Here is a 144,179-nt window from a genome sequence, read left to right as displayed (position 1 = left end):
CCTGCTTGATTGACTCATTTACTGTTATAAAATGTTCTTCTTGATCTATAGTATCAGTTTTTGTCTTGGAGTCTGATATCAACACAGCTTTTCCAGTTCTCTCTTGCTTACTCTTTTCATGAAATAGCCTCCCCCCTTTTACTCTCAATTTATTTGTGTTTTTTTGTTGTTTGTTTTTTGACTTTTTGCCTTTTCTAGGGCTGCTCCCACGGCATATGGAGGTTTCCAGGCTAGGAGTTGAATCGGAGCTGTAGTTGCCGGCCTACAGCACAGCCACAGCAACACGGGACCCAAGCTGCATCTGTGACCTACACCACAGCTCACGCAACAACGGATCCTTAACCCACTGAGCAAGGCCAGGGATCGAACCCGAAACCTCATGGTTCCCAGTTGGATTCGTTAACCACTGTGCCACGATGGGAACTCCATCACTTTATTTGTCTTTGAATCAAGGGTCTTCTTAGTATATAGCTGGCTCTTTTTTTGTTTTGCTTTTTAGGCTGCACTCATGACATATGGAGTTTCCCAGGCTAGGGGTCTAATTGGAGCTACAGCTGCCAGTCTACACCACAGCCACAGCAACGTCATATCTGAGCCGCATTTGCAACCTACCACAGCTCACGGCAATGCCGGATCCTTAACCCACTGAATGAGGCCAGGGATCAAACCCGAAACCTCATGGATGCTAGTCAGATTCATTAACTGCTGAGCCATGGCAAGAGCTCCCATAGCTGGATCTTGTTTGCATTAGTTTCTCATGGTTGCTGTTACAAATTTACTATAAACTTGGTGGCTTTAACAACAGAAATTTGTAGTTCCCACTGTGGCCCAATGGGTCATCAGCATCTCTGCAGTGCCAAGATGCAGGTTTGATCCCCATCCTGGTATGATGGGTTAAAGATTCAGCATTACTGCAGCTGCAACATAGTTTGCAGCTGCCCCTCAGATCTGATCCCTGGCCTGGGAACTCCATATGCCAAGGGGCAGCCAAAAAAACCAACCAAGCAAATAAATAACCCCTCCTCTCCCAAAAACCCAACAAACAAAACCCTCAGAAATTTATATTCTCGCAGTTCAAGAAATTCTAAATCAGCATATCATGGCAATGCTCCCTCCAAAGAATGTGGGAAAGAATTCATTCCTTGCTTCTTCTAGCTTCTGCTGGCTTCCAGTATTCTTTGAGTTGTAGCCACATCATTCCAATCTCAAATGTGCCTCCACGGGCACATTTCCTTCTTCTGTATCTGTAGCCAAATCTCCCTCTTATGATTGCATTTAGAATCCCACCCCCCACAAGAATCTAGTGTAAGCATCTCAGGATCATTAGTCACATCTTCAAAGTCTTTGCCTTATAAAGTAACATTTATAGGCTCCAGACATTAGGTTCTGATATCTGTGGGGACTTTATTCAGCCTGCTACCATGTTTGTTATTTTTCTATTCTGCCAACATTTGCCTTTTGATTCAAGTATTTAATTCATTTATATTTAATGTACAGGATAGGGTATATATCAGATAGTTTGTTGTTTGCTTTCTGTATGTTTTACATCTGTTTTTCTATTCCTTCAATACTGCTTTCTTTTGACATTTTCTAGTACACCATTTTAATTCCTGTGTTTCTCTTAGTGTAGATTTAAAAACTTTTTCTTAGTGGCTATCCAGAGGATTACAATATCTTAAAAACAATTTGGCTTGCATTAACGCCAACTTAATTTTAAAAGCTGTATATAATATCTTTGCTCAAATATAGCTCTATTTCCTCCACCCTCCTTTGTACTTTATGTTTATATAATTACACCTTTACATATTACAAGCCTATAAAATTTTATAATTTTTTTGTCTTTTTAGGGCATATGGAATTTTCCGGGCTAGGGGTTGAATCAGAGCTACAGCTGCTGGCCCATGCCACAGCCATAGCAACTCCAGATCCAAGCCATATCTGTGACATACACCATAGTTCATGGTAATACTGGATAACCCAGTGAGTGAGGCTGGGGATTGAACCTGCATCCTCATGGATGCTAGTAAGATTTGTTTCCACTGAGCCATGATGGGAACTCCTATAATTATTGTTTTATCCAGCTTTCTTTTAAGTAAGACAGAAAAAGAAAAGCTTTAAAAATAAAAATTCTTTATTTTTTTGTATTTACCTATATACAGTTGACCCTTGAACAACATGGGTTTGGACTGTGTGTGTCCACTTATATGTGAAATGTTTTCAATAGTAAATACAGTATTATACAATCTATGGTTGATTGACTCTGTGAATGCAGAACTGCAGATATGGAGGGCTGGCTGTGGGACTTGAGTATCCAAGGATTTTGGCATCTGCGGTGCGTCTGAGAACCAATGCCCCCCAGATATTATGCAACTGTATTTAACTTTTTTCTGTGTGGATTCAAGTTACAGCTTAGTGTTTTCATTTTAGCTTGAATGACTCCCTTTAGCATTTCTTGTATGGCAAGTCTGCTAGTGATAAATTCCCTCAGCCATTGTTTATTTGGAAATGTCTTAATTTCTTAATTTTTAAAAGGACAGTCTTGCATTTGAATGTCCTCCTGCTGCCTTCTAGCCTCCATGGTTTCTTTCTTTCTCTTTTTTAGGGCCACACCTGCAGCATATGGAAGTTCCTGGGCTAGGAGTTGAATCTGAGAGCTTCAGCTGCTGGCCTACATCAATCACATAGCCTCCATGGTTTCCGATGAGACATAACTGTCAGCTGTATATGATGAGTCACTTTTCTAATGCTAATTGCAATATTTCTTCTCTTTGTCTTTGGACAGTTTGACTACGATGTGTTTTAAGTACTGACCTCTATACTATTTGGAGTTTATTGTGCTTCTTGGATTTTTTTTTAAATCAAATTTAGGAAATTTTGGGCTATTATTACTTCAAATATTCTTTTTTCCCCACTACTCTCCTCTCCTTCCATTATCCATATGTTGGTATGCTTTTCCCTCAAGTCTCTGAAACTGTTCATTTTACTTCATTTTTTCTCTATTCCATTTATCAATGAAGTTTGCTAATTCTTCTGCCAATTCAAATCTGATGCTGAGCTCATTTCTAGTGAATTTTTTCATTTAAGACATTGTACATTTCAACTCCAGAATTGCAACTTGTTTCTTTGTTATAATCAATCTAATGATATTCTCTATTTGGTGGATCATCGTTCTCATGCTTTCAATTTTCAGCCATATTTCCCTTTAATGTATTTAAAACTTTAAAACCATGTTTTGTACAGTTAGTCTAATGCCAAGATTTCCTTAGGGACAGTATCAATTGTCTTATATGTTTTCCTGTGTATGGGCTACACTGTCATGTTTCATTGCCTTCTTATTTTTCTTCTTTTTTTAATCTGAACATTTAAAATAATGTAGATACCCTCCTCTAGGGTTTGTTGTTGCTACTGTTTGTTTTGTAATTTTATGAACTAATTCTGTAAAGTATATTCTGCCATATGCCGACACAAAAATCTTTGCTTGATTGGTTATCTTAGTGTCCAGATAATGACTAGATGGAGATTTCCTTAAATATCTTGTACAAAGTAGTCTTCCAGTCTCTGCTGAGGCACTGTGTTTGCTAAGGCTTATCTTTTAAGAAATGATAGGCAGTTTATAACTCTGCCTATGCTTTTACTTCCTACTTGGTCAATTCTCAAGATCAACTGTAGATGAGAAATTAGGACATTTTCAGGTCCTGGGTATGTATACAGCCTGTGCATGTGCATTGCTCTTCTATTGTCCCAGTAATATGTCTGAGCTTTTCAAAACTTTACAGATTCTCATCTCTCAGCTCTTTATTATACTTTTTTTTTTTTTTTTTTGGTCAGCCTCTTGTCAGCCCCCAAAGTTTTCACTGTCTCAGGCAACTGCAATTTTAAACAACTGCAGCTGTTTTTGGCAAACACACTGAAGATGAGTTATTTGTACAGAGTAAGCTCTGAATCAGGTCAAATGACAAGGCTTGAGAATGGAGCGTTTTTCAGGGAATTGCAAGGTAGTTTGAATAGCGGCAATTCTTTGGAGATAGATATTTTTAGGGAGGTCCAGAGCTATCCTTTCTCCTGTAGAGGCTGCTGGACTATAGCTAGCATCATTATAAAGGTTTTTGTTTGTTTTGGTCATGCCCATGGCTTACAGAAATTCTCAGTCCAGGGACTGAACCTAAGCCACAGCAGTGACAATAGTGGATTCTTAACTGCTAAGCCACAAGGGAACTCCAAAAGCTTTTGTTTTTCATGGTTACTGCAGAGCTGAAGAGAAGTAGTTGGGAGGAGATCAAGTTCCAAGGCCACGAACTATTCTGTTTTTACCTACTTTGTTTGTCTTCAGTATGCTTCTCAGATTTCAGATTTTTGCTGGCCTTTGCCTATTGCCAGCAGTCTAGAAAAATTGACCTTATTTTTTCTAGTGCTCTCATTTTTTTTTTTTTTTTTTTTTTTTTTTGGTCTTTTTGCCATTTCTTGGGCCGCTCCCTCGGCATACGGAGGTTCCCAGGCTAGGGGTCCAATCAGAGCTGTAGCCACCGGCCTATGCCAGAGCCACAGCAATGCCAGATTCGAGTCACGTCTGCAACCTACACCACAGCTCACAGCAACAACGGATCCTTAACCCACTGAGTGAGGCCAGGGATCGAACCCACAACCTCATGGTTCCTAGTCAGATTTGTTAACCACTGAGCCATGATGGGAACTCCTCTCACTCTTTATACTGAGCAAATTTTCAGAGATCCTTACTCTGCAGTAATACAATCTTTTCTTGTATTGAATCTAATAATCACATCCAGTGTATTTTTCATCTTTATAAGTTTGATTTAAAAAAAAATATCTTCCGGAGTTCCCATCGTAGCTCAGTGGTTAACGAATCCGACTAGGAACCATGAGGTTGCAGTTTGATCCCTGGCCTCGCTCAGTGGGTTAAGGATCTGGCATTGCCATGATGAGCTGTGGTGTAGGTTGCAAATGCGGCTTAGATCTGGTGTTGCTGTGGTTCTGGTGTAGGCTGGCAGCTACAACTCTGACTCAACCCCTAGCCTGGGAACCTCCATATGCCATGGGAGCAGCCCTAGAAAAGGCAAAAAGGACAAAAAAAAAAAAAAAAAAAAGTTAAATACAGACATGAAAGTTGTTTTTTTTTAAATTATTTTTTATTTTTGTCTTTTCTAGGGCTGCTCCCATGGCATATGGAGGTTCCCGGGCTAGGGGTCCAATTGGAGCTGTAGCCACCAGCCTACACCAGAGCTACAGCAATGCAGGATCCAAGCCGAGTCTGCCACCTACACCACAGCTCACGGCAACGCCCGATCCTTAACCCATTAAGCGAGGCCAGGGATCGAACCCGCAGCCTCATGGTTCCTAGGTGGATTCCTTAACCACTTCGCCAGGACGGGAACTCCTGTATTTAACTTTTTGAACATATACAATGTAGTTAGAACTTTGAAAGTTCTTGCCTACTAATTACAACATTTGTGTTGGTTCTGGGTTGGTTTAAATTGATTTTTCATTTTATTATGGGTATTAAATTAATTTCTCATTTTATTATGGGAAGTAAGTATTTCCCTACTTATATTCATGCTTGGTGTTCTAGTTTCTCAGGGCTGCTGTAACAAATTATCACAAACTTGGCAGCTTAAAAAAAATAAAAATCCATTCTCTCACAGTCTGGATAGATGCTCAAAATCAAGGTGTAAAGTCACACTTCCTTTAAAGTCCCAAGGGGAGAATTCTTCCTTCCCTCTTTCAACTTCTAGTGACTTGGGGCACTCTTTGGCCTGTGGCTGCCAAATACCCCTCCAATCTCTGCCTCTATCTTCACTGGCTTTCTACTCTTATCCCTGTGTTTCTTCTATGAGGATATTTCTTTGGTTTAGGACCAACCTGAATCACCCAGGATGATCTGATCCCAAGACCTTAATTTACTTACATTTGCAAAGGCCTTTTGTTCCAAATAAAATCATATTCACAGGTTATAAGGGGTAGCATATGGACACTTTTTTTGGGGGGACTTATCTGCTTGAGCTTTGGGATGTAGTTACTGAGAAACAGGCTGATCCTTTCGGATTTTGCTTTTATAATTTGTTAGATAGATCCAGAGCAGTGCCCAATTTGTGCTAGTTACTTCCCACTAGTTACTGAGGCCCTTGCTAAGTACACTACCCAATGACCCATGAATTGTTTTTCCAGTCGGACTGGTGGGAACAGGCACTGATCCCAGTGTGAAATCTGGGAGAGTCAATCCAAGACTCACGTTACTGCTCCTTTGTAATACTTAAGTGTTTCAGTGTTATCTACTATTTTCTAATCCTTATTTCCAGATCATACGTATTTGCTAATAATTCCTTTTAACAAGGTCCCAGACACTTTTGTTCCCTAGTGTCCGTTTTCTGTCCTGTGAGCTTTCTCTAGATCCAGAGATCAAGTACGACTTTACCTACTTCTCAATTACATAATTGTTCCTCGAGCCCCCTTCCTTCTCTTCTCAAGGTTGCCAAGTGACTCTAATCCTCACAACTGTGAGGTAATAGTTACATTTTACTTTGTCCTTTTAGGGCTGCACCAGCGGCACATGGAGGTTCCCAGGCTAGGGGTCTAATTGGAGCTACAGCTGCCGGCCTACACCAGAGCCAAAGCAACGCCAGATCTGAGCTGCGTCTGCCACCTATACCATAGTTCACAGCAACGCCGGATCCTCAACCCACTGAGCAAGGCCAGGGATCGAACCCGCAACCTCATGGTTCCTAGTTGAATTCGTTTCCACTGCGCCACGATGGGAACTCCAATAGTCATATTTTAATACATGAGAAGATTGGGGCTCACCAAAATTTTATATAAGGTTATATCATTAGAGAGTGATCGAGCCAGGACTCATGTACTTTAGACTCGTCTCATTACTTCCTATGAATACCAGAAACTTCCTGTTTCTAAGGTGTCCCTTCATTATTATGTGTCTACGCTTTCCTCATTCACAACTGATGCTGTATTTGCAGGTCTTTTTGTTGTGCTTTTCCTATTTAGGTGTGATTATTCTTAAAGATGTGACTATTTCTGCTCACTAACAGTGTAGTTAAGTTGCTTTTAAAATTATTTCCAGTCACATCCTTTCCACCTAAAACCTAATTCCAAAATCACCTTACCTTAAGCAGGAATATTTATACACAGATTCTTAAATAACACTGACCTTTTATAGACTTTATCTTCCCCATCTCTCCTTTTTAGGGTATGTTGGTGGTGGTCTCACATATATTCAAATCTGATTCTTAGAATAAAACAAACAAATATTTGACAGATGGTTGAGACTGATGTGTGAAGTACTGTTAGACTCCAGGTGCAAAATGGTGAATGAGTTTCAAGCTCACACGTCTTACAACAAAGGGATCTTTTGAACATATAGCGAAAACCAGATCCACATCAATAAGGCTCTCATGCACATCATCAGTAGGAAGTCATGAACCTGGCACCCATGCATACAATTTCACCCTCTTCTTCCAAAATTTGAGCCCTGAGGAAAAACTGGCTATGAGTTGTTTTCCTAACCTCATTTACAAGCATTTCTATCATGCTTCCATTTTAGGTATCCTTTTAGGGTTTAAATTTCCTTAGTTTGTTTATGCTCCTTTTCAATTGCTCCTTTTTCTTTCTCCAATAACTATTTCCTCATTTCCCAAGTTCCAAGTTTCTGCTTCCTACTCCCCTCGAGTCCTATTTCTTTGTAAGTATTTTCTTACAAGTTTTTAAAGTGGGTTTGAAGTGAGACGTTCATAGCTTCATCTCAATCTCTTCTGGATAGCCTCTCTTCACCTGCTTTCCCCCTTCATGTAACACAAAAGGAAAATAACCTTTATCAAATGTCTACTTATTAAATTACCTTCTTAAATCCTCACAATAACCTTGACAAAAAAATAACATTGCAGGTGGAAAACTGTTACTCAAGGAAATAAACTGATTTAATGAGTCACACAGATAAAACAGATTAAAAAGTGTGACAGGCTCCCAAGTCTTTCCTGTTCCCTGTGCTGCTGCTTCTAAACCAAGTCATTTTTTTTTTTTTTTTTAATCCCAGAGCACTCATGCATCCTAGAGATGTTTTTGGCTTAAAAATCATCTCAAAAGCAGTTCTTTTTAATTATTCCCATTTAATGTCCCTGACCGTGTTGCCCTTCAAATTCCATTTTTGTTCTGATAACATTTTCTGAAGAGCACTATTAAAAGCTGGTGTCTAGGAATTAGAATTTTCATTTATGCTCAGATTCATTAAAATGTTTATGTAAGGGTTTTCATCACTCCTTATTCCCATTTCCTCCAAAATAATGTTTATAGGAACCTTTTTTTTTTTTGGCCGCATTTGTGGCATGCAGAAGATCCCAGGCCATGGACTGAATCCATGCCACTGCAGTAACCAGAGCCACAGCAGTGACAACACTAGATCCTTAACCTGCTGCACCACCAGGAAACTCCTTTTTGTGGTTTTAGTTAGCATTTACAACATGCATAAAAAAACTGAGCACATTTTCATTTGCATATTGGCATTTAGTAGTTATTCAGAAGGCAGGATGAATAAACTGTGAAAGTAATTATATAACTCACTCAGGCAGTAAGTCATGGTAGGGCAAAAACTATAGCTATTACCTAATGTCCCCATTTTCTAGAAAATTTATTGTGCTGAGCTCAAGGAATGTTTAGAACAATAAAATCAACTAAAAAGGCATTTCCTACTCTATAGCACAGCAATTAAAAGAAAAAGGCAACTAGTACTACAAAAGACTACCTTTACCAAATTCTCTGTAGAGGCAACTAAAATCAAAATATCAATTTACTACGCTTCCACTCTAACTACATAGTCATATTAAATTCTTTTCAAATCACAAAGAGAAAGAATGCTTTTTCTTTTTCTTTTTGCTGAATGAGCTCTGGCTTGCCACATGCAAATAAAACATTTAGGTAGTGATATTTTGAGCCAAATTTTGTCCCCCATGTTTTTAGATCTTTGGTTGCACTATTTATATGTGTAGGTACACACACAACGAAATTTTCTAATTTAGAAGAGGAACTGATCCTTGTGCTCTCCTAATAGAACAATTCAGTTTACCCAGTTAGCATGTTCATTATTGGCCCATGCTACTTTGCTGGTACAACTATTTGCAGCTCAGCAAAAGTCAAGAATTACTTTGCTCTTTTTTTTCTTCTGCAGAGTTTAAGTAGAATGATCAGCAGAAAAGTTAACAGAAGATATTAATAACTAAACCACAAAGAGGTCATGTTGTTTTGAGTACTATCATTTAGACAGGTATCAGTTTTCCAAAATATTCTCCATAAACATCATCTTTCAGTTCCATCCAATAGCTCAAATATTAACAATCCCCATTATGTAAATGAGCCAAGAGGCTCACTCTGACACAAACCTTTCATCAACTTAGGGTCTGTCCAACCTTAGCTTCTGAAACCTAAAGCCCTTTAACCTAAAATCTAGGGGATTAGAAATGAAGGGCTGCAGGAGTTCCCTCATGGCTAAGTGGTTAAGGATCTGGAATTGTCACTACTGTGGCTCAGGTTCAATTTCTGGCCTGGTAACTTTCAGATGGGTGCATGTGGCAAAAAAAAAAAAAAAAAAAAAAAGCCTGAAGCAGTAAAACTGATTCCAGGTACACTGCCATGTTTAAAATCAGAATATTCTAATGTAAATTTTGCCTATGATTCCAGAAATTTTAATTCTCAAAGGTATTACTTTAAATATATAATTATGTTCCTAACAACTTGGAGAAAATCAACTTTTCCTAACAAACAATTTTAAGACTTTTTTGCTATACCAAAGAAAATTTTGGTAACACAACCACCCTTCAGTCTGTTCAGAGCACTATGTTTAGATTTCCTTATGATTTCAATGAAGCCTACATCACAAGTTCATCTGAATCATGAACAAAAACTGTAATCAGCTATTTAAGATCCCAGTTTTCAATTCAATCGAAGGGTTTAATGCTGGCTAGCTATTATCCATTTAGTACATTAGTAATACATATTATTTTTTTCTTCACAAGACTAAATGACTTAATTTCTTTTCAACACACATAACAAACCTATTAAGCAATGGTGTTCTAATTTTTATCACCCATACCTATAACATACTCAGGTTTTAAATTTGACCAGTTCAAAAATTACCAAACTCCACTCCTAAAAAAAAAAAAAAAAAAAAAAAAAATCAAAGTTTATATTTTTAGTTGGAAAGGCATTTATTAAAACATTTTAAAAATGTCTGCTCTATGGAATATATACTGGTTATAAAAAAAGTTCAACTCTGGACTATGAAAACATAACAACCAGAAGCTGTTTCACAAAAAATTATTTTTCATTATCTAGTTTTATTTAATTTAATCCTAAAACACTATGTGCCTAAAAATGATGAATAAACTACCCTTGATCTGAAATCTTAATTACTGTAAATCTTCTAGTAATGATATCAATATAACACATATTTTAAAAATATTTTTAAACGACCTGTTTATGCATTGAAACAAATTTATGAAGTTAACAGTATACTTTGATACAACTGGTTATAAATCTCTAGGATCAATCTTTAAAACTTTTAGGTAACGTGCAAGCAGTCTTATGCAGAAATGGGAAAGGCTTTTGTCTAACGAAAGAACATACTACACGAAACATAGACGAAAGAAGAAGAGTGCTTCAAAATGGAGCAATGATTAGTTCTAATGAACCATACGGGCTCCTAGAAGGGCAAGTAAAAACCACTCGAGGACTTGGATTTCATGGAAATCTCAAACTGAAAAAATTCATTATTCCAGCACCTCAAACTATTTCTGTCCCTATAGATGACTTATGTCAATTCCTTATCTTAGCTACCAATGGACTCTGGGAAGTTCTGGATACAAAGGAAGTAACTGCACTGACAATGACAGCTTTTCAAGCATATAAAGAAACAGAGAGCATTAACACAGGAAACAAACTCTCACCATCCAAAGGGCCTCTGCTTCTCCCAGTTAATGAATCAAGCACATCTAAATCAGAAACTAACATCCACATAGTGTTTCTGGGCAAACCTGAATCTAAAGAAAGTGTATCAATTATGAATTCAAAAGAAAATTTGTCAGGTTCAAAGTATTCTAAACATTTCACTAGTAACCCTGAAAATATAGGAATATTTCCACCGAAAATGACTAATTGTGATGCTTGCAATGAAAAAGAAACTAAGGAACCAACCAATGTAGATGATGTGCCAAAAGATTCAAGTGAAAAAGAAAAAGAATTATGTGCTAAGAGTTCCTACGAAGGTGCTGCTGAGTATATTAGCCGTGAACTTGTAAATGCTGCTTTAGCGGCTGGCTCCAGAGATAACATTACAGTTATGGTAATACTTCTCAATGGAAGTGAATATCAGTTTCTGATATAAAAGCTGAAGCTCTGACTATCCAGAGAACAAAAATATGAAGACAATTCTTCAGTGAAACGAATATTAGAATACATCAATCCAACACACATTATTTTTAAGAATGTACTAAAGAAAATATAAAAGCGGATTTAAGGTTACACAATACCATTTATAATGTCTGTTCACTGTTAAATGACAAAAAAGAGAGAAAAACCAGTACGTGCTTTTTATACCACTTTATTCCAACCTGAGCACCTCAATATAAAACTAAACACTGGTGAACTGTTTTCCTTACTAATTCTGAATTACTGTAAATGTACAAGTTCTGCTAGCAGTTCAACACTTAAATAGATTAAATCATCTCTGACACATGGTAGATTTCATATAATGAAAATACCTAAAACAATTAGTGCAATATACTGAATTGATCAAAATAAAAAGAATTTTGGAAAACAAGGCTGCAAGATTGTTACTATATTCAATACTTATGTTACAAATTACTGGTACATTGTTTGTTATGGTTCTAGCCAGGTAGGAACAACAGAAGCCCCTTCCTTTCAAAGAGGGAGAGAAGAAAAAAATTAGCTGTTTTAGTAACTGTACATTTTGTATACTTTTAAGCAACTCTTAAATATTACGGAAAAGTAATAAACATATATGGAGACTACAATGCGGTACCCTATTTACAGTACAGCTGAAGACTGAATTTAAAATAATCAGGTTTGAATGTACATAATTGTTAGTGCATTGACCATATTTATGTCCAAAGGGCAGAAAAGCCCTACTTCCAAACAAAACCTATGTAATGGCCAGCAGTGATTAAACAGAAATCACAGATTCCTGGTTTGTTTCATCTTTGTTGAAGAGCTCACATGTTGCAAGGGAACACTATCCTTTAAGACTCATTTTATCAGTTTTCATATTCCTCAAATAAGACAGGGTTACATTTGCTTTTTTAAAAACCCCATTTAAAAAAAAAAATGGAACTGGCTATAATTTAGATGCTACTAATGTTTTTTTTTTTTTTTTTCCTGAAGACCTGGGACTGTTTTTTTTTTGGTTGCTAATTTGTTACAATGTGGAATGTATACTTTAAATAAGGATACTAAGAGAAATTATAGGTTGCTTGAATACAGCAGATAAGCACAAATATCTTTAGAATCTCCTTCTAAAGAATTTTTTTTTTTTTGAAAAGCCCAAATGATAAAGTTCCAAATCTTTTTCACAGAAGTGGTTGGTTAACTATGGGTTCAGAGTCACTTGTCTATATCCCTGGTGAAGAGAATTAAGTCCCCTAACCTTTCAAGGAAACAAGCATACACACAGCTCTCATTTCTCCCTTCCACTGCTGAAACATTAGTCAGAGGGTCACATGCATGTTATTAAAAATTAAGTTCAAAACACTTAAAATAATTCTGTATTAGAAACTTGACTCTATCGTAAGTCTCTTCTTTTTGGACGTCATACTGGGCTGGTTAAATGCTCCAATTCCACTGTTATTAACATTTAGGAAGCAGAAGAACATTCCAGTTAGTTTAAACTGGAGATTTAGTTACTACAACACTGACTCCTGGTTGGCTGCGTGGGTTCAGTAAGGTCTACTCCTCTTCCTCTGGTACAATTTATTCCTGGATTCTGTGGTTCATTCTTTGGCAACTTTTTAGCTGCAAGACAAATTATCCAAACACATACAATTAGAATATTCATGAGAGAATTACTTCATTTGCTTAGTTATAATCTTTCTTTCCAGCTAGGTCATCCCAAAATGTCATATAATCATGTGCCCACTGTTTTCAAATGTTTACTGAGTATTTCTGAGACACCAAAACACTGATTGATCACTGTTGCCAGTTAGACAGAGTCAAAACTCGACTAGTGTTGCCAGCATGTTTACAATCAAGCTCAGCTCCTAACCATCAATGTGCTTTGGATAGTCACAAACTTTTGGAACAAGTCAGGATATAAACAAACACCATCACCCAGTAGAACTTGTCCTCTTCTCTGAAAACTATCACCCCAAATAATGACAGATCCTATCTTTTATTCTCTTCTTGGCTTATGAACTTTACCCTTCAAACATCTACCATGTTCCTATCTTGCAGCTGATTAGCTCTGCCTGATATAAATGGACTTGACCCTGAAGGCTCTACCTCAAAAAAACATTTTCCAATTTTGAGCCAGATAAGCATGGCTTGCCACATTTTGGACAAAGCCCCACAACCAGCAACTACGGCTTTAGCTTTGCTAAGTTCTATGGAGTTTTTTTTTTTGGTCTTTTTGCCTTTTCTGGGGCCGCTCCTGCAGCATATGGAGGTTCCAAGGCTAGGGGTCCAATCGGAGCTGTAGCTGCTGGCCTACAACAGAGCCACAGCAACTTGGGATCCGAGCCATGTTTGTGACCTACACCACAGCTCATGGCAACGCCCGATCCTAAACCCACTGAGCAAGGCCAGGGATCGAACCCGCAACCTCATGATTCCTAGTTGGATTCGTTAACCACTGAGCCACGACAGGAACTCCGTGGAGTTTTATGCTGTTCTCTGGACTGTGGTGGCTTCCACTGATTAGAAAATTTACCTACTAGAGGTAGTCTGCTTTGATCCCAAAGATCCTTGATGTGCTTGGATTCATTGAACATTAAATATCCAGAGGTACAGGTTGTAAGAGTGGCTAGACTCAGTGGTTTCTATCAACAGCAGCCTACCTCAACAGGACAGATCACTGTGGTACTAGCTTCACCTTAGCCCTGGCCCAGGTTATGCAAAAGGTGGACATGCTCTACTTCAAAATCTAAATGCCCAATTGTGTTCTGGATCTTTTACCATTTGTTTGTTTTAATATTCCACAACAGTGTTATTCATTTTTAGAATCCTAGATGCTGGGCTAGGATTATATCTTGGAGCCAGGAGCACTGAGGTTTGGGAAAAAAAGCCTTTACCTTGGGCCACTTTATAGGAATGGCTCTAGGATGGTAGTATAAATGGTAATAAAATGGTAAATTTCCAACCAAATGCATTTAGAAACAAAGCCCCATTCAGGGACAAAGAGCAGGCTAGCACTATAAATTTTATTATAATTAATACCAAGTTAGGTTTTGGACCAAATGATTATTTCTTTTAGCATACTTCTCTGATGACTTTCTGGAATTAGATCAGAATAAAATTAGGAGGCTGAAAGAAATAAAAAACTTGTTTTGGGTTAATTTTTACTGTGTGAAGATAAACTAAAACATATCTTCAGGAGTCTCAAAAGAAGTAGTCTCCTGTATCAGTGAAGGAGGTACCGATTTGAAGTGGTACTATTTGTTTTGTATATAGATAACTGCAGTTTACCAATCTGATCCTGAACTGATTAGGACTGTCAGAAGCTACTGAAGACCTTATCAAATTAAAAGCAGATAACAAAGGAGTTCCTGTCGTGGCTCAGTGGAAATGAATCTGACTAGTATCGATGAGGATGAAGGTTCAATTCTTGGCCTTGCTCAGTAGGTTAAGGATATGGCGTTGCTGTGAGCTGTGGTGTAGGTCACAGACACAGCTCGGATCCCGAGTTACTGTGGCGCAGGGTGGCAGCTGTAGCTCTGATTCAACCCCTAGCCTGGGAACTTCCACGTGCTGTGGGTGTGGCTCTAAAAAGCAAAAAGAATCACATATTGGCTTTAAAAATATTGTTCTTTGGAGTTCCTGTCATGGCTCAGTGGTTAACGAATCCAACTAGGAACCATGAGGTTGCTGGTTCGATCCCTGGCCTCGCTCAGTGGGTTAAGGATCCAGCATTGGCCGTGCGCTATGGTGTAGGTCACAGACGCGGCTTGGATCCCTCGTTGCTGTGGCTCAGGCACAGGCCAGTGGCTGCAGCTCCGACTGGACCCCTAGCCTGGGAACCTCCATATGCCGCGGGTGCAGCCCTGGAAAAGACCAAAAAAATAAAAAAAAAAGTTCTTTATCACTAGAAGATATTTTAAGTTCTCATGTAATAACACTGAAAAACATTAATAAGCGAAAATTTAAGACAATGTTTATGCTGCTGTAATAACTACATAAAAATGAATTTGCAGAAAAGTGTCAATGGAAGTATAGCATGGTCAAGAACTCAGACTCTTGAATTGGAAGTTATGACTTCAGGGAGTTCCCATCATGGCTCAGCAGAAATGAATCTGAGTAGCATCCATGAAGTCTTGAGTTTGATCCCTGGCCCTGCTCAGTGGGTTAAGGATCCAGCATTGCCGTGAGCTGTGGTTTAGGTCACAGACATGGCTCAGATCATGCACTGCTATGGCTGTGGCATAGGCCAGTAGCCACAGCTCTGATTCAAACCCTGGCCTGGGAACCTCCATATGCTGTGGGTGTGGCCTAAAAGAGATTTAAAAAAAAAGCAGACAATAAATTTATTATAGACTCTACCAACTAAATAAGTGTACTCTACTTGGGAAGGCATCTAAAGTGAAAACAGGAGTTCACTGTGTGTATTTAAGTTATTCATGGAGAGGCCACAATTCAGGTTAAACCTGGAGTTTCTTTCAAGGAGAGAAATATTCTAATTTCAGAAAAGTAAGGGAAAGCTCTAATATACAGGCTACTTTCTAACTGAAAAAATAACCTTATTAGCAAGTCTGAATAAAAGGTACAAATTAAAGAAAGCCCATCTGGTGGAGTCTTAATAGCATCAGAAAGGTTTAAAGTTCGGCCTGATTCAAGGGGCCTATCCTCTGTTTCCTTTTATTAACTTTTCAGATGTGGTGTTGTTGAGTGTTATCTGCCTCATTTATTTGAAAAAAAGTATATATTGTAACAAAATCCTTCACGATTATGCTAGTATTTCCCTAATAAATAAATGGCAAGCCTGAGTTTCTCAGGAAAACTGTTCACACAACACAGATAAGTTTTTCCCTAAATGAAGCCATTAAACTCTCTCATCTAGTGAACGATATTATGATAGTACTTGAAGCTCTTACTGGGTTTTCTTTAGCCTCTGAACCAGCTGTTAACTGATTCATTTGTAAGACTTCAAAATAAAATAATATTTCTTACTTGGGGATAAGGATGTGGATAATCGCTGCTGTACTGTAAAAGATGGTATGGAATGAGATGAGTGCATGGCACATCAATAGTATGGAGGCAGTAGTCTGTGAGAACCACCAAAGTAGGCCCCTCCCATAGAATGTGCACCTGAAAACTACTAGAAGGAAGCTAGAGTCAATAAAAATGTTTTAATTTTTTTTTTTGTGTGTGTGTCTTTTTAGAGCTGCACTGGCGGCACATAGAGGTTCCCAGGCTAGGGATCAAATCAGAACTGTAGCTGCTGGCCTACACCATGGCCATAGCAATGCAGCATCCAAGCCACATCTTCAACCTACACCAGAGCTCACGGCAATGCCAGATCCTCAATGCACTGAGTGAGGCCAGGGATCAAATCTGCTTCCTCATGGATGCTAGTCAGATTTGTTTCCATTCCTGCTGAGCCACGATGGGGAACTCCAAAAAATGTTTTAATTTTTGATGTAAAAAAAAAAAAGAAAGCTTCCTTTTTACTACTCAACTTCATTACCTATAATCAACATCTGTGCAACAGCATTCATTATTAGTTAAAAGTACTTGGAGTAAAGGTAAGAGCCATACGTTGATCACATAACCATCATGGCAATGAAAAGCACAGGTGTTGCTTTCCCATGAGACACCCATGGGAACTTGGGAAAGAGGGAAAAACATTGTTTTCCCTTTTTCTCTCTGTGCCTCAATACTCTGAAACTTGCTCCATTACAATACTGACATTAAAATAATTTTCCAATCTGTATACTTATGTACACTGTACCTCTATGTGTTATATTTGTCAATAATCAATGATTTAAAAGAACTTGAGGGAGTTCTTGTCATGGCTCAGTGGTAAGGAACCCGACTAATATCCACGAGGGTGTGGGTTTGCTCCCCTGGCCTCGCTCAGCAGGTTAACGATCTGGCATTGCTGTGAGCTGTGGTGTAGGTCACAGACGTGGCTGGGATCGGGAGTTGCTATGGCTGTGGCATAGGCTAGCAGCTGTAGCTCGGACTGGATCCCTAGCTAGGGTACTTCCACATGCCACAGGTGTAGCCCTAAAAAGCAAAAAAAGAGAAAAAAACTTGAAAAATAAACCAAAACTGTGTTCTAAAATAGTGTTTTCTTCAGAGCAAAAAAGAGATGAAAATAGTTATCGATCAGTGACAGAAGTAATCTTATTATGCCTGTATGTCACACTGAAAAACATGAAGAGTTTATCTTCCTTTTATATAAGAACTATAGGTCTAACTGAAAAATATTTTTATCCAAATTTTTCAGTGAAACCTTTTGAAAATCTGCTTGAACTTTCAGCTCAAAGTTCAACTTGCCTAGAAGAATCCTAACTAAATTGAAAGCTTTACAACCTAATGGGCGGTAATTTTTCAAATTTAACACGTCTAACAAAGTAATGCTTCATTTAAGAAATCTAGAATAGTAGTATAATCATTAAAACAAACAAAACCCCAAAACCAAGAATTAAAAAAAAAGGTGAAACCAAATATACCTCCAGTGTAACTTATTTACCTATATTTAATGTCCGCAAAAAGTTAATCTTACCTATTGCCATGAATATTTCATTTACATTCATTGATGTTTTAGCTGATGTTTCCATAAATAATAAACTGTTGTCATCTGCATAGGACTGTGCTTCCTATTTATAGAAAAAAGAAAGAAATATATCCTTTGCACAAGCTTACCACACCTGCCATATTTTTGTTACAGCAAAGAGGCTTCCTTTTTTACCAAAGGATCACCTATAACCAACGATTGTTTTTTAAGCAATTAAACAAAAGTAAAGATACTGCATGGTTTGTAATTTCCTTTTTACCTTCTTGCGCTATCCCATTCTGCTTCATCTGGTCTCATATTGAATCTACGTTTTTTTTTTCTTTTTGCCTTTTCTAGGGCCACTCCTGCGGCATATGGAGGTTCCCAGGCTAGGGGTCTAATCGGAGCTGCAGCTGCCAGCCTACGCCAGAGCCACAGCAACGCCAGATCCGAGCCGCATCTGCGACCTACACCACAGCTCACGGCAATGCCAGATCCTTAACCCACTGAGCAAGGGCAGGGATGGAACCCGCAACCTCATGGTTCCTAGTCAGATTTGTTAACCACTGCGCCACGATGGGAACTCCTGAATCTACTTTCTAATGATGAGTTTGGGAAAGGAGGATGACTTCCCTATTCTAAATATGAAACTCTTTTTGGGAGTTCTCTTGAGGCACAGTGGGTTAAGGATCCGCAACCCTGCATTGTCACAGCAGTGGCTTTAATCATTGCCGTGGCTTGGTTTTGATCCCTGGCCCTTGCACGGGAACTTCCACATGCCATGGGTGTGGCCAAATAAATAAACTAAAAGTTCCCGTGTGGCCCAATGAGTTAAGGACCCAGCTTTGTCTTTACTGTGGTTCAGGTCACTGCTGTGTTGAGGGCTTAATCCCCAGCCTGGAACTTCCACATGTCTTGGGCATAGTCTCCCCCCACAACACACTTCTCTTTGGTCTCTATGGCAATTTTACCTGCTCATTACTTGAAATGAAAACAAAGGGAAACCAATTTTTTTTTTTTTTTTTTTTTTTTTGCTTTTTAGCCTTACCCATGGCACATGGAGGTTCCCAGGCTAGGGGTCAAATTGGAGCTACAGCTGCCAGCCTATGCCATGGCCACAGCAACACCAGATCCAAGTGGCACTTGAGACCTACACCATAGCTCACAGCAACGCCGGATCCTCAACCCACTGAGCAAGGCCAGGGATCAAACTGGCAACCTCATGGTTCCTAGTCAGATTTGTTTCGCTGCGCCACAAAGGGAACTCCAGAAACCAAATATTTAAGACTGTTTTAACCACTAAATGGAACCCTTGTATTTAATTCTAAATGACTTCCACAAGCAACATTTTAAAAATATGTAATGAATCATTTCTTTGAAAATTCCAATACTACTTTACATTTTTATTATGCTTTACATTTTACATATATTATTGCCTTTGATCCTCACAGCTGTTCTGAAGAACCAATAATCTTTTCAATTTGATAAAAATGAGGTTCCTTTGAAATGTTATGTGACAGGGCTACTTTTGACTATAATGTAAGTGCTCCACCTACACTCTATGCTGAGAAGGTAACTTTCTTAGAAAGAGTAAATAGATGATGCTTTATGTCACAAGGATTAAATGAAACCGTATGTGCAGCATGCTCAGCTTACTACCTAATGGCGCAAGAAACATTAGTCCTTTTATCCTGGTGTGTGTACTCCATCATTGAAAAAGAAAATTATCCCATCACTGATAGTGTGTATATATAATGGCCAGAACCAAACTTCTCTGGTAGAGAAGCTGAAAAGCATGAGGATGGGAAGTTTTAAAATGTCTAACTAGAGACATTTGCTTTTTTAAAAAATGATGGTACTTTATTTTGCAACAGGAAAAATTATTTATTAGCTATATGAGATAACATACATGGTTTTAGACCTTTATTTTTGAAGGCCCTTTTAGGAATCACCACATAGGTGTTATGTGTATATGTGGGTATGCGTATGTATGCTGATATATATAGGTATATAAACTTTAAAAAGGAAGGATACTGAAATAAATGTAAGGGCGGAGGGATCAGAGTAATCATCTTTTGCTTTATATATATACTCCTGCACTGTTGTGAACTGTTACTTCTTTTGTAATTGTGGAGGTCAAAAAAATCACTGAATCAACTTACATATTATAATTACATAGATATTTAAAATTTTGGGTTTATCATGAGATTGTATTACATACTATATCATATTTGTTCAAAATTTTTCTATCACTTGCATGGTCTAAAAAAGAAACTGTTAATTCCAGTGTGGACACAGAAGAAAAATATTCACTTACAGTTGAAGTCAACATACCTGGAAATCGACAGCTCTTTTATTTGCGAGGTCAGCCTTGTTTCCTGATAAAGCTATTACAATGTTAGGACTGGCTTGCCTCTGAAGTTCTTTAACCCAGTTTTTGGCTCTGGCAAAGGACTCCTGAGAAACAAAAAGACAGCTATTTGGCATAAGCTCAAAAAATGGTTGGGGAGCATCTTTTTGAGGTGAGGCTTTAAAAGTGTGACTCTTGGGAAGAATTTCTTAGGACTATTATATTACTTGAGACACTTTCAACTTATTTTTTTTTTAAAAAACCAGCTTTTCTATCTTATAAAAGTTTTGGTAGAAATGCCATCCTTTAACAAAAAAAGATTAAAAAATATTTTCAACTGAAATTCTGAATACTAAAAATAGATATTCAAACAAGTTTCACAGCAGAATACATTTCTACTTACCTCATTTGTGATATCATATACAACTATGGCTGCTTGTGCTCCTCTGTAGTACATTGGTGCTAGGCTATGGTATCGTTCTTGACCAGCTGTATCCCATATTTCAAACTTTACTGTTGTGTCATCAAGACACACGGTTTGAGTTAGAAAAGCAGCTGAAAGAAGAAAATGTCTCCGGTAAGTTTACCATTGTCCTAATATTTTCATACTACAGAAAACACCTGGAAACCTGATACCCAAAGTTAATACCCAAGTTACTAATGTCTTTAAAAACTTGCAAGATCTATGCTTCAAAGCTAGATAAATATACACTTACGTATAAAACCCTTGTAGTAAAATCACAGATTGAAAGTGTCTTCTACATTCTTAAAGTGTATTTTATTTTTTATTTTTTTTGCTTTTTAGGGCTGCACCCATAGCACATGGAGGTTCCCAGGTGTCCAATCAGAGCTACAGCTGCCGGCCTACACCTGAGCCACAGCAATGCCAGATCCGAGCCTTGTCTTCGACCTACACCACAGCTCATAGCAATGCCAGATCCTTAACCCACTAAGCAAGGCCAGGGATTGAACCTACAACCTCATGGTTCCTAGTTGTATTCGTTTCCGCTGCACCACGACAGGAACTCATTAAAGTGTATTTTAATATTAAATGCTTTGTTCTCCTGGGTTTTTCTGGTATACTTGGGGATTTAGTCCCAGTCCACTGCCACTAAATCAATTTTTTGTTGTTGTTGCTGTCTTTTTGCCTTTTCTAGAGCAGCTCCTGCAGCATATGGAGGTTCTCAGGTTAGGGGTTGAATCGGAGCTGTAGCCACTGGCCTACGCCAGAGCCACAGCAACGTGGGATCTGAGTCGCATCTGCAACCTACACCACAGCTCACAGCAACGCCGGATCCTTAATCCACTGAGCAAGGGCAGGGATCAAACCCACAACCTCATGGTTCCTAGTCGGATTTGTTAACCACTGTGCCATCATGGGAACTCCTCAATATATTTTTTATATCATTCATTTTGAAACATTTTATGAGACTTTAATCTCTGTAATCATTCTTACCTCAACCTAGACATAATTTGTTAAATACAGATTCAATATTAACTCCTAGCTCTTTCATTCCCTGCCTTAAGGATTTTTTCACTTTTTTTTTTTTTTTTTTTGGGCTGGCTCCCATGGCATATGGAGTTCCCAGGCTAGAGGTCAATTCGGAGCTATAGCTGCCTGCCTACGCCACAGCAACAGCAACTCTAGATATAAGCCACCTACACTATACAGCTCATGGCAACCCCAGATCCTTAACCCACTGAGCGAGGCCAGGGATGGAACCCATGTCGTCCTGGATTCTAGTTGGGTTTGTTACTGCTGAGGCACAGTGGGAACTCCTAGTGATAACATTCTTAAGAGATTAACCAGTTAATACCAATGTGTTAAATAAGCTAAGTCTAATTTGATATATCTCTTTTACATTAGATTTAGTATGTAATTTTCATGCTATTTTTATTAGCTCAATTGGCTGCTGTGCTTGCTGGCTTTAGTATCAGGAACCACAAGCTTTTCAATTTTGCAACCATCATAACTGGAAATGTCTTTATTTTGAGCTAAATTCTAATTTAGCTCTAATTTAATTCTGTGAATTCTCACAAGTGGCTAGTCATATATAAAATATATGATCTAATATAAACTTTTACAATGCAAAATTAGCAAGAATATCCATTTTTAAAACTCCTAATAGTTCCCATTGTGGCTCAGCGGGTTAAGAATCCTACTTGTATTCACGAGGTTGGACCCTGGCCTTGCTCAGTGGATTAGGGGTTTGGCGTCGCCACAAGCTGCGGCATAGTTTGCAGATATGGCTTGGATTTGGTGTTGCTGTGACTGTGGCACTGGTGGGCAGCTGCAGCTCTGATTTGACCCCTAGCCTGGGAACTTCCATATGCTGCAGGTGTGGCTCTAAAAAAAGCAAAAAAAAAAAAAAAAAAAAAAATCATGTATTTATGGTAAAAGACACCAAGAAAGTACTATGTCACTTTTTCACAGCCATGAAAGGTTCTCAGGCAGAATCTATCTATTTTGGCTGCACCCACAGCAGGTGGAGGTTCCCAGGCTAGGGGTGGAATCAAAGCTGTAGCTGCTGGCCTTCACCACAGCCACAGCAACTCCAGATCCAAGCCGTGTCTGCGGCCTACACCACAGCTTGCGGCAACGCCGGATCCTTCCCACTGAGCCATGCCAGGGATCAAACCTGGATACTAGTCAGATTTGTTTCCACTGAGCCACGATGGGAATTCCCAGAATTAATATTTTTTTAAGCACTTAAAATTAAGCCCTAAGACAGTATTCTTTTTTTAATAAAAGAGAAAAAAATGTTAAGGACTGGATCACAAATTACAACTTTTCTCAAGTATAGTCTGATGCAACTGAAAAATAATTATAATTTGCATTTGAACTTTGTTTTCTCTTCCATAAACAAGTCCATTGGCAGCAAAAAAGATTCATTTACACTTGCATTTAAGTCAACTCTAGGCTCAGGGAAATAATTATTAATTATGCTGCCTTCACGGAAATATAATCTGATTCCCAAACCAGTTAATATTTCACAAAAGGCCACCAATCTCTTTTTATAAATGCATATATAAAAATGTCAAAATACAGGAGAAGAAATTTCAACCAATACATTAAAATAATAACAGCCCATAATCTAGTAGAGATTCTTTTAGAAATACAAAGCCATTACACCAGTAGGCTAAAAATCAGGTATTGCAGTCTCTCTAAACCTAGAAGCCAAACAAGAGAAATGTCTACCATCGTGATCATGTGGTATCATTTCATATATTCTTATAATAATTGAAATAATAAGTTATTAGAGAAAGAGAAAGTATTTGGAAGAGGCAAGACTGAGATGAAAATCCAAAGACATCAGTTAACATAAAGCAGATAGTAAGTTCTTCAAACTGGCTGGAATAGATCAAAGTAACAAGCCTTACAACACACAGGCAGTGATAAGACAGTCAATTATGCTGGGAGGACATTGGATCCCAATCATATTAACAAAGAATAAGAACAATTAACTTACTCCTCAACGCCCCTTAGAAGCCATTCCTCATCACACCCTTTCAACAGGTCCTCCCTTTGTGCTCCCAGACTTCTCTGTTGCAAGAACATGTTTCACACACTTTCTATAACCACTGATTAACCTTATCTTTTTATTCTCCCAGGGAGTTCCCTGAGAAACCTGCCCATAACCAGTATCTAATATAAACCTCAGTCCATACAAATGTTCAAAAAGTTTGCTGAAGTTCATTAAGAGATGTGTAGAACTATTTCGGGGCTATTTTAATATTTGACTAGATACAGTTCTCAAATGGGAAAAAAATAGGTATTTTTAAAAAACTCCTCTCAACTTACTACATAAGTAAAATAATCTTAAAGTACTAATGACATTTTTTTTTTTTTTTTTTTTTTTTTGCTTTTTAGGGCCACACCTGCAGCACATGGAGGTTCCCAGGCTAGGGGTCTAATCGGAGCTGTAGCTGCCGGCCTACACCACAGCAACGCCAGATTTCAGCCACGTTTGCAACCTACACCATAGCTCATGGCAACACTGGATCCTTAACCCACTGAGAGAGGTCAGGGATCAAACCCACAACCTCATGGTTCCTAGTCGGATTCATTTCCACTGTACCACAATGGGAACTCCCAGCGAGATCTTTTAAACTTAACACCATATTGTTCTTGTGGTATGATAAAAAGAACATAATTTGGGAGGAGAAGAAAAAGACCAATATTAGATGCCAGGGGTAGGGTACAACAAAACACATTAAAACACATTAAAACTATTTAAATGTGTTAAGAGTGCCACAGGGCAGAAGTATTATGGGAATAGGATAAGGCACTACTATAAACATTATATACTGCAAGAACATCAAGATTTCCCAAAGTTCTCAAGGTTTCAAATACTACTGAAGTATTTAACTTCTCCCATAAAAGTCAGTCAAGTACAGCTGACATCTTCAAATCCTCAGTGCTTCTAAAAATACATTACTAATCATTTATATAGTTATAAAAATAAATTCTAGTACCCAAAATATAAACCACTGATAAACACTGTAGCAATGTTTAACCAACCACAAACTTACCTGAATCTGCAAAACCACTTTAATTTATCCAAAACGTCTATTTTTCTGGCTAAGAACCATCACTTTCTTAGACCTCTTCATTTTCTCTTCACTTCCATCACCAGCACTAGCAGTTGATTTTCTTTTCGGGCCCATATTTCACAAAGAAACAGCTTTTATCACTTCGAGAGTTACTGTGTACGCGACGACAAGTAGAGAAAAACAAAGCTGCGTTGAGATGCAGGTGCTGGCCTGTCTAATAGGCTCCTTCTTTGCGCTTACATGATCAGTTCCTATTTGTAGCCTAGCAGCAAGCAAGCAACATTTCAGTCTCAGCAAAACTACAAATTACTGAATGACAGACCTTGGAGTCAGCTGAGAGTAGCTGAAACTGTAAATGTTAAATCTGCAAATATCAAAGGCCTATAACGTGAAGACCTTTATAAATAATAAGCAAGGAGACACTGCAACGCACTGAGCAAGGGAAAGAACATCCAAATCAAGAGCATAACCCAAAGGTTAATAATTCATTAAAAAAAAAGTTTTAACAAACAAAATGATTCTACATGAATTAAAGAGAAGGGCAAAAAAGAAAAACCAAGGAACCAATATCACCCCAACCTTCAACTTACTATTTATTAAACCTGATAGGAAAGAATACTTTATTAGAATGGACCAAAAATCCTACAAGACTAGCAAGTATGACTACATAAAAATTAAGAGAGTTTAGGTTTGTAAAACATGTATCATACATTCAAAACGTAGGGGCAAACACATTTAGAAAAATTTCTACAGTGGATGGCATGAGATTAATTTTTACTACGTAGAAAGCTCATATAAATCTTAGGGAAACTCCAAAAGCATCAAAGATAAACGTGTAAAGAAAATTCACAAAAGAAATGTAACATAGAAAAAAATCACCACTAGTAATCAACAAAATCAAGATATCTTCACAGTAAAAATAGTTAAGTTTTACCCCCTCACTTAGCAAAATTAAAAAAAAATAGAGTGTAGAAAAACTTATGCTCTGCTGGAGATATTTTTAACTGTTTTAAAAATAACTGTGCCAATATGTGGTAAAGCCATAAAAATGCCAGTATTTTCTAATCTGTTATCTTATGGAATCTCCAAAAGATAAGGAGCAGGAAAGTAGGGAGAACACACTTTTATGCTCAAAGTATTTTTGTATTTAACAATAAGAAATAGCCTAATGTATAAATGAAAAGGCAACAGTGGCTTGGTTAAGAATTAAAATGGCTATAAGTAAAATGATACCTTAATTGCCTAAAACTACACAACACACACACACTCCATGACTGACTATTCTCCCTTACACAAAACTTTCATAGACGTGGTGAATTTCATGCCCTCTTAAACCTTAGAGGATACAGCTGTTAGAGAGGGGGAGGGCCTTATTCCAGATCACAGATGTAGATCAGGGGCCTGTGATCATAAAATCCGTGTGAGAGGTTGTTTGGAAGTGATAATGTAGGGAAGGGAGTCAAAGGTTTTTAGAGCCAAGTAATTCAATGGATGAGTCTAACGGATTCGGATCAAACTTCTAACCAGAGAGAAAGATGGCAGGAACTGACCAAGTGGAATCATAAACCAGGTACCAAAGTTGTCCATGAAAGTAGAAATTGGTCTGCTGGGAAAATGAATATTAATAGAAATAGTATTATAACATGTGAATTTTATCAGACAGATGAGTATTGACTTCAGATGATAAAAATGTACAAAAAAAAGACTATATGGATGGTTTAAGAGCCAATGATAGCCAAAACAAAAACTGAGGCCATTTTTATTTTCCACTAAAATTTTATGTGTGGGAGTTCTCGTCGTGGTGCAGCAGAAACAAATCCAACTAGGAACCATGAGGTTGTGGGTTCGATCCCTGGCCTTGCTCAGTGGATTAAGGATCTGGCAAGGCCATGAGCTGAGGTGTAAGACGAAGATGCAGCTCAGATCTGGCGTTGCTGTGGTGTAGGCCAGCAGCTGTAGCTCCAATTTGACCCCTAGAGCCTGGGAACCTCCATAGGCCACCAGTGTGGCCCTAAAAAGCCAAAAAAATAATGTGTGTATTGAAGGGAGTACCCAGTAGATTATGGCAGCAAAGAAGACAAATACCACATATTCAGGGAAGGGTTACACTTCAACTAATGCAAGGAAGAAGAGAAGAAAGGGAATAAAAATAGATTGTGGCAGAGAGGAAAGCATACAGTGATTAAATCCAAATACTCCAAAAGCCTGGCAACAAGGTAAAAATTTTTACTATATACAAATAAGAAAAACAATTTTTACTATATGGATCGTATATAAAAAGATGGCAATGCTCCTAAAAGTATGTCCATCTTACGAGCTATCTTTTTTTTTTTTTTTTTTTTTTGTCTTTTTGCCTCTTTTCTAGGGCCACTTCGCACAGCATATGGAGGTTCCCAGGCTAGGGGTCTAATTGGAGCCATAGCTGCCGGCTTATGCCAGAGCCACAGCAATGTGGGATCTGAGTCGCATCTGCAACCTACACCACAGCTCACGGCAACACTGGATCCTTAACCCACTGAGCAAGGCCAGGGATCAAACCCGCAGCCTCATGGTTCCTAGTCAGATTTGTTAACCACTGCTTCACGACAGGAACTCATTATGAGCTATCTTATAACTACTCATCATATTGAACTCATTCTTAAAAATCAGCTAGCATCTGATAAATCATTGATAGCCAGATACATAAAGAATTCCCACAACTTGACAACACAAAACCCCAAACTACTCAATTTTAAAAAAATGGAAGGAGTTCCCACTGTGGTGCAGTGGTTCAAGAATCTACTGCAGTGGCCCAGGTCACTGCAGAGGTTGGGGTTCAATCTCTGGCCCGGCACAGTGGGTTAAAGGATCTGGCATTGCTGCAGCAGAGGTCACAGCTGCAGCTGAGATTCAATCCCTGACATAGGAACTTCCGTATGCTACTGGTGCAGCCATTAAAAAAAAAAAAAAAAAAAAAAAAGACAAAGGACTTCAATAAACATTTCTCGAAAGATATACAAATGGCCAAGAAAAAAATGAAGATGCTCAACATCACTAACCACTAGGAAAATGCAAATCAATACCACAGTGACATATCACTTCACATCCATTAGAATAGCTATTATCAATAAACAACAGAAAACAAGAGTTTGCAAGGATATGGAGAAATTGAAACCTTTGTGCACTGATGGTGGGAATTTAAAATAGTGCAGGTGCTGTGGAAAATGGTATGGAAATTCTTTAAAAATATTATATATAGAATTACCACATGACCCAGCAACTCCACTTTTTCATAAAAGATGTGAAAGATATATGTATACCAACGTTCATAGCAGTGTTATTCATAATAGCCAAAAGGTGGACAAAATTCAAGAGTCCATCAAAAGGGAGTCCCCATCATGGCTCAGTGGTTAACGAATCTGACTAGGAACCATGAGGTTGCAGGTTCTATCCCTGGCCTCACTCAGTGGGTTAAGGATCCAGTGTTGCCATGAGCTGTGGTATAGGTTGTAGACGGGGTTCAGATGCTGTGTTGCTGTGGCTCTGGCGTAGGCCGGTGGCTACAGCTCCGATCCGACTCCTAGCCTGGGAACCTTCATACGCCGAGAGAGCGGCCCAAGAAATGGCAAAAAGACCAAAAAAAAAAAAAAAAAGAGTCCATCAAAGGATGAATGACTACACAAAATGTGGCATATACATATAACAGAATATCATTCTGCCTTAAAAATGAAATTTGGACATGTTTATAGTATGTATAGATGAACCTTGATGACACATTAAGTGAAATAAGCCAGTTACAAAAAGACAAATATCATATAATTTCTCTCACATGAGATTCCTAGAGTCAAATCATGAAAGTAGGATGGTATTTGCCACAGGTAGAGGGTGAGGAAATGGGGAGTTACTGTTGAATGGGTAGAGTTTTAATTATAATTTATTTTTGGATGGGGAAGACAAAAAAGTTCTGAAGATGGACATGGTGACAGTAGCACGAAATGCGAATCTACCTAATGGCCACAGAACTATACACTTAAAAATGGTTAAAATTATAACTTTTTTGGGCCTACACCTCCAACATGTGGAAGTTCCCAGGCTAGGGATGGAACCCACACCACTGCAGTGACAATGTCAGATCAAGGTCAGATCCTTAATCTGCTGTGCCACAACAGAACTCCTGTAACTTTCTTTTTGCCATTTCTTGGGCTGCTCCCGCAGCATATGGAGGTTCCCAGGCTAGGGGTCGATTCAGAGCTGTAGCCACTGGCCTATGCCAGAGCCACAGCAACATGGGATCCGAGCCGCATCAACAACCTACACCACAGGTCATGGCAACACCAGATTCTTAACCCATTGAGCAAGGCCAGGGATCAAACCTGCAACCTCACGGTTCCTGGTTGGATTCGTTAACCACTGAGTCACGACAGGAACACCTCCTGTAACCTTTTTATTATGCACATTAACCACAACAAAAATCATTCAAGCAACAACTAAAGGTAACTGCTGCCAAATGAATACAATCTTGTATTAATGATACATATTTCAGAAGAGTCTGCAGGAAGTCATGCAAAAGGAGGTAAAGCATAATAATTTTTCTCCACCACTGTCTAGGAGAAAGGTGCTGTTAACCCACTGTGCTGGGCTGGGGATCAAACCCATGCCTCTGCAGCAACCTAAGCTGTGGCACTCTGATTCCTAACCCAGTGCGCCACAGTAGAACTCCAGAAAAAAAGATAAACTATGTTTAAAAGATTAATTCATGTAGTTTTTTCAGAAATAATCCAAGAGTAACAGAAGTCAATGTTTTAACTATTGTATCAGTTACTCTTAAAGGACACCCAACTCTTCTAAGGGAATCCATTAGCCAGGACATAAGCTAGTTATATGCCGCCAGCTGAACAATACCATATCACTATTTTTTTTTTTTTTAGGGCCACACCCCCGGCACATGGAAGTTCCCAGGCTAGGGGTGGAATCAGAGCTGCAGCTGCTGGTCTATGCAACAGCCACAGCAACGCCAGATCCAAGCCGCATCTGCAACCTACACCAACAGCTCACAGCAATGCCAGATCCTTAACCCACTAAGCAGGGCCAGGGACCGAACCTGCATCCTCATGGATACTAGTCAGATTCATTTCTGGTACGCCACAAGGAGAACTCTGTATTAGTATTTTTGATAGTACACTAATGCACATTGCTAACTGTTTTAAAATTAATCTTATGACTTTGAACTTAATTAGTAGTAAGTTAATACCCCAAACCCAATCACCCTAAAATGATTTGATAAAACTAGTATCTGAAACTTCAAGACTGAGAATCTGTGGTTACCACATCAAGAGCACAATCTTGGTGAGTCTTTTTTTTTTTTTTTTTTTTTTGTCTTTTGTCTTTTTGTTGTTGTTGCTATTTCTTGGGCCGCTCCCGAGGCATATGGAGGTTCCCAGGCTAGGGGTTGAATCGGAGCTGTAGCCACCGGCCTACGCCAGAGCCACAGCAACGTGGGATCTGAGCCGCGTCTGCAACCTACACCACAGCTCACGGCAACGCTGGATCGTTAACCCACTGAGCAAGGGGCAGGGACCGAACCCGCAACCTCATGGTTCCTAGTCGGATTCGTTAACCACTGCGCCACGACGGGAACTCCTTGGTGAGTCTTTATTCATCAGACTGGATTTATACAACAATGATGTAACCAAATACTAAATTGGAAAGTGGAATGAAAGCACACATTACAAAGAGAAAAGATGTAGAAATGAAAGAAAGTGGAGAGGTTGTTACAAGCTATTAACTAGTATCAGACAACTGCTCCCCAAAAAATATCAAGAGAAAAAATTAATGAAATTAACTTAGCTTTAAGGGAAATATTATCTCTGGACAATAGAAAGTTTGTTAAACAGTTTAAACAGTACTTTTAAAAAGCCATATTATGTGCAAGGAAAGATGATTTCTGGAGCCTAGAAGTCGCCACTCCATCCTGACAAATGAAAAAAGCTGAAGAAACTGAAAAATCAATAGTTGTTTTCATACCTGAGAAAGAAGTGAGGTCACAGGGCAATCTGCTTCTCTCAAATTGGAGAGACAAGACAGGTGGATGGAGAAAACATCACCTGAGAGCAGAAACTTAAGGAAACCAAAGCTGTTGTAAGAAATCAAACTGTAATTGACAAAAATGCTGGACGTTAGGTACAGACAAGTTCGAGTAAAAAACTCCAAGGGAACCTAGCAGCCATGGTGGGGGGTGGGTTGGGGTGGAGGGGGGCAGGTGTCTGCCATGTGGCAACCACACTTTTGTTAGTTTTACCTCCAGGAACTTGACCAGGGTCTCACAGTAAATATCAGAGAAAAACTCCCTCCTGCTTCTTTGCAAGATGAGGGGAAAAGGAACCATCCTGAAATAAAGCAAATTACCTGGTTCTTAAAGCCTATCCCCCCCATGAGAAACTAGTTAGTCTGAGTACAGCCTGCTGGAGTTATTATCAGATTCTGACATGGGAGAAGAAATATCCAAATCAAGCCAGTTCCATCCTTCCATGTGGGAAAAGGAAAATGTCTAATTCTAGCCCCCGCTTCTAGCTGGCCCGTCTTATCGAAGAGGGGAAAGAAAAAAACTGATGAACATTTACTTGTTTGAAGTTCACTGTTCAGACAAACAGGCTTATTAAAAGACTTAATGAAAGGTCTGTAGAATGGTTCCCCTCCCTCCACAACTCTCTACCACACTACTAATGGCCTACTTACGAAGTCGCTACTACCCACTGTATCATATTCAGCCAGCAAGGAAAAAAAAAAAAATAGCATGGTAGAGATGTTGGAATTATTGCACTGGGAATTTAAAACAATAGGATTAATGTGTTAAGAACCCTAACAGTAAAGACAGACTGCAAGAACAGATTGGCAATGTCAGCAGAGAGATGGAAATCTTAAGAATCTCCTAGGAGTTCCCATCGTGGTGTAGCATAAACAAATCAGACTAGGAACCATGAGGTTGCGGGTCTGATCCCTGGCCTTGCTCAGTGGGTTAAGGATCTGGCATTGCCATGAGCTGTGGTGTAGTCACAGACTCGGCCTGGACCTGGCATTGCTGTGGCTGTGGTGTAGGCCAGCAGCTACATCTCTGATTTGACCCCTAGCCTGAGAAACTCCACATGCCATGGGTGTGGCCCTAAAAGGACAGGGGAAAAAAAAAAAATCTCCTAAATTGCCAGAGATCAAAAACACCGTAAGAGGAGTCTCATTGTGGCTCAGCAGAAACGCATCTGGACTAACCTCCGTGAGGACATGGGTTCAATCCCTGGCCTTGCTCAGTGGGTTGGGGATCTGGCGTTGCTGTGGCTGGGATGCAGGCCAGTGGCTACAGCTCTGATTCAACCCCTAGCCTGGGAACCTCCCTGTGCCATAGATGCGGCCCTTAAAAAAAAAAAACCCACAAACAAACCCACCATAATAGAAATAAAGAATGCCTTTGATGGACTTAATACAAGACTGGACATGGCTTAGGAAAGAATCTCAGACCTTGATGTTCATCAACAGAAACCCCCAAAACTAAAATATAAAGAGAACAAAGACTGAAAAAACACAGAACAGAATATACAAAGACTGAGACTACAAAAGGTATAATATTCTGTGAATACTATAAGAAAAGAATAGAATATTTGAAACAATAAAGACTGAGAATTTCCTCCAATTAAGGTCAGAAACCAAATCATAGATCCAGGAAGGTCAGAGAACACTGAAAAATCTACACCGAGGTATTTCATTTTCAGACTACAAAAAAAATCAAAGATAATGTGCAAGAATAGTGCCCAGGCTATTTTACAAAGGAGCTTCTTTCCCCTTTCTCCTTAGTGATATCCCTTTCCAATTTGGTTCAAGAACTTAGCATTTAATACATGCTTCCCAGACCTCAAGGAAATGTATGTACCAAACCCTTAAAATATTACTGGCCTTGAAGTGACTTTTTAAAGTTTGGCAATAAACCTATTCACTACGTGAGCTTAAAATAAAAGCTAATATCTGAGAATTCAACAATATAAAAATGGAAAAGGGCAAGCTAAGTAGAGTAAAGAGAGAGAGAAGATGAACCCCCAGAGTAACGGTTATAGGAAATCTGCAATCCCAGAATATAATTATCTATGCCAAGAAAGGTCCAAAGTAACTGGGATTATCTATCTCTAAGAGAAGAAAAAAGTGATAAACAAAACCTGGAATCCTTCTAATCCCATAATCGTTAGATAAAATTACTCTGGTTCAATAGCCACATCTAGAAATTGAGTTTGGAAGGTGGACAAATTCAAGAAAACATCCACTATTAGATGATTACCCAAAACAGCGAACAAAAATGCAAATATTAAACGTCCAACAATAGGGAGTCCCCTGGTGGCCTAGTGATTAGAACTTGGTGCTTTCACCTCAGCTTCAATCCCTGGTCTGGGAACTGAGATCTCACATCAAGCTGCTGCATGCTACAGCCAAAAAAATGAAAGCCAACAATAAAGGTATCGTCAAAAAAATAGGCACTTACTAGTTACTAAAATAATTATAAATGCAATACAGAGAAATTGAATATTGACATTAATAAATTAAACAATACAAAAGAGTATGACTTTTACAAATGAATCTATATAAAAATTTCATGAAGGTATAAATAGTTCACAGAAAATGGAAATACAACAAGCTCTAAAAATATAAGATGCTTGACTTCACTCCTATTATGGGAAAATGTACATTAAAAAAAAAGCAGGAGTTCCCGTCGTGGCGCAGTGGTTAACGAATCCGACTAGGAACCATGAGGTTGCGGATTCGGTCCCTGCCCTTGCTCAGTGGGTTAACGATCCAGCGTTGCTGTGAGCTGTGGTGTAGGTTGCAGACGCGGCTCGGATCCCGCGTTGCTGTGGCTCTGGCGTAGGCCAGTGGCTACAGCTCCGATTCAACCCCTAGCCTGGGAACCTCCATATGCCTCGGGAGCGGCCCAAGAAATAGCAACAACAACAACAACAAAAGACAAAAGACAAAAAAAAAAAAAGCAGAGATCAATGTACGTAAGAATGGCAAAAATCTACAAGTGTGACACTACCATGAGTTAGTAAAATAGGGTAACAGGAATTCCTTGTATTGATGGTCGGAGGGCAATGTAGAAAAATTTATCAGAACTACAAAAGTATATAACCTCTGACACAGAGATCAACATCAAGGAGTTTATGTAACAGAAATACTTGGAATATGTAAGAAATAACTATAAACTAAATTATTCACTCCAGGACAATTAATATACAAAAATATATAGAACAACGAGCAAATCTGAAAACTAAAACTGATTAAACATATTGACAAGACCCATTTAAAGGACTACTGATACAACCAAGAAAAATGAGGTTGATCTTCATACAAGATCCCCTGTACATTCTTTCTACAACACTGATGTTCTTTACTCAAATCTGTGCAAGCCTTTGACTAGAACATAAATGATGCTATGTGACTTCTAGGGAGAGGTCATAAAAAGCCACCCAGCCTTTTTTTGCCTGTTATTTTTGGGACACTGATGTTTGAACCCAGCCATCATGCTGTGAGGAAACCCAAACCAGGTGGCAAGGCCACATACATACGTTCTGGCTGACAGCCCGAGCTGAGGTCCCAACCAATAGCCAGAATGAGCTGCCAGGTAAGTTGAAATGATTCTAGCCCCAACACTAACTGCCACTCATCAGAAAAATCACCGAAGCCCATTCAACCCCCAGAACCAAAAGAGATAATAACTGTTTTAAATGACTATGCTTTAAAGTCATCTGTTGCTCAGCAACAGATAAATGGGACAGTATTAAAGTAAAAAATGAAAGGAATATTATAGTAGATCTGATGATTCAAACTACACAAAAAGGAGGAAATACATAGACTGGAGTGTAACAGGATAACTTTGCAAGGATCTACAACAAATTAATACTACCTCTGGGAAAAAGAACTAAATGGTAGAAGATGGGAGACTTTGTGTAAACCATTTGAATTAAGACTCACAAGAATAAGTTAATGAAATAATAAAAATGTAATATATGTGGATAGCATAAAAAAGAACATAGTGGTGCCCATTTTGGAATATAAATGATTTGAATTTCTATTTAAAAATATTTTCACATTTTCCTAATAAATTGATATATAAGGCAGTCTGTCTCTGTCCAGCACTACACAGTTTATAAAAAAATGTTTATGTCACGCATACCCTAACTCTAAACTTTATCAATTCCAGAATACAGGTGGCACACTGAAGAAAGATCTTTAGTTCCAGCTGTCACTTAGTTGCAAAATCTAAGGCAAATCACTTTTCTTGCCTCAGTTTCCTCATCTATAAAACTAGTCTTCAGTGTTCTCACTGGGGTGCAGCAGGTTAAGGATCCAGTGTTGCCACAGCTGTGGCCTAAGTCTCAGTGGCGGACTGGATTTGATCCCTGGCCTGGGAACTTCCGTAATACCAAGGATGAGGATGAAAAAGAACAAAAAAAGCTAATATTTCCTCATATAGCCATGGTAAAGTCCAGACAAGATTTGTGAGAATGCTATATAAGTTCTATTAACTGCATCATATAGCATGTAACTACTTAAAAAATGTGTTACAAGCTATCTTAAAACCACCCTGGGAGTTCCCCTTGTGGTACAGCAGAAATGAACCAGACTAGGAAACATGAGGTTGCAGGTTTGATCCTTGGCCTCGCTCAGTGGGTTAAGGATCTGGCATTGCTGTGAGCTGTGGTGTGGGTCACAGACACAGCTCATATCTGGTGCTGCTGTGGCTGTGGCGTAGGCCAGTAGCTGTAGCTCCAACTGGACTCCTAACCTGGGGTCTCCATATGCCGCAAGCTCAGCTCTAAAAAGCAAAAAAAAAAAAAAAAAAAAAAAAAAAGGAGTTCCTGTCATGGCGCAGTGGTTAACGAGTCCGACTAGGAACCATGGGGTTGTGGGTTCGATCCCTGGCCTGTCTCAGTGGGTTAAGGATCCAGCGTTGCTGTGAGCTGTGGTGTAGGTTGCAGACAAGGTTTGGATCCTGCATTGCTGTGGCTCTGGCATAGGCCAGTGGCTGCGGCTCTGATTCGACCCCTAGCCTGGGAACTTCCACATGCCGCGGGAGCGGCCCTAGAAAAGGCAAAAAAAAAAAAAAAGGCTCATGTTTAATAACAGTCTTTCAATGATGACTCCAAATTATATTATCCTACAGTTAATTAATTCACCACACATCACAAGGAAGATTACGTATAAGTAACATCACATTACTATGGTGTAAGACCCAAAAGGGAGAAAGGTCAACTTTGATTTCTTTTTTTTTTTGGTCTTTCTGCTATTTCTTTGGGCCGCTCCTGTGGCACATGGAGGTTCCCAGGCTAAGGGTCGAATCAGAGCCGCAGCCACTGGCCTACGCCAGAGCCATAGCAACAGGGGATCCGAGCCACGTCTGCAACCTACACCACAGCTCACGGCAACGCTGGATCGTTAACCCACTGAGCAAGGGCAGGGACCGAACCCGCAACCTCATGGTTCCTAGTCGGATTCGTTAACCACTGCGCCACGACGGGAACTCCTCAACTTTGATTTCTAGTACTTAAAACAGTGTTAGGAGCTTGGTAATTTTGTTAAGTATAAATTTTAGAGAAGCTTGATAATCTTATTTCCTAGAATATAAGAAAATAAAAGCAGTATATTAGGGAATCAATAGAGGCAATTTACCATAGTTACAGCTAATTGGCAAAATTATTCTACCAAACAGCTCTGCTGCTTCAACAACACCAAAAGGCATCAATGAATTAACTAATACAGGACAAAAACAGATGTTCATGATCTCAAATTGTGAAATAAATTTTAAGAGGAGAAAGAAAAAGGCTTAATTGTATTGACTGTATTGTTAAATACGGAGGAGTGTAAACACTTAAAAAAGTCTCCTCTAGAAGAATCCCCTCATTTTATAAACGTGTTAACAGGGCTGTCTGTAAAAGGATGCCAGAAATGAAGCCAAGTTTACTGGCTCCTGATTCACAGCAATGTTTAAGAAGTCACATATGATAACATTTTAAACTGGGGCAGTGGAGAATAACTGTTGTTAAGACTATTAAAATTTTTTAGGTCACAACTGGTACAAACACATAATACCAAATCTTTACCAACTTCTCTGAGTAATACAACCTATCTCAAATATTGAATATGCACTTTCTAGAAGGAAATGTTACGCATAAAGATATTTTTCTGTCACTTGAAACCAAAAGACTGATTTCCACAATTTTTAACTAAAACTGTAGCACAAAGTGAGTATTTCAAAAACCATTTTTTAATGAATGGTAAAGCATATGCTGTTGGTTCTCTAGGTCTTCTGTCTTTCTTAAAAGTGCTTTTAACTCACACAAAAGATAAGGGAAGTAAATGAACAAATTACAATCACACAAGTCTTCCTGAAAGTTAACAAGCGAAGGGCAAGAGAAAAACGCTTACAGGAAAAACATGAGTTATTCAGATTTAAATTTTCTAGCTGGCTTTAACTTCTCAGCTTAGGAAGCAATTTTAGTATCTGCATACATTTATTTAGTATTTTATTTAACTGTGTAATTTCTCCTTCTGAGAAAACTTCCACGAATAAATTAGCTGATGTGGGCACCAGGCTTTTAATGTAAGATACATGACTAACAACTTTAGTAACAACCAATAAATTGGTGGTAAAGCAGTAGGAATCTACCATACAGAACTTAAACTTAGTTGTATACATTCATGCTATCTACTTGAAAGAATGTGCAAAAACTCCATTTTTAGGAAGGTTCAAATTTAGGAAGTCCTTGTTCATACTGTTTTTTTCATCTTATTTGTTCCTCTACTTTTTAATGAGAAACTCTATCTTCCAAGAGAAGAAAATCTGGACATAAAATTCTATTAACACTGTTGAATCCTAAATCAAATGCTATGTACTAGGTGGAACAGTGATGATTCTAAAATAATGTCATGTCATGACAATACAACAAAAATATCAAGTGACAAAAGTGATTCAGCAAAAAGTCCTGGTGGTAGTGGTAAGAGCGAACACTTACAATAAGCAATTTACTCTGCTAGGCATTGTGCCAATAAGTGTATATGTACTTTCAACTTAATCCTTACCAAAAAAACCTTTCAAGTTAGATATTATTATTTCCACTTCATGTTAAGAGGAAAATAAATCAGGGTATGACTTGCCTAAGATGATGCAGCTGGTATGTGCTAGAGCTAAAACTTTATATCAAACAATGTGGATACACAGTCCGGCCCCTGACCACTCCGCTTTCTTAACCCCAATGTTTAACTCTCAACAAAGTCCAGGCCAGAAATCGGTAGGGTAAGGTAAAAAAGACTGTTAATGATAACTTTGAAACCAATCTTGTTTTCCTTAATTTTAATAATTTCCCATTAGATGTTTTTATCTGAATAGAAAAACAAGTCCTGGTAACCTCTTAGAAGATATTGGACAGATGCTAAATAACGAATAAACTCTGTTCTTCCAGTAAAAACTCTGAAATAATTATTTTAGACATTATCTACTTAAGTTTAGTAATTGCTGAAAGTAGCTTTAAAAGAAGGCCCTGGAGGGAGTTCTTGCTATGGCACAGTGAGGTAAAGGATCAGAAAAGAAAAACAATTATTCCATTTGTGGGAAAACATTAATGAGTATGTACTGTAAATGTAATAATGACTACTCAGAACACAGAAAGCAGAGGTTCTCAAACTTTGGCATGTATTAGAATCACATGGAAGAACTAGTTAGATTACTTGGCCCCACTCCAGCATTCTGACTCAATATAGGAATTTGTACTTCTAACATGTTCCCAGGTCTCAGATGTTTCTGGAACAGGGAATACTTTTTTTGTTTTTTGTCTTTTTAGGGCTGCACCCGAGGCATTTGCAAGTTCCCAAGCTAGGGGTCGAATTGGAGCTGTAGCCACTGAACTCACTGAGCGGGGCCAGAGATCAAACCCAATACTAGCTGGGTTCGTTACTGCTGAGCCACAAAGGGAACCCCAGAAATACTCTTTGAGAACAAGTGCTTGAAACTAAAGCTTAAAAGTTACAGTACCAGCAAGAGGAATGTTGTTGTTATTCTCACAGACAGTTCCATAACCTAAACTTTAGAGTAAGGCATATCTTTGATAACTGTGGCACATATGAAATTAAACTGGGATATCAAACATTTATCTCTCAAAAGAAAAAAAGGGCTTAACGACTGCATGCTTTTTCACTCTATATTCTAAACTTGCTCTAATTTAACCAGAGGATCAACTTATTTATACATATCATATCATGTAAAAGTCTTTTTTTTTTTTTTTTTTTTGTCTTTTTAGGGCAACACCCAAGGCATATGAAGCTCCCAGGCTAGGGTTCCTGTACTACGCCACAGCTCACAGCAAGGCCAGATCCTTAACCCACTGAGCAAGGCCAGGGATCAAACCTGCATCCTCATGGATACTAGTCGGGTTCATTACTGCTGGGCCACAAAAGGAAATCCTGGAAATCTTTAAAGTCTTTAGGTGTTCAAGGTGTTAAGTGAAAAATGGCCAGCCCTATCATCCAACAAGTATTTACTGAAGAGCTATTGAGCCTCCAGAAGAGATAACAAGGAAGACAACCCTATGAAACTAATGCTCCCTGCTAACCTTCTGGAGTAGTCTTAGACAAATAATGGGACCATAAATGTCATGCAGACTTAAAAGTTCCCAGGCAAGGGATCAAACAACCAGAGTAACAACACATATCAGGGAACTCCCGGACACTAAACCCCTACAAATAATTGAGAACCCCCTGAAGTGCTAAACCCTAACTATCTCATTATGACTGCTATACAGTTAAGAGGCAGGGGCATAGGGTACAGTGAGATGGTACAATGAGACCACATGGATTCTTAAATTAAGCTATCATATTTAGAAAGAACCACAAAAACCACAGAGGAAACCTTGATATTCTTGATGAACATAAGGTTCTAGAATACACAAATCCAAGAGTGCAGTATATGATTTCCACCTGACAACATGATTAAACAGAGATGAAAATTTTAAGTGAGCTCTTCAGACCACAACTAATGTTACTAGATACAGTTAAGTAAAAAGTAAAGAGCAAATGAAATGTAAAACATCTGGCCAGATTCATTTTTAAATAATTCCTATCACACATCAAGCAAAACAAAAATACATATTACCCACAAGTTATAGACATAGCTCAAACTCTGAAATTCTTAAATGCTTACAATCTTCTCTAGTCCTTAACAGTGAAGAGTTGCTAGCAAAGAGCCTAAAACAGTGCTCACTTTGTAAATAAATCAAATCAATATGTCTTATACCTTACACAGTATTATGCCAATTATATCTCAAAAACAAACAAAAAACCAAGGCTCACAGCTGTTATCATGACACTATCATCATACCTCCTGAAGGTATTAATATGTGGTCAACATAGTGAACAAATATCCAACAACCATTAACATAGAAATTTGGATATAAATTTCTTTTAAAGTTGGTTTAAAAAGTCAGACTCAATCTGTACAAGTAGAAAATATTAGGGAAGTTTTGTGTTAGAATGAAAACCTCTGACAGTCTCCTAATGAAATGTAGACACTCTAATTGATATTAAATGGAAATGGAGATTATATATATGTATGTATAGATTCCAACTATCTCATTATACACCCCCCCAACACACATATCAGAGGATATGAGTATTTTTGTGATGATGCATTGATAAGGAGTTAAACTTTTCTTTTAAATGTCTTTCTTGAGAAGTCATTAGGAAAAAATATACTTAGAAGATAATTTGGGAGTATCCAAAACAAAAACAAAAATTCTAATGTAGGTTCCTGCATAGTTTCCCAGGAATTGAATTGTTTACTATAGTACTTCGGTGTTTTATTATTTTAGTATGTACTATGAAGCAAGGAGGTAAGCACATAGCAAGTCTCAAACATATCTGGTCTGGGTATTTAGCCTATAGTGCATATGAACTTTGGAAAATGCTGCAATTGACAATCACTTGCCAAGAAACAGTTATAATAACTAATTTGTTGCACCAGTTTAAGGTGGTAGATATAACCTTAAGGTCTTTAAAACTCTTTCCACTATAAGGGCTAGATAGCTTTGGCCCAATCTGTTTTCTGAAGGAGACTAAAGCTTGTGAAGTAATATTTCATTACGAAAACAGATATATATATATATGTACACACAACTGTATTACCAAAGAAATCACAAAGAATGTGTGATATGCTGTTCATTATAATTTTTTAAAATATCAAGATTTCTGACTCAAAATAAAAGTTGTGCCATATGGACTATATATATTTTTAATGCTCATCTACTATAAAAACAAACTAAACGGGGATCACACGGCAATGGGATATACAAATGCAGGGGGTTGACAGCCACTATTATACTGCTGAATCTAGGGGAAACACCACTTATCTGGTATATTTTTCTATATGTAGGGAAAAGCCAGGAGACAGCAGAGTTCTATAATTTATCTTACTGGGAAGATCTGAAACTATAAATTCTCAAGCATTACGTACTTGAGAACATACATTCAATGCACAGCATAAAGTTATGTTTCTGAGATATGGACTCCAAAGAGTTGCTATATGCCCATGGCTATCTGTCTTAATGTATTTCAAAAGTCTGATTTTTTAAAAAGTATGAAGTATATTCATGAACACCTGAAAAAATATAGTACTGCTTAATTACACATCCCTTCCTTACAAAATATTGTAAGTCTTAAAACTGTGTTTCTTCGGACATCATCTAATTCAAAAGCATCATTTGACAGATGAGTCTCGAGGCCAAATGAGACTATTCTGCACTGCTATATACAGTTGTGTATTTCTTTGGTTACACTCTAACTTCTTGTCTTCTACTGACAATGCTGCACTGTGAATTGTCTCCTCTTTGTCTTGCATTTCCCTCTCCCCTCACCTCAGTCTAGCTACAACCACCTCTTTCCCCTCTTCTTTCATCTTTCTTTCCAGGCCCCACTTCCCTTTCAGTCTGTCTCCATCGATCACTTTTTCTCTTCCCTTGCCCTAGAATTCTTAAACGGGTTTAATAAAATTTAATTAATTTTACAAATAATTGTAACTTATAAATAGTCCATTTAGAATTAGAATTTTAACACTGACTTTTACTATTTTCACTATTTATTCTTTTTTTTCTTCTTCTTCTTGTGTTTTTGCCTTTTCTAGGGCTACTCCTGCAGCACATGGAGTTTCCAGGTTAGGGGTCTCATTGGAGCTGTAGCTGCGGGCCTACACCAGAGCCACAGCAATGTGGGATCCAAGCAACGTCTGAGACCTACACCACAGCTCATGGCAACGCCATATCCTTAACCCACTGAGCAAGGCCAGGGATCGAACCCGAAACCTCATGGTTCCTAGTCAGATTTGTTAACCACTGCCCCACGACGTGAACTCCTATTTTCACTATTTATTCTAAAGACAATATAATTCAGCATAAACGTATTAATCTGAAGAAGCTTCTAATCATTATCTAGAAAAACAACAGATCAAATCCTACACTTGTAAAACTGATTCTACTCATGTCTGCATCTATATTTTAGTTTCCATACAACCATCCCATGGATAACCAGGAACTCAAATATTAAAAAACATTAATAAAAATCAAGTCATAAAGCTTGAGTCTGCTGAACAGGTCTTTTCTTCACTGTGATCTATTTAGGTACTCATCATCTTACTGCAAAATTTTATTTGTCAATGTATGATTCAATTAAATTAAGAAAGGATAAAAGAAAATCTCACCCCCAATGGTACTCTCTTGAAATTCATGAAATTGGCCCTTCACAAAACGAAGCACTAGGCTTGATTTGCCAACAGCAGACTCTCCCAGAAGTACTAGTTTAAACTGGCATATTTTATTTCCAGTATTTGGCCCGTTGGGTCTTGTTGCTCCTCGATTAGCCATGTCCAAATGTGAAACAAGTCCCTAACTTCAGTCTCTTATATGAACTTCCAGGATGCAAGGTGACAATTTTTTTCTTTCTGGAGGTAAAGAAACCTAAAAAGAAACAAATATTAAGTAATTAAATATACAAATCAGCAAAACAAATCTAATTATTAATCACTGTAGTAAATTTTGGCTATATTATTGTATGACAATTATAACCTTTACTGAACACTGAATGCCATTTACTTTAATTCTCTCCCTTTGTTAAGAAAATAGTGTAGGAGTTCCCTTGCAGTGCAGCAGGTTAAAGATCCGGTATTGTCACTGCAGCAGCTTGGGCTGCTGCTGTGGCATGGAATTGATCCCTGGCCTGGGAACTTCCACAAGCTGTGGAGGTGCAGTCAAAAAGAAAAAAGAAAAGAATGAAAAGAAAATAATGCAAAGGCATAAGGTCTGAGCCTAAAATTTTCAAGTCTCTAAAAAAATTTTAAAGCTAACCTTTCTTAAAGACTCAACTTTGTGTCCAATGGTTTTAAGTACTTAATACTGCCATTCAACAATCCCATAAAGTTGACTATTACAATCTTTAAAAATGAGGAAAAGAGGCACAGAGAGGTTGAGTAACTTGACTGAGGTCATATAGTTACTGTGACAGAGCTTCAACAGAACTGAGTTTCGAACCCAGGCAACCTGAGAGATGACTCAAGAATTCAGGTTCTGGAACTACACTTAGGTTAAAAGTTTTAAGTAAAATTCTAGAACACAGTTAAGATCTCAATAAATGTTGACCATCATTATTTGAAGATTAAACGGCACTTTTTTTTTTTGTTTTAATGGTACATTTTTTTGTTTAATTAACTCTGGAGCAACAAATATTCTAAGTCTCTCAGGTTTGTGTGGCTGGTGGCTAAAGGACTTAAACCTGTTTTCTCATGTGCTCAGGTACATCATACATGCAAGTATTAACAGTAGTTCTCTAAATGGTGAGCTCATCGGTGTCTTATTTGCTTATACTTTTTTGTAGTTTTGAGGCTAACAATTAAAGGTGTCATTACTTTCTACTTAACACATTTAGAAAAGCTAGCCTAAAGGGCAACTTATGTGTCTTAACATCTAACAACACTACTTTTCAATCTCAAAAGAATTGGCAAACATTTAAGAACTCTTTTCCAATCTACTCACAAATCAACGATAATAGTTTTATTCATCTTTAATGAAATCTGATCATGTGTTAATAACACTAAATCTGATGATTCTCCTTCTCAAATCACTGTTCTATTTCATTTAGGTACCTCAAAGAAATCTGCCTTACCCATGAAATGAGTTTGTACAAGAATCCCTCCTGACAATGAACTCATTAATAAACATATCTACGAAACAATAAAATCACTTTTTCCTTTTCTAAACGGCAGCTCTGAAAAAGTCCTTATCTTTTAGTAATACATACTGAAATATTTACAAATGAAATAATAGGTCTGAGCTGCTTCCAAACAATGGGGGTGTAACTAAAACAAGACTGGCCATAAGATAACTCAAGCGAGTTATACTATCCTCCCTACTTCTGTATATTTAAAAAAAAATTTTGTAATAAAAATGCTCCAACTCCACATCCATCTTCCCATCACCCTAAAAACGTACCAGATTTGGGGATCTAATCCAGGCTGACTATATCAATTTCTACGGGAGCAAGTTCTTTCATTTCAAAGCCTCCATTTCCAGAATACCTAACTTACAAAGCTGCTGTGAGAATTGAATAAGAAATTAAATAAAAAAAATCTCTAAATCTGTAGTCAACACACAGCAGGGACTGACAACTGCCAAGCCCTTTGATGAAATAATGATCAAATATCACTGAGAATGCCGTGTAGACTGACAATGCACCAACACAATGTCAGCTACTACATACAAGAGCGACTGAAACACTTCCCAACTGTCTGATTACCTACAAAAGACAAACTAAATTACTCATAAAGGACAGCTTGCTCCAAAATTCCATGGTACTTCCAAAATTTCAGGGAAAACATCAGATGCCCACTTAAAAATAAAAAGATTATGATTTAGCTTTGCTCTTCAAGATTTAAAGCTCTGGATTATAGTTGCCCCAAGATTTCAAGAAAAAAATTACTAAATCTAATTATAAATATAGAATCAGCATAACATTAAGATAAAAATTACATTTGGTCGTTTTTGCATTCACTCCTTAAACTCCTGTTTCACAGAAACAAAGATTCTGCATTAAATGAAGTTTAAATGTTCTGAAAATAATTGGTATTCTACAGTTAAAGTTCCTCTGGGTGCTCTCTGATCAGACAGCAAAACTGTATTAATAACAGCAACTAACATTTACTGGGCACTTGTTTTGTGCCAAGCACCAATCCATGAATTATGCTTACAGCAACTCTATGAACTCTTACTACTTCCCCCATTTTATTATATAAGGAATAAAGTTTCTAAGCTGTCCTAAATTATCACAGTGGTGTCCATGTAGTTTTTTTTCTTACTACGTATGTGAAAGGGAGCTAACTGGACACACTGGTTCCACTTAAGCAAAAGGTAAAAACCAAATATACGAATTATGACGATTAGAGCTTAAAAAGTCGGAAAGTCTCGGAGAGGACAACCAGCTTCCCAGAGAGGCGGACTGCAGAGCACGTTTAAAGGGCTCTCTACCAAAGGAGCGGCCTAGTTGTCTCAGGTTCTTTAAAAACTGCGGTTCACCACCTTCTAGAGATGAGACAAGGGTCCCTAGACAGCCTGTCTTCTCGAGCCGCCTCCTTCCTCCATTACCCGGCTAGAAAAGTCCGAGATAGGTGGAGCTCCCCAAATTTACACCTGCTGGAGGCCCCGGTTCCTCCTCCAAGAGCACCTGAGTAACTGACACCAAGCTCCAAAAGGCCTGGGCCGGCCGGCCTTGCCAAACCCCTGCGCCATCTCTTCCATCCTCCGCCCCCGAACCCGGCCAGGCTCTAGCCGGGGAACCCCCCTCACCCCCGGGCTGCCGGGACAGACAGGCAGGCGGAACCGCGGCCTCCGGCCCTCTCTCGCGACGCCATCTTGAGAAAGGAAGGGTGACACCCGTCGCTGCCAAGGCCGGTCCCCAAATTCTAGTCTCCAGAGCTCCTTGAGGGATGCGTCACCGGGGCTGGCGGGTCCAGACACCGGGTTCCGCAGCTCCGGCCCCGGCGCGCGAGTGGGTAAGGGCTGGGGGGTCTCCGAGAAGTAAGGGCGGCAGAAGCCCGCGGGTCACCCGGGGTCCCGACCCGCTCCGGGCAGGCTCGGTTACCTGAGCCCGCAACGCGCGGACCCGCGGCGCCAAAGCTTCCGGCTGCAGGACTCAGGCGTAGTCCGAGAGGAAGCTGAAGCAAAGGCTGAGGCGGCGGCGGCGGCGGCGGCGCGTCTCCTCTGCGCCGCTTCTCTCAGACTGGACGGTGCGGGGCTCGTGCTGCGGTGCCGCCCCCGCCGGGCTCCGTCTCCGCCTCTCTCCGCTCCGCCTTCCTCCCTCCTTTCTCCTCCTCTGCCGCCGCCGGCGCTCGAGTTCCCACTAATTCTTCCTCCTCCCCCCTCCTCCCCTCAGGTCGGCCGCCGGCTCCTTCACGAACCAAAACACAAACACTCCAGTCCCTGCGCGGGAGCCACTTCCGCCGCCCGGCGCCAGCCTCGCCGCCACGTCGCCGCACGTCGCGAACTACGCCCTCACGTCACTTCCTGTCGTGGCCAGTGGGCCCGCTCCATCCTCTTCCCCGCCCCCTCTCATATACCCTGGAACCACGGCAAGGCTGAGGGGCGGGGCGGTCGTGTCACGTGATCCCGCGAGCCACAGGGGCGGGTCCGGCCACAGGCCACCGCCCCTCCCCCCGCTCCCGCCCGGCGCGCGCGGCCCCGCCCTCCCCGGCGCCATTGTTATCTGGGCGGTGGACTGGGGCTCCCCGCTGCCGAAGGCAGGGAGCGGGCAGGAACTACCTTGATGGCTTGCTTTGCTTGCTTTCCGGGGAGTTGGGGAGCGTGTGGGTTCCTTTCTCTCTGCCGACTTGGGGGCGCGGCGAAGTTCCCTCTGTGAATATTAGCTCACAATCCCCTTTAACCTACCCTGCAACACCCCAACTCTGCCGTCCTAGCTAAGGGGCTTTTTTGAGGAGACCTTTCTAACACCGGAGAACCTCCCGACAAGTCCTTGGGGATGGGTGGGTCGGTACGGGCCTGGAAGGGGTACCTACTCCGGGGAGCGGGGGTAGAAAGAGATCCTTAACCTGAAAATTGTCTTTTAGGCGGGGACATTTTTAATAATAACATGCTTTTCTTGAGAACTTACCTATTTTTGGTGGGGAGGGGCAAATTATAAAGTAATAGCTGTTTTTTACCGTTTTCCACCGCAAGTTACTGCACTAAACGCTTTACAGGAATTATCCCATTTTCTGCATACACTGAGGCTTTGTCGTCCGCCACCTGTGTTGGAATATCACCTGCCCAAAGTGGTCTTTGCTGCTGCCTAGCACAGTGCCTGACAGCCAGGAGTCCTAATTCATGGTTGTGGAATTCATAGATGTGCTGTGCCTGTTTTGCAGGTAGAGAATTTGAGGCAGAGATCGTGTAACTTGTACAAAATCGCTGCGGTGTTAGTGATGAAATTGTATTCTAACCTGCAGGCTGGCTCCAGAACCCGAGTTCTTAAGCACGATTCCAGTAAAAGAACTCAAGACTTTGATTAGCCTCCGTTGCAGACCTACTTAAGATGTTTTTGTTCAATCTCATGCAATTTCTGGCAGGGCCTCTGAAAACAGAAGAAAACAAAACAAAATTCATTTTGGATTTGGTAGAACCTTAAATCGATTTTCCCTCAGGATGAGGGCTACTTTTTGACTTTGCTGTTTACCATTTATATCCCGATTGTGAGGACATCAGTATTGATTGTCTATATGTGTACAAGGGGTAAGGTATCCTATGGGTGCTCAGTCAACATTTTGCAATGAAGGTGATTTGATCCCTTGAACAGCCAGTCTTTCAGATCCACTCCTCAGTTACTAACCAGAAGAGTATTATCTGTTGTATGTAATTTGGTATCAGTGGCACTTTATCCCAAGGGGTTGTTCCAATACAGATGTTAGTCATTAATACCTCTGACAATCCCGGGAAGATTGAGGAAATAGGATGTGTCACATCAGCTTTGGTATGTCAACTCTATGCCCAAAACCAAACCTATTCCATCCCAAACTTGCTTCTGCTTGGTGACTGGTATTAACAGCCTCCCAACCTTCTGGACTTGAATCATCTAAAACTTTTCATGGTCCAAAAAAATAAAAAAAATAAATAAAACTATGGAGTTCCCGTCGTGGCACAGTGGTTAACGAATCCAACTAGGAACCATGAGGTTGCGGGTTCGGTCCCTGCCCTTGCTCAGTGGATTAACGATCCGGCGTTGCCGTGAGCTGTGGTGTAGGTTGCAGACCCGGCTCGAATCCCCTGTTGCTGTGGCTCTGGCATAGGCCAGTGGCTGCGGCTCTGATTCGACCCCTAGCCTGGGAACCTCCATATGCCGCAGGAGCGGCCCAAAGAAATAGCAAAAAGACAAAAATAAATAAATAAAAATAAAACTTTTCATGGTCCATTCTATCACCCAAAATTCTCTAATTCCCAAATCTGAACTCTAATCCCAATGCCCAGGCCACAGTAGAATTCACATAAATGGGAATTAATGCACATTCCTGCCTTTTCAATCCATTCTCTACACTTTTGCCAGTCCCTCCCCTACTAAAAAATGTTCAGTTCCTAAATAGAGTACAAAGTCTTCAACTCTAGTTCCAATTTATGTTTCTTGGTTTTATTTTGTTTTCATGGCATGGGTCCAGATCCTATGCCAGAGATCAAATCCCTGCCATAGCAGCAACCTGAGCTGCTACAGTGACAACACTGGATCCTTAACCCACTGTGCTTCAAGGGAACTCCCCAATTCATGTTTCTTTCATTCTATTTCTTTCTTCTTCTTTTTGCTTTTTAGGGCCACACCATGGCATATGGGAGTTCCCAGGCTAGGGGTTCGATCAGAACTGCAGCTGCCAGCCTAGGCCACAGCCACACAGCAACGCCAGATCCAATCTGTGACTGTGACCTACACCAGAGCTCACAGCAATGCTGGATCCTTAATCAACTGAGCAAGGCCAGGGATCAAACCCGAATCCTGGTGGATATTGGTTGAGTTCGTTACCATTGAGCCACAACAGGAACTCCTTTCATTCTATTTGTAAAGCTTCCCTCTCCCCAAACTCTTGCTTTCTGCCCTGATGGCACCAGTCTACTTTGTGTTCCCAGAGTGTCATCTGTGTGTTCTTATCTTGGAATCTTTGATCGCTTTGTTCTCTCCGCCTGGAACAAACACCATTACCACAATCAACCTTGGCCAGTATGCCAACTCCTCTGGATGGCACCCGAGGTTACTTATACTGGATTTAGTGATTGTTTTCCTGTAGTTTCATGATACTTCACTCTCTGTAATATTTCTAATATCTGCCTTGTTTTATGCTTAGAGAGTACCTAGATTTTCTCCTCAGGTTTTCATTCTCATTAAGATTTTAAAGTCCTTAAGTGTCAGGACCATAATTTATTCATCATTTCAATTCCTCACAGAGGACCTTTGATTAATATACTAGGGATCTCAAAAATATTTGTGTGCTCAGTTACATTTAGAATGGTGAACATTTGACTTACGACTTCACAGGAGTTTCCATTGTGGCTCAACAGTAATGAACCCAACTAGTATCCATGAGGACACAGGTTCGATCCCTGACCTCACTCAGTGGGTTAAGGATCTGGTGTTGCTGTGAAGTGTGGTATAGGTCGCAGATGCGGCTCAGATCTGGGGTTGCCATGGCTGTGGTGTAGGCCAGCAGCTGCAGTTCCAATTTGTCTCCTAGCCTGGGAATCTCCATATGCCGCAGGTGCAGCCCTAAAAAAATATTTAAATAAAATTAAGTAAAAAATAAAAAAGAAAAAGACTTCACAAAGAACATATGGATGCTGAAATTTATACCTTTTTTTTTCCTTTTTAGGGCCGCTCCCGCGGCATATGGAGGTTCCCAGGCTAGGGTCTAATCGGAGCTATAGCTGCTAACCTACAACGCAGCCACAGCAACTCAGGATCCGAGCCATGTCTGCAGCTACACCACAGCTCATGGCAACGCTGGATCCATAACCCGCTGAGCAGGGCCAGGTATCAAACCCAAAACCTCATGGTTCCTAGTTGGATTTGATAACCACTGAGCCACGACGGGAACTCCCAATTTTGTCTTTTAATTCAACTCCTTATGAGGAATAAATTCCATAGTATTTTTTTAATTTAGTCATAATGTTTGCCTGTTGGCGTGCTGTTCCAGCGGCTAGCATTTGTAAAATCCAGTGGTCATTTTGGAGAGACGGAAATGCCACAGTATAGCTTTGCTCTTGTACTGCCACTCACAATATGCCTGTGTTTATTTCCCTAACCCCAGATAACTGAGAAGGACTGATCATTGTGTACTTTTCAGTAGCAAATGTGGGATCCTACTAGTTGATAAAATTTGTTAAGGAAGCTACACAATGGATGGAGCCTAAATAAAGTCATGCAGACCTGAATGAACCCTGCCCTCAATCTCTAAACACTGATTCATGAATTCCCAGCATCTTGCATCTTTCCATCACCCACAGCAACGCATATCTTCTACATTTTCCTCCAGGAAATTTGTCTTCCATTGTGTAGCTGAAGAATGACTGTGTAGATGGTAGTGAATGGCAACATTTAATTTTAACTGGGACTGTCTGGAGATGAATTGAAAGGTAATTCTAACGTAAGAAATCTTAGGCATTGTAGCAAGGCAGTGAGAAAAAGGCAATGGAAATGATCTAGTAAGGTTTTTTTAAGTTTATGTCTTTTTTTTTTTTTTTTTTTTTTGGTCTTTTTAAGGCCGCCCCTGGGGCATATGGAAGTTCTCAGGCTAGGGGTGGAACTGGAGCTGTAGCTGCTGGCCTACACCACAGCCACAGCAACGCCCGATCTGAGCTGTATCTGCAACATACACACCGAAGCTCATGGCAATACCTGGATCCTTAACACATTGAGGGAGGCCAGGGATCCAACCCCCATCCACATGGATACTAGTTAAGTTCATTAGTGCTGAGCCGCAATGGGAACTAGTCATGTTTAAAAAGCTAGTGTCTTTGCAAGCCTCAGCTCAAATATCACTTACCTAGGGGCTCTCTAAGCCCATCGATTCTAAAGTAGCTTTCCTCCGTATCAGAGCATTCTGTTTTCTTCAAAACACTCATCACTTATCATGTGAAACAATCTTATTTATTGATTTACTTGATAGTTATCTCCACTAGAATGTAAATTCTATGACATAGAGATTGGCTTATGCCATTGCATTCCCAGAACTGATGATAGATATTTGTAAACAAACAAACCAGAAAAATGAAATAGGAGATCCTGCTGTGGCAAAGTGGTTTAAGAATCCGTCTGCAGTGGCTCAGGTTGTTGCAGAGGCGAGGGTTTGATCCCCAGCCCAGTGCAGTGGGTTAAAGGATCTGGCGTTGTGGCAGCTGCATCACAGCTGTGGCTCAGATTCAGTCTCTGGCCTGGGAACTTCTGTATGGCCTGGGTTCGGCCACTTAAAAAAAAAAAAATGAAATGAACCCTTATACAGACAAACCTTGCTAGCAAGTTAAGTCGTTTGATGTGCTTAGAGGGGACTTCCCATCATGGCACAGCAGAAACGAATCTGACTAGGAACCATGAGATTGAGGGTTCCATCCCTGGCCTTGATCAGTAGGTTAAGTATCCAGCATGTTGCTGTGAGCTGTGGTGTAGATCATAGACACGGCTCAGAGTTGCATTGCTGTGGCTGTGGTGTAGGCTGGCAGCTACAGCTCTGATTCGACTCCTAGCCTGGGAAGCCACATGTGCCATGGGTGTGGCCCTAAAAAGCAAATAAGTGTAATAATAATGAAGTGCTTGGAGGAATTATCTTGTGACTCATTGGGTTAATGATCTGGCCTTGTCAGTGTCACTGCTGTGGTTTGGGACACTGGCCTGGGAACTTTTACATGTTGCAGGTGTGGCCAAAAAAAGAAAAAAAAGTGTTTAGGGGAAGAAGAATATACTATCTAGAAAATTACAATATAGTTTTTACAAATGTGAAGTAGTACCCCCAATCACTTAAAATTTTTTTGGATTTACAAGTTTTTCATAAGCTCTTTAAAAAGGGGAATCATAAATTCCATTAAAATTCCAAGAGAGGTGTTCTGCATACCCTATATGTGTAGAACATGACAAGTATTCACCAAGTTCACATTCATTAAAATTTCAAAGACTTTTTTTTTCATGGCCACACATGCGGCATATGGAAATTCCCAGGCTTGGGGTAGAAGCTGTTGGCCTATGCCACAACCATGGCAACACCGGATCTGAGCCACATCTGTGAACTATGTGGCAGCTTGTGGCAACACCAGATCCTTAACCCATTGAGCAAGGCCAGGGGTGGAATCCAAATCCTCATGGACACTACTTTGGGTTTTTAACCAAGTAAGCCACAGTGGAAACACCCAAGACTTGAAAGAATTTAAGGAGAATTTAAAGGAAATTCCATACTTAAAAACAAAATTTGCCATATTATTTAAAAAATTCAATATGCATTATTGCATAATGCATTTCAGATTTTAATATAGTTAGTTGAAATGTTTTTTAAAGCCTATTTGAAGTGTAAGTATTCTGAAAGACTTTAAGGTGTTTCTTACCACAGCTGCCAAATAATAACTTCGCAGAATTTTTAAAGTTCTTAAGCGCTGAAAGAACTACACACAATGTGCATGTTCTTTCATAAGGAAGTACCTAAAATGGGTGGTCACGACAGAAATAGGGTTATTTAATCCCTGGTCACAAGTAAAATTCATAGGCCCTTGGCCAGGAGGAGGCACCTGGCTGAACTCATCCCAAGGAAAATGCATTGCTTAGGAAACCAAAGAGAAGTTGGTGATTATTTGCTCTAGTGCTCAAGACCAAATTCTTCGAGTTTTCTTGCCCTCCAAATCTAGTAAAGAAGGGGGAAATAAGAGAGGAGAAGGAGGGAATGAGGGAGAAAGAAAGAGGAGAGAGAGGGAGAGAAAAATGGAGAGAGGAGTAAGAGGGAGAAAGAATTGCGCTCCAAGCCCCGCCCCTGTTTCCTAGGTAACCGGGTAAACAGACCTCCTTTCTCCATTTTCCCCAGTGAACTCCGTTAAGTGTTAAGCAGCAGGCAGGAAGCAGTGGGCAGGGAGTCCAAATGGAGATGTGCTCTTTCGTGAGCGTGCCATCTCCCAAAGTGTTGGGGTCCTCCAAAGCATTAGGATCTTCCCTCCAGCCGGGTACAGCTTACCCCTTAGAGATGAGTGCCCTTGGGAAAGTGAGGGTGTCTGAGAGGAAATCTCCCCTGGGCATGGCGGTGGGATTCGTCCAGGAAGGAAAGGGTGGCTTAGGAGAGAGAAGAGTCTTCATGGGAACAACATCTCCTACGGAGTTAGGGCTCAGAGTGAGATTAGGAAAAGAAGATTCCTCATGCACTAATAAATATGAGGAGAGGATAGCATCATCAGAAACAAAATCTCCATCAAGCAAAGGGCTTGAAATGAGGTTAAAAAGACTAGATATTTCTAGGACCTTCATGGATGGGAGTAATTTAGGAGTCAACAGGGTCTCAGCCCTACAGGAGACAAAACCTTCTCTGAGTATGTTGCCAGGAAGGGTGGATTTAGAAAATGAGCGTTTTTTGGCAGGGTGTTGTCCTGGGAGGGTAAAACGGCCTCCACTGGGCATGGTGTGTAAAAGTCCACAGGCTGTAGGGAGCAGGAGATGTCCTGTGGCTGGTGACCTTGAAGGATTAGGGGCTTCAATGGGGAAGCAACTTGTTTTGGATATGGAACCTAGACAGGAACTGGAAAAAGAGTCCACCTGTGTGGTGATGAAGCCCAAAGCAGAGATGGAGCCTCCTGTGGAGGTGGACATGGGGCTACCCCAACCAGAGGATCCAGATGAAACTAATCCTACAGATCTTCATATGGGCTTGGTGATAGAACCATCTGAGTGCCAGCTGGCTCAACTACATGAAGAGCAGAAGGTGGCTGAGAACACTGAACTGGGAGTAGAACCTCCAGATCACATCAGACCCATATACTCCGGGAAGTTTTTTGATCGGACGCCTTGCTGGCCAAGTGTAAGTTGTTTTCTGGTACTTTCCCTAGGACCTATGTATAGCCATGACTTTATCCAGATGACAAACTGATGAGAGTTGTTTGGATTTGTGAAGTCAAATTGCAAAGGTTTTGTTGAGATTCTGGTATTCTTTGTCCCTTTGGACGGTTCTTCAGTTGTTACTTTATGTGATTGCCTCTGACTCTTTGCCTCCTTTTCTAGATGTCAGCTTTGTTTTCTATGCACAGGAGTGGTTCTTCTTGATTTCTCCCTTCATCCTTTGACCCACATTTCATTCTTCAATCTGCATTTTCTCAACCCTCTTACTGCAATACATATTTTATCCTAATATTCATGTACATTTTTCAAAAACATTTTTCTTTTTCCATTCATTATTCTGAGTTATTTATTCTCTCAGCAAAGATGTGTGATGGCCATTATGCTGGGTACAGTGCACTATAAAATATAAAGCATTATAATCCCTATCCTATGGGTTTAGGCTTTCCAATTTTGGAGACAATAACCAAACAGATATTGTATAGACATCTAAATGATAGAAAATAAATGTGATCCTTAATAGAAATACACTTTTAACATAGAGCTCAATGGAAAGTTTGGACAGGTCTGTTTGGAGGAGATGGGAAAGGCTTTACAGAGCGAATAGTATTTGAGCTAATTTAGAAAGGTGTCAGTATTTGTCAGATGGGAAAAAGGGTTGGAGCATCTTGGGAAAGAAGAATGGCATAGAGTATGATCAAAGCTTCTAGTGTTGGGGAGGTGTAAGCAATTCTTTGTAGCCAGCATGGTTGTAAGATGAAGATGAAGAAGAAATCTGAAGGTCGAGAATGTAGGGGTAAAACATATGGATACAGAAGCAATGATGGTTCTTTATGAAGAAATAAATAAATAAAATTTGCCTTTTGGAAAGATAATTCTGATATCAATAATAATGGTGGACTGGAAGGGGGACTATTGAATGACAGGAAAAAGTGAGAAGGTTATTCCAAAGCATTGATGGCCTGAGGTTAATGTAGACTTGGAATAGAGAGGAGAGAGCAATTCTGGAGGCTTTTAGGAGACAGTATTGTTAACAGCGTCCGTCCAGTTGTGGATCTATGTGGCGAAAGAGACGGAAGTTGGTGGATGACTTAGGAGTTTCTAGGTTGATGCGATCTCTTTCTGTTTGGTGGCAAATGAACATCTGGTGTTGGCCATCCTGCATTTGAAATATCTGCAGGATGTCAGATGAAAAGCCAGGGAGACAGTTGTTAATGTGAGACTGTTGGAGTCATGGGTGGAGATGGGAGAAGAAGGTCTAGGCAAGAACCTTAGAAATATATAAGACAGAGAAAGAAATGTCAATTAGGTGAATTCTTGAGGACGAGGATTTTCTTTTATTTATTATGTATTTTCATGGCATATCACAATGCTTGGTGTACAGTGGTCATTTAGTAAATATATGTTTGATAAATGGTAAGAAGGCTGGATGATTAAATGGGAGAAAGAACAGTCAGAAAAGAAGGAGGTGAGTTTAAGAGGGTGGTACCGAGCAACATAAAGGGAACGGAAGTTCCCATTGTGGTTCAGCAGGTTTAATCCCTGGCCTCGCTTAGTGGGTCAGTGATCTGGCGTTGACGTGAGCTGTGGTTGCACACGTGGCTTGGATCCCAAGTTGCTGTGGCTGTGGTGCAGGGCAGTAGCTTGCAGCTTGGATTAGACCCCTAGTCTGGGAGCCTAAATATGTCTCAGGCGCAGCCATAAAAAGCAAGCAAACAAACAAACAAATAAATAAATTCAGTGTCCTTAAGTTATTCTGGGAATAAAGGATACCATGCAATGAGATTTGAGATCACAATTCTGCTGAAGTGGTCACAAGGATTCTGCAGAATTTTTTCTGCATCTGCAAAACTTTTGTTCCCCTTGGGACTTCAGGGTGTTCTTTTGTCTTTGACCCACTTTGCTTTCTGGTTTCCTTATTGGATTTCCCCAGCTGCTCTTTTCTCACTTGACCATGCCTGCTTCTCCTTTCTGGATTGGATCTGCAGTCTATGTCTTCAGACCTGATCTCACACACTAGCAGTTACCAGCTTCCGGTTTCCAATACAGGCAATTCTAAAACCTCTGCTTCCTCCTACCTCTCACATCCTCCTTTCTAAATGTGAGAGGACAGAAAAGGGAGTTTCAAAGAGAAAGTGACTTGCAGTATGAAAACGTCTCTGATAGGGTAAATAGAATAAAGATGATTTAGCTTTGGACATTAAAAGAATTAGCACCATTGTTAGAAGAGCATGATGGAGAATTCAGATTCCAGTATACTGAAGAGCAAAATTAGAATTGCAGAAAACCCTTGTGAATTTTTTCTCCCCTTAAGAAAGTGGTGGGAGTTCCTGTTGTGGCGCAGTGGTTCACGAATCTGACTAGGAACCATGAGGTTGTGGGTTCGATCCCTGGCCTTGCTCAGTGGGTTGAGGACCCGGCGTTGCCATGAGCTGTGGTGTACATTGCAGACAAGGCTCGGATCCTGCATTGCTCTGGCTCTGGCGTAGGCCGGTGGCTACAGCTCCAATTAGACCCCTAGCCTAGGAACCTCCACGGGAGCAACCCTAGAAAAGGTAGAAAGACCAAAAAAAAAAAAAAAAAAAAAAAGTGGTGAAGAGAATGGAGTAAAGATTCCATTTAGCAATATTTTTACTTATTTAGTGAATCAGTAGGAGTTTCCAGAGATAACACAAAGGAGAGAATGGCTGGAACCAGACCCCAGATAAGAAAGAGGGAATGGAAATAGGATCATTGGCAAGAGAAGAGATTAGCCTAGACTAGAAATGAGCCTCCCTTTTGTTTTTTAATTGACTTTCTTTTTTCCATTTTTTAAAGTTTTATTGAAGTATAGTTGATTTACAATGTTGTGATAATTTCTTCTGTACAACAAAGTGATTCAGTTATACATGTACATACATCCATTCTTTTTCAGATTCTTTCCCCATATAGATTATCACAGTTTATTGGGTAGAGTTCCCTGTGCTATACAGAGGCTCCTTTTAAAATAATTTTTAAAATATTACAATATCTACTTTCACTATAAAACAAAGATACTAATGTTGTAGAAAGTTTAGAAAACACTCATAATTTTCATCCCCCTGACACTATGCCTACTAGCGATTTGTTGCTTTTTTTTTTTTTTTTGTCTTTTTGCTATTTCTTGGGCCGCTCCCACGGCATATGGAGGTTCCCAGGCTAGGGGTTGAATCGGAGCTGTAGCCACCGCCCTACGCCAGGGCCACAGCAACGCGGGATCCGAGCCGCGTCTGCAACCTACACCACAGCTCACGGGATCGTTAACCCACTGAGCAAGGGCAGGGACCGAACCCGCAACCTCATGGTTCCTAGTCGGATTCGTTAACCACTGCGCCACGACGGGAACTCCGATTTGTTGCATTCACATTCATTAACAATCATTGGTGGCTTTACTTAATCATCGTCACCATCCATGGAGCTTTGCAGATATTAACTCTTTATAGGTGAAGAAATTGAGGCAAATTAGGTAAGTTGGCCAAAGTCTTACAGCTAAGAAGTGATAGCCCCAGGATTTGAATTCATAACTTCCCTTTTTTTTTAAAAATTTTTTAGGGCCTCTCCCACAGCATATGGAGGTTTCCAGGCTAGGGGTCTGAATTGGAGCTGTAGCTGCTGGCCACAGCCACAGTTACAGCAATGTGAGATCCTCCCTGAGTCTGGAACCTACACCACAGCACCTGGCAACGCTGGATCCTTAACCCACTGAGCAAGGCCAGGGATCGAACTCAAGTCCTCATGGATACTAGTCAGATTTGTTTCTTTTTTTGTTGTTGTTGTTGTTGTTGTTGTTGTTGTTGTTATTGTTGCTATTTCTTGGGCCGCTCCCACGGCATATGGAGGTTCCCAGGCTAGGGGTCGAATCGGAGCTGTAGCCACCGGCCTACGCCAGAGTCACAGCAACGCGGGATCCGAGCCGTGTCTGCAACCTACACCACAGCTCACGGCAACGCCGGATCGTTAACCCACTGAGCAAGGGCAGGGACCGAACCCGCAACCTCATGGTTCCTAGTCGGATTCGTTAACCACTGCGCCACGACGGGAACTCCAAGATTTGTTTCTGCTGAACCATGACAGGAACTCCCTGAAGTCATAACTTCCAATTCAGAGTCTGAGTTCTTGACCATGCTACACTTCCTGTGACACTTTTCTGCAAATTCATTTTTATGTAGTTATCACAGCAAGCATAAACATTGTCTTAATTTTTCACTTATTTAATGTTTTCCAGTGTTGATACAGAGAACTTTAAATATCTTCTAGTGATAAAGAACAATATTTTTAAAGTCAATATATGAGCCTTTTTTTTCCCCCTGCTTTTTAGGACCACACCCATGCCATATGGAAGTTCCCAGGCTAGGGGTTGAATTGGAGCTGTAGCTACTGGCCTAGCCAGAGCCACAGCAACAAGGGATCCTAGCCGTGTCTGGAACACCACAGCTCACAGCAATGCTGGATCCTTAACCCACCGAGTAACGCCAGGAATCAAACCAGCATCCTCATGGATCCTAGTCGGATTCACTAACCGCTGGGCCACGAAGGGAACTCCCCAATATATGATTCTTTTGTTGGACATTAAATTTTTTTTCCCCAGATTTTTCTGTAAAAGTAGTCTATGAACATTTTTATGCATATGTCTTAGAATATTTCCTTAGGATCGAGCTTTGGCAGAAGCCAAAGGAGGGATCTTTTTCTAGTTCTTATTGCCAAATCTTTTCCTAAAAAATTAAACCTCTAAATTTAAAAAATTAATAATAATAATTTGCAAGGCATTGTTTTAATTCAGTTATTTGATTTATAGTGAGAATGAAAATTGTTTCATATGTTTGTTTTTCATTTTTTAAATTCTATTTTTCTTAAAATTTTTTCTCTTTTTTGTTTCAGTTTTTGTTTTTTGCTGAACTCTGATTAGTCTTAATGGCTTATCATTATTATTATTATTATTATTATTTTTGGATTTTCTAGTAGACAATCATATTGACACTTTTGTTTTCCCTGTTCTGCATGTATAACTCTCATTTCAATTCCTATCTCATTGTGTTGCCTATGATCAATAACACAATATTGAAAGGTCTCTTTCCAGGTTTTTTATTCTTTTTGGGGGGCCACACCTGGGACACACAGAAGTTCCTGGGCCAGGAATTGAACCCAAACCATATCATCTTTTCAGGTTTAATGGGAATGATTCTAATTGTTCACCATTAAGTATTATTTCTGTTGGAATTTCTTTGGTGTATCAAATTAAGAACACCTATATCCAGTCCCAGTTTACTAAGAATGTTTAAACATCAGGAATAGAGCTTAAGTCATGAAGAACTTTCTTAACATATGTTGAAATATTTCTTTTTTTCTTTTTCTTTTTTTTTTTTTTTAGGACCACACCCCTGGCATGGGGGTTCCCAGGCTAGGGGTCAAATCAAAGCTATGGTTGCCAGCCAACACAACAGCAACAGAAATGCCAGATCCGAGTCACATGTGTAACCTACACCACAGCTCACTGCAACACCAGATACTTAACCCAATGAATGGGGCCAGGGATAGAGCCTGCATCCTCATGGATACTAGTTGTGGTTTGCTGAGCCACAACAGGAACTCTGAAATACTGCTTTTCTGAATTAACATGGTTAATTTTCTAATGGTGAACCATCTTCATATTTTGGGGCTATGCCTCACTTGGTTTTGATATATTATTATTATAATACTTGGATTTTATGTGCCAGTTTTTTACTAGGATTTTTGCATCTATGATCCCATGTAATATTAGACAGTAGTTTTCCTTTTTCTGTTATCTTTCTCTGAGTTTGGTGTTAGGGTAATGGTAGTACATGAAAAAATTGGGAAGCCTTCTGTATTTTCACTTTCTTTATGCTTGTGATGGTTTAGATATTATGTGTATTATCTATTCCTTGTAGCGCTCACACAGCTAAAAGGAAAAGAACAGGAGATCCTCCGACTTCTTGACAAAGGGAAGGGAGGGTAAAGTATTTGATGCCCCTGAGTTCATCCAGTCTCAGGGAAGGGAGACAGTGCATTGGGGTGAGGTCAAATTCCATTTTCAAGCGTGCAAGTGAGGAGAGTTCAGATAGAAATACCCATGTGTAGACCTTTCTAAAACAACACCTGAGGACACTTGGTTTGGGAACCAAGGGAACTGGGGAGCTCATCCCAATCAGACTCCTTTCCAGTGTTAGGGAGGGGGAGCAGATACATCTCATTGGAAGGACACTCATCCTGTGCTTTGAAGTTGCTGCCCAAAGTTGGTGTTGAGCTGCAGGTGAAGGTCTGCTCTGATGAGCTTATGAGACCTCAGCACGCCTCTAGTCCTGCTAGTAAAACAGTCATTGGTATAGCCATAAGGCACGGTGTTCAGGAAAAGTCTCCAAGAAATGGTGGCCTTCAAGAACTAAAAATGTTCTAGTAAAAGGAGGTCCTTGGAAGGTGTCTTGAACAGCACTCTGGTAGAGATCAAAACCTCTACAATAGTCATTTCTCCAAGACATCCTGACACTGTCCCTTAATTGCCATTAGTGTACTGACTATAGTGGAGACCTTGGAGTTATAAAGATAAAACAATGGAAACTTACAAAGTGCATGCATTGGTAAATAGTATGAGCCCTGAAGTACAAAGAGGGAGAAGAAAGGAAAGGTTCAAAGAAAGGTTTAAAAAATTATATTGTCTACAACAACTAGACAGTATGTTAGGTGCTGGGCTACAAAGATGAAAAATGATACAGTACCTGCTTTCAAAATCTTAACAATCTAGAGGCTTGAGACCAATAGACAAGTGATTTTACTTGACATATGATAAATGTCCTGCAAAAGGTTGCTTTATTTTTTTTCCTGTTCTATACTAAGAGAATATGATAGCTATTTAGTGGGCAGGTAGAGGCAGAGGGGTCACCCATTTGTAAATCTTGTGAGAACCTGGTAGCCATACAAGCCCTGATACTGAAAAATAAAGAGGTGCAAAGATTCATTTTGTCTGAATTTGCAAAGAGTTGATCTCTGCAGAATTCTGAGAAGTGAGTGGTTTAATTTGGATAATGGGTTCAGAGCCTTCTGGGCAGAAAGACTGATGCTATCACTCCTAACTTTTTTGCTGAAATATTCAAAGGTAGGGATTTCTGTGAGTTAAATGTAGTGGTCTTGGGCCTGGCGGGGAAAGATGGGACCATTATGCTAACCCACACTGAGTTTGTAGAGTAGATGATTATGGGTTGGTGGGTCTTGAGTAGCTGAAAATGGTCTTGTATCAACCTTTTTAAGTTGACTTGAATTTTCGGAACCAATCTTCTGAGATGTGAAAGAGGTACTTGGTCACTGAAAACTGGAATATTGAGGGCTAACTGAGGAGATGGCCAAGCAAGGTGGCACTGGTGTGGCTGGGAACTGAGGAAGGAGGCTGCTGAGCCAGGAGGTGGTCAGTGCAGTTGGGAGTTTGGTTACATACAACTTACCTGAGCAGGTAAGTTAATATACTGAGGACAATAGGAGCCAGGTTTGCAGTTCGCCTTTTGGCTCAGCAGTAACTAACCCGACTAGCATCGTGAGGATATGGGTTCTATCCCTGGCCTTGCTCAGTGGATTAAGGGTCTGGCATTGCCGTGAGTGTGGTGTAGGTCGCAGACATGGCTCAGATCCTGCATTGCTGTGGCCAGAGGCTGTAGCTCCAGTTTGACCCCTAGCCTGGAAACTTCCATACCATATGTGGCAGGTGTGGCCCTTAAAAAAAAAAAAAGAAAGAAAAAGGAGGCAGGTTTCTTACTGGTAGGGAAAAATGTTACAAACACAAAAAAGAGAAGGATAGAAGGAATCCTGTTGTGTTGGATTGTAACTGGAGGTATTGGTGAAAACTCATAGTGTATCTGTATTTACTTATCTCTATCCCTATCTCTACATCTATATCTATGTATATATCCATGTCAAAATCCATGTGTATGTATCCAAACTAGATACATTTAACTGAATGTATTATAGAATTGATGTAGATGCAAGTATGTGGGGGAGTGTGTACACACACACATTTCCTAGCTCTGACTTCTAATAGGAACTAGAAGCAGTGTTTATCTAGTAGCAATGAGCATATCAGAACCCAAATCTTGATTTGTAAATATCATTCTCTACTAAAAAGAATCAGGGGTGCTCCTTGGTGGCTCAGCAGGTTAAGGATCCAGCATTGTCACTGCTATGGCTTAGGTCACTGCTGTGGTGCAGATTTGATCACTGGCTGGGGAATTTCTGAATGCTGCAGGTGTGGCCAAAAAAATAAATTCAATAAAAAAAAAAATAAAAAGAATCAGGACTCTTTTGGGGAATGGCCAACTAAAGGGCTGGTGTAATATAATGTGAACTTGGAACACTTCGAGAGCCAAAAAGTAGGAAAATTCTCAAAGGGAGCATATATCTCAAAGGGGTATAGAAACAAACTTGAAGGGGCTCCCAGTGGCTCAAATGTATACTTTGAGTATTAAATAGAATTACCAATGAATAAAAGGGTGAGAGGGGCAAGGATAAATTAAGAGTATGGGATTAACAAATGCACACTACCATATATAAAATAAATAAACAACAAGGACTTACTGTATAGCACAGGGAACTATATTCAGTATCTTTTTTTTTTTTTTTTTTTTTTTTTTTGTCCCTTTGTTTAGGGCCACACCTGCGGCATATGGAAGTTCTTAGGCTGGGGTCGAATCAGAACTGTAGCTGCTGGCCTATACCACAGCCTGGGATCCAAGTTTTGTCCGTGACCTACATCGAAGCTCACAGCAACACCAGATCCTTATCCCACTGGTTGAGGCCAGGGATTGAACCTGCATCCTCATGGATACTAGTCGGGTTTGTTACCACTGAGCCCCAAAGGGAACTCCCTATATTCAGTATCTTGCAATAACCTATAATAGAAAAGAATTGGAAAGAATTGAATTACTTTTTGGTCCACCTGGAACTAACACAGTATTGTAAATCAACTATGCTTCAATTAAAAAAAAACACCATTGAATAAAATTGAAATCCATGAGCCCATACTGATATAAATATATGAATGACTGAATAAATGGCAAGAGAAGAAGTTTTCCTTGCATTCACTAATGCCAACTAGTGAATGTAGATGGCGTGATGGAATTAGAAACTCACCATTTGGCAACCATCATAGTAGTCATGGTTTAGGCCAGAGTCCTCAATGGATATTAAAATAGTAGGTAGGTAAAAGTTTAGTGAGGAATTGGATATTTACATAGAATATTTATTTATTTATTTATTTAGTCTTTTTCCTTTTCTGGGGCTACACCCACGGCATATGGAGGTTCCCAGGCTAGGGGTCTAATCAGAGCTGTAGCTGCCGGCCTCTGCCAGAGCCACAGGAACTTGGGATCCGAGCCACATCTGCAACCTACACCACAGCTCACGGCAACGCCGGATCCTTAACCCACTGAGCAAGGCCAGGGATCAAACCTGCAACCTCATGGTTCCTAGTTGGATTCGTTAACCACTGAGCCACGACGGGAACGCCTACATAGAATAATTATTGATCACAAACTTTACAGTGGAGAAACCCGGCAGGCTTTACCTTCATTTAGTGATCAAAGTCAACACTACCAGTAATAGGACACATCAACAGTGTGTGCTTCTTGATAGAAGAACACAGCATTGTTTCTGGGATACTGCTGATAAAAATGTATAATTTTAATCACGAGAACACTAGTCGAACCCCAACTGAGGGACGTCTAACACAATAACTGGCCCAGACTCAAAAGTGTCAAGGTCATAAAAGACAAGAAAACTACAGGAAGTCTTCCTGACCAAAGGAGACAAAGAGACAGGACGACTGAATGCCATGCATCCATGCCGGCTGTCAAGGTGCCTGGATCCTGACCCACTTCAAGAGGCCCTGCCATGGGGAGTCTAGTCGTTTGACAGCCTCCACTTGCTGCCCATGGACCCACTGCAGCGTTCCTTCATGAGCCCACACTCCCAGTGAGAGAGCATGTCTAAGGACTCTAGAACTGAACCAGTTTACCCAACAGAGCTTCCTTTAATGGCAAATGTAATCTCAGAGACCACTCATGGCCTGGTCAACGTGTTCTCACAACTGTGTTGTGGTCAGGCACTCTTTATTCTTCCTCTTTTCTCCCCCCACCTCTTTTTTAAATAAACCACACAGCATATGGAATTTTCTGGCCAGGGATCAAATCTGAGCCAGCTGGGACAATGCCAAATCCTTAACCCACCGTGCTGGGCCAGGGATGGAACAAGCAATGTCACAGAGACAAGCTGGATCACTAACTCACTGTTACAGCGGGACCTCCTGAAGTTCTTCATTCTTTTTTGTTTGTTTGTTTGTTGGCTTTTTAGGGCTGCAACTGTAGTACGTGGAAGTTTCCAGGCTAGGGGTCAAATTGGAGCTTCAGCTGCCGGCCTACACTACAGCCATAGCAACTCGGCATCTGAGCCATGTCTGCAACCTACATCATAGCTCAGGGCAATGCTGGATCCTTAACCTACTGAGCAAGGCCAGGGATCAAACCTGCAATCTCATGGTTACTAGTTGGATTCATTTCCAGTGTACCACAGTAGGAACTCCCAGATCTTCATTCTTAATACTTCCTTCCCACTCTTTTTTCACATATGTCCTGATCTGATAGGGCTCCCTGCCTACTCCTACCCACTAATCTTTCACTGGTGTTTCCCCTCATAAATCTCTCATATGGCTAATCGTGGTGTCTGCTTCTCAGAGGAACCAACCAATCGCACTGTGACCTTGGATTTGCTCCTTTTGCTAGAAAGGACAGTACTGTGACAACTGGTGATATTTGAATAGGCTCCTTACATTAGATACTAGTATTATACCCAAGCTAATTTAGAAAGTAGGAGACAACAGTTTTAAAATTTCAATAAATTTTAGAAAAAGGGAAGATGAAGTTATGGCAACTGATTTTGAAGGGGAATGTGAAATCAGGTGGTCATTTCCACCAGAAATGATCCCATTTGCTTGGAATATTCCCCAAGAAGCTCAGCCCTTGGAAGAGGCTGTAGCAAAGCTTGGATGTAAAAATTGAAGTTTGGGCCAAAAGTCTGAATTTAGCATAGTTAGGTTTCTGGTTCCCCTTCTCCACCCTAGGCTACCCTGATTCCCACCTCTTTGCACAAGCTCCTGCTCCTTCTACCAAAACTGTGGGTTTATTTTCCCAAAGTGGTTTTTGGAACCAAAAGTCACCAAACTGAAGATTAGGCAGGGTAGCAGCTCCAGGCTGAAGATGGGGCATTAATAATAATAAGTGCAAGTGTACTTTCTTCAGGGGCATTTTCCTAGCTTCCTCTCCCAACAGGCTCAGGACCAGTTGCCATTAGGCAGTGAGTAGAGAGACAGGAGGGTATCAGGAATGAGAATAGGGACTCAGTGGTCAGCCTGCTTGGGTTCAGATATCTGCCAGTATGGAAGCAGTGTAACCATGTCACTCAACCTGTCGGTGCCTTGGTTTGCTCACAAGGGAGATGATAAGAGTACCTACATGGTGGCAATCATTATGAGTAGTAAGTGAATTAATACACAGAAAGCCCTTAGAACAGTGTCCACCATACGCTCTGTGCTTTATAATTGTCACCTGTTATTAGTACTATTACTGTATTACTGTTCCCTGGAAATTCTGAATAGCATGGGGGAAAAACTGATACTGGGAGCTCTACCAAAATAAAGGCTGCCTCATTGTCTGATCATCATAAAGGAAAGACAGAGAGTCAACATGTCTTGTAACACATGGAGCTACGTATCGTTTTTGTGGAGCCTAACTTTGTGCACAGATGAGCCAGCTCGAAGGGCAGGGCTCAAACAAGCTAATAGAAAAGCCAGAGGGAACAGGGAAAAACGTAAGCACACAGAAAAGCTACCTGAGAGATAAAAGTTGTTGCATTCAGAAGACAAGATTGAACTTTTTAAAGAATAGAGAAGGAAGAACATTTCAGAACTTAAATATTTTGATAACCTAAATAAAAATTCAGTAAAAGACTGATGGATGAAATCAAAGACAAATGCCCTTTATATATATCCAGACAAAGAGACACATTCACTCCAGTCTCCATGGTAGCACTATTTATAATAGTCAAGACATGGAAACAACCTAAAGTCTCCTGACAGATGAATGCGTAAAGGCGACATGATACAAACATACAATGGAATACTACTCAGCCATAAAAGAGAATGAAATAGGAGTTCCTGTCGTGACTCAGTGGTTAACGAATCTAACTAGGGACTATGAGGTTTTGGGTTCAATCCCTGGTCTTTTTCAGTGGGTTAAGGATCTGGCATTGCCATGAGCTGTGGTGTAGGTCACAGACATGGCTCGGGTCCTGTGTTGCTGTGACTCTGGCATAGGCCAGTGGCTACAGCTCCGATTCGACCCCTAGCCTGGGAGCCTCCATATGCCACAGGTGTGGCCCTATAAAAGGCAAAAAGACAAAAAAATAAAAAATAAAAAAAAGAATGAAATAATGCCCTTTTTCAGTAACAAAGATGGACCTAGAGATTATCATACTAAGTAAAGTAAGTCAAAGAAAAATACCATGTGATATCATTTATATGCGCTATCTAAAATAAGACATAAATGAACCTATCTACAAAACAGACTCACAGACATAGAAAATAGACTTGTTGCCAAGGGGGAGGGGAGAGGGAGTGGGATGGACTGGGAGTTTGAGATTAGCAGATGCAAACTATTACTTTTATATATATATAAAACTTCGCTGCTGCATAGCATAGAGAACTATACTTAATGTCCTATGATAAACCATAATGGAAAAAATAAGACAATGAATGTATATATGTAGAACTGAATCACTGCTGTATTGAAGAAATTAACACAACATTGTAAATCAACTATACTTCAATAAAATAAACATTTTTTTAAAATGACCATTTATCAGGTTGGGGTGGAGGTCACTGGGATCAGCTGAGCCCCCAACTCTTTAGAGCTGAGGAAGTAGAACCCAAGGTGGCTAATCATAGCTGCTCCTAAATTCTGTCCTGGCTCTACATACTTTTGATTCTCCTTCTTATTTCCAGTGCATCTACAGCTGTTTGCCTTCTATTTGATATTGTTTACTGACTTTTTGATAACCTTTCATTGCCTTTTTTTTTTGGCTTAGTAAAGTAGTACATGGTAAAATAGTGAGAAAACAGTTCAAAGAAGAAAATAGAGAACTATGTCTAGATACTCATGTAGCAACAGAAGAAAGGGTGGGGGAAAAAACTGTAACTGCAATGTATACATCTAAGGATGACCTGACCCCCTTGCTGTACAGTGGGAAAATAATTAAAAAAAAAAAAAAAAGAAAGCCCATTGATCAGCAGAAAAAAAAGAAAATAAAAGCACATGGATCTCGCTACTTAGAAATGGCAATCATAGCTAACAACTTTTTAATCTATGTGTTCTTTTTTTTTTTCTTCTTTTTACAGCCTCACCTATGGCATATGGTAATTCCTGAACTAGGGGTCCAATCAGAGCTGCAGCTGCAGGCCTACACCACAGCCAAAGCAACACCGGATCTGAGCCACATCTGCAACTTATGCTGCAGTTTGCAACACTGATGAGCGAGGCCAGGAATGGAACCTGAATCGTCACAGACACTGAGTCAGGTTCCTAACCTGCTGAGCCACAATGGGAACTCCCTGTCATGTGTTCTGTGTGTATTGTGTATAGAGATGCACTTCTGTGTACCTGTATGATACAAATGTACATCTTTGTTTTAATTCATGTTATATCATGAACATTTTCCTATACCGCTAAATGATTTATATCTATCTTTTTTTTTTTTTTTTTTTTTTGTCTTTTTGCTATTTCTTTGGGCCGCTCCCGCGGCATATGGAGGTTCCCAGGCTAGGGGTTGAATCGGAGCTGTAGCCACCGGCCTACACCAGAGCCACAGCAACTCTGGATCCGAGCCGCGTCTGCAACCTACACCACAGCTCACGGCAACGCTGGATCCTTAACCCACTGAGCAAGGTCAGGGACCGAACCCGAAACCTCATGGTTCCTAGTCAGATTTGCTAATCACTGCGCCACGACGGGAACTCCTATATCTATCATTTTAAATGAATCCACAAGAGCGTTTCATTGGAAGGTACCACATTTTATTTAAACATTTGCTTATTGTTGCATATTTGTTGTATTTACATCTATGTAAATAAAACACAAGTTCATTCTGTTTGTCTCTTACTGGACTACATGAAAATTTGCACAACAGATTTTCACTAAACTTGAAGGATGTGTTTGGGGTAGCCAAATTAAGAGTGTAGCCTGTGAAGAAGAATAGAGTGAATTCATTTTGTGGAGCTCAGTGGAGAAGTGATAGGGGAGGGGAAATCATTTTTCCTCTACTCTTCTGAATTCTTGGCTGAGACCTCCAGTTGAAAGAAGACAGCTTAACAAAAAGACCCAGGAGATCTCCCCATGGCTCAGTGGGTTAAGGACCCGACATAGTCTCCATGAAATTTTGGGTTCGATCTCTGGCCTTGCTTAGTGGGTTAAGGATCTGGCGTTGCCACACACTGCAGTGTAGTTTGCAGATGTGGCTTGGATCTGGCGTGGCTGTGGCTGTGGCTATGGCCGTGGCTGGCAGCTGTAACTGATTCAACCCCTAGCCTGGGAATCTCCATGTGTGGCTGGTGTGGCCTGAAAAGCTAAAAAAAAAAAAAGTCAAAGTCAACCTTCTCTTCCTAATACAGAGAGGTAGATACCTTTACAAGTGATTTCCTTTGTAAAATGGTTCGAAATAATCCTCATGACAAAAGGCATATTTTGGGGTGGCAAATTCTGCTATCCTTTACACCTCAAATTGATGAACAGGCATCCCTAGAAACACTGAAATAAAAAGAAACCCACGTCTGGAAGAGATGAGGGAGATATAACACATTTTGACATGGGAGATGGAAATCACACAGAATGGGGAGTTACTGTCGTGGATCAATGGTAATGAACCTGACTAGTACCCTTGAGAACTGGGGTTTGATCCCAGGCCTCACTCAGTGGGTTAAGGGTCCCAAGTTGCTGTGAGCTGTGGCTTAGACCGGCAGCTGCAGCCCCGATTTGACCCCTAGCCTGGGAACTTCCATATGCCAGGGATGCAACCCTAAAAAGACCTCCCCCCTTCCCCACAAAAAAAGAAAGCAATCAAACAGAATGGCTTCCATTTTTGTGTCTCTAATCAAACGGCCTGAGGACATCAAAACCTGATTATAGCACTGATTTGGAATCACTTGCTCCCAGGCTAGAGGTCGAATTGGAGCTGCAGCTGTTACACCACAACTCACAGCAGCGAGGGACCGTTAACCCATGAGTGAGGCCAGGGATCAAACCCGAGTCCTCATGGATACTAGTCGGGATCGTTACTGCCAAGCCATGACGGAACTCCCGAATTGCTTTTCTTATTGGGGTTTTTTGTTTGTTTCTTGTTGTTTTTTTATGGCCACACCCATGACATATGGAAGTTCACAGGCCAGGGACTGAATCTGAGTCACAGCTGTGACCTATGCCACAGCTGCAGCTAAGCAGGACTTTGTTTTTTTTTTTTTTGTCTTTTGTCTTTTTGTTGTTGTTGTTGTTGTTGTTGTTGTTGTTATTGTTGCTATTTCTTGGGCCGCTCCTGCGGCATATGGAGGTTCCCAGGCTAGGGGTCCAATCGGAGCTGTAGCCACCGGCCTACGCCAGAGCCACAGCAACGCGGGATCTGAGCCGTGTCTGCAACCTACACCACAGCTCACGGCAACGCCGGATCGTTAACCCACTGAGCAAGGGCAGGGACCGAACCCGCAACCTCATGGTTCCTAGTCGGATTCGTTAACCACTGCGCCACGATGGGAACTCCCTAAGCAGGACTTTTAATGCACTGTGCTGGGCCAGGGATAAAACCCAAGCTGCTGCATTCAGATGCTTAACCCACTGTGACACAGTGGGAGCTCCTCAAATTGTTCTTCAAGTGGGCAACTCTATGAGGACGGTCCAATAGAATGTTTACAATGATAGAAACTCAGAATATCCACGGTCAAACACTTGGAAGAGAAGCAGATGAGGGACAAGTAAAGTGATCAGTAGGTCACTGACTGATGCATCATCAATCAGTCCATCCTTCTTTCTATCTAATCGTCTGTCGCTTGGAGTATAGCTGCCCTGGGCATCCCCAGCCTTATGAGGTAATCTTTCTATTGAATATTTAAAAGAATGGCTGGAGCTTCTATAACATGTAGAGCCAGAGAGACTTTTTGTTGCCTCATATCTCTGAGATTTCTTACAATTTCCAGTTGAATTAAAAATCACTTGGATCTCAAATTTAAAAAATTAAACAATTATAAAAAACAAAAAGAAAAAAAAATCAATTGTGTCTCTTCTCCCTTTTCCCAACCCTGCTTCAGCCCAAGTTAGAACCATAGCCCCTTCCCTTTTGTATACAATGTTCTTCTTACACAGTGTAGAATTTACTCAAGATTTGGCATTAAGGCTGGGCTGCTTGTCACTGCCCAGTTTCTCATTTTGCTCCCCATCCCCCCAACCAGGCCCCATGCCTGGTTCCTAGAACTTGCCCTCCTCCCACCTTTTTTCCTTTTTTTTTCTTTTCCCATTTTTTGCTTTTTAGGGACACACCCACAGTATATGGAGGTCCCAGGCTAGGGGTCTAATCGGAGCTATAGCTGTCAGCCTACACCACAGCTCTCGGCAACGCCAGATCCTTAACCCACTGAGCAAAGCCAGGGGTCAAACCTGCGTCTTCATGGATGCTAGTCAGATTCGTTAACCGCTGAGCCACTCCAGGAACTCCCCCACCTTTTTCTCAATCTTTCTATCATCTCCCTTAATCCTCCCTTCCTTAGCCTATCCCATCAGTAGTTCGTATTTTCTCTTATTTTTTTTTTTTTTTAAGCAAAGCAGTTCACTTCTCTGTCTAACCATGTCTGTAGGCTTCCTCATTTTTACTCAGAGACGTCAACAAGATACTCTCTTAATCCTTGATGGTTCTCCTCCTAAGAGAAATTCCTCACTTAACATTTAACATAATAAAAACCTTTCTGTCTGTGTCACCCATCCATCCCTCCGTGTATCTAATCCATCCATCCCCCTGCCAACACCTGCACATTCATCCATCCACACAACTCTCGACCACTCTGCTTTTCTCTGTATTCACCCCATGCCTCTCCACAGACCTAGAACACACTTTCTTCTCCTTACATATTTATTTTTTTAATTGAAGTATAGTTGATTTACAAAGTTGTGTTAGTTTCAGGCATACAGAAAAGTGATTCAGTTTTATTTATTTATGTTTTTGGACTTTATAGGGCTGAATCTGCGGCATATGGAGGTTTCCAGGCTAGGAATCCAATTGGAGCTGTAGCTACTGGCCTACGTCACAGCTGCAGCAATGGCAGCAACTTGGGATCCGAGCCACGTCCGTGACCTACACCACAGCTCACGGCAACACTAGATCTTTAATCTACTGATCGAGGCCAAGGATCGAACCTGTGTCCCTATGGATGCTAGTCAGATTCGTTTCCACTGAGCCACGATGGGAACTCCAGATTCAATTTCATGTATATAGAAATAAATTCTTTTTCAGATTCTTTTCCATGATAGGTTATTGCAAGATAATGAATATAGTTCCCTGAGGCTTTCTATTTTACATATAATAGTGTGTCTAGGTTAATCCCAAACTCCTAGTTTATCCCACCATTCCCCCATTCTTTTTTTTTTTTTTTTTTTTTTTTGTCTTTTTGCCTGTTCTAGGGCCGCACCCTTGGCATATGGAGGTTCCCAGGCTAGGGGTCTAGTCAGAGCTGTAGCCACCAGCCTATGCCAGAGCCACAGCAACACGGGGTCCGAGCCGCATCTGCAACCTACACCACAGCTCAGGGCAACGCCAGATCCTTAACCCATTGAGCAAGGCCAGGGATCGAACCCGCAACCTCATGGTTCCTAGTTGGATTCGCTAACCACTGAGCCACGACGGAAACTCCACACTCCTCCATTCTTAATGGGAAGCTTCTTTCAGTTTTTTATTTTTTTTATTTTTATTTATTTATTTATTTTTGGTCTGTTATCCTTTTAGGGCCGCACCCAAGGCATATGGAGGTTCCCAGGCTAGGGGTCTAATTGGAGCTGTTGCTGCCTGCTTACACCACAGCCACAGCAATGCCAGATCCGAGCCGAGTCTGCAACCTACACCACAGCTCACCACAACAATGGATCCTTAACCCACTCTGCAAGGCCAGGGATGAAACCTGCAACCTCATGGTTCCTAGTCAAATTTGTTAACCACTGAGCCACGACGGAAACTCCTTCTTTCAGTTTTTTAAGAAGAAGCTTGTGCTTTACAGAAGTAACTATCATCTGCCTTGAATTGATAAAGGGGAAATAGATAAGAGGTGCATTGCTGGGAATGAACTGTTAAAATCTTTGCTTGGGCAAAGGAAGTGCAGATAAAACCCAAGTTGAATGGAGCCAAGTGAAATCTGAGACATTTGATGAAGAAACTTGGCCAGGGGTGACATGTTCGCATATGCAAAAAATTAGGGTGGTGGTGGAAATATACCTTCAGGAAAACACACCTACTCAGAAATACTTAACACTTTATCTTATGTTTAGCTTAAATTCAGCCATACTCTCATTGTCCTGATGATAACGGTACAGATGATAATTAACCTGTGGACAATGGCAAGATTATTTCTTTTTTTTTTAAATATATATTTAATTTATTTATTTAAGTACCTTTATTTTCAGGTAATTCTTTTTTTTTTTTTTTTTTTTTTTTTATCTTTTTAAGGCCGCACTCATGGCATCTGGAGGTTCCCAGGCTAGGGGTCCAATCAGAGCTACAGCTGCCGGTCTACACCACAGCTCACGGCAACGCTGGATCCTTAACCCACTAAGCAAGGCCAGGGATCAAACCTGCGTACTCATGGATACTAGTCAGGTTTGTTAACTGATGAGCCACGACAGGAACTCCAAGATTATTTCTGAAAGTTGAATGTCACAGAGCTCCTATAATTGGATGGATTGCTCACAGTGCATTGTAAAAAAGGGTATACTTGAATATGTATAGTATTTATTGTTATATTATACATCAGGATTGTTTTAGATTTGCTATTTGTTCTTACTATTTTTCTTAACTGTGTTAAGTAGTTGAAAGTAATGTTATAGCATTAGACGCATAGGCCAAATTTGAAATACATTCTGTTTCAAAAGGCTCCCCTTCTCCCCTGACGATGACCAATTCTTGCTTTTTTTTTTCCTTAGGCAGGGAAAGTTCTTCCAATTGGATACAGAGTTGCAACATGCTTGACTGAAAAACTTCCCAGGGTAAGTGCTTTCAATAAGCATTTGTGTACATAAGATGAACAACCATCAACATTCTTTTTTTTTGTCTTTTTATTTTTTAGGGCCACACCCACAGCATATGGAGGTTCCCAGGCTAGGGGTCTAATCAGACTTATAGCTGCCGGCCTACACCACAGCCACAGCAACTCTGGATCTGAGCCATGTCTGCGACTTACACCACAGCTCATGGCAATGCCAGATCCTTAACCCAATGAGCGAGGCCAGGAATTGAGCTAGTCGGATTCATTTCTGCTGCGCCACGATGGGAACTCCTCCCTCAACATTCTTTATGAAAAGCTGTGTTAATTTAATGTGATTAATTTGTATTTTTAAAAAACTGTGTTTTGAGGCCTTCTAAGTTTGTCCAAAGAAGTAAAAATTTCAGGCCTACGATTTCCGGCTCTACAAAAATCACCAGAGATTCCATTTATTTGAATAAGAAATAGTCATTTAGGGTATGCTTCCTAACCTGGATACTTCCTGGTTGTTTTTTAAATATAACTTTAAAAAAAATGTGGTTTATCGAGCTCTCGTCACATCCATGAGGACATGAGTTCGATCCCTGGCCTTACTCAGCAGATTAAGGATCTGGTGTTCCTCCAAGGTGCAGCATAGGTCACAGACATGGCTTGGATCCCACGTTGCTGTGGCTGTGGCTTAGGCTAGCATCTACAGCTCTGATTCAACCCCTAGCCTGGGAACTTCCATATGCCGTGGGTGCGGCCTTAAAAAGACAAAATGAGTTCCCTTTGTGGCTCAGTGGTTAACGAATCCGACTAGGAACCACGAGGTTGCGGGTTCGATCCTGGCCTTGCTCAGTGGGTTAAGGATCCGGCGTTGCCGTGAGCTTTGGTGTAGGTCACAGACACGGCTCGGATCTGGCCTTGCCGTGGCTCTGGCGTAGGCTGTTGGCTACAGCTCCGATTAGACCCCTAGCCTGGGACCCTCCATATGCCAAGGGAGCGGCCCTAGAAAAGACCAAAAACAAACAAACAAACAAAAAACAACAACAAAAAAAGACAAAATAAACACATAAATAAAAAATAATGTGTTTTTTTCCCATTAAAAATCAAATCAAAAATTTTAGAATGTTTGATTATTTGGGGCTGCAGTTCCCTAGGTACTTCTTACATTCTTATTGTCTTGAACAGTATTCATTGTTTGGTACAGAGCAGTCTCGCTAATATCTAATAAATTGAACTTGATAATTCTATTTTCTTGTCTCACTGTTTGTAGCTAATGACCCCACCTGAGGCAAAAAAATTTTTCAACTTCAGATATCCACCTGCTGGAGCCGAAAGAGTATTTTATGGCAGAGCAAACGACCCCCAAATCGCACCGTATTTGACACATGGGATAAGATCTAAAATTTCAATACCGGTAACTTCATTTCTATTTTCCCCTCTACTTTATTAACTTACCAAGATGAAAATGCAGGAGTTCCTGTCATGGTACAGTGGAAAAGAATCTGACTAGGAACCATGAGTTTGCAGGTTCGATCCCTGGCCTCAATCAGTGTGTTAAGGATCTGGTGTTGCCATGAGCTGGGTGTAGGTCGCAGATGTGGCTCAGATCCTGAGTTGCTGCGGCTGTGGCGTAGGCTGGCAGCTGTAGCTCCGATTAGACCCCTAGCCTGGGAACCTCCATATGCTGCAAGTGTAGCCCTAAAAAGCCCCCCCCCCAAAAAAAAAAGAAAGATGAAGATGCACAAATGAAATCATCACTTCCAAGCTTCTTCTCACTCTTAATCTTGGGCAGTGGAAAAAATCCAAAAGCAGCAGTAGCCAAGAGGGTATAGAAAAATCAATGTGTTAAGCCACATACTATATTTATTTATTCTCTCTTCAGATAATAAAAGCAGAGTTGCACTTCATCTTCTCACAGGAGACGTGCTGTCAAGGTTTTTTAATGGCCAGTGAGGACAAAGGCTGGGTGATGTGGCCTGGAGGCACTAAGGTGCACACAGGGTCTCAGCATTACCTGCTACTTATTGAGTAGACAGTCTAGGACTGGAAGACCTGATCTTATATCTGGAGGGAGTACGTGGCAATCACGTGACTCTCGTGCTTGCCATTCCCACTTTTCTGGAATCTTTGAGTTAAGTAACCAGGGAGCTGCCCTCCTAAACATTTTAGCCCCAGTGAAAAATCATGTTTAGGCATGTTTAAGCTGAGTAGCTGCAATTCTGACAGTTCATTTGAAGGTGAGCCAAGGCAATGATAATGAAATGTTTTCCCACAATAATATTCTCTTTCCCCAGCTATTGATTAGAGTTTCGGTTTTCCATTTTTTTAACTTTTTGAGTCCTCACTGTGACACAATGGGATTGGCAGCATCTCTGCAGCACCAGGACACAAGTTCAATCCCTGGCTGGCACAGTGGGTTTAAAGGATCTGGTATTGCTGCAGCTGTGGTGCAGGTTGCAGCTGCGGTTCAGATCTGATTCCTGGCCTGGTAACTCTATATGTGTGGCAAAGAACAAAACAAAAAGCAACAATAAAAACAACAACAACAACAACAACAAAAATCAAAATTTTAAACTTTTTTTGTTGTTACATCTTTGCTTTGTGTGATTTCTTTAGGCAAAGGTATTGATAAACCCACAGCCTATTACAACATTTCAACAGAAAATCAAAGATAAAAAGGAATCAGTATATTTTAGCAATCAACGGGCACCCTTAGGAAAATCTCATGATCAGACGCCAGGATTACCTAAAGGCTTGGATGTACCTAATACGACATTTGGGACAGCCATCATCAGAGGTAGTACAAATAACAGATGGGGCGGGGTGATAAAATAAGGCTTCTTTAAAAATGGGATTAAATATCCCATTGGGATTTGTTTAGTGCTGTTATAAAGGATGATTTCAGAATGAAAGATGGGGGAGTTCACACTGTGGTTCATCAGTAACAAACCTGACTAGTATCCGGCACTGCCGTGAGCTGTGGTGTAGGTCACAGATGCAGCTCAGATCTCAGGTTACTGTGGCTGTGATGTAGGCTTGCAGTTACAGCTCCCATTCGACCCCTAGCCTGGGAACTTCCATATGCCATGGGTATGGCTCTAAAAAAAAAAAAGAAAAGAAAAGAAAAAAAAAGAAAGATGGGGTCATAGCAAAAAAGTTACTCTCAGACCCAGAAGCTTAGAGCAGATGTGTATCTAGGAAGAGCTCAGAGTTTGGAGAGGATATTTCAGGGGGCAAAGTGGAGCCGGTGTGAAGACAGGAAAGGGATTCAGGGAAATTGACATTGGGGCCAACTATAGGGGCAGATGTCCCTTCCTCCAGGGCATCTATTTGTGGGTTTTATTTCCATTAATGCCTCTGATGTGTTCCTAATCTGTAACTATGACACTCTGTTTCATACAATAGACCACCTACAGATAAGTTTGGTAACTGCAGCATGCCACACTCATTCATGCACATTCACAAGTCTACCTGCACACTAACTAAACAGGCAATATCAGAGCAGATCCCACTCAGATTCTGAGAGGGACTGGAGCACATCTTTTAATGAACAACTTAGAATAGAATTAGTCACAGGCCTGAATTCTCATTGTGGCTCAGCAGGTTTCAAGCCCAACTAGTATCCAAGAGGATGAGAGTTCAATCCCTGGCCTCACTCAGTGGGTTAAGGATCCTGTGTTGCAGCAAACTGCAGCATAGGCTGCAGATGTGGCTCAAATCTAGTGTTGCTGGGCTGCAGGCCTGCAGCTGCAGCTCTGACTGACCCTTAGCCTTGGAAATTCCATATGCTGCAGGTGTGGCGGTTAAAAAAACCACCACCAACAACAAAACTGGTTACATGCCAGTATTTCTTCTGTAGCCCCAGCTCCTGGCACGTTGTTGAGTGCTTTCCTTTATATCTTCCTCACATTTATCCCCCTCACTCCCTACCCCACTAGTCTTTTCAGGCAGCTTACCCTCTCCCTCCAGGGGTCTTATTACAGGAGACCTCAAATTCCATCTTTTTTTTTCTTCATTCTGCAGAAAAATTTGCTTCTCTCTTTGTCTTTCTGAACCCATTAAGGCTTTGCTCTAGGAGTTTATCTTTTTTTCAACCAAAAGGTCCATTATATTATTTTTCTTAACATGGTAACATCCGTTCTGGAGATAAAGAATGCTTTTCTCCTAGAATAGGCAAAATCTGCTGCTGTACTTTATTGTGTCAGAGCTAAGGTTAAAATTGGTTAACATTTGAAACATGAAAAATGTCTTTTAGAACAGATAAAATATCTTTTTTTCCCCCTTTCAAATAGGATTAAAAGTTGCATTTAAGAAGATATGGCAGGGAGGGGAGGGATAAATTAGGAGTTCGGGATTAACATACACCCAACTATATAAAATAGATAACCAGCAAGGACCTAGTGTATAGCACGGGGAACTATACTCAATGTCCTGTAATGACATATAATGGAAAAGAATCTGAAAAAGAATATACACACACACATATATACATATATATATGTATCTGAGTCACCTTGCTGTACACTTGAAACATACATTGTAAGTCAACTAATTTCAATAAAATTAAAAAAAGTAGACATGGCATTGCATTATTACAGTGATTATATCATAACTGCCATCTAGGATTAGTTCATTTAATATGGAAAGTACTGTCTAGATATGCTTCATTTAAATATGTAATAGAGGAGTTCCCGTCGTGGCTCAGTGGTTAATGAATCTGACTAGGAACCATGAGGTTGCAGGTTCAATTCCTGGCCCTGCTCAGTGGGTTAAGGATCTGGCGTTGCCATGAGCTGTGGTGTAGGTTGCAGATGCGGCTTGGATCCTGTGTTGCTGTAGCTCTGGCATAGGCTGGTGGCTACAGCTCTGATTAGACCCCTAGCCTGGGAACCTCCATATGCCAAGGGTGCGGCCCTAGAACAGGCAAAAAGACAAAAATAAATAAGTAAATAAATATGTAATAGAAAGAATGTTCCAAAACGTGTATGTGCGTATTAAAAGGTGTAATGGGTTCCTACATCAAAAAGAAGCATGGTCTTATAGGATTTTTTGAGTAGGATCACACGGTGTTCTTAACTGTTTGCTTTACAGACTCCACTTCTTGTCAGAAATTCCCAAAAAAGAAAACGTCTTAATGCATTATGTTGTTAGGTAGAAAGAGAAGGGTGAAATTATAAATGGAATTATACCTAAAAATCATTACGTACAACAATAAAAACAAAAATAATTTTCTGTATGTAAAATCGGGGCCACTTGTCCTGGGAAAGCAGCTGTTTAATTTTTTTTTTTTTTTTTTTGGTGTTTTTGCTATTTCTTTGGGCCGCTCCTGTGGCATAGGGAGGTTCCCAGGCTAAGGGTCGAATCGGAGCTATAGCCACTGGCCTACACCAGCGCCACAGCAACGCGGAATCCGAGCCGCGTCTGCAACCTACACCACAGCTCACAGCAACGCTGGATCGTTAACCCACTGAGCAAGGGCAGGGACCGAATCCGCAACCTCATGGTTCCTAGTCGGATTCGTTAACCACTGCGCCATGACGGGAACTCCCTGGAAAGCAGCTGTTTAACAAATATCTTCTAGCTCTAGGATTGGGACCAGTAGGAGGGAGAATTTCTTCCTGATCCCAGTGATTTCCCTGCAACTTCTGGCTACTTTTTTTTTTTTTTTTTCTTCTTCCAAAGTATATAATATATATTTAACAGCACATAAGAAGACACCACTTGAGCTTCTCTTGTAGCCAACAGGAAGTATTTTCACATATAAAATTAAAAATTTTAACTTTTAAATCATTAATATTTTTAAACATAATGCAGACTTAAAAATTGTTCAACATTAACCCATGACCCCACCCCTAGCACAAAAATCCATCCCAAATCCAGAAGTCACAGTTTACTGGCTACTTTTAAGATGGATATTCACATCAAAACATATTCAGTCTGTGTGCTCCTTGTCTACAGCTGCTAAAATTTGCATCAAGTCTTCCCCACAGGGCATCAGGGTTTCTGAAACTAATTTGTGATTCAAATTTGCCTAGATCATCTTGCCAAGTCTGGAGCAATGTAAAATAAAAATTATCCTGAGATGCTCAGAATCGAGAATTTAACTGGGCTGGGAATACAGCTCAGGACAATGAAAGCGATTAACCCATTCGGAGTTCTGACATTCTTCAGAATTCTAAGGAGTGAGCCAGCTCAAGAGTGTGGTGGAGGAGGGGTCCTTAAGACAGTGATGCCTAGGTTGCTCCTGTCTTTCATAAAAAATCTCTATGTATGTCGGCTTTGGGAGCTTATGCAATCAGTGTACCTAGTCTGTCATTTGCTCTAGTCAATTTAAATATGTTATAAATATAAATAAGCAATGAGGTCCTACTGTAGAGTACAGGGAACTATATCCAGTCTCTTGTAATAGCACATGATGGAAGATAAGATGAGAAAAAGAATGTATGTATATTATATGACTGGGTCACTTTGCTGTACAGAAATTTACAGAACATTGTAAATCAACTATCCTTTAATAAAACATTGTAAAAATGTTATAAATAGAAGAAAAATATCTTAAAACTGATTTCCTTAATTCTTCCTTCAGAATTATCCCTTGGAGATGTGGTGAACCCACCAAAACCCTACGAAGAAGTATTTGAAGAAGGACAGGCAGGGCATGATCTGTATGTTGTTTCTCACAATGATTATTTTGTGGGTAAGTGTCCTCCAGTGTAAAACAGGCCTGAGGTTACAGACCTCAGATTTGTGAAGAGGAATAAAGGAGATAATGTGCTTAAAGTTTAAATGCCTGGTGACCAATAAATCATAACTTATTGCTTATGAGGTTACAAGCCCTGATAGCCAGAAACACATATGCATTTTGTGTATAAAATGTAGAAAAATATGTATCATTAAAACAAAAAAAATTGCTTAGTAAGGTTAAATGTTAGGTAGTCTAATCTTTTTTTAATGGCTTTAGGCTTAAAAATAACATTTGGATTCAAATATCAGCATTATTCTAAGTGCTTAGCTTTTTATGAGGAATATCAGATAGTGGACAAGTGCAGAAAATTTCAAATCAGATCAGGTTCAAGTCCTAGCTTGTCCATTTATTATCTTTTACACCTTGAATATTTTATCGTCATCTATTTTAATTTCTTAAATGGGGGTAATAATATTGTGAGGTTGAAGTGAATGTCTGCAAAATGCTTAGCACAGTGCCTGGAACACAGCAAAGGCTCAATAATTATTATTATTACTGTTCTTCTTATTAAGTGATTTTCAAAGTAGTCTATTATTAGAATTATTCTATAGCATAATTAAAAGGCATTGGATGGAGTTTCCGTCGTGGCTCAGTGGTTAACGAATCCGACTAGGAACAATGAGGTTGCAGGTTTGATCCCTGGCCTTGCTCAATGGGTTAAGGATCCGGTGTTGCCATGACCTGTGGTGTAGGTTGCTGATGCGGCTCGGATCCCGTGTTGCTGCGGCTCTGGCATAGGCCAGTGACTACAGCTCCGAATCAACCCCTAGCTTGGGAACCTCCATATGCCAAGGGAGCAGCCCAAGAAATGGCAAAAAAAATAAGTAAGTAAATAAAAAGGCATTGGATGTTTGATTGTTGATGTGTTGATGCTAAGTCGAATCATTATCTAAGAGAGGATTGAGAAAACTGATTCAGGCCCTGGGAGAGCCCATGGATTGGGCATGATCCATGAACTAATCTGCATTAGTTAGAAGCAAGACTAGCCCTTTACTGCAGCACAAAGCCCTTCTCTCCCTTGCTCCCTTTTTATTTCTTTACTTTTCTTCTCCTGGTCCTTCCATATCATGCTCCTTCTTGTACGCTTCCTCCTAAACTTAGAATCATTCCTAGGGCTTCTCTCCTGTGCCCTCTGCTCCCCTGTGTGGAATCTGCCCTTCCCTTCTTTTGTGACCAGTCTCTGCTGGGTCCTCACACATCCCAGTATGATCCTGTTCCCGAGACCATTTCCATCTTCTCTTCCAGATTTTGGCTGCTTCCACCCACTTGGTCATCCCGCTGGCCTTGGGAAGACTTCTCGCTGTATCTCCCCCATCTCTACTTCCCTAGCCCTCTTCCTGCCTTCATTTCCTCCCTCTAGCTTCCTCCTTCCATCTCTCCCTCTCTTGTGAAAATGTTTTATTTGTTTTTGCAAAAATTTAGCATTTATTGCACAATCTAATCCAATGCCATCTAGTTGCTTTAAGAAAGAACTATATCAATGAATATAGACAACTTTTTTAACTCAATGAATTTTATTACATTTATAGTTGTACAACAATCATCATAACCCAATTTTATAGCATTTCCATCCCAAATCTACAGTCCCTCCCCAACCCCTAACCTGTTATAGACATTTTTTAATGAGACATCTTACATGTATTGAGCAATTGGAGGAAAAATAGTGTGGATTTTTAAAAATATATTTAGAAGATCTCTAATGGACTATAACATGACTTTACTACTCTACTTTCATTTGCTGATTTTTGCAGAAGTTTCACTAGCCTCTTGAAAAGGAATAGAATCCAATTCTTTATTTTTATTTTTTCTCATTAATGAAGCACTTTTTTTTTTACCATAAAATATGTCATACATTGTAGAGAATGTATATATCATGTAAAAAATGAAGAAAAAGAAAATGTAGGGGTTCCTGTCGTGGTGCAGTGGAAATGAATCTGACTAGGAACCAGGAGGTTTCGGTTGGATCCCTGGCCTCACTCAGTGGGTTAAGGATCCTTGGTTGCTGTGGCTGTGGTGTAGGCTGGCAGCTGTAGCTCCGATTCATCCTCTAGCCTGGGAACCTCCATATGCCACAGGTGCGGCCCTAAAAAGACAAAAAAAAAAAAAAAAAAAAAAAAGGTAAATGTAACCTTGAAATCCCATTAGTCAGAGATAACTACAGTTGATATGTTGAACACATTTCTTTTCTTTTTTTCTTTTTTTTTTGTCATTTCTTGGGCCACTCCCACAGCATGTGGAGGTTCCCAGGCTAGGGGTCCAATCGCAGCTCACGGCAACACCGGAACCCCGACCCACTGAGCGAGGCCAGGGATCGAACCCACAACCTCATGGTTCCTAGTCAGATTTGTTAACCACTGTGCCACGATGGGAACTCCTTTTTTTTTTTTTTTGAACACATTTCTAACCCCCAACCTCTGAGCTTTCTACTTTCAGTTAAGTGTGGTAATGACCTCCATGCTTTTGAGGAACATGCTATATACATTTAAATTTTTTAACTTACAACAATATCTCAAGGACACCATTCAATAACGATAACAACCTTTTATTTTTTTATTTATTTTTTGTCTTTTTGTCCTTTCCAGGACCAAACCCACGGCATATGGAGGTTTCCAGGCTAGGGGTCCAATCGGAGCTGCAGCTGCCAACCTATGCCAGAGCCACAGCACGCGGGATCCCAGCCGCATCTGTGACCTACACCACAGCTTATGGCAACGCTGGATCCTTAACCCACTGAGCGAGGCCAGGGATTGAACCCACAACCTCATGGTTCCTAGTCGGATTCATTAACCACCAAGCCACAACAGGAACTCTATTAATAACAACCTTTTAAAAATATACTTAGGAGTTCCCCTCAGTGGGTTAAGGATCTGGTGTTGCCTGTGAGCTGTGGTGTAGGTCACAGACGTGGCTCAGATCCCTCGTTGCTGTGGCTCTGGAGTAGGCCCGCTGCTACAGCTCCGATTGGACTCCTAGCCTGGGAACCTCCGTATGCCACAGGTGCGGCTCTAGAAAAGACGAAAATAATTAAATAAATAAATAAAATACACTTAAATTACTACCGAAGTAATAGATATTTCTTGTATAAAATATAGGCTCTATAGAAATATATAAAACACAAAGAAAATCTCCTACAGTTGTCAGTCTGCCACAGATGATACTTTCATATATGTTTTTCTTTGCTCATTCGTAGATGAATACGTGTGTGTTTTGCTCCCCGCTATACATGCATTTTTTTTCCCTATTTGCTTCTCCCTGATTGTAGTAAATATCTTAGCTGTCTTTTCAGGTCAGTATCAATATTGTATTGTTTATATATCTTTATGAACGTGATCTGTTTCCTTAGGATACATTCCTAGATTTCTGAATACTTGAAAATTTCACTCTTGGAGCTGAACTGTCACCTGAATAGCAGCCCCAATTTGTCCTCACACCTACGATGCATGAAAATTTCCCTTTCCTCTGCATCCTCTCCAATAGCAAGCTTTGCCAATCTTTATTTTTGCTTAACTGAGAGACAAATTGTGACTGCACCCAAATTATGATTGTTACTGTTTTCATTCACATTATTTGGGTTACTGCTGAGGCTAAATATCTTTTCCCTATTGTTTCATAACCTATTAGCAGATCTCTAGTTTCAGTCTTACTTTCTTACCTATACATAGAACGCTAATACCAACCACATCATGACCTGAAAAAAGTACAGGATTAGATCTTAAATCTAAAGACCTCCCTGTTGGGTTCTCAGCCCTCTACCACCCTTTTAATGTCTCTGATATAGGTAATTATAATGAGTGTGAGGGTTCTAATGAAAATCTCAGTGAGAGCAGGTATAAAAACACCAACCTCTCAAATCTTAGCATAGTGCAAAGCACCACTGGGTTCCCAAAGCATTGCCATACCTCCCCCCGATCTTCAGGGTTTCCTTAACATTGATGGGGACAATTTTTCATCATTTATATTTGTCTTTCTCTTACATCATTTTTCTACTTAATTTCCAAATAGTAACATAAGGAAATCTTGTCCCACCACTTCCCAGCTTGTATGGGAAAATGCTTCTCTCATCTGTAGCTAGATCTGTGCAATTCCCGGCACTGTTGTGGTTTCATTCTTTTTCCCACTCTCATTTTCATTTACAATGAAACCATAATGTTCTTTTTTGCAAGATAAGGTTATTAGTGTTGCTTAAGTCAGAAGGCTTCCTTTTTTTTTTTTTTTTTTCTCCCCATAGGAGAAGCAAAGAACCGAAAGTATAACCCATCAAGTTTCCATAGGTTTAACTTGTATGGAGTCCCAACACCCCATACAAATGATGGACGAAACATGGCAAAAACTTTACATTGGCTTCATGAACTACAAATGTAAGTTTAAGTATACTGTGTCTTGGAATGAGTGTTGGATATATGGCATATGGACTTAAAGAAAAGTTTATTTATTGCCGTGGCATGGTTCAAAAATAAAAATAACATAAAAAGATACACGGTGATATGTCTTCCAAACTGTCAAGTTCCCCCAGAGATAACCATAATATGGTTGTGTGTGTGTGCACGATTCTAAAGTTACTTCATGCCCAGATGTCCAAAAGGCACATGAAGAGATGCTCATCATCGCTAATTATTATAGAAATGCAAATCTGGAGTTATCATCGTGGCGCAGTGGTTAATGAATTCGACCAGGAACCATGAGGTTGCAGGTTTGATCCCTGGCCTTGCTCAGTGGGTTAAGGATCTGGCATTGCCGTGAACTGCGGTGTAGGTTGCAGATGCGGCTCGGATCCCGCATTGCTGTGGCTCTGGTGTAGGCCAGCAGCTACAGCTCTAATTCAACCCCAAGCCTAGGAACCTCCATATGCTGTGGAAAGCGGCCCTAGAAAAAGCCAAAAAAAAAAAAAAAAAAAAAAAAAAAAAAAAGAAACACAAATCAAAACTACAATGAGGTATCATCTCATATCCATCAGAACAGCCACCATAAAAAAATCTACAAATAATAAACGCTGGAGAAGTTGTGAAGGAAAAGACTACGCTGTTGGTGAGAATGTTAATTGGTGCAGACACTATGGAAAACAGTATAGAGGTTTCATACAAAATTAAAAATAGAGTTACCATATGATCCAGCAATTCCACTTCTGGGCATACGTCCAAAGAAAACTCTAATTTGAAAAGAAATATTTACCCCAATGTTCATAGCAGCACCATTTACAATAGCCAAAGTATGAAAACAACCTAAATATCCATTGATGGATGAATGGATAAAGATGTGTATATACTCACAATGGAATATTACCCAGCCATTGAAAAAGAATGAAAATATGCCGTATGCAGAGACATGGATGGATCTAGAGACTACCATACTAAGTCAAACAAGTCAAAGACGAGTATCATGTGATAGCACTTACAGGTGGAATCTAAAATATGACACAAACGTACCTATCTACAAAACAGAAACTGACTTACAGACATAGAGAACAGACTTGGGGTCGTCAAGGGGAGAGGGGAAGGATTAGGAGTTTGGGATTATCAGGTGCAACCTATTATATATACAATGGATAAACAATAAGGTCCTACTGTATAAAACAGGGAACTATATTCAACATCCTATGACAAACCTTAATAGAAAAGAATATGAAAATATATATATGACTGAATCACTTTGCTGTATAGCAGAAATTAACACAACATTGTAAATCTAACTATACTTCAATAAATTAAAAAAAAAACAGTTACTTCATGCCTTTTCAGCAAATCTGAAGACATACATGAGTGTTTTTAATCTATGGGATCAACAGTGCTATGTTTCTTAAAGATGGCAGACTTTCAAATCTTTACAAACACAATTGCGTCATATATAATTGAACTGTCATTTATCGTTCAGCTTCTTTTAATAGTTATTTGGGCACCTGAGTGTCTGACTTAACTCTTGCTAACTGTGACCTTTTTATGCTTGCATTCTATATACTACTACTTTCCTAAAAAATTGAAATGATTCCTTAGTTTTTCATTTCCTGTCTTTTTTTTTTTATATCTAAGGCAACAAATATTGGGAGATTACTCATAAAAATCCCTATTACTTAACTATGCTTAAAAAATCAGAAGATTGAAAATGCTGGGGTAGAAGTTCCTGTCGTGGCTCAGCAGGTTAAGAACCTGACACAGTGTCTGTAAGGATGTGGGTTTGATCCCTGGCCTTGCTCAATGGGTTAATGCAAGCTGTTGATGCAAGCTGCGGCACAGGTCACAGATGCAACTGTATCTGGTGTTGCTGTGGCTGTGGCTGTGGCTGTGGTGTAGGCCAGCAGCTGTAGCTCCAATTTGACCCCTATCCCAGGAGCTTACATGTGCTGCAGGTGCAGCAGTAAAATGAAAAAACAAACAAACAAACTGAAAACAAAAAACTTGGGTAGTGAGTTGAATGGTGGCCTCCAAAGATGTCCATGTTCTGATTCCCAGACTATAGGTATATTATCTTCTATAAGAACAGGGTCTCTGTAAATGCAATTAAGTTAAAGATTTTGAGATGAAGAGATCATTTCCTAGATATGTGGGTGGGCCCTAAATCCAATGACAAGTGTCCTTGTAAGGGAAAGGCAGAGGGAGAAAACACACAGAGAAGGTGAAGGTAAGATAGGAACAGACTGGAATAATACAGCTTCAAGCCAAGAAGGCCAAACAATGCCAACAGCTTCCAGAATTGGAAGAAGCAATGAATAGATTCTCCCCTAGACCCTTTGGAGGGAATGCAGCCTTGCTGTCACCTTGATCTCAGAATACTGGTTCCTAGAACTGTGAGAGAATACATTTCTGGGTTTTGTTTGTTTGTTTGTTTGTTTTGTTGTTGTTGTTGTCGTCGTCGTTTTTTTGTTTTGTTTTGTTTTGTTTTTGGCTGTTCCTGTAGCATGGCAGAAATTCCCTGGCCAGGGGCTGAACCTGTGCCACAGCAGTGACAACACTGGGTCCTTAACTCACTGAGCTACCAGGGAACTCCCATTTCTGTTGTTTCAAGCCACAAGTTTGTGGTAATTTGTTCTAGCAACCACAGAAATGAATATACTGGGCCTGCATTGCTATCCCTCAATGGTGAGTTTGTTTTGCCCTCTGCCATCTTTAAATTATACACTGACCCTCCAAGTTTCCATAGGCCTCAGAGTGCACACAAAGCTTGCATTCCCACAGGTATCCCTGTCTGGTCGCTGATATAACAGCTCCCAGTTACAGAGGCAAAGTGCTAAGTACTTTATATGTTAATAACTTAATCCTACCAACTCCATGAGGTAGGTGTACTATAATTTTTATCCTTTCCATTTTACAGATGAAGAAACTGAGGTACAGGGACATTATATCATTTGCCCAGGATCATGCAGCTAAGTATAGGGGTAGGAATGAAATCCTGGCAGTGTGTCTCCAGAGGCTGTCCTTAACCACTCCCCCAGGTTCACAGGCACTTCATTCTGTGATTGCAGGCCTGAAATACTGATTTCCATTCTTCTTCCACATATCTCTTGTTGTATGTGTTTCTGATACTTGAATTCAAAACAAATAATGATATCACACAAACACAGAAGAAATTCCTACAATATTATAGTAAGCCCATATGAGATGGTTTTCTTTAGGGTATAGAAGAGCTCATATTAATGAATATTGAAAATAAATATTCATTAATTTATCATTATTAAAGCGGTTTATTCATACATAAAGGAAAATATGAAGAAATTACAAATATTTCACTGTACATACTTATAATTAAATATAGTATGGAAACTGATAGTTAAAGAGAGATGACAAACATGGTTTATCCATTCCTGAAAATTTAGAAATATCAACCTGCCATCAATATATAAAAAATATAAAATAAACCCATTCACAACGTAGTCTTTAAGAAGGTCCCAAGAGCAGAGCCTTTGAGTCATTAACAAGGACATTAAAAAAATTTTTTTTTCAGGGCTGCACCTGCTGTTTATGGAAGTTCCCAGACTAGGGGTCGAATTGGAGCTGCAGCTGCCAGCCTATGGCACAGCCATAGCAGCTTGGGATCTGAGCCTTGTCTGTGACCTACACCACAGCTTATGGCAACACTGGATTCTTAACCCACTGAGTGAGGCCAGGGATTGAACCCACATCTTCATGGATACTAGTCAGATTCGTTCCTGCTGCACCACAATGGGAACTCTAACAAGGACATATTTATCAGTGCTTTGGGATAGTCATAGAAAAACACACCAAATTTATAAAAGCAAGCAATTTGCAGGATACATTTCCTGCCAACTTTTCTCTGCCCCCAAGGAAACTTCATTTATGGTGCAATGTTTTCTTTGATCATACTTTCTGTATTTCAAAACTTAGTTGGAAAATTATTGCTGAAATAGTAGAGGTGCTTTATTCCCTCGGTTTATTGAATTTCAAAAAGAATTCACTACTTCATTCTTCAGTGTGATTGTTATTATAAACCTAGAATAAAGCATGTTTGTATCTCAATTTTTTTGTTCCTATTTTCTTCTCTTTTTTTAAAATTTATTTTTTAATTGATTTACAATGTTGTGTTAATTTTAGGTGTACAGCAAAGTGAGTCAGTTATACATACATACATATATATGTATAAATGTGTTTTTCAGATTCTTTTCCATTATAGATTATTACAAGATATTAAATATAGTTTCCTGTGCTATACAGTGGGTCCTTTTTGTCTATCTAGTTTATATGTAGTAGTGTGTATATGTTAGTCTCAAACTCCCAATTTATCCCTTCCCTTTGGTAACCATAAGTTTTCCTTCTATGTCTATAAGACTATTTGTATTTTGTTTACATCTCAATTTGATATGCACCATTTTAACATAAATTTAGTTTGCTCCTAACTTTGAAGGGATATATTTTCTCCATAAAACTACTTCTGTCTATCTTGTTTATGACCTTTGGTCTGAAGAATCAGTTAGAATCTCAAAATGGTAGGCAGTGTGTGTGTGTGTTTGAAAGAAAAAATTCACTTGCACACAGAAGACTTTACTCTGAATTGGTTAGTGAGTACTGTGAGGTGTGTAATGATGTTACAGTTGTTGATACTCTGACATACATGGCTGCTCACAAACACTTCCTGATTCTTTCGGAAACATAATCCAGGCATTTTGAGGCTGAAAAGTGTAGGCTCTATCACTTAGAATCTCTCCCCTTATCATCGCTGCATGTTCCTAATTACACCCCTTGGAGCTGATTTTTACTTTTTAAAATTATTTTTTAAGCTTCTCTGTCATTTTTAAAATATAATAAAAGCATATTTTTAGTCAAAAAAAGGTAAAAAAAAAAAAGACCCCTCAGTTTATGTCCTTAGTTGATAATTGTTGAAGAAATACATTTAAAAACATAAATGAGTTTCTTGTATTTTCTTGTTTTTTTTGTTTCATTTTGTTTCACATTGACTATCAATTGCTTATACCAATGGTTCTCAAACTTTTGGAGCTGGTTTTTAGATTGTCAACTTTATGTGTCCAAATTACAGCTCAAACTGCCACTGATTTATTGTGATTTTCTCCACATTGTTCTTTTTTCCCTTTTTTGAACTAACGGGAAGTAAATGAAGAAATAAGAGATAAATTACTTTATATTTCATCTTTCGTTTTCTCCACAGAGTGTCACTCTTCTCCAGAAATTTATTCAGTTTCATATTTCTACAGAACAGGAAATAGTTTTAAAAGCAAATGGAGTTTAAGAATTTAATGTTCATTGTGTTTAGTCTTAGCAAAACAATAGAGAATTTATTAATTTTAGTGTTATTAAATAGTGGTGCAATTTTACTGTTCTCAAAAGAAATCTTATTTAATCACAGTGATAGAAGTGATGAAATTATATTACAGAAAATTGGCAAAATAAAATCACCCATAATCCTGTCACCTTAATTCAACTGTTATTATCTTTTTAGTCTATTTCTTCCTAGTGTGGCTTCCTGTGTATAGCTTTAATCAGAGTGCAATCCCATTTTATATCCCACCTTTTCACTAAACATGAAATAATTTTATATTGCTGTGTATTCTTAATAACCAACATTTAGAATGAGCACAGAGTATGTTCTTGCTAATGTGACATAATTAATCACTCTCTATGACTGGACATTTAGATTGTTTTCTTTTTTTCCAAAATAGTCAATGAGGCTATAAGCATTTTTAGAAAAATAACTTTTTCACATTTTTAATTATGTGCATTATCTCCTTATGATTGGTTTCTAGATGTAGAGAAAAGAGGGTGAACATTTTTATGCTTTTTGAATCATGTTACCAAATTATTTCCAAAAGGATTAGAGCAATTTGCACCAGCAATCTCTAAGTGTTTTACCATACTTTTTGCCAAAGTTAAATATTCTCTATTTACTTATGTGCTATATTAAAAGTGATGTTTTGTTGTTCTTTTATATTTCTTTTATTACTGGAGAGTATCAGAATTTCTCCACATATTTGCCTACCAGATGTGAGTTATTTGTTTATATCCTTTGTTCACTTAATTCTTTGATGCTTAATTTTCTTTTAGCAACTTTAGGAGTTGCATTTATAGTAATGATGTTAACACTGGTTTTGTTTACTGTAAAATTTTGTGTCTGCTTGTCTTATTCTTTAATCAAAATGTTCTATTCTAAACGTATCTTTATAATAGAATAAATATGATAGAAGGATACATAAGGCTTTCTTTTCAACATATTATCTCTTTTGAAGCTGGATTTATTTATTTATTTATTTGCTTTTTAGGGCCGCACCCGAGGCATATGGAAGTTCCCAGACAAGGGGTCCAATCGGAGTTACAGCTGATGGCCTACGCCACAGCCACAGCAACGTGGGATCCAAGCCGTGTCTTCTAACCACACCACAGCTCACAGCCACGCCACCAGATCCCCAGCCCACTGAGTGAGGCCAGGAGTCAAATCCTCATCTTCAAAGATACCAGTTGGATTCATTTCCTCTGTGCCACAATGGGAACTCCCTGGATTTATTTTTTGATGGATCAAGTGATACAATGGTACACCTCACCAAATGTATGTTTGGTAGCCATGAATACTTTAGGTAACAGAGATACCTGACAATTTTCTAATTTTATAGGAAAAGAGGAGCAAAGATTGAATCCAAGAGAGCTGATGATTTCAAAGAAAAATTTCAACATAAACTTGGAAGAGTCCTAGATCCGTAAGTCAGTGATTAATTTAGGACTGATATATATATATTTTTTTGTCTTTTTGCCTTTTCTAGGGCCGCTTCCCATGGCATATGTGGGTTCCCAGGCTAGGGGTCTAATCAGAGCTGTAGCTGCCAGCCTATACCATAGCCACAGCAATGCGGGATCCAAGCCGCGTCTGCAACCTACACCACAGCTCTTGGCAACGCCAGATCCTTAACCCACTGAGCAAGGCCAGGGATCGAACCCACAACCTCATGGTTCCTAGTCGGATTCGTTAACCACTTAGCCATGGTGGGAACTCCTGATAATGTTTTTTGGATCAAATTTTAAAAAAACTCTTGTGGTAAATTTTGGCCTGTGTTCTATGAGATTCTACCTATTAAGAATATTCCTTTTGTCTTAATAAGGGAACTCTGTTAGCCTCTATCGAGTTTGAGGTTCCAGGAAAGTGCTGAGCCCTCCAAAATGGAGAGGGTATTTGAAGAAGAGGGAGGATGAATTTTGTACAAAGCGTTATTTCTGGGATATTAGAAATTTCATTTTTTTTCTCTCTTCCCTGTCTCTCTGCATGTGCCTCTCTATCTATCTATCTGGACAAAAGGAATTTATTTGTAAACAAAGGCATATATATATATTTACAGTGTATATCTCTGATACACATATATTTACTGTGATATCTCTGATATTATCTGTGATATTTATTTATAAACAAATAAATATATATATATATTTAGCATGATATCTCCATATATGTAAGTAATCATCTGCACATACAAAACTTTCAGAAATTCCCGACATGGCTCAGTGGAAACAAATCTGACTAGTATCCATGAGGATGCGGGTTTGATCCCTGACCTTGCTCAGCGGATTAAGGATTTGGCGTTTCCGTGAGCTGTGGTGTAGGTTACAGGTGCGGCTAGGATCCCGCGTTGTTGTGGCTGTGGTGTAGGCCAGCAGCTGCAGCTCCAATTTGACCCCATCGATTTGCCGCAAATGCGGCCCTAAAAAGCAAAACAAACAAACAAACAAAAAAAACCTTTCAGTGAGGCCTATATTCTAGAAGGTACGGAGAGACTGCTTTATTTTCTATTTCCCTTATTAATTTTTCTTTTTATTTTCCGTGGTGACATTTGCTGTTTTCCATCACCCAGGACCCATCTATATCTATGTCTATATCTAGATATATATTTACTTCCGTAATTCTGTCTTGAATATGCTCTGCTTTTTTTCTTTTTCAGTCTGGGCGACTGAAAGCAGGTGAAAGCACTCAGCCATTGCTAATGCAAGTGGAAGATTAGACAAAAGATCTATTGGAGAACTTCTGTTTGATCTTCATAGTTTGGTTATAGGAGAAAATATAGGCGATTAAAAACATATGACAAACACCTTTTAAATTCCAGGGATGCCGTGTGGTGGGTATTTTCACTAAAGGATTTTTTTTCTTTGATAGCATTGCAGAAACGATGACTGTTCCCCCCGACCACACATTTGGGGCTTGTCTCCGTCCTGACGAGTATGGTAAACATATACACTTTCTTCTTAAAAAGCAAACAACAAAATCACCCTAAAATTATACTGTTAAATTCATAATCTCCTTCCCTCCAAGCTTCCAATTTTAAGGCTTAAAATATTACATTAACATGAATAAGAACAATTTGTAGCCCAAGAAAGAAACAAAATTTATTTTCTATTACATTTGAACTAGGTACAGACTAAAGCCCTTATAATGAATTCCTTTAGTGTAGTTAAGGCTCAGAATATTTAGAAAATAAATAAGGCTTTGGACTTCCCGACCTGGCACAGCGGAAACAAACCCAACTAGGAACCATGAGGTTGTGTGTTCGATCCCTGGCCTCACTCAGTGGGTTAAGGGTCCAGCGTTGCCAAGAGCTGTGGTGTGGGTTGCAGATGTGGCTCAGATCTGGCGTTGCTGTCGCTAGGGCATAGGCCAGCTGCAACAGCTCTGACTGGACCCTTAGCCTGGGAACCTCCATATGCCGCAGGTGTGGCCCTATAAAGACAAAAGACCAAAAAAAAAAGAAAAGAAAAGAAAAGAAATAAGGCCTGTATTAAACAAGCCAAAGTGAAGTGAGGCAGTTTTTTAATGAATATGAATATTATACTAGGGCCCTGTTACTCAAAATGTGGTTGTGGATGGCCAGTGTTGGTATCCTCTGCAAGGTTCTTAGAAATGCAGAATCTCAGGCTCCATTCCAGACATACTGAATCAGAAACTGCATTTACATTTAAAAAAATTTTTTTTAAATTAAATTTTTTTTGGCTGCCCCCACAGCATGCAGAAATTTCCCAGCCAGGGATCGAACCCACACCACAGCAGTGACCTGAGCCACAGCAGTTCCAACGCTGGGTCCTTAACTTGCTGCACTACTGGAGAACTCTTAAGACTGCATATTAACAATATTCCCAGATGAACTGTAGGGACATTCAAGTTCAAGAAAACACTGTACTCTACAATCATGTGTTTAAGAACCACTATTCCCACCAGCCAGTCTGTGACTCAGCCTATAAAGTGGCAGAGGAAACTTATCAGGATAGTGTTTTTAGTCCTAAGCAATCTAAACAGCAGCCTTCAAAAGAGAAAACTATGCAAAAGCTTATTGGGATTGGGGTACTTATTAGCGGTTTTCAAAATAAAGTTTGCAGTCGGCCTGCATTAAAATCACCCAGGGAGTTTATTAAATATACAGGTCCCTGGGACCCATGCCCAGATAGTCTGATTCAGTAGCTCTCATGTACACTACGGTTTAAGAACCACTACTGAAAACATGTTTGCTAAAACCCACTCATTGACAAATAAAATAAGTATTTATTGAGCTTATGCAACATAGTGCTTTAGAACACTATGAATCACCACGTTAGGAGATCGTATTTTCGTTCTGTTTTTAGATCAACTGTTGTATGTTTAGTGGATGCCTGCCCATCTTAGAGGCTCTTCATACCTTTAGGAGTGAGTAAGGGATGATTTAGGAAACCCATCCATTAGCCTGAAGAAAGAGTAGGTGATCCTCGTGAGCTGTGAACTGGAGGGCAGCTTCATGTTTGCTGTCTGTTGCATTCTTGGGGTCTAGGGCACAGTACATTGTATTCCAACACATAGTTTATCAACACATAGTTCATCACGTTGGTAGATAGCATTGACAACTTTCCTAATAGTTGAGCTATGTTATTCTTATAAATTGCATGAGAAGATAGTGTTACAAAATGCAAACAAGGAGTTCCTGCTGTGGCTCAGTGGGTTGAGAACTCAACATAGTGTCCTTGAGGATGCAGTTTGGATCCATGGCCTCACTCTTTGGGTGAAGGATACGGTGTTGCCACACAGTGTGGCATAGGTTGCAGATGGGGCTGCAGCTGTAGCTCTGATTCTAGCACTGACCTGGGAACTTCCATAGGCCACAGTTGTGGCCATAAAAAGAAAAAAAAAAAAAAAAAAGAAACCAGAGAACACTGACATTAATAGTTTAAAAACCACATGTGTCAGTATCGGCCTTTACGCTGCACGTTGCAACTATGAAAGAGGACAGTTCTCTCTAGACTTTTCATGGAGCTCAGGATGGACACAGATTAACTCCAGCTGTCTTTTGTGACTACTATTGAGGTTAACTAATAGCATCTATTCTGTGGAAAGCTTCAGGGTCTGCCTGCTTCTGAGGACATAACTGGTTTCTTTACTGGGCTTGGATTTCTCCCTCAGCCTTACTTAGGGTAATAACGGCAACTGCACAGAGAAGGCTTCATCCCTCGGGCCTGGGGTTGCTGGTTATGTTAAGATGCTTACAGGGAGGTACAAGGGCTGTGTCCAGCTCCCAGAATGCACCAGGGCAGGGGCAACGGGAAGGAGACTCCAGGACAGGTGGGCAGTGGTGTATCTGGGAACCGGTTGCAGGTGGGGCACAGATGAGGAGCTTGCTTTTCTGATGCCCTGGTGTGGGATCCAGGTCATGGGCCTCTCTCTCAGGGCCAGAACTTCCACTCTAGATTTCACCTCCTTAGAGATGACTCTTGTGTAATTGCCAGTGATTTGACCTGAGGGTCAGAAATATTCTCTCAGGGTGAAAGCAGAAGAAGGTATCAGGGTACATCTCACTCACTAGGTGGTTATTCCTGGCAGGGGGTGGGAGTTGTGCTGGGAAAACCAAGTGGAGTTGGAGATACAACCATTCCATTGGTTATTTTTGGATGTTAATAAAGAGGAAAGGCCTCTCAAGGTAAAAAACCTTAATCAAGAGCCATCTTATGGAAGAGGAGGGACCTCCTTATACAGAAGAGTCGTCTCCCGCCCCCGCCCCACCAAAGGGTTTACATCAGGGGAAGGAATGAGGAGAGGAAGCCACGTTTATTTGTCAAAAGTCACCCCTAACCATTCTGATTGCTGTGTCTCGAAGAGCCCTGCTTGAGTTTTGGCCAAGGATGGTCTGATGGTAACTGACCCCATTTCAGATGATCTTGTTCTGGCACTTTCCCAGTTCCTGGAACCAGCACTGATTGTGAGATTTTCACCCATACTCAGGGTCTACCCTTAGAAAGAAAACTTTAATTGGAACGTGTAGAATTAGCTCCTGATTTTATAATAAACATAGAGGTGCTGAAAATATCTGTTAAAAGAGACACTTGACAGAGCTTAATATTTAATATAGTGTCTTGTACAAGGTAGGTATAAATATGAGTAGCCTTGAATTTAACAATTTAAATTGTTGCAATTTAAATCAGCCTACCCAGGATATTGCAGCCAGTTGCCAGCATGTCCTTGCCTCAAGGAAGCAGGAAGGAAGAGGTGTAATAGACCAGGGGAAAAAGAACAGAGGCAAAAGGTCTCTTCCAATGACATCCACCAAGCCATCACATCTGGTTAACTCTGGTCTGATCTCTGTCCCATTAATATCCAAGGAATGGGGTTTGTAGGGAGTATGTATGTATACAGGGAAGTTCCTTTAAGTCACGAAAGAAAAGTGGAAGTAAGGGCTGGGTCTAGGGGTTGTAGCAGGTGGACTGGTGAGGTCATTACAGGTGGTTGTGGGTCAGGACTCAGTTAATGGAGCTATGGATGAGGCAGGTCTCTTTGGCTGTTAATAGTGTAGAGGAAGCAAGATTGAGAAATGGGGACGTGACATGCAGATTGGAAACTCCTGTTGGAAAGGAGCAGGGAATTTGTGTCCATTTTTTCAGAAGTTTAATCGACCCCGAGGCACACAGAATGGCCCCCACATGGAATTAGCCCAGCTTGCAGATCCTCAACTTTGTAGACAAATGTCTGCTTAGAGGTAGACAGGCAAGGGCTTGGCCATCTTAGGAAAGGGCTTGACAGCTGAGTGGGGCTGATGATTGCCCATAAAATTCATTTCTTCAGATTTGTTTCATTGAGCAGAGAACTCACATAAAGCAGAAGCATTTGTTTTTATCAATTGCTTTGTACATTTTTTTTTTTAATACAAGACTTTTCTGTCATGCTATGTAATAGTATTGGAGTTAGGTTTTTTCATTCACATGAGTTGCTAGATCTCTTTTTAGGATGGGAATAATAGTGACAGCCTTTAAATTCCGATAAAAGACTTTTTTCCCCTCTTCAATAGGAGCTGGTGATCTCATTCACAGAAGACTTCCAGGCGAGTATCTCCGAGGCAAGGACAGAGAGCGAGCCCTCATTGCAGCCACGCGGCATCACTTGAAGAAAGTTAACTACCAAAACTTTGACACTTTGCTGGCAGCCTTCAGGCACTACGATAAGGCCAGTAGTGAAGCAGAGCTTTTTGGTTTGTGCATGGGCTTACAGTTCTCAGCAGGCTCAAGTAAATCAGGATTAGCTGGCTATGGGTCAAATCCTGTCTACCACCTGTTTTTGTAAATATTTTTACATGACTCTCCACCCCAGCCCCCTGACCTTTTACAATGGAAGTGTAGTTGATTTGCAGTGTTGTTAGTTTCAGGCATACAGCAGTGGTTCACATACACACACACTCATATTCTTTTTTGCAATTCTTCTATTATGGTTTATTGTAGGATATGGCATATAGTTCCCTATGCCATATACTAGGACCTTGTTGTTTATCTATTTTATATATGGTAATTCATATCTGCTAGTCCAAAACTCGTAATTTATTCCTCCTTTCCTCCCTTTCCCTTCTGATAACCCAAGTTTGTTTTCCATGTTTGTGAGTCTGTTTCTGTTTCATAGATAAGTTCTTTGTGCCACATTTTAGATTACACGTATAAGTGATATTATATGGTGTTTTGTCTTCCTTTTTCTGACTTACTTCACTTAGTATGGTAATCTTTAGGTCCACCCGTGTGGCTGCAAATGGCACTATTTCATTCTTTTTTTATGGGTGAATAGTATTCCATTGTATAAATATACCTCTTCTTCTTTATCCATTCATCTGTCAATGGACATTTAGGTTACTTTCATGTCTTGACTATTGTGAATAGTGCTGCAGTGAACATAGGGGTGCATGTATCCTTTCCAATTATGAGACTGATGTGCTACTTATTGTGCTAATGAGGCACCTTCCTTTCAAATTAGAATTTTCTCTGGATGTATGCCCATGAGTGGGATTGCTGGGTCACATGCATACCCTTTTAAGAATTGTCTATGTCTGTTTTTACAACTATATGTGTGCATCAGATACTGAATAGCTTGCAAGGCCCATGATATTTATTTTTTGGCTCTTGAGAGAAGAAGTGTGCTAACAGCTGGAAGAGACAGACCTGTGTTAGCAGAATGTGATTCTTTCACCGTCATCCGTATGACTTGGGAACGTGCTAAAAATGCACATTCTGGAGTTCCTGTTGTGGCACAGCGGAAATGAATCTGATTAATAACCATTAGGTTGAGGGTTTGATCCCTGGCCTCCCTCAGTGGTTTGGGGATCTGGCGTTGCCGTGAGCTGCAGTGTAGGTTTCCTTTGTCTTTTTTAAATTTTTATTTAATTTTTTTTTAGGGCCGCACTGGTGGCATATGGAGGTTCCCAGGCTAGGGGTCTAATCGGAGCTAGACTTGCTGGCCTATGGCACAGTCACAGCAACAACAGATCCAAAATGCGTCTCCGACCTCTACCAGAGCTCACAGGAACACCGGATCCTTAACCCACTGAGCGAGGCCAAGGATCAAACCTGCAACCTCATGGTTCCTAGTCTGATTCGTTTCTGCTGTGCCACGATGGGAACTTCTGTGGTGTAGGTCTCAGAGGCAGCTCAGATCCAGCGTTGCTGTGGCTGCGGTGTAGGCTGGCAGCTGTAGCTCTGATTCGGCCCCTAGCCTGGGACCTCCATATGCTTCTGGTTTGGCCCTTAAAAAAAAAAAAAAAAAAAGCGCATTCTAAGGCCCACCCCAGATCAACTGAATTAGGAACTTGGGATTGGGGGTCTAGAAATTTTAACAAACCCTTCAGCGATTCTGACGTATATTCAGGTTTGAGAACCACTGTTGCAGGTGATTAAATTGGAGTGTGCTAGGAGCCTGGGAGGTGGACAACCCCTATCTCATTCTGAATATGTGTACATAGTACTGTCAGTCGGGTCCATGTCAAGCTTAGAAGGCTTTCCCTGGGGGAGCAGGTATGGTTTCAGTTTTGAGAGAGCAAGATTGTTCAATAGTCAAGCTACTCTAAGCTTTATTCTTTGATCAAGTCAGGTCAACCCAAGGCTGCATAATTATCTAACATCATTTTAGGCCATCACAGGATTTACCAAGCTGCGCTGCCTTTGGTTGACACCAAGGTGCACTACTATACAAACTGCTTGTGAAATGTAGATTTTTTTAAAAATAGTACGCCCATGTGGCTGTTGTTTATTTTTGTCACACACATCCTCTTTATAAGGAAACCCATTCTTTCTAAACAAAATAACTGTGTTTCATCTAAGTATCTGGTTTGTGGAGCTCTCTTGTGGCCCAGTGGTTTAAGGCTCTGGTGTTGTCACTGCAGCTGCTTGGGTTGCTGCTGCGGGTAGGGTCTAATCCCAGCTGAGAACTTCTACATGCTGTGAGTGTGGTCAAAAAACCCAAACAAAATGAAAAATAAGTATCTGCTTTGTTTTTATCTCATGTACAGCAATGATTTAGTACTGACTGTGCATGTCTTTTTGATTTGGCTACTAGGAAGCTTACAGCCAATTCAGAGAAACACATGTAGTTTCTGAACATGATCTTGGAGCATACATTTTGTGCTATAAGAACATATTTTATTTCAAGTTTCATCTTATTTTATTTTATTTATTTATTTATTTATTTTTTTGTCTTTTGTCTTTTTGTTGTTGTTGTTGTTGCTATTTCTTGGGCCGCTCCCGCAGCATATGGAGGTTCCCAGGCTAGGGGTTGAATCGGAGCTGTAGCCACCGGCCTACACCAGAGCCACAACAACGTGGGATCCGAGCCGCGTCTGCAACCTACACCACAGCTCATGGCAACGCTGGATCATTAACCCACTGATCAAGGGCAGGGACCGAACCTGCAACCTCATGGTTCCTAGTTGGATTCGTTAACCACTACGCCACGACGGGAACTCCTATTTTATTTATTTATTTATTTTGGTCTTTTTGCCTTTTCTAGGGCCTCTCCCTTGGCATATGGAAGTTCCAGGGCTAGGAGTCTAATCAGAGCTGTAGCCACTGGCCTACTCCAGAGACACAGCAACTCGGGATCCGATCCGAGTCTGCAACCTACACCACAGCTCTCGGCAACACCTGAGCAAGGCCAGGGATCGAACCCGAAACCTCATGGTTCCTAGTCAAATTCGTTAACCACTGTGCCACAACGGAAACTCCAAGTTTCATCTTATTTTATTCCAACTTTATTTTCTCTTTGCCCTGATTCCTCACTTTTTTGGCTCTAATGGTACTTATTTTTCTAGGCAGCCTCAAAACTGTTTTAGAAAGAGTCTAGTATAAGCAAGTAAGAGCTCATAAATAAGCCTGTATGGTATAGGGATATAATCTTGATAAGACAAGAAAAGAAAGAGCAGAATAATTTTAGTTTATCTCAAAAAGAAAATATAATATTCATATCTCTATTCCAATATTGAGTACTGTTTTAGAAAAGTTATATTTCATACATTCTATCTTATTAAAAAATCTTGAGGAGTTCCCGCCATGGTGCAGTAGAAACGAATCCGACTAGGAACCATGAGGTTGTGGGTTCAATCCCTGGCCTCGCTCAGTGGGTTAAGGATCTGGTGATGCTGTGAGCTGTGGTGCAGGTCGCAGATGTGGCTTGGATTTGGCGTTGCTGTGGCTCTGGCTTAGGTCGGCAGCTATAGTTCTGATTGGACTCCTAGCCTGGGAACCTCCACATGCCCTGGGTGCAGCCCTAAAAAGACAAAAGGCAAAAAAAAAAAAAAAAAAAAACCCCAAAAACCCAAAACTTGATTAGTTACTGGCTAATTCATTTTAAGCTCTTTTATTCTATTTGCTTTTAGATTAGGGGTGTGTATGCCTGTGTTGTGTTGATAAATAAAAACTGGGCTAAATATCTCATTTAAGTTTGTATTAATTATGTCGGGACAAATACCAATCAGTCATCAGTGACTTTTTTCAATAGTTATGTTTAAAGAAAATGTAAGTATTCAACTGTTTTTCTGGTTTTTAATTTAGAGACTGACTGATATTTACATGTAATTTAAAAATTATTCTTTAGGAGTTCCTCTGTGGCTTAGTGGGTTAAAGATCTGGTATTGTCACTGCTGCAGCTCAGCTTGTTACTGTGGTGTGGGTTCGATCCCTGGTCTGGGAACTTTCACATGCAGTGAGTGGGGCCAAAAACAAGTATACTTTAAATTTTACTCAAATCCAAGTATCTACAAAGATGGTATTGGGGAAATTTACATAGTAGGGGTGTGAATAAGAAAACCTAGCAGAATGCATAATGCTCTGCTTCCTAAAAATTTTTCATTTTAAATGTAATTATAGGCAAGACGATCATCTTAATAGCTGTTGATTATCTTAGTGAACCACCAGGCGCATTCCTTATGATAAAATTAAATTACTAAGAGAAAATTACTGAGAATTATTTAATGCTGATATACCTTTTAAATAGTTAACTTTTAATATTCACAATGTAGTGCTTGGTGTCCTTGAGGAGCTTTTTTTTCTCAGAGGGTAATAAAATATGGGTCTTCTTAGTACAGCTGTAGGATGGTTTTTGATGATTTGAATCTTATACCGTTGAATGCCCAGATTTAATTTAATTGAAAAGAAAAATAAAACAGAACAAATAAACTGATTTCCTAAATGAAATCTTCTTGGCTTAGAAGATTAATTATGTTATTTGTGAACACTCGCAGTGCATCAAACATTACTCAAGATAAGGTGTAGACTTTCCACTCAGGGAACTTAAAATCTAGAGGGGGGAAGAAAAAGGCAACTTATCATGTTAAAGAGTGGTCACGGCAGAGTCTCGAATTTTCAGAACAAGTATATATAATTCCAACTCCTCCCATTCTAATTATTACGCAGGATGGGACAATTACTTTTGGGGAACAGTGGCATCCAGTGACAAAACTGGTTTACTAAGACTTGTGAGCCAGGAGCTGGTGAGGAAGGTAGATTTTTTTTTCCTCAATGAATTTTATTACATTTATAGTTGTAATTGTGATCATTACAACCCAATTTTGTAGCATTTCCATCTCAAACCTCAGGCCCCTCCCCCCACCCCCAACCTGTCTCCTTTGGAAACTATAAGTTTTTCAAAGTCTGTGAGTCAGTGTTTATTATGCAAAGAAGTTCATCGTGTCCTTTTTCTAGATTCCACATGTAAGTGATAGCATATGATGTTGGCTAACTTCACTTAGCATGATAATTTCTAGGTCCAGGTAGACGGGTTTTTCTTGTTTTTTGTTTTTTGTTTTCCAGGTAGATGGTTTTTGAGAAGGCTATTCCAAAGCTTGGTAATAGCAGATGACTGTGGATGGTTGGGAACAGGAAAAGTTCATTGAATGCCTTGGCTAACAGCTCACTGTTGAGTAACCTTTGTGCTATAAGGCACACCACTGTCAGACTGAAAATGGTCCAGACAGCACAGCACTTGACTCAGATTAATTTCATGGGCCATACTCTCGTGATGGAGCTGACTGATTGGTGTGTAATAGCAATTCCATAAATGGAAAATATGTCAACAGTGGGATGAGCCACTCTGAGAGGGGACAGTGTAGTCAGGATGTCAGGAGCATGGGACCATGCCCTGTGTGTGATGTGTCCTCCCTGGCCATGAGCCAGATGGGTCAGCTTGTAGCAGGAGTCACAAGTTTGGCACGTGGTGGTAGCCTCTCCCGCAGAAACACAAACTGCTTTACTTTGTGCCCAGTCTAAAGGTGGGTGTATATCTGGAACAGTGATGGATCCAGGCAGTGATGGTGGCAATCTGCGCGGGTCTGGCTCAATCTGAAGCTTGATTTCAGTCATTCTCAATGAAGAATGGACTCTTTCCTGGGCATCTATGTGAATTACCTGAATCATCCACTCAGCAGCTGTGATTTGCTTCCATAGTTTTCAGACTCAAAAGGTGCTGTCTTTAATCTTCCAGTCTGCAGTTTTCCAAGTGGCAACCAAACAGGCAGGCTATTGGCAATAGTCCAAGAATCAGTAAAACTATAACAGATTTATCCAGAGGAGTTCTGGCCAGAGACATGAGAATAACCTTGAAATCTGCCCCCTGAATAGAGTGACTCTGCCCTTTGTTGGTCCTTCACAGTTCTCACTGGGGTTGAAAGGCACAGCAGACCAGTGAAGACCATTAGGTTTCAGATTAGTGAACCAGGCCCAGAGACTCTATCTAAGTGGTAAAATCATTACTGATAGAGACTTGCAGCTCAAAGGGGTCATTAGGGCTGTGGGGCCCCAAGGGGACTAGCATTCTCTACATGTGGCTTCTCTTGGTCACAAATGTCTATAAACATTTACAATACAGGCATGGAAAGTATCCATACCAACTGTACATCCAGTGTGAAAGCCACACAAATTATATATATATATATATAATATATTAATAATGTAATATTAATATATAAATTATATGTAAATTATATATAATTATATATTATTATATGTAATTTTAAAGTAAATATATCTATTAAAAAATATATATAAAATATATTTTAGGGCCACTCCTATGGCATATGGAAATTCTCAGACTAGGTGTCAAATTGGAGCTACAGCTGCAGGCCTATGCCACAGCCACAGCAACGCCAGATCTGAGCTACATCTGTGACCTACACCATAGCTCGCGGCAAATGCCAGACCCTTAACCCACTGATCGAGGCCAGGGATGGAACCCGCATCCTCATGGATACTAGTCAGGTTTGTTTCTGCTGAGCCACAGTGGGAACTCTCAATATATTGTAAACTTTCCTTCTCCACTTTGAACAGGCCCCACCAGCGGAATCCTGACATCTCTTCTCCCTGCAGATTGGGTTGGAGCATGACTTTGGCACCCTTAACCAACGAAGCCATAGTAGTTTGAGTCTCTCCCCACTGAAGTTCCCCTGCTTGGATAGATGCTTGTGGCCTTTGATCCCCTCGGGGACAAGGAGATCTTGTCCCATGCCTAGTCATCATTCTCCTTAGAACAGCTGAGGTTGGGGTATGGAGGAGGGAAAAAGCAAGGATGCAGAGGCAAGGAAGGCTTGTAAGTAAGAAAGATGACTTTGAGTTTTGAGTAGTATATGGCGGCATGCAACTCAGTGAAACAAATCACACGTGCTCTCACATGTGCTCTCAATCCACACAAGGCCCTACATGGGGCAGCAGAGTCATTGTTGCCACCGTCTGTTTCAGTTTGGGAGTCCCCTTGATTCAACAGCCACCCCCCATCTCCGTCCCCATTGCTTTTCAGTTAGGGCTGTGGGATTTGCAGTTTTGGTTGACTTGGGCTTGAGGCAGAGGCTTTCATAAAGGAGTTCATTTTAATCCAGGGCACTGCAGCTCCCAATCAAGGAGTCTGGGGTTGGTAGATGTAAACTATTACATGTAGAATGGATAGGTGATGAGGTCCTACTGTATAGCACAGGGAACTATATCCAATCTCTTGGGATAGACCATGGTGGAAGATAGTATAAAAAAAGGAATGTGGAATTCCTGTTGTGGCTCAGTAGGTTAAGAACCTGACATAGTGTCTGTGAGGATACAGGTTTGATCCCTGGCCTTGCTCAGTGGGTTAAGGATCTGGTGTTGCCATGGCTGTGGTGTAGGCCTGTAGCTGGAGCTCCAGTTTGACCCCTATCCTGGAAACTTCCACATTCCTCAGGTGTGGCCATTAAAAAAAAAAAAAAAAAAAAAGAAAAGGAATGTGTGTGTGTGTGTATATATATATACATATATATATATATAACTGGGTTATTGTGCTATAGAGCGGAAATTGGCACAACATTGTAAATCAACTTTACTTTCATTAAAAAAATAAAGATAATATATTTAGAATTCTCCTTCTGTTTCAACAGAAGGGTTAGGGATGGTCTCCAGACCTGTGGGTCTGGCTGCAGGAATTTATCCAGAGCTCACTGGGTTAGTTTCTCATTCCCCTGGGGATCACCCTCCTTCAGCATTGGGAATCCAGTCCTGGGCCAGGGAGTTGCATGCTAGTCAATGAGTCATTTCCAGTTTCCCTTAGGAGTTTATCTTCTTAGGGAAATCTTTCTGAGAGGCCCAAAGGTCAGCCACTCTGAAAGGCCACTTGGACCTTTCACTGTCATCAGAGATGGATTTAAGGTTGGCTGGAGAGACTGCAGCAGGGGCTGAGTGGTAAGATGCCCAGTTCTAGCCATTCTTCCTTAACAAGCATTTCTGTGCTCCGCTCCCCCATCCCCAAGTGAAGCAGCCAAGTTCCACCCAGAGCCTTGCTAAACTTCCCTCCTTTCATGCTCAGTGCTCAGCACACGTGCTTCAGTCTTTTTTTTTTTTTTTTTATGATTTTTATTTTTTCCATCATACCTGGCTTACAGTACTGTGTCAATTTTCTACTCTACAGCAAGGTGACCCAGTCACACCTAACATATATACATTCTTTTTCTCACATTATCGTGCTCCATCATAAGTGACTAGATATAGTTCCCTGTGCTATATAGCAGGATCTCATTGCTTATCCACTCCAAATGCAATAGTTTGCATCTATTAACCCCTAATTCACAGTCCATCCCACACCCTCCTCCCCCTTGGCAACCACAAGTGTGTTCTCCAAGTCCATGATTTTCTTTTCCTGTGGAAAGGTTCATATGTGCCTTATATCAGATCCCAGATATAAGTGATATCATATGGTATTTGTCTTTCTCTTTCTGACTTATTTCACTTAGTATGAGAGTCTTTTAACTTTTGTTGGAAAGGGGTGGAAACCTCCCCTCCTCCCCATACGATACTGGGATGAATCTTAGGGAATTATCTGCTCATTGGAGTGTTAACTGCCAGAGGTAGCTGTCTTTGAATCCACCTCTCTGTACCTGGCCTGCAGCCACTTCCCCAATTTTTTCCTCCTTTACCCGGTAATGGAGTGGAGGACCACTTATTGCCCAGTCGGAACACCAGAGGTGTTAAAAACTTTAAAAGCATGGAAAACTGTAGAGAGCTGTCAAAAGTGCACCATGTTGATCAAATGTAATGTCAAGCACGAATTACAGTTCCACCTGCTCTATCACAATGTAAAGAGCATGATTTAAATAAAAAAATATTATTATTATTTTTTTTTTGTCTTTTTAGCGCTGCCCCCATGACACATGGAAGTTCCCAGGCCGAAGTTCCCAGGTCGAATTGGAGCTGTAGCTGCTGGCCTATGCCACAGCCACAGCTCTGCAGGATCCAAGCTGCATCTTCGTGACCCACACCACAGCTCATGGCAATGCTGGATCCTTAACCCACTGACCGAGGCCAGGGATTGAACCTACATCCTCATAGATGCTAGTTATATTCCTTTCCACTGAGCCATGATGGGTACTCCCAAGAAAAAGATATTAAAATACGTGGCACAGTGGAAACGAATCTGACTAGGAACCATGAGGTTGTGGGTTCGATACCGGGCCTCGCTCAGTGGGTTAAGGATTTGGGCCGTGAGCTGTGGTGTAGGTCACAGACGAGGCTCGGATCTGGCGTTGCTGTGGCGTAGGCGTAGGCGTAGGCTAGCAGCTGTAGCTCTGATTATACCCCTAGCCTGGGGAACTCCATATGCTGCAACTAAAAAGCAAAAAGCAAAAAAAAAAAAAAAAAAAAAAAAAAAAGATATTAAAATAAATAAAGATTATGAGCCATGCCCTGCTCCAACCAGGGTGCAAGAGACCATTCACGTATCAGATGGACATGATGGGGACCCGTCTCATTTAATAGCTGACTCTTCTTAGGTGAAAAGTAAGACACATTCTTTGAACGAATGTGATACTGCTCTTTCTTTTTTCTTAAAGGAGATAACAGATGTTGCATACTGTTCTCTTGAAGGCAATGCTCACGTCTTTTTCTGCTTCTTGTCTAACAGAAGGGAGATGGGGCGATAGATAAAGCCGAGCTTCAGGAAGCTTGTAACCAGGCCAGCCTGCACTTGGATGAGAAGCTCCTGGACCAGCTATTTGAATACTGTGATGTGGATAATGATGGGCTGATTAACTACCTAGAATTTGCAAATTTTCTTAACTGGAAAGATAAAACCCCCCTTAAAGGGTATGAAGAAAGGATCATTATTAAAGGTATTTAATTTTTAAAGCCTTGCTAAATTCCTAAATGGACTTTCATATTTTATTTTTCCTAGGAGTTCAACTCATGGCAACTTTAATATTATATATTTAAAAATATGCATGTATATACATTTTCCTTTCTTTCTTTCTTTCTTTCTTTCTTTCTTTCTTTCTTTCTTTCTTCCTTCCTTCCTTCCTTCCTTCCTTCCTTCCTTCCTTCCTTCCTTCCTTCCTTCCTTCCTTCCTTCTTTCCTTCCTTCCTTCCTTTGTTTTGTCTTTTCTAGGGGCACACCTGAGGCATATGGAGGTTCCCAGGCTAGGGGTCGAATTGGAGCTGTAGCCGCCGGCCGACACCAGAGCCACAGCAACTCTGGATCCGAGCTGCATCTGCAACCTACACCACAGCTCATGGCTTGGATCCTTAACCCACTGTGCGAGGCCAGGGATCGAACCTGCAACCTCATGGCTCCCAGTCAGATTCTTTAACCACTGAGCCACCACAGGAACTCCTATTTTCTTTTTTATGCATAGAATATTTGTGGAAGGTTAAGAAAGATTTTGATAAAATGTGTTCTTTCCAGGGAGGGAAACTGGTTCCTGGGGGACAAGGTACCAATGAGACTCACTTTTTTGTCTTTTGTCTTCTTAGGGCCACACCTGAGGCATATGGAGGTTCCCAGGATAGGGGTTGAATCAAAGCTGCAGCTGCTGGTCTTCGCCACAGTCACAGCAACGCGGTATCTGAGCCATGTCTGCAACCTACACCACAGCTCATGGCAACCCTGGATCCTTAACCTACTGAGCAAGGGCAGGGATCGAACCCGATTCCTCATGGATACTAGTCAGGTTTGTTAACCCACTGAGCCATGACGGGAGCTCCCAAGACTCACTTTTTAATCTATGTTTTTGTATATTTTGAATCTTTTTTTTTTTTTTTTTGGCTGCACTCAGGGCAGGGATTGAACCTGAGCCACAGCAGTGACAACGCCATATCCTTAACCACTAGGCAACCAGGGAACTACTACATTTTGAATTTGGAACCATGTATTACTCCTTCCAAAAAACCAATTGAAAGCAAAACAATTTACATAGAAGCCCCAAATATAAAAGAGTTCCTCAGAAAGCTGTTTGAAAACCATTTTCTTAGAGAAATTAGCTTCTGTCCCCCAGGAAAACTCAATTGTGAAATAGACTTTGACATAAGAAAATTCGATCTTTTAGATTTTTTTTGGTTTTTTTTGGCTGTGCCTTTGGCATACAGAGAAGTTCTCAGGCCAGGGATCAAACCTGCACCACAGCAGCGCCCTGAGTCACTGCAGTGACAATGCTGGGTCCTTAACCCACTGAGCCACCAGGGAACTCCTGATCATTAAATCTTTTAAGAAAAGAAAAAACATAATCTTTACCTTTATTCAAATATTTTTATGTTTACACCTTATCTTCTTGCATCACTAGGCATATATATAAATATGTGAATGTGTGTGCATATGGAAATATGGTGACTATACCATTTTTATTTTAAAAATTTACCTCTCAAATTTCTATGGAATGAAGACATACTTTCATGGTTTCTGTACACTTCATTTTCAGTTCCCTAATGCTGATGTATTATGAATTACCAACCCATTTCCTCACTCTTTAAAATTTAGGTTATTTCCAGATATTTTAAAAGTAATATGGGTGATGCTATAATGATTATCATCTCTCAAAAAGATTTCTGTTTCTAATTATATCTCATTTCTTATGAATGCTATTATTATCCCAGAAGTAACTCTCTCTCTGTTTTCATTTTGCTTTTTAAAATGATTGTACCAATTTGCAATTTTATCAGTCAAGGCTGTGAGGAGGTTTTGCTCCAATCTTCCTACCATTGAGTGTTATTTCAAACATTCTTGTAATTTAGTTGTTATATAATGATACCTCATGTGCTTTAATTTTCAAGTCTTGATTATTAGAGAGGATTAACTTTTAAAAGGTTGTTTACATTTTTCTCTCCTCTTGGAATAGGTCTCCTCTAAAAAGTGAGGATACTACTCTTTTCACTTTTATTCCTGCAAAGTTCATACCACAGTTTGGGCCTCACTGATGATGGGCGCCCTTAGTGGTTTCTAGGCTGGCTTTTTTATTCTACCCATTAGGAAGGAGAAGGATCTCTACCTCATGAAGCTTTTTGTAGAAAACAACTCTATACCAGTCCTCTCAGGAATAAAAAGAGGGTAAAAAAGTGTCCTTCTTGGCCCCAACTCATGGAGTAGTGGGGGAAAGCAGAAGCCTGTTTTCAAACCTGATGCTTCTTCAAATTGTTCTTGGTTTGGGGGTCCTGATTTCATCAGCAATTTCAAGGAAGTTCTTGAGGTTTTCATCTTCTAAGACAGTGGTTGGTGGGTCAGTCAGAAGGGGCTCAGGAATTTTCTCTTTTCTTTTTTCTTTCTTTTTAGGGTTGCACCTTCGACATATGGAAGTTCCTGGGCTAGGGGTCGGATAGGAGCCACAGCCAGGCAGGATCTGAGCCACGTTTGCAACCTACACCATAGCTCATAGCAACGCCAGATCCTTAACCCACTGAGCCAGGCTGGGGAATCAAATCTGCATCCTCATGGTTACTAATAGGATTCTTAACCCTGAGCCATAATAAGAACTTGGCCAGGAATTTTCTTCTATCAAATTCTTACTTTTGATGGCTGGGGAAGAGGCAGTGAGTACTATACGATGGTGGCTTTTGAGCAGTTTTCTGAGTAACTATTTTTCATTCTTTTTTCAGATTTCTGCCTCTTTTTGGGAGGGAGGAGGTTGTGCAGGGAGGGGATTAGGGGGTCTGGAACACTGGGCCTGAACACTTTCACAACAACAGTTGGCAGGAGCTGTTGGGGACATGGCTCGGATAGTCAGTGTCAGAAAATGAGACACATGAACAGGGGAGATCTCGACAAGGCTCTTTACTTGTGCAGAAGGGTGAGGGTCCTCAAAAAGCAAAGAAGAAAAGACTCTCCCTATTTATCCCTAACGAAGGTGAAGTACCTGTCCCCTTCCTATTGGTCAGGTCAGGAGCACATTCTTCTCCCCCTTGGCCAATTTGAAACAAATTGTTACTGGGAGAAGAGGGAAAGAGGAGGGGGTTGCAGGAGTCCCTTTCAGTTGAAACCAGAGCAAAATGGAGTAACCAAGATTTCCTTTGATAGAAAAGACATTGTGTTACTTTCCGCAGAGCTGAGTGAGGGACGCCAGCTTTAGATGGTCCTGCCTTTTTTTGGTGTGCCACCCCCCACACCAAATCTGACACTGGGGCACCATTTGGCTTTGCAACCCTGCCTGGGCCTTCCCATCACCTTGAGTTCCTCTAGGGCTTGAAAGGCTTCAGCGCCCTCTAGTGCCAGATGTGTACTCACCAACTCCGTGAAAAAGCTGTGTCAGGAATTTACTCCTCGACTTCAGAACTGACTCAGCAAAGAAAGTCTGCAAAAGAGGACAGGGTCTTACAATCTTAGTTACCTCAAGGTTATCTTTTATACACTGATTTGAAGGGAGTTATTTATGTAACCCTGCACTCACAGCGAGCTCTCGCCCCCTCTCCAATGTTGCAATGAATGCATGGGGCTTCCCCCACCAGATCAGGTATGCATGGAATTTACACCTCCCAAAATATCTTCTCCTATTCCTCCCCAGGGCACAGTTCTAGGGACAAATCTGGTAACCCTGTAGTTCAAGTGAAACATGAAAATAAGCTCTAATTTAAAAAAAAAGAAAAAAAACAGGTTCTCCATTTTCTTTGGTTATTCAGATTTAAAAGCTTTATTCACAGAGTTCCTGCTGTGGCTGAGCAGTAACATACTTGACTAGTAACCGTGAGGATGCAGGTTCCATCCCTGGCCTCACTCAGTGGGTTAAGGATCCAGTGACACTGTGAGCTGTTGTGCAGGTCACAGATGCGGCTTGGATCCTGAATTGCTGTGACTGTGGTGTAGGCCAGCAGCTGCAGTTCTGATTCTACCCCTAGCCTGGGAATTTCCGTGTGCTGCAAGTGTGGCCCTAAAAAGAAGCAATAAAATAGAATAACGAAAAAAATAAAATAAAAGCTTTATTCTAAAGTACAGGGAGGAGTTCCCATCGTGGCGCAGAGGAAATGAATCCGACTAGGAACTATGAGGTTGAGGGTTCGATCCCTGGCCTCCTTTAATGGGTTAAGGATCCGGCATTGCCATGAGCTGTGGTGTAGGCTGGCAGCTGTAGCTCCAATTAGACCCCCTAGCCTGAGAACCTCCACATGCCACTTGTACTTTTTTCCCCTTTCCTTTTTTGCTTGAAGGCAGAAAACCAGATTGTGCAAACCCTGTTGAGACTAACGCAGAAGAATCTGAACCAGCTTTCCTGATAAAGCCCGAAGATATCATCTTAAAAGAACCCGGGAGCTCAGAAAAGACTCTTCGGACACTTCTGAGGCCAAGTGATAAAGTTTCTAATTACTACAAGACAACTTCTTCGGAAATCGGTGCAGATGTAGGTGCTGTGCTTTCTACTTGTGAGTATGTCACATTATGTGCTGAGTTTTAGAAGAATCAGCAGACCACAGAAGGGGTGTGTCCCTTATCTGTCCTTGCATTGTCCCCAGACGCTGAGGTTCTCAAAGCCCATTCTAAGCACTAGGAGATCTCAATAAATGCAGGCTGAATTGAACTGGTGTTAATGGTGACCCAAGTAAAATGTATGACTGAAACGGAAACCATCAGAGCTCAGAATCCTGAATGGTATACACTGTCATAATTTCTACTTGGCTAAGTATTAGGAAACTTTTTTTTTTTTTTTTTTTTTTTTGCTTTTTAGGGCCTCACCTGAGGCATATGGAAGTTCCCAGGCTAGGGGTTGAATTGGAGTTGCAGCTGCCGACCTATACCACAGCCACACCAATGCCAGATCCAAGCCACATCTGTGACCTACGCTGAAGCTTGTGGCAATGCTGGATCCTTAACCCACCGAGGGAGGACATGGATCAAATCCAAATCCTCATGGATATTAGTTGGGTTCTTAAACTCCTGAGCCACAGCAGGAACTCCCAAGCGTTGGGAGACTTTTAAACCATGCAACTCTTTGCTACAAACAGATGTGCCTTCAAATATTTGAAGAGCTCCTACAAAACAATTGCTTACATCTACATTCCCCCTCTATTGGTCTGCTAGGGCCAATAACAAGTACCACAGACTGGATGGCAACAGAAATTGAGATGTCATGATGGCTAGAAGTCTATCAAGGTGTTGGCAGAGTTGCTTCCTTCTGGAGGCTGTGAAGGAGAAAGTGTATGAATCCTATCCCAGCTTCCAGGGGTTTGCTTGCAATCTTTGGTGCTACTTGGCCTCTGCTGCACCACCCCTAGCTCTGCCTTCATCTTTCCCGGGTGTTCTCTTGTGCCAGTGTCTATGTCCCCATGTCCCCTTTTTATAGACTCCAGTCATATTGGGTAAGGGTACACCCTACTCCAGCATGATCTCATTTTAACTTAATTATTTCTGCAATGACCTTATTTCCAAATAAGGTCACATCCTGAGGTACTAGGATTAGGTTTGTAACATAAGAGTCTGGGGAGAATCCAATTCTATCCATAACACCCCATAGTTTAATATCAAGCATGATGAATATATCCGTCAAGATTACTTTCCTGGGCTAAGGCCAGGGTTAAGGATTTACATATTTTTCTTCTTTTTTTTTTTTGCTTTTTAGGGCTGCACCCACGACATATGGAGGTGCCCAGGATAGGGGTCCAACCGGAGCTATAGCTGCTGGCCTACGCCACAGCCACAGCAATGCAGGATCCAAGCTGAGACTGCGACCTACACCATAGCTCAAGGCAACGCCAAATCCTTAGAACCTTAACCCACTGAGCCAGGTCAGGGATAGAACCCTCATGGTTCCTAGTTGGATTCGTTTCCACTGAGCCATGATGGGAACTCTAAGGATTTACATATTTTTCTTAACTGGATTTCGTAGACATGCCTTACATTCTGTTGCTACTTTCTTGCTGTCCAACAGAAATACCATTAGTGTCATTTTTTTTGGGGGGGGGTGCAGCTCCGAGGCATATGGAGTTCCCCGGGCCAGGGATCAGATCTGAGCTGCAGTCACAACCTGAGTCACAGCTGTGGCAATGTCAGATCCTTAAACCACAGTGCTGGGCCAGGGATCAAACCTACGTCCCAGTGCTTCCAAGATGCCACTGATCCCATTGTGCCACAGGGGGAACTCCAGTGTCATATGCATTTTTAAAGTTTTAGTAGCCACATTAAAATGAAACAGGTGAAATTAATTGGAGTAGCATATATATTTCTTTATAATAGGTACCTTCAAAGTATTTTAACAAGTAATCAATGTAAAGTGATTAATTAACTCTCACTTTTTAAGGGGGGTACCAAATCTTTGAAATTGAGTGTGCATTTCACACTCATTGGACGTCTCAATTGAGATTAGCCACATTTTGAGTGTTCAACAGCCACTTGGCTGGTGGCCGAGGTATTTCGAAGGTCTGATTTCATCCCCCACTGATGTCTTAGGTCATCCGATCTTTGGTGTTCCAACCGTTCGTTCCGATATTCCTGCCCCTCGAATTCGGCGCATCAGCGACAGAACTAACTACGGCGAAGATGGAAATGCCTATTCATTGCTATATCCTACCATCTTTGGCCAGAAAGGAGTGTTTGAAAGAGACTTCTTCAAGACCAGATCAAAAAAGGAGGTACAGCATGTTATTTGAAAAGGGTGGAAAGGCCAACTTCACATAAGCTCACAGAGCGGGAAATGCTTATTTATCAACAGCTACTTACTTTTAGACTGTTGGAAACAGCCTAACCATAAGAGTCTGGGGAGAATACAATTCAATCCATAACGCTCTGGTTTTAAAAGTCATTATAGGAGTTCCTGCTATGGCTCAGCAGGTTAAGAACCTGATTAGTATACATGAGAATGGGGTTCGATCCCTGGCCTCACTCAGGTTAAGGATCTGGCATTGCTGTGAGCTGTGGTGTAGGTCGAAGATGTGGCTCAGATCTGGGGTTGCTGTGGGTCTGGCGTAGGCTGGCAGCTGCAGCTCCAGTTTGACCCCTACCCTGGGAACTTCCATATGCCAAGGGAGCAGCTATAAAAAGAAAAAAAAAGTCATTATAAAAGTCGTCAGGAGCCGCTAAGTTAGGATTCTTGAGGATAATGTTTAATTTGCTTGTGATATTTGGTGAAATTCTTTCTTTCTTGTATTTTTTTTAGGGCCACACTCATGGCATATGGAGGTTCCCAGGCTAAGGGTCGAATCAGAGCTACAGCTACCGGGCTACATCACAGCCACAGCCTCTCAGGAACTGAGCCACATCTGCGACCTACACCACAGCTCATGGCAATGCTGGATCGATCCCTAACCCACTGATCGAGGCCAGGGATTGAACCTGCGTTCTCATGGATACTAGTCAGGTTCTTTTCCACTGAGCCATGACAGGAACTCCAATTTGGTACAGTTCTAGAAGTAGAATTTACTCTAAGAAGCATTATTCTCACATCATTTATTCACTATTACTTATGTATACAAAGAAAAATGTTTTCCTAAGACATTCAATACTATTCTTTGTTGAGAAAGAGCAGAGTATTCTTATGTTCTACATCCCTTTCTTGTGTAAGGATCCTTGTGCTTGTGGGTCTCCAAAACCTAAGCGAAAGTGTGAGGGGGCCACTCTGGTGTCCTTCTTATGTGCTACTATCTTGCATCTCAGATTATCTGCAACAAGAACTGATCTCCAATGTTCTGTCCTGTAGCCACACCACGTATCAGCTCATGTATCTTGTTTTTTCACTCAGAAAACATGGTCCTCATGTCCCAGGTGATTTTCTTCCTGGGTTGGTTATAAATAAGGCACAACCTGCTGGGTTAGAATAGCCAGGGGGGTTCTGAGGGCCAAGGAGTAATAGCAGGTCTTGGTCAGACCAGCCTGTCTAGATCTGCCATTGTGAAAAGCAGGCTGTGGTCTAGGGAGGAGTTGCGTCTTCACACTTTCAAATCCAGAGCTAAAAATGATGTGAACAGGCATAGGATGCTTTCCGGGACTACAATGAAGGGTCAATAGCTTGCAAACTTGCAAACTTAGTACCAGATTCATTCCAATGATGCATTCTCACTGAGGGAGAGTGGAAGGGAGAAACTCCAGACATGATGCCTGCCGGCTAGTCCCAAAGAAGGAACCCAGGATGCACAATAGAAGGGCAGAGAAGAGACTTGAAGATTGTATATTCTCTTCCCCCAGTCACTCCAAAGGGCTTGTGAAATAGGGCTTCAGGCTCACCAAAAGAAACAAAAACCTTCTGCTTGTTTCCTGGTGCCTAAAATCCTTTTAACTAGGAAGTCATCCGTTATCTCACAATTCTAGGCAACAAATAAGAACCCAGAGGCTTGGCTGCAGTAATAACGTTACCGTGAGAACAGACGGGTTTCTGTAAGTGTTAGCTAATCAGTACACTGGGATGGAATGCTGGGAGAGGAAGGTGGGGAGAAGTCTGGGATGCTCAAGAGCCCACCTTCAGGGTTCACTCTGTAGGGACATTCTTCACCTACTGCTGGCTGGGGGAAAACAGCAACTCTGTGCAGGGACATTGGGCGTTTCCGCTGTGTAGCCGCAGCTGCTGGCAGCACAGCTCTTCTGAATTTCATGTTTATTTGATTATACCATTAATTTCCCTTGAGGCGCATCATATCTAGGGGATCTTTTAATTGTTAAGATTCTGTATCCTGCACCTATTCTATTTCTTTGGCTTTCCTTTTCCCTGTCTAATTGTTCTTTCTATTTTCCTCTTTGCTTTCCCCCAAGCTTCAGAGTAAATGTTTTTCCTCTTTGAAATTTAGTTTTGTTTTTTTTCTTCAAATATTTTCTTTTCTCTAATCATTCTAATATTTTCCCCCAATACTTGTTCTTATCTTTTCTTTCTTTTAAAAATTTATTTGGAAGTTCCCATTGTGGCTCGACTAGTATCCATGAGGACACAGGTTCAATCTCTGGCCTCACTCAGTGGGTTAAGGATCCTGGGTTGCCATGAGCGTCGCAGATGCAGCTCGGTTCTGGGGTTGCTGTGGCTGTGGTGTAGGCTAGCAGCTGCAGCTCTGATTCAACTCCTAGACTGGGAACTTCCATAGGCCGAGGGTGCAGCCCTGAAAAGACAAATTTTTTTTTTTATTTTACTGAAGTATAGTTCTCTTACAATGTTGTGTTATATCTTTCTTTTCTTATATTTTCCCTGGGATATATAAAACATGTTTCCTCCCCTCCTTTCATCTGGTTTATTTCTTATTTTTATTTTCTTATTATGGCCGCACCTGCAATATATGGAAGTTCCTAATAACCAAAGTTTGCAATGTGCAAGTTTTCAATATGTTCAGATTTTAGGCTGTTCACTGGCTTATGTACTATCTCTGACATTTGCATACCTGCAACTTTGTTAAAGTTTACAGCAGGCCAGTTAGAGACAGTTTGCCAGAGTTCTTATTTTAAAGAAGAGAACCTAATATGCAAGGGGTTCAGACAACATACACAAAAAGTTGACTGTGATGGAACTCAGATCCAGTAACTCCTTTAACTCTTTTACTCTTTCTGCTTGAATTTGGCTGCATCTCTTTAAAATAACCAGAAACAGGGATTTCCTGTTGTGGCGCAGCAGAAATGAATCTGACTAGTTTCCATGAGGATCTGATTAGTGTCCATGAAGATTTGGGTTCCACCCCTGGCTTCGCTCAGTGGGTCGGGGATCCAGTGTTGCCGAGAGCTCTGGTGTAGGTTGCAGATGTGGCTAGGATCTGGCGTTGCTATGGCTGTGGCATAGGCCGGCAGCTGTAGCTCTGATTCTCAATTCGAGCCCTAGCCTGGGAACTTCCATGTGCCACAGAAGCGACCCTTAAAAGCAAAACAAACAAACAAACAAAACCCAGAAACAAAGTTGAAAGTAATTTTATATATCAGCTCAGATAGTTGAACACCCTCATATTCATTCATATTAGCAAAATGATTCCTGAACTGAAAGTACTGGAATTTTGATATTTGTTTATTATATGTAATAAGCACATGCACACATTGACATACCTTTTTGGGGACAAATGTCTATAGTCTTAGGTATTATAATAAAGATATTTTAATAACACAAACTTAAAAGCATAAATCTTCATCTGACCTTCAACATTTTCCCCTAGATTGCAGAGATATTATGCAACATCGGTGTCAACCTTTCTGAAGATGAATTTGAAAATGTGTGGAATCTTGTGTCAAAAAAACATCACAGAGGAGAAGTTTGTGTTGAGAACATCAGGAATGTTCTGGATGAGCTACAGCATGCAGAGCGGACCAAGTGCAAAACAGCCGTGTGATCTTTTTGGAGTTCATTCATTTAAACCAAAGGATTGTTAAATATGTGTTCCTCTAAAATGTTCAGTCTGTTCTGGTTTTAGATATTACATTATATTCAGGAATCACTGTGGGAGGGCTCATATGCCTGGATTCAATGCTAATAAATTAGATTTTGGATTTTAAAATTTATTTTATCCTTTCCTATAATGCACCAGAGAACTTGACAAACACTCGGAGTTAATCTTTAACCTCACCAAAGGCTTTGTTCAGGATGATATTGGAAGTTTGTAATGTGTAGTATGCTTAAGAATTCTATGCTTCAGTTGGTTGCCTGGAATTCAAAGTCCAATTCATGATACCAGGTTCACAAAATTTTTCCCTCAACATTTAAAATTTTTTCTCTGGAGGTATCACTATGACACAACTTCAGCTTGATGAGCATCAGAGGAGAAGAGACTTGATCACAAGAAGCAGAATTTAGGAATCAACAACTTGAGTTCCAACAACAACACCATGGCACACACATGTTATTTCGAAATACTTTGGTATGTGTTTTCTGAAAACAAGCACTTTCTACTACCCAATCGTAGTACAATTTTCAAAACCAGGAGATTATTATTACTATGGCATTATTATCCAATTTACAGGCTTTATTCAAATTTCTCCAATAATCTTTTATACTGAAAATTTTTTTTCTTTTTCTTTTTTTTAAAGTATAGTTGATTTACATGTTGTGCCAATTTCTACTGTATAGCTAAATGACTCAGTCATATGTGTGTGTGTGTGTGTGTATATACTTTTTTAAAAATTATGAAACCTTTTTTTTTTTTTTTCCTTTTTAGGGCTGTACCTGCAGCATATGAAAATTCCCAGGCTAGGGGTCTAATTGGAGCTACAGCTGCCAGCCTACACCATAGCCACAGGAACTTGGGATCCGAACCACATCTGCGACCTACACCACAGCTTGTGGCAATACTGGATCCTTAACCCACTGAGCAAGACCAGGGATTGAACTTGCATCCTCATGGATACTAGTTGGGTTCTTAACCAGTTGAGCCACAATGGGAATTCCTTACAAATCATTTTTTCTCAATCTAGGTTGGATCCGATTTACAAACACATGCTGCATTTAGTTGTCGTGTTTCTTTAGTTTCCATTAATCTGAAACAAATTTCCATCTTTAAACTTCATGAATCTTGACATTATTCCAGCCTCTTGGGACTGGACTGAGTGTAGGTGCTACATTACAGCCTATTGGCAGTATTTCTTTGTCAGTGAGCCTCTTTAACCCCACACCCAGAAGCTGTCTCCATTGCTTCTTGCTTTGGAATGGCTTACGATTCAGAAACCTAACTCCTGTTAAGGCTTTTCCTGCAATGAATTAGAACATTTTATGTTGCGGGGTATGTGAGGGATGCCTTGAGTCTCATGAATCCAAGTGAAGCTGATTGATGGTTTGCTCTCTGTCCCTATGTAGGATAGCTTTGGGGCCATGGACCTAGTGATGCCAATCTGTAAGTTCTGTTTAAAATCTAGAGCCCTACTACCAAGCTCTGTAACAAAAAGGCATCTGAATTGACTTCCCATATAAAAGTTTTATCTCCTAATGTCTAAAAAAAGGTTTACTCTTTTCTAGAATTGAATCCTTGCCTTTGCCACTTCTTACTGGGTTTTGGAAATCTGATATCAGCCAAAGTCACTGCACTCAAAAGCACAGCTTGTGTTCTAACTGAAATGCAGTCAAGTTACAGAAGGCTGCACCCTGAGGCCACCGCTGCCTGTCACGGGCCTGCTGGCTCCTTGCCAGAAGCCTGACTGAGGACACCTCCACAGCTTTTGGGGGCACCAAGGGCCTTTTGTAATTTTATAAAGTTTGCTTTTTTCTAACATCTGAGCAATTGGAAACTTTCTAGTTTATCTGTAGTTAAGGCCAGCATCTCTGCTGTTTGCTTGAGGTCATTTGCATATGATGTTCTGTCACTAAGGAAGCAGACTTTAACCTGCGGATGGAGCTGCCACGAGCTGCAGTCATCTCTGACCAGGGCTCAGCAAAAAGCAAGTGGCCCAGCTGTGAGACTAGCTGCATTGCTCCATACAGACTCCTGAAATCAAATAGATATAGTGCTGTCTAGGGTGCTCAGGAAGCTTTAAGGTACTTGATACTAGACATTTTGTGTCCAAGTAAGATATGAACTTTTTGTGATTTACATTTCTTAGCTTTGGCTATATTAATAAAGTACGAAGAACTGTAATCTCAATCGTTTCATGCCTTCCATAACTTCAAATTCAATAGGTTTTTTCCCCTGCTTTTTGCTACAATGACCCCCTTTTCTTAAATTGTATTGCATGAGATATGGAGTGCTAGTTTCTTGATTCCCATTTGCAGGACTCAGAATCCCTAGTAAGACACAGTCTTCAGGTCCTCATGCTTCACTAGGTCTGACTGCAAAGTGTTATACAGCTTAGCAATTTTGGTTCGTCAATCAGACCCCTTCTGAGCAGTAAATTGGGAACATTAGATATGAATAATAAATCTGTCATTCACTGTATTGGTGACTTTGGAAAAGACACCTGGCCTTTCACAGATGTACCTTGCACTGTGTCTAGTTCAGTAAATATTATCAAAAAGCCTACTTTAGGTCATAGCTCATCCTATCTACTTGTAAGTACCCCTTTTTCTCGATTTATCAATATAATCATTATTTTGACCCCTTGGCTTTGCCCTCATCCCCATGATTCTTATTTTTCTTAACAAGGTGTCTATGGTGATTTTGGCAGATTTGACACTTCCCTCTGGCTTACTGCTCTAGGTAATTCAGAACACCTATCATGGCCTATCACTTTTCTATGCTTTAAGCAGAGCTCCTCATTCTTTTTTTTTTTTCCCCCCAATGTGCACACACACAACCTGCTGGGATTTTTATTGTGATTGTATTGACTCTAAAGATTAATTGGGGGAACTGACATTTTGATAAACGTTTTGACAGCCAAACAATAAGTATGGTAGATCTATGCATTTATTTAGCATTTCTTTTAGTTTTCCATGTTGAGATACTGTACATCGTCTGTTAAATTTATTTCTCTTTTTTGGTTTTTGACATTGCGATAAGTTGTATCCATTTTAAATGGGTTTATTGAGATATATTTACATAAACTAAAATTCACTCATTTATTTATTTAAATTTTTTAGTGACGTATTGTTGGTTTACAATTGTGCCAATTCCTACTGTATAGCAAAGTGACCCAGTGAATTCATAATATTCATATATTTAAGTAATATCAATATTATTATAATAAATTATTACTAAATATTAATTGATATAATAAATATTTTTATATTTAATGTATTTAATATTCATAAATAATATATGGATATTATTTTTCTCATTATCTTCCATCATATTCTATCACAAGAGATTGGATATAACTCCCTGTGCTGTACAGCAGGACCTCATTGCTTATCCATTCTAAATGTAATAGTTTGCATCTGCTAACCTCAGACTCCAAGTCCATCCCACTCTCTTTCCCTCGCCCTTGCAACCACAAGTCTGTTCTTGGTGTCTGTGAGTCAATCCACTCTTTTTAAATGTGTAAGCCTCTGAGTGTTGACAAATATATCTAATTAGTTACCACCACAAACAAATATTAGAACTGTTCCATCACTTCCTAAAATTTTCTCATTCCCCTTAGTAGGGAACACCTTCCCCTCCCATGCCAGCCTCTACAAGAACTGATCTCTGTTCTGTCCCTATAGTTTTGCCTTTTCCAAAACGTCATTTAAGTGGAATCATGGAGTATGTAGGTCGCCGTTTGAGAATGGCCTCTTTTACTTAGTGCAATGCTTTTGAGATCCTTCCATGTCACTCTGTGGATCTGTACTACGTTCTTTTTATTGCTGAGTGGACGCCACTACGTGCATAGATTACAATTTGTTCATCCACTCACTAAAGACATTTGAGATGTTTCCAGTTGTGGCAATTCTGAATAAAGCTGCTATGAATACTCATGGATAGGTTTTGTGTAAAGAAAAGTTTTCATGTCTCTAGGGAAAATACCTATGGGTAAGATTGCTGGGATATATGGTAAGCATTGTTTAACTTTATGAGAAACTGAAAATCTATTTTTCAAAATAGCTGTATCATTTGTATCACCCAGCAATTCATGAGAGTTCTAATTTATCCTGGTATTTGTCAGTTTTTAAAAAAAATTTTAGTCATCCTAATTGGTGCACAGTAACAGCACATGTGGTTTTAGTTTGCATTTCTGTGATGGCTAATGTTATTGATCATCCTTCATGTGCTCATTGGCCATGCCTCTTCATGTGCTCATTGGCCATGCCTCTTCTTTGGTGAAGAGTCTGTTCTAATATGGAGACTTAAAAACATTTTTTTATTATAGTTCTCTAAATTTCTGCTGTACAGAAAAGTAATGCAGTTATACATATATATACATTCTTTTTTTCACATTGTCCTCCATCATGTTCCATCACAAGGATCAGATATGGTTCCTTAAACTACACAGCAGAATCTCATTGCTTATCCAATCCAAATGCAATAGTTTGCATCTATTAACCCCAAACTTCCAGTCCCTCCCCCTCCCTCTTGGCAACCACAAGTCTATTCTCTAAGTCCATGAGTTTCTTTTCTGTGGAAAAGTTCACTTGTGCCATATATTAGATTCCAGATATGTGATATCATACGGTATTTGTCTTTCTCCTTCTGACTGACTTCACTTAGTATGAGTTTCCTGTTCCATCCAGGTTGCTGCAAATGGCATTATTCTGTTCTTTTTTATGGCTGAGTAGTATTCCATTGTGTGTATGTACCACATTTTTAAAAATCCATTCATCCGTTTTTGGGCATTTGGCTTGTTTCCACGTCTTGGCTATTGTGAATAGTCCTGCAATGAACATAGGGGTGCATGTATCATTTCAATGAATGCTTTGTCTGGATATATGCCTAGGAGTAGGATTGCTGGGGTCATATGGTAATTCTATTGTTGCCTTTTTAAAAAAAATTGCACTTTTTTTCTTATTATTGATTTTGAGGTTTTTTTTTTTTTTTTTTTTGCAATGCCTATGGCATGTGTAAGATACCAGGTCAGGGATCACCTGTGTGCCACAGCAGTGACAATGCGGGTTCCTTAGCCACCAGAGAACTCCCTGAGAATTCTTTATGTATTCCAGGTACAAATCTTTTATCAGCTTTGTGTTTTGCAGATATTTTTGAACTTAAGAAAGAAGTTTTAAATTTTGATGAAGTCCAATTTATCAGTAATATAGGAAATCTGCCAGCCTTCTTGAATTTGGAGATTATAAATTTAAGGTGAAACTGATCACTTGGTTTTGTGTTTATCTTCCATTGGTTTCTTCATATTCAACTGCTGAACCTCAGATCTGGAGTAAGTGGAGCTTAGATTTAGGAAGGGGAGGATTTCCCCTGGTAAATAAGACGGCAGGAGGCAGGGATAAAGGAGCCGAGTGCATGCAGGGAAGCGATTCTGGTGAGGTACTATGGAAACCAAGGCGGGTAAGGAGGAAGTTCAGAAGTGAAATGGTAGTGAAAAATGGCAGGGTCAATGGACTGGACCATTTCAGTGGGTCAAAGAATTATGGAGAAATATCAACCATAAAAAAAAAAAATGAGCTGGAGTAAAATGAGTTGGTTCTCAGAGTGGAATGCTTGCATGTAAGATTCTGGAGGTGGTAGAGTGGTTGGGGATGTGGCAATGGGCCTGAGTGACCAAAGTAGGTGGTAAACAAGATCACTGAAGGAGAGGAGTTCAAAGTTCAAAAAGTGGAAAGTCTGGTGTTAAGTGGAAGGATCACTGACAGGGATGTTGACATTACCAACAAAGGTGACAGGAAAGGTATCGGAGAGACGGTGACCCTGGTTACATATCCCTGTGAAGTTATGATGAAAGCTATACACTATCATTTTAGAAAAGTTCATGTCGGAGTTCCCATCATGGCTCAGCAGAAATGAATTCAATAGTATCCATGAGGATGTGGGTTCAATCCCTGGCCTGGCTCGGTGGGTTCAGTGGGTTGGGGATCCAGCATTGCCGTGAGCTATGGTGTAGGTCGAAGATGTGGCTTGGATCCCACGTTGCTTTGGCTGTGGTGTAGGCCGGCAGCTATAGCTCTGATTTGATCCTTAGCCTGGGGAATTTCCATGTGCTGCAGGTACAGCCCTAAAAAGCAAAAAAAAAAAAAAAATTCATATAAGTAATATTTATTACTTTTGGTCATGTAATAGTCAACCCTCTTCCCTTTTTCCCTTTCTTTTTTTTTTTCATATTCAACATATTATGATTTTTTTTTTAATTGAAAAATACTATTCCCCAATACTATTTTTTTTCTACTGTACAGCATGGTGACGCAGTTACATGTACATGTACACATTCTATTTTCTCACATTTTCATGCTCCATTATAAGTGACTAGACATAGTTCCCAGTGCTACACAACAGGATCTCATTGCTAATCCATTCCAAAGGCAATAGTTTGCATCTATTAACTCCAAGCTCCCAATCCACCCCAGTCCCTCCCTTCCCCTGTGGCAACCACAAGTCTATTCTCCAAGTCCTGTGGCTGTGGCATAGCCTCTTCCCTTTCTTTATGGATCAGGTTGAACATTAAAGGAGTTCTGCTCCAAAATTTTAAGTTTATCCTTAGGCAGGGTTATCTGTCTTCATTTTCCTCTCTCTCTCTCTCTCTCTCCCTCCCTTCCATCTTTCTTTCTTTCCTTGTAACTAATTACTTATCTGAACTTTGGTTAAGTATTCTTTTTGGAAGAATCTTGTTCTCTGAATAGAAAGGCAAAGAAAGGGCTTCCCCATTTGCAACGGTAGGGGGCACCCTAGCATTTCTAAACTTAGCGATGCAGTTTAGCTCGCAGTGCAGATTAGGGGCGCCGGCTCAGTAACACTCAGAAAAAAGGAGACCGTTAAGCTGGAGGGAGAACACTCCGCACTTTCTGAAATCTAGGGAGATCCATGCAGTTTCTTTTTTCATTATTTAGTGGCAGTATTGTAAGCAAGAGGGGGAGGTTTGTTTGGATTATAAAGTGTCATCTTTTAATGAAACAAGGAAAGCCCTGTGAAATACTCAGGTGAGAGATAAATGAATATACAAATATATCACCGTGTTCTCACCTGAATCATGTTTCTATGGAATTCTGCATAGTCTTGTTAATAGTAAAATAGGTTAAACTCATAAAAACTTAAAAAAGCCACTGTTGTCCTAGACCAGACAAACTCAATAAATTGTCTTCACAAAATAGCTAACAAATGGACAAACTTGTTGGAAATACTACTTGGGCCAATAAAAGGTAATTTTGTTTTATATAATAACCATTTATAAAAACTCACTGTGGCCTGATGTGAAGAGCTGGGGTAGTTAGAGGTTAACACCCCAATCATAAAACAACAATGAGGACAGACTTGAAGGGCATTTCTTCTATTATGAAACATTTACAATAATAACCTTGTAAAAAATAATGGGATCTATTTAAAGCTCATTTATTTCCTGGCTAAGTGGCAATTTCCCATCACTCAAAATGCTAATACTTCCTCCTGAAACCCCAGGGATAATGCAATTCATGTGTGTTCGTTAAAAAAAATCTGGTTAAAATAAGCAGGTGATTCTGTTTTAATAATAGCTGTCCTGCCAGCTATAAGACAGTCTCAGGTGCAAATAAATATATCAACAAACAGATTTTCTTTAAAGCACACAGGGTCTCATATCATATCCAAATTAGCCAATTAGCATGATGCTATTGGAAGAGCTAATTAAAAAGTGCATTTAGACTCAGAAATGTTTCCTGAGAGTAATCTGGAGCTTACAGTCCTTATTCCACCTGTAATTACTTTGCCTGATTTCTCACTCCGTAGATAGAGGTGAACACACCTTCATTTGGGCATAGGGAAAGCCTTTTTCTTTATCTCCTGCAGTGAGCTTGCATCTATCAGTACTTCAAAGTGATCAATATACACACCATAAAAAAAAAAAAACCTCCCTCTACCAACTCTCTACATTATCTAAAGTATAGTTAACTAGTACCAAATTTAAATTAAGACTAAAAGGGCTGTCTTTGTCCAGAGATCCAGCCTGTAATTTGTCCTGTTAGAAATATTTTCACAGTTAAAATCCTTGATAAGCTTTTGTGGTAAATAATGTCTAAGGGAATGTGTGTACATATGAGTAGAGAGCAGGAACGTAAACAGCAAAAGATCTATACCAGCAGGGAGGGTGAATAATATAGAGCAAAGAAGAAAAGTGTTGCATTTTCTTGGAGACCTTGGCTCTCAGAATCAGAGGGCAGAGCATGAGTATGGGAGGAAGGGTTTATAGTTGTGTGAATCTCTCAAAAAACTCAAGTTGATGATACTTGAAGATCCAATACTATTTACCTGCCTTTTAGTGGAAATTCCTCTCATTTATTGTAATAAATAGGTTTATAGTTGATCCTGATTTTCAATGATGGTTAAGATGTGACATTTGTCTTTATCCTGACCTTCAGATCAATGTGAGTGGAAAGATTGGAGAGATTGCATTAAGGGCTGCTATCCAGAAGAACATTTACCTGCATCTGCTATTCTAAAATTTAGTGAGGGAAGGAAACAAGAGAAAGAAAGGTAAAGAAGATACTAATTTGAGAAAAATACTGACAAGTCACATTATTTTATATCACTTTATTTTATTAAAGTATAGTTCATTTACAATGTTGTGCCAATTTCTGCTGTACAATAAACTCAGTCATATATATATGTGTGTGTGTGTGTGGGTATAGTGTGTGTATATATATATATATGTACACACACATATAAACATATATAAGTGCAAAAATTCCTAGGCCAGGGATTGAACATGAACCAGAGCAGTGACAACACTGGATCCCTAACCACTAGGCCACCAGGAAGTTCCTTTATTTCCTATTACTTAAAAATATATACCATATTTACTCTTTAGCACTAGAAATTAAAATATTTTATGTTTGGACTGGAGGAAAGGAATATATAGTCTAAAAATTGTAAAAAAGACATACACCAGGTCAACCCTACCTGCTCCCTGGAACAAGGCTCAGAAGTCACGAAAAAAAAAAATTCACTTAGCATGAGAATTTTCAGGTCCATCCATGTTGCTGCAAATGACATTCCTTCTGTTCTTTTTTATGGCTGAGTAGTATTCCACTGTGTATACCACATTGCGTTTTTTGGTGATGTTTCCTTAGGCTCCTCTTGGCTGTGATAGCTTCTCAGACATTGTTTGTTTTTGATGACCTTGACAGTTTTGAGGAGTTCTGCTCAGGTATTTTGTAGAATGTCCTTCAGTTGGTATTTGTCTGATTTTGTCCCCAAGATTAGACTGCAGTTATGTGTTTTGAGGGGAAGACCACAGAGATAAAGTGTCATCCATCACATTCCTAATAAGGAACACACCGCCAACATTATTTATCATAGTTGGTGTTGACCATGATCACCTGGCTAAGGCAGTGTTTTCAAGTTCCTCTACTGTCAAGTTACTCTTTTCTCCCCCTTTCCACTGCTCTCTATGGCAAGCAGTCACTATGTGCAATCCAGGCTAAAGAAGTGGGAAGTTATATGATATCATTTATATGTGGAATCTAAAAAAAAGGGATAAAAATGAACTTATTTGCAGAACAGAAACAGACTTTGAAAAACTTATGGTTACCAAAGGGGACAGGTGGGGGGTGGGGAGGGATGGACTCGGGGTTTGGGTTTGGCATATGCACACTGAGGTACATGGAATGACTGGCCAAGGGGGACCTGCTGTGTAACAGAGAGAACTCTACTCAATATTCTGTGATAAGCTATGAGGGAAAAGAATCTCAAAGAGAATGGATATGTGCATTTGTACAGAAGAAGTTGTCACAATATTGTAAATCAACTATATGTCAATAAAACTTAAAAAAGTACGTCTGCGACCTACACCACAGCTCAGGGCAACGCCTGATCCTTAACCCACTGAGCAAGGCCAGGGACCAAACCTGCAACATCATGGTGCCTAGTTGGCTTCATTAACCACTGTGCCACTATGGGAACTCCAATGTGTATGTTAAACTGTATATGTATGCATATCTACAAATATTTCTAGATGTAAATACCTTTATCTCCATTAAGCTAAACCTGAATTTATATTGATGTCTCTGACTTTAATCCATTACCAAATGGATCATTCTAGACTTCCTTCCTTGTTTACCTCTAACCACTCACTCCAACAGTGAAACTCCTGGCTCCAACCTTCTGCCACCCATTGAGGCCCTGCCTCATGTGATGACTTGAGGGCCTGCTGGGTGGGTGAGCCCAGGTTTCTGCATGGCTGTCTCTGTGGTCCAGGGGGCTGCAGCCCACTGATCGTTGGAGCCAGTTTTCTACATGGCTTTCTGCACATCCCAGAGGGGTCTGAGGCGAGTGCTTGTTTGCTGATGGGTGAGTATGCTTCATGTTAAGTAGAGGGAGGATTCCAAAATGGCACTTTCCAGTGCTGGTGTCATTGTGGTGGCATGAGAGCCCCAGTATGGCTGCCACCAGTGTCTTCATCCTCAGGGGAAGTCCCAGTTTCTTCCTTCCTCTCTGGCAGGATCTCCAAGATCAGCAAGAGGGTGTGACCCAGGCTCCTTTCCAATACTGCCTCTGCATTGGGACCTTTATTTTAAAATTCTTTTTAGGTCTGAACCTGTGGCATATGACATGGAAGTCCCCACCGCAGGGGTCCAATCAGAGCTGCAGCTGCCAGTCTATGCCACAGCCATGGCCATGCCAGATCTGAGCTCTGTCTGGGACCAACACCACAGCTTATGGCAATGCTGGATCCTTAACCCACTGAGTGAGGCCAGGGATCGAACCCACATCCTTATGGACACTATATTGAGTTCTTAATCTGCTGAGCCACAATGGGAACTCCTGCATTGCGACTTAGAGCAAGTGTATCATATAGCCCTCCAGCCCCCAAACATAAGCCCTACTAGTTTTCAGAGCCAGATGTTATGGGGGCTCGTCTTCCTGGTGCAGGACCCCTGCCAGGGAGCCCAATGTGAGGCTTGGGTCCCTTGTTTCTTAGGGATAAACCTCTGCAACTGTGATATTCCTCCTGTTTTGGGGTCACCCACTCAGGGGTGTGGGTCCTTACTCTATGTATCTCTGCCTTCCCTACCCATCTCACTGTGATTCCTTCTTTTATATCTTTAGTTGTGGAAAATCTTTTCTGCTTGTCTTCAGGTCTTCTCACAGATAGTTGCTCTGTAAGTTGTAATTTTGGTGTGCCTATGGGAGGAGGTGAGCTCAGGGTCTTCCTACTCCACCATCTTGGTCATACCTCCAACTGCATTTTCATTTTCAATCATATCACATTTTGGTCGGATGTGGAATTCTGATTGATAATTATTGCCACTTTGCATGTTGGCAATATTCACTGTATTTCAGTTTACACTGTCACTTTTGAAATAACTGCTTTCTGACCATTATTATTTACATGTAGGCCATATGTCTTTTCCCTCTGCTTGCTTTCAGGACTTTTTTGTATTATTATTATTTTTTCCCTTTTCAGGTCCACACCTGCGGCATATGGAAGTTCCCAGGCTAGGCATCCAATTGGAGTCACAGCTGCTGGCCTATAGCAGCACCTGTGACTGCTATAGGCCTGTCACACCATAGCTCACAGCAACACTGGATCCTTTAACCCACTGAGCGAGGGATCGACCCTACACCCTTGTGGATGCTAGTTGGGTTCATTACTGCTGAGCCACAATAGGAACTCCACTTTCTCATATTTTTGTGTGTGACTCTATTATGCTTATTCTGCTCAAACCCATGTACTCCTTATATATGGACTCGCTTTCAACAAGAGAACTAAAAAGAAAACCTAAGAGTTTCATGTGCTTTACTCCCTCAGGTTAAAAAATTGAGAATAACTTGATTTAAATTTGGTGTAGATTTTTGCCAAGCGAGGCTGACGTTTCAGCAATAAGGAACAGAGTTACAATCTAGTTTTGGGCATGTGGACTGAACTAACACTGTTTTTTTTTCCCACTACTAACACATGGCCTGATGGACAGAATACAAGAACAACAATAAAACTAAATTATATCCCCCCCTCCCAAAAAAGATGGAAATCCATGGGTGCTTACCTTAAAACAAAGTTAATTTGAAGCCAGAGAAGCATGTTAGCAGCACACTATCAAGATAACCTGGGCCCATGCAGGGTGCACATTAGAACTGAGGCTCCCACATGCAGCCAGGGCCCTGCAAGGGCTCCTGTGGCAGGTTGTATTTTCCAGAGATGGTCATGAGACTACTTCTCTGTCCACATGTTTTTGCAGAAACTTTCCCTTCTTCATCACAGGCCGAGTCTAATTCCCCTTCTATTGAATCTCTTATGTCTCTCTTTTTGTTATTATTATTTTTTGTCTTTTTTTTGTCTTTTTAGGACTGTACCCGTAGCATATGGAGGTTCCCAGGCTAGGGGTCGAATCAGAGCTGCAGTTGACAGACTACAGCCACAGCCACAGCAATGCCAGATCCAAGCCGCATCTGCAAGCTACACCATAGCTCACGGCAATGCTGGATCCTTAACCCACTGATTGAGGCCAGGGATCTATCCTGCATCCTCATGGCCACTAGTCAGGTACATTAGCTATTGAGCCACAATGGGAACTCCTTCTTATGTCTCTCTTATGACCACTACAGTTGGTTGATGAAAGGGATGTTGCATGATTTCCAGGTCTAAGTTTAGAAAAGAAGATGCATCTTCCTCCTACCTGCTTGTTGAGACACTCATGCTGGGGGCCTGTGCCTGTCCAGCTGCCCCGAGGCCACCATGCTCTGAAGGAGCTTAAAGTATCCCAGGTGGAGACACCGCATGGAGAGGCCCTGAGACCATACTTAGAGCGATGCCTGGCCAGCTCCCACCTGCTCCTGCTGGCCTCCCGCCCCCATCTCACCCATGCCACTTCCAAACCCCGTCACTCAAGGACTGCAACCTCTTGAGAGAGATCTTGAGCCAGAACTGCCACATTTCTGCTCAACAGAAATGAGATAAATTATTTCATTTTTATGTTAATTTTAAGCCACTCAAACTTTTAGCAATTTGTTATGCTGTGTTAATGACCCGAATAGCTGTTCTCTTAGTGAAAAAGGGAAGAAAAGGATCCTTTCCACAGACCCACTGATGTGGCAAGAAACTGCCTTTCTCTTTAGGCACTCTGGACAAATAGTCTCTTTTGAGAAATTAAAGTCATAAGAGAGTTGTCACCTTCTGAATTTTTAAGGTATGGAGACCATTTAAATATGGATTTTTGGTGATTTTTTTTCACACATGGTTATTGCTTTTTAGAAAATAAAGCTAATATGGAACCAAGAAGGGCCAAAAGTAAGAGGTAGAGAGAGTCTTGGGTAAAGTATTTGAGCACCTAAATCCAGCTATGCCTGAATTTACAATTATAGGAGTCAATTTATCTTGTTTTTGTTTTCATCTGTCTGAGTTGAGTTTTTGTTACTTCTAACTAAGAGCATCCTGTCTATTAGCACTCCACTTTTTTCTGGACCAGTTCCTATTTAAAGAGATAGGAAGGGGAAGCAAATCAGACAGTGAGGTAGACTCTTTTGCAGTGGATTAACTGAACCATAGCTCCCAGATTCATGTTCTGTATTTCCCCTCTCACAGTGAGTCTGGGTTTGACCATATGATTACCTGTATTTGCACTTGGGGGCTGGTCCTCTTGAATTCTCTCTCCTGGAATCCAGCTGCCATGGATGTCCAGAATACTCTGCTGCAGCAAGAGGCCATTTGGAGAAGGTGTAGAGGATAAGACACATCACTGAGAGATTATACCATGTGGAGGAACAGCCCAGCCCAGCTCCTAGCTGAATGCAGCCTCATAAGTGATCCAGCCAACAACACATGGAGGATAATTGCCCAGCTGAGCTCAGTCAACCCACAGAATCATGAGAAATAATAAATTGTTATTGTTTTAAACAATTAAGTTTTAGAATAACTTATTAGGCAGCAGAAGATAACTGAAATAGCCAAGGATCAAAACATCCAGTCAGAGTAGATCTTAAACAGATGCTCAAGACCAAGAGTAAATAATATCCATCTGTCTGTCCATCCATCCATCCATCTATCCATCCAATGCAGCATTTAATAAATGTCTACTATGTACTGGCCAACAAAAAAATGTAAGGAAAAAAATGTAAATGGCAAGTAACTGTGCACGATCACTATGTAAATAAGGGACTTTAGAATTTAAGGTTTATCTCTTTCAGGAGGTTTAAAATGGTCTTGACTGTGAAGGAAATGACTTCTGACTAATCAATACTGACAACTAAATTTTCCACCATATAAATGGAGGAAGAAGCTATGTTTTAAGGCCACATCCTCCTAAGGTACATCATAATTACCTACATTTATGAACAGATGAATTATTTCAAGGTTTAAAGGGTATGCATTTTCATTGCAATGAGAAACCAGTCATCATTTTCTTCTTTGAGATTTATTCCTTCACTAGCGACATCAGACTATCTGAATTTTTTTTTTTTTTTTTTTTTTTTTTTTTTTTTTTTTTTTTTGCTTTTTAGGGCCATACTTGCAGCATATGGAGGTTCCTAGATTAGGGGTCGAATCAGAGCTGTAGCTGCTGGCCTATACCACAGCTCACAGCAATGTTGGATCCTTAACCCACTGAGCAAGGCCAGGGATAGAACCTGTGTCCTCATGGATGCTAGTCAGAGTTGTTTCCGCTGAGCCATGACAGGAACTCCTGAAAGCAAATTTTGTATCAATCATATTGTAGATTTATGACCTTGGGGGCAAGTATTAACCATTCCTAGCTATGATTTCCCCATTTGTTAAAAGGCATGATACTAGCATATACCTTATGTGGCAAACCGCAAGGAAATAACTATTATTATTATCCTAGATGATTTCTGGATCATCAAATCTGCCTTAGGAAACCCATGTGATTTTCTTTAGTAGTCACTTTTACTTTCTAAGAGGAAAAACTAGTAAGTAAATCCTTCTTGTATTCACTGATTGCATCCTTCCTTTTCACTCCATGAAAGTATTAAAGATTTTAGAATTAGGGAGAGGAGGCAGGGGAAAGGCAGGAGGTGGTCTCAGAAATAAAAGAGGAATGAAGATATCTAAAGGATCTGAATGGTCTGGGAGGTGTGTGTTGCTTCTCAAGGATGGGTTTCTATTTTTTGTGGCACTAAATATGGAAGATCACAGCTCTGGTTGATTTGGAAAACAATGAACCAAATGGGCCATGATCTTGATAGCATGTTTATTAGTTATGCCGCAAAGGAGGTATCTCATTCATTCATCCATCCTTCCATCAACCCATTCATTTAGTCAGTTAATTTTTTTTTCTTTTTTTAAGGGCCACACCTGCTGCATATGGAAGTTCCCAGGTCAGGGGTCAAGTCAATGCTGCAGCTGCCAGTCTATACTATACCACAGCCACAGCAATGCTGGATCCAAGCTGCATCTGTGAACTACACCACAGCTCATGGCAATGCCAGATTCTCAACCCGCTGAGCTTGGCCAGAGATCAAACCCACATCCTCATGGATACTAGTCAGGTTTGTAACCTGCTGAGCCACAACAGGATCTCCCTATTTAGTTAATATCAAATGGGCACCTAATATTCAGTCAAGCTCTGTGCAAGGCTCTAGGATTGCAATGATGAAAAAAATAAGGTCTCACATTCCAGTCCTCATGGAGCTTATAGTCTAGCAAGGGAGGCAGATTTAATTACACATAGAAACACAGCTGAACTATACTGTGACAGGTGAGAAAACTGGGGCTGTCTAGAATACTGGGCTTTGAACCTCTGTGTTTCATCAAAATTTAGAGGCAGTTTTTATTTTATTTATTTTTGTTTTTATATTTTTTGGCTGCACCCACAGAAAATGGAAGTTCCCAGGCCAGGGATTTGAGCTGCAGCTGCAACCACTGCTGTGGCAATGCTGATCCTTATTCCACTCTGTCATGGTGAGAACTCCTAGAGGCAGTTTTTATATGATGCATGGTTATTCTATGTACTATTATGAAAATCCTAAAAGGGAACTCCACATGAAGCTGGGATGCCCCCCATGATAAAAGGGCAAATGGAAATTAAATGATCTCACGGAAAGGGACAGCAAAGAAATCTGCTTATTTCAATGATGGCACTGAGTTGAAGGAGGAAAATAAAACTCCCCTGAGAATTCCAACATCAAGTCAGTACTCAATTTTCCATCTGAATTCACATCAATAATATGTCCTAAAACTCAAGCAGAGATTTTAAAATAATTACAGGTTGGTATTCCCCAGGATGACTGGCAGAAGCAAATAAATTCTTGCTGGAAGAATCTGACTTGAATTTGGGCTAACAGTGCTTGTGAGACTCCATTTATTTGTAGGACACTCTCTAATCTCAGAGAGGTTGAAACATGAAGAACCTGGGATTGAGGTTGAGATCTCAAAGATGCACAGGCTTTACCTTTGTGAGGAGGTGAGAAGAACATTCCAGCCTGAGGCAAGAGCACATGCAAAGGTCCCCAAGGAGAGGCCAGATGTGTGGAGCAGAGATAGAGGGAGCATGGTGGTGGGTCAGGCTGGGGAGGTGGGCTTGGGTGAGAACATGCAGGGGGTGGTAGCCATGTGAAGGAGTGAAGGAGTTTTGTCCAGATATGAAGAGAAATGGGGAGCCTAAAAGGCATTTAGTAGGAGGGTAGGAGAGAATGACATTTGAGTTTAGAAATAATGATTTTGGCTGCAGTAAGAAAAGTGGATAGAGGGTGGGTGGAAGTGCATGGTGACTATAGTCTAATCTCTGATCTCTTCTTTGCAGGAGGGAAAACCCACAAAGGCTGAGGCCCACTGACTGAAGGGGAATGGTCCTCAGACACGGTGAGCTTGGAGAGAGTCACCAGGCCAGGAGGTCAGTGGGTGATGGGGGTCACCTGGGGACTCTAAAGGTGTGTTTAGACTTTCTCATCATATATCTTATAACACATTACTTGACACTTTTTTATTGTTGTTGTTCTCAAGTGAGCTGCCAAAAAACAGGACTTTTTTTTTTTTTGAAAGAGATTTTCACAGCACAGATGATAATGTTTTCCTCAAATTCTCACCTGTCTTATTTTTTAATGAAAATCTCCTGCAATTCAGTAACTTGGGACTGCTTCTACACTCAGAGAAAGGCAGAGTATAGTCACAGTGGTTGAATTTGCTGTAGATGATTTTTCTGCGGATGCCTTAGCTCTGGCTTCTTATTAGAGTATTTTATCTTTAAACTTTCAATATAGTGTTTGGAAAGACTGATTCCAACACTTAGAAGACATTTAAAACTTGCTCACTGTTTTATAATTTTTCTTCATAAATAAGCATAAAATTATATGAACAGGCATTAATGGGATCATGTCACACATACTGGGATTTTATGTACTGGAATTTTATTTTTCTCACTTTATTTTTAACTTCCCTCCTTCACCTAGCTTTACCCCTCCCCCCACCAGTAACCCATTAAACTTATTTTTACTTGTTTAATTAAAACATGTTAAGTGCTAATATGAGCTGGGCATGTTTTAAGCACTTGACAGACTTTAGGAATCTGGTGAACACTGTGGGTTTCTTCTCAGAATAACATTTTTATTTATTTTTTTATTTTTTTTTTTTTTTTGTCTTTTTGCTATTTCTTGGGCCACTCCCGTGGCATATGGAGGTTCCCAGGCTAGGGGCCGAATCGGAACTGTAGCCACTGGCCTACGCCAGAGTCACAGCAATGCGGGATCCGAGCCGCTTCTGCAACCTACACCACAGCTCCCGGCAACGCCGGATCGTTAACCCACTGAGCAAGGGCAGGGACTGAACCCGCAACCTCATGGTTCCTAGTCGGATTCGTTAACCACTGCGCCACGACGGGAACTCCAGAATAACATTTTTAAATGCATAAAATAAAATGCGTAGGAGTACAAAGTAAACCAATTATATTGAAATAGAGTTATCAAATCTTAAAAATATTGTGATACATCTGATATTTAATAACACATTAAATAAAAAGATCTAGTGTCAGGTCAAATAACTGGCATATTTCAAAGTAACGATGAGCATAAATGATATTTTGAGATATCTGCAACACCTCTGATGTGATATGAAAATATTTGTGGATGTATTTGTAACACAGTCACAGGTACTGCAAATAATACTGCAGTTGTTTGCCTACATCATAATTGAATGAAGTGCTAAACTTCAGTTGGATGCTGTGAAATAATTTTTTTCTATTCGAGTTTGCGTGTCAACCCCAAGTTATGATAACACCTATTGGCAGAGAAATTAAATTTCTGTTAAATGAACAAAGTATCTTCTATTCTGTGTGTTCAGAGCTCATAAGAATGTAGTTTGGTAGTCAGAGAAATTAAGGTTTATATTGGCCGAAGAACACATGGGAACCTCGAAGGGTTCACAGAGTGTCTTATGTTCAGGTAGAGAATGTACTATAATGGGCTGTAATGGGGCCTCAACATCATGCTAACTGGACCCTGGGTGGCAGGATTGTGTTAAAGTAATAAGAAACCCAAGAAGAGCTAACTCCTGAAAAATAGCGGTTGAATTAATTTCAAGTAAGAAGATGAGGGGGCAGATTGAATTCTCACAGATAGCAATTTTTTTTTTCACATACTTGGAAAAATCTGAAGATGTCAGTGCCTTTACATTAGACTTTTAAAAAGGCTACTTTGGGAGGCTCAGATTCCAACCTGGATGAGGCTGACAGTTTTGTTTTTTGACAAGAAGTTGACGACAGCAGTGAGAGGAGCAATGACATCTTCTTGGTAAAGCATCTTAATTTTGTCACCATTGTGAGAGAGTGAGACCTTCACATCCCTTGATTCTGTTGTAAAGAAGACTTGACAGCCTCAAATCACTCATCGGACGTTTCAGATATGGAACCTTCTGCTTAGTGACTGGAGAAACCTCACGGTAATGCTTTAATAATGTCTTTCAAACTTTTGTGATTGGGATGCCCAGTTAAAGTGCATTTCACATTGAAAGCCAGTACACATACACTCCTACACATGATTTCAGGAAACAATACTTATCTTTACTGCAGGGAATGAGCTGATATTTTCCATTTCAAGTCATTTCATTTCATTATATTTTTCTATTTATTCCAGGTACTTTCTAAAGTTCCTACTTTGTTTCAAACGGCATTTAAAATCACAACTCCTGATGAAATGTAAGGGTTTTTAAGGGGCTATTTGCCAGTGGAGGCTTTTTCCCCTGAGACTTTTTTAGTGCAGTGACTTTCAAATCAAGGTTTGGGATATTAATAAAAATTAGAGTAGAAATACATATATACAGATATATACATAAGTGTATTTAATGTTTATTTGTTAAATTACAGATATATGTATACATTTGTGTGTATGCACATGCACATGCACACACATACACACTTTTTTACTATTGATCTCAGTCAAGGACTGAAAGCCACTGTATGAGCCTGTAATTACTGAGTTTCTCCAGTACATTAGAAGTAAAAATAATAAAGCATGGCTTTGATCTTTCATTCCTGGGGGACTGACATTTTGGTCTGTACTTTCAACACCTGTTAGGATCTGTGTTTCTTCAGGGATATTTTCTCTCTGCATCATCACCAACCTCCCCATCTTTCTTTGGAGACCTGATCTGGGCTAAGCGGTCCTGTTTCACTGCTGCCCATGAGATTGTGGCCACTTCCTGGGACAGCTCTTAGACCGAGGCCACGGCTGAGGCTGAGAGACCTCAGGCAAGCCTGGCAAGAACAATATGAAGGTGAACAGAGCAGGACCTTGGTGGTGGTGGTGGTGGGAACTTTCCCAGATAGACCACCTCTCCCATATCCTTTGCTTTAGCTCCTCTCTGAAGTACCAAGATAAAAGTATCTCATACATATTTCCTGCATTTTACAATGCCAAAACCACCACCAGAAGGAAGAAATTAACTACTTGATGATCGTGAGTACATACCTCCAGCTGACTGGTGCCTAAGGGTTAACACCTGTGACACCCTCTGTAACTTCATCGTCAACCATCGGAGAATTGTGCATGAGCTGGTCACATTCCCTGGGATGCCCCTCTGCACCTTGCCTTTAAAAATGTTTTGCTAAACCCATCAGGGAGTTCAGGTGCTTTGAGGACTAGCTTCCCTGGACTCCTTGCTTTGCTCCTGCAAGAAACACTGCACTTTACCACAGCCTTGTGTCCCCAGATTGACTCAAAATCCCAGTTCAGAGAGTACACAGGAAATCTTGCTTGAGCCTTCTTTCTGTTTCCTCCTTTGTGAGTGGACATGTTCCTAAGTGCCAAAGGGAGGTACTTAAGTTAGGGAGACTGGCTTAAGTACCAAATACTGTCACAAAATTGTTGTTTTACTGTCATTTTTTAGTATCAAGTGACTTCCAAATGGAGAGTCCATGTTAGCGGGTGGAAGAAGGGGGAGCCTCAGGAGCTTGTAGGCAGCTGGAGCATTTAGAGGTCTGAGTGGGATGGAGTTTCAAGTTCATGGGTTAGGCAGGCCTTTCTGTAATGTGTTATCCCTGACAGTCTGACCCTTGTAGCTGAACAGTGTCCTTTGGCTCCTTCCTCTCTGTCTAAAAGCATATTCCTACTTACTTAATATTTAAGTAGACATTTAAAACACCCACTGCATGTTTCTTTCATTTTATCCAGTCAAGTTGTCAGAATCTTCCTTCCTTCCTTCTTTACTTCTTTTTTCTTTATTCTTTTGCTTTTTAGGGCTGCATCTGAGGCATATGGAAGTTCCCAGGCTAGGGGTCAAATCGGAGCTACAGCTTCTGGCCACAGCCACAGCAACAGGGGATCCGAGCCATGTCTTTGAGCTACACCACAGCTTAAGGCAATGCTGGATTGCTGATGCACTGAGCAAGGCTAGGGATGGAACCTGCATCCTCATGGATGCTGGCTGGATTCCCTTCCACTGCCCCAGAAGCTGCCCCAGACAGGAACTCCCCAGAATCTCTTTCTTGACTTTCACTACCATCCTTCTTACAAGAGAATCTATAGTATTGTTCCTTTCTCCCCACCCATCCCCTTGTAATCATGCTTCTAAGACAGTTTCTCTACTGAAACTATTCTTTCAAAAGTTAATACAATTTTAAAATGACTAAATTCAATGCCTTAAAACTTTTCATTATGGAAAATTTCAAAAACACACAAAAGTAACTAGTATAGTGGGTCTCATATATTTATCAACCAGCTTCAACAATTATAAGATATCATCATTTTTGTTTTCTCCATCCTCCCTATTCTCCTGACTTTTTTTTCTTAATTCACTTTCTCTTTGACTTTTTTGAAGTGTTCCTTCTTTAAAATACTTCTTTCCTTAGCCTCTGAGACTCTACTGTACTGGATTTTTCTTATGTGTTAGGTTATTTCTTCTTAACTGGAAATTGTAAAATGTCATCCTGAAGAGGTGCCTTCTTTCATGGAAATGTGAAGAATTATAAAGTAAGGATAACTCTGCTTCCCTGGCCAGAGCATTGCCCTAAAGCTTGGCTCGCCCTGAGCAGATAAAGGAGTGAGGAAAGTAGAGACCAGTTTGGGCTGTTTGTTGGCACCTGGGAAGGCTGCTTGGAGGAAAAGAGTTTTCTCCTAATAAGTGACTCATTCTTTCAATTTTGTAAACTTTCATAAAGGAGCTTATTCCATTTGGTCACGTCTACCAAAGCTAAATAAATGTTCATTCTTTGACCCACTAATTTCAGTTCTATCTAACACAGAAATTCAAATATGTCTACAAAAAGACATACATAAGAATGACTACCGAAGCTTTGTTCAAAATTGCTGAAAACCTGAAACAACCCAAATGTCTAGCAACAGGAAAACAGATAAACAAAATGTAGTGTATTCACAGAGTGGAATTTTATACAGCATAAAAAGAACTACTGATGCATGCAACAGCCTGGATGAATCAAAAGAGTCCATACTGTGTGGTTTCATTTATATGGGTTTCAATAATAGACAGAAATAATCTATGGTGTCAGAACTCAGTTACCTCTGGAGGGCAGCTATTCTCACCACTATACCACCAATGCCACTTGCACTTACCTCTGGGAGAGACAGTGATGATGGAGAAGGGGCAAGAGGTAGTTGTCTTAGATGTTGGAATGTTCTCTGTTTTGATCTGGGTGGTGATTGGATAAATGCATTAATTTTGCCTCTTCTTCCACATTGTTTAAATGCAATCATACAGAATATATTCTTGGCTATGGATGTCAGAATTTTATCTGGATGGTGCTTTGTAGGTGAATACATATGTCAAAAATTTTCCGGTTGTATACTTAAGATCTGATCACTTTATGTGTCTTAACAATTTAAAAAATTTAAAGGTTCCATTGTCAGGGAAGATTGTGGCTGAAAACTAGTGTCATAGCCTCTAAAGATAAGGCCCCCTCCTCCATGTTGCCCAGAGCAACTAGACAGATTAAATCTTCTTTACAAATATATCTCCCCCAAATGTTAATTCATAGAAAATTGTGGTCATTGGATTATGTTTAAATGGAAGAGTTAATGCTTAAAATAGGATTATGGGCCATGAAAAGTGATTTGTTGTAAGCACTCAATAAATATCAGACAATGAGAAGAATTTCTGGACTTTGCAGCAGTTTTCCCTCTGTGCATCTGGAAGAGCCTGGGATTCACAGGTTGTGGGAAGAGGGCCTTATTGTCATTGAACTAGTTTCCCATTGGAAATACTGCTACTTCCATCCATTTGCGAAGTCTCTCATGATGGCCTCACTGATGACCTCTTTGTGACATCTCATCTAGCCTTTTTAAAAAAATTACTCAACGAATTTTATTACCTTTATAATTACGCAACAATCATCACAACCAAATTTTATAGCATTTCCATCCCAAATCCCCAGCACATCCCCCACCCCCAAACTGTCTCATTTGAAAAACATAAGTTTTTCAAAGTCCATGAGTCAGTATCTCTTCTGCAAAGAAGTTCATTGTGTCCTTTTTTTTTTCAGATTCCACATGTCAGTGATAGCATATGATGTTGGTGTCTCACTGTCTGACTGACTTCACTTAGCATGATAATTTCTAGGTCCATCCATGTTGCTGCAAATGCCATTGTTTTTTTCCCTTTAATGGCTGAGTAATATTCCATTGTGTATATGTACCACATCTTCTTTATCCACTCCTCTGTCGATGGACATTTAGGTTGTTCCCCTGTCTTGGCTATTGTATATAGTGCTGCAATGTACATTGGAGTACGTGTATCTTTTTTTTTAAAATTGTTATTTCCCCAATACAATTTTTTCTACTGTACAGCATGGTGACCCAGTTACACGTACATGTACACATTCTATTTTCGCACATTATCATCCTTCATCATAAGTGACTGGGCATAGTTCCCAGTGCTACACAGCAGGATCTCATTGCCAATCCATTCTAAAGGCAATAGTTTGCATCTATTAACTCCAAGCTTCCAATCCACCCCTCTCCCCCTTGGAAACCACAAGTCTATTCTCCAAGTCCATGATTTTATTTTCTGTGGAAAGTTTCCTTTGTGCCATATATTAGATTCCAGATATAAGTGATATTATATGGTATTTGTCTTTCTCTTTCTGACAACTTCACTCAGTCTGAGAGTCTCTAGTTCCATCCATGTTGCTCCAAATGGCATTATTTTGTTCTTTTTTATGGCTGAGTAGTAGTCCATTGTGTATATAAACCACTTCTTCCTAATCCAATCATCTGTTGGTGGACATTTGGGTTATTTCCATGTCTTAGCTATTGTGAATAATGCTGCAATGAACATGTGGGTGCATGTGTCTTTTTTAAGGAAAGTTTTGTCCGGATATATGCCCAGGGGTGGGGTTGCTGGGTCATATGGTAGTTCTACAGATTTCTAAGGTACCTCCATACTGTTCTCCATAGTGGTCGTACCAGCTTACATTCCCACCAAGAGTGTAGGAAGGTTCCCTTTTCTCCCCACCACCTCCAGCATTTGTTATTTGTGGACTTATTAATGATGGCCATTCTGACAGGTGTGAAGTGGTACTTCCTAGTGGTTTTGATTTGCATTTCTCTAATAATCAGGGATGTTGAGCATTTTTTCATATGCTTGTTGGTCATCTGTAACATGTATCTTTTTGAGTCATGGTTTTCTCTGGATAGATGCCCAGGAGTAGGATTGCTGGATCAAATGGTAGTTCTATTTTTAGTTTTCTGAGGAGTCTCCATACGATTTTCCACAGTGGTTGCACCAATTTACATTCTCGCCAATAGTGTAATAGGTTTCCCTTTTCTCCACACCCTCTCCAGCATTTATTGTTTGTAGACTTTTGGATGATGGCCATTCTGGCTGGTGTAAGGTGGTACCTCAGAGTGGTTTTGATTTGCATTTCTCTCATAATGAGTGATGTTGAACATCTTTTCATGTGTTTTTTGGCCATCTGTATGTCTTCTTTAGAGAATTGTCTGTTCAGATCTTTCGCCCATTTTTTGATGGGGAATCATTTCAGAAGGATAGGTGTTGGCTCTTCTCTAAATGTTTGATAGAATTTGCCTGTGAAGCCATCTGGTCCTGGACTTTTGTTTGTTGGAAGTTTTTAAATCACAGTTTCAATTTCAGTTCTTGTGATCGGTCCGTTCATCTTTTCTATTCTGTCTTGGTTTAGTCTTGGAAGATTGCACTTTTCTAAGAATTTGTCCATTTCTTCTAGGTTTTTGTTTTATTGGCATATAGTAGTATGCCAATTTTATTGCATGTAGTAGTCTTTTATGATCCTTTATATTTCTGTGATGTCCACTGTAACTTCTTTTTCATTTCTAATGCTATTGATTTGAGTCCTCTCTCTCTTTTTCTCAATAAGTCTGGCTAAGGGTTTATCAATTTAGTTATCTTTTCAAAGAACCAGCTTTTCATTTCATTGATCTTTTCTATGGTTTTCTTCGTTTCTATTTCATTGATTTCTGCTCTGATCTTTATGATTTCTTTCCTTTTGCTAACTTTAGGTCTTGTATGTTCTCTCTCGAGCTGCTTTAGCTGTAAAGTTAGGTTGTTTATTTGAGCTTTTTCTTGTTTCCTGAGGTAGGCTTGAATTCCTAAAAACTTGCTTCTTTTTTTTTTAAATCTCTTTGCCATTTCTTGGGCCGCTCTCGCGGCATATGGAGGTTCCCAGGCTAGGGGTCTAATCGGAGCCATAGCCACCAGCCTACGCCAGAGCCACAGCAACGTGGGATCCGAGCCGCGTCTGCAACCTACACCACAGCTCACGGTAATGCTGGATCTTTAACCCACTGAGCAAGGGCAGGGATCGAACCTGCAACCCCATGGTTCCTAATCGGATTCGTTAACCACTGCGCCACCACGGGAACTCCAAAACTTGCATCTTAGAACCACTTTTGCTGCATCCCAAAGGTTTTGGAGTGTTGTATCTTTGTTGTCATTTGCTTACAAGTATTTTTAAATTTTCTCTTTGATTTCCTCAGTGATCCTTTGTTTGTTTAGTAGCATATTGTTTAGTCTCCACATGTTTGTGTTTTTTGCAGTTTTCTTCTTCTTGTTGATTTCCAGTGGTATAGCATTGTGGTAGGAAAAGATGCTTTATATGATTTCAATTTTCTTAAAATTACTGAGGCTGGGTTTGTGGCCCAGAATGTGATCAGTCCTAGAGAATGTTCCATGTGCATTTGAGAAGAATGTATATTCTGCTGCTTTTGGATGGAATGTCCTATAAATATCTACTGAGTCCATCTGGTCTAATGCTTCATTTAGGGCCTGTGTTTCCTTGTTGATTTTCTGTCTGGATGATCTGTCCATTGCTGTAAGTGGGGTGTTAAAGTTCCCCACTATTACTGTGTTATTGGCAATTTCTCCTTTTAAGGTTGTTAGCTGTTGCCTTATATATTTAGTTGATCCTATGTTGAGTGCGTATATATTTACAATTGTTATATCTTCTTGAATTGATCCTTTGATCATTATGTAATGTCCTTCTTTGTCTCTTATAATGTTCTTTATTTTAAGGTCTACATTGTGTGATATGAGTATTGTTACTCCAGCTTTTTTTGATTTCCATTTGCACGGAATATTTTCTTCCATCCTCTCACTTTCAATTTGTATGTGTCCCTAGAAGTGAATTGGGTCTCTTGAAGACAGCATATATATGGATCTTGTTGTATCCATTCAGCCAGTCTATGTCTTTTGGTTGGGGCATTTAGTCCATTCAGATTTAAGGTAGTTATTGATATGTTCTTATTGCCATTTTATTAATTGCTTTGGATTTGGTTTTGTTGGTCTTTTTTCTACCCTTTTTCTCTTGTTCTTTCCTCTTGTGGTTTGATGACTATCTTTAGTGTTGTATTTGAGTTGATTTTTATTATTTGTGTGTATATCAATTGTTGATTTTTGATTTTCAGTTACCCTGAAATTTTGATATAGGAGTTTATGTATATATGAAATTGTTTTAAATTCTTGGTCTCTTAATTGCAAGTGCATCTCCAGTGTCCTGCATTTGTATCCTCCTCTTCTCATGCTTTCTGATTTTGGTAGCATATTTGTATGCAGATTTCCTGTATTTATAGTATACATGCCTTTACTGGTGAGCTTTGTCATTTGTGGTATTTTTGTTTCTAGTTGTGGCCTTTTCTTTTCTGCCTAGAGAAGTTCCTTCAGTATTTGTTGTAAAGCTGGTTTCGTGTTGCTGAATTCTCTTAGCTTTGGCTTATCTGCGAAGCTTTTGATTTCTCCTTCAAATCTGAATGAGAGCCTTGCAGGGGAAAGTAATCTTGGTTGGAGGTTTTTTCCTTTCATCACGTTGAGTATATCATGCCACTCCCTTCTGGCCTGCAGAGTTTCTGCTGAAAAATCTGCTGAAAACCTTATTGGGGTTCCCTTGTATGTTATTTGTTTCTTTTCCCTGGCTGCTCTCGATATT

General features: G+C 40.3%; 3 protein-coding genes across 7 annotated transcripts in view; 2 read left to right on the top strand and 1 right to left on the bottom strand.

Moving 5' to 3' along the window:
* The window catches only part of PP2D1 (protein phosphatase 2C like domain containing 1), a 21,884-nt gene extending 10,054 nt beyond the window's left edge, over positions 1-11,830 (top strand). The window contains exon 3 of the mRNA XM_021071365.2: positions 10,578-11,830. Within this exon, the coding sequence (XP_020927024.2) occupies positions 10,578-11,395 (818 nt within the window). The 3' untranslated portion in view covers positions 11,396-11,830. The remainder of the gene's footprint in view (positions 1-10,577) is intronic.
* RAB5A (RAB5A, member RAS oncogene family) lies at positions 11,596-46,397 on the bottom strand. 5 transcript variants are annotated; one of them, XM_021068192.2, is made up of 6 exons: positions 45,746-46,397; positions 42,613-42,868; positions 20,710-20,861; positions 20,291-20,413; positions 17,966-18,059; positions 11,596-13,038 (listed from the first exon to the last, which is right to left on the bottom strand). In XM_021068192.2, the coding sequence occupies exons 2-6, from the start codon at positions 42,773-42,775 to the stop codon at positions 12,923-12,925; spliced, it is 648 nt and encodes a 215-aa protein (XP_020923851.1). In that variant the 5' UTR covers positions 42,776-42,868; positions 45,746-46,397; the 3' UTR covers positions 11,596-12,922.
* Positions 46,398-52,960: 6,563 nt separating this feature from the next.
* On the top strand, positions 52,961-117,411 carry EFHB (EF-hand domain family member B). The gene is made up of 13 exons (XM_003132069.5): positions 52,961-53,967; positions 73,289-73,351; positions 74,606-74,749; positions 75,952-76,132; positions 79,922-80,032; positions 84,309-84,438; positions 91,146-91,229; positions 92,672-92,739; positions 96,813-96,967; positions 106,679-106,886; positions 111,178-111,390; positions 113,411-113,592; positions 117,073-117,411. Exons 1-13 carry the CDS (start codon positions 53,041-53,043, stop codon positions 117,244-117,246), a joined length of 2,640 nt encoding a protein of 879 aa, XP_003132117.3. The 5' UTR covers positions 52,961-53,040; the 3' UTR covers positions 117,247-117,411.
* Positions 117,412-144,179: the final 26,768 nt, after the last annotated feature.

Source organism: Sus scrofa, chromosome 13 (genome assembly GCF_054392235.1).
Source record: "Sus scrofa isolate SSC_HxYL_T2T_F1_AM1 chromosome 13, Sscrofa_HxYL_maternal_Yorkshire_Landrace_v2.0, whole genome shotgun sequence".
NCBI classification, from domain to species: Eukaryota; Metazoa; Chordata; class Mammalia; order Artiodactyla; family Suidae; genus Sus; species Sus scrofa.
The sequence above is the reverse complement of the archived record's forward strand: the minus strand, read 5'-3'. Positions and strand labels throughout refer to the sequence as shown.

Coding starts and splice junctions, on each gene's coding strand:
- RAB5A (XM_021068192.2), bottom strand. CDS start 42,775: ATGGCTAATCGAGGAGCAACAAGACCCAACGGGCCAAATACTGGAAAT. Junction 20,414..20,709: donor TATATGATATCACAAATGAG/GTAAGTAGAAAT, acceptor TTTGTTTCTCAG/GAGTCCTTTGCCAGAGCCAA. Junction 13,039..17,965: donor TGAAATATTCATGGCAATAG/GTAAGATTAACT, acceptor TTTGTCTTGCAG/CTAAAAAGTTGCCAAAGAAT.
- EFHB (XM_003132069.5), top strand. CDS start 53,041: ATGGAGATGTGCTCTTTCGTGAGCGTGCCATCTCCCAAAGTGTTGGGG. Junction 73,352..74,605: donor TGACTGAAAAACTTCCCAGG/GTAAGTGCTTTC, acceptor CACTGTTTGTAG/CTAATGACCCCACCTGAGGC. Junction 92,740..96,812: donor TCTCCGTCCTGACGAGTATG/GTAAACATATAC, acceptor CCTCTTCAATAG/GAGCTGGTGATCTCATTCAC.